Genomic DNA, 144179 nt, shown 5'->3' on the forward strand with positions numbered 1-144179 from the left:
AAGGACTTTTTGCCCGTTCTGGCAAAATGGTATAAAGAAGCTTTGACCACTGAAGCCCACCCCTCCCCAATGGCCCCTGACAGGAACTTTGCACTGTGAGTCAAGCAACCTTAGGGAACTTGAGATAAGATAAAGATGACACTATTGTCCAATAATCTCAGGTCTAGGCAGAAGTAAACAAGGCTAAGGGAGGAGAATGCATCCACAAAGAAAGGCAGGCAGCTTCACTCTGCCACCCACCAGGGCAGCCCTTCTCACCAGTACTGGTGCCTGCTGACCTCAGCTGTCCCAGAGGAGAACCGGAGAACCTCTCAGGTCTTTGTTACTGGGAAGGAGTCCACCAAAGAGATTCTTTGAGATGACTCAAAAGGGCAGCTTGAAAGCCATGTTGAATGTCTACAGGGAGAATTCTCATTAGTTAGATACATAGACAGCACGCCTTCTTAAAAACCATTTTTCCTTCCTTTTTCAGAATTCTTCAGGTTCCTTTTTTCTCCTAAAACTGGGAGTGGAAATTACAGGGAAAGGTCAGAACACAGGAGTTTAAAAAAAAAAAAAACAAAACATACACAAGCCAGCAAAAGCTGTTAAAATATTAAACATCTTTCATTAAAATGGAACAAAATATCAAACCACAAAGAAATGGCTATTACTTTTCTTATCTCAGAGCTGCTTCTCTGGGGAGACTGGACACACTAAATTCTGACACTGGCAGCAAATACTTATACTGAAGTTTCTGTGCACATATCAAATTAATTCCACCCAGTATGTTACACATGAGAGAGGAGGAAAAAATATCCAGAAAAGAGGTCGTCAGATACTACAAATTCCAGGTAAACACAACAGATGCTCTAATAGACATTAAGAAACCTGTGATAAACATCTATTTTTTTTTCCTCAAAGGTATTTTTCATCGACTTTAGGTCTCAATTCCTCACAGTCAAAAAGGGACACCACAAAAGCACAGGAGTCACAAAATAAAAATATTTCATAGAGTCATCATGCAAGTAATGTCTTACTACATTTCTTTCTTAAGTACCTTCCAATCTGGTTAGTACTTTGAAATGTCCCCTGTGAAACAAATAGCGTAAATAGACCTCTCCCATCACTGGAGATGTCTGATGGTTACAACAGAGTAGTTCTGACTCAGCTTCTCAAAGACAAGATGGTTAACAACATGAAAAGCAACTACCGAACTGTCTCAGTCTCTGAATTGCTAAGTATGAAGAAGAAGGATATGCTATTAGAGTAGTAGCAAGGGGAAAAAAACCGATTTTTCTACCTTCCTTTTTTCTGCCACAGAAACTCACCTGTTTTCTTCAACACATCAGAAATCAGTTCTAGGCTTTTTACTATGTAGAGATAGCATGCTCAAAACCAAACCAAACAAAAAATAAAAGTACAAAAAGAAACAAAAACAAAGAAATAAAACACAAAACCACAAAAAACCCTTCACACAATTAAAAAAATGCACAAACTAAAAAATGCACAAACAAAAAACAAAAACCAAATAACCAATGTCCACAAAAACAAAAACCCAAACTCCAAAAGTAAACAGCACGTCCCTACAAACATGCAATGGTAGATAGATTTTTAATATTTTGTTGTTCTGGCCACAAAGATGCACACAATTTGATCACCTGGCAGTAACCTATGGAAGAGAAATGAGGTTTTGAGTGTGAATCAGTAAAAATGCTTCCTCTCAGCAACAAAACCAAGCCTGATGTGAGAATGCTGTTTCCATTAGCAGACAAAGTGAAGCTACTGCGGGTTTGCTCTTTGTGTGCCTATGCTTCAATTTTTCAAAGTGCTCTTAAACATTCCAGCTTACAGCGCCAGTGCATATTCATTTAATGAAGTAGTTACAGACCTTAAGAATAAGGAGTTAAATCACTTAACTAATTTCTACTTGTCCTCTGGGAGCCTGCACAACTAATAGGACAAAATCCATTCACACCATAAAGCACTTCTGATATTCTCAACTACAGCAAATTGCTGTAACTTTTTAGCAGAAGTGTAAATCATGGTGGCATGAAGACAACTGGTTTATTAAGCAGTGAGTTTCAGTGAAGAATCTTCTTTGAGAACCCCACTTGAACTAAGAACACACTCTAATTTGGAAAACATGGGCAATTTTAAAACGATAGCAAACGTAGAAAGTTTTATTTGAAATGCATTTAAAGGTAGTAAACCCAGTAGATATTTCCAGATGGTTTTAAAGCCACAAAGCATTGATTAAAGAAAAGGATTCAGGTTCATTAAATGTTCACAAGTAAATAAGAGCAAGTCAGAACACAATCAATCAGGCCATTGAGACAACTCTTAATGAAAAAACAGATACCACAGACCTTGGTTTGAATAGTTACTGTGTTTTTCTACTCACGGTAAGCATGGTGGGCAAACCTTGGGAAGAATTTGGTTTGAATTCGTTGCCACCATCTGAACTTTAGACAATAAGAAGAGAAACTGTAGGCAGATAAGATTGGCTTTTGTGAATGACATTAAAAATTCATCATAGACGTCACATCTGATGAGGCAACAACTGACCACAGAATCAGTAAGGTTTGAAAAGAGAGTGAAGCTCTCAGAGTCCAGCCTTTGACCAAAGACCATCATGTGCTAAGTCATTTCTTGAACACTTACAGGGATGGTTACTCCGCCACCTCTCTGTGCAGCCTGTTCCAATGCCTGATCACCCTTGCAGTGAAAATTTTTCCTGATGTGTAATCTTAACCTCCCCTCATTGCAGCTTGAGGCCATTTCTTCTTGTTCTGTTGCTGGTTACCTGGGAGAAGAGGCCAACCCCCACCTGCTACAGCCTCCTTCCAGCTAGTTATAGAGAGCAATACGGTCTCTTCTGAGCCTTCTTTTCTCCAGGCTAAACAACCCCAGCTCCCTCAGCTGCCCCTCATATGACTTATTCTTTAGACCCTTCACCAGCGCTGTTGCCCATCTCTGGACTTGCTGCAGCTCCTTCTCGTAGTGAGGGACCCAGAATTGGTGATGTGTGGCCTCAACAGTGCCCAGTACAGGGGAACAGTGGCTGCTCTGGTCCTATCAGCCACACTACTGCTGATACAGGCCAGGATGCCACTGACCTTCTTGGCCACCTGGGCACACGCTGGTTCATGTTTGGTTGCTGCCAACCAGCACCACCTGGCCATTTTCCAGCAGGCCACTTTCCAGCCTCTCTGTCCCCAGCCCGTAGTGCTGCATGGAGTTGTTGTGACCCAAATGTAGGACCTGGCATTAGCCTTGGTGCCCAAGTGTAGGACCTCACAGAATTGACCTCAGCCCATTGATCCAGCCAAGATCCTTCTGCAGAGCTTTCCTACCCTCCAGCGGATCAATACTCCCACAGTCTGCAAACTTACAAAGGGGGTACTTGATTCTCTCTTCTCATAAAGGTATTAAACAGGACTATCCCCACTGCTGACCCTTGGGGGAAACCACCAGTGACTGGTCACCAGCTGGGTATAGCTTCATTCACCACCAGCCTCCTGGATCCAGCCATTCAGCCAGATTTTATCCAGCAAACAGTGCACCTGTCCAAGCTATGAGCAGCCAGTCTCTCCAGGAGAAAGCTGAGGGAAATGGTGTCAAAGATTTACTGAAGTCCAGGTAGACAACTCCCAAAGCCTTTTCCTCATCCACTAGGCAGGTCATTTGATCATAAAAGGAGATCAAGTTGGTCAAGCAGGACCTCTGTAAATGACCTTGTGGTTAATAGAAATTACATAGCTAGCAGGTTTCACATAATTACCACAGTATTGCTTTCATTTTCAGGAAAATTTTGACCTTTAGAATTTATCTTAGATTATCCTGTTAGGGATGTGTCTTCAGATAAAAAAAAACAATGCAGGACTACCAAAGCTATGTTCTTATAACAGCACCCCATTTCCATGATAACAACAAAATAAAATTGCAGTAGATATGACTTATACAGCTTCTTCTGACAAGCAGACCCACTTAGTATACATCTATTTGCCTTGAATTCTTCCATTCCCTAGGAAAATGTGCAACTATTTTCCTAAAAGTTTCAAAATAAAATTAAACATTGTATAAAGAAATATGTCAGTACCTCATTTCATAATCACATTCATTCATTAAATTGAGCTACAGTTTTATCTGTTGGTACAATTCTCCTAAGTGAAAAAGTCTAAATAGAGCATGATTCTTTAAAAAACTAACAAAAATGTGACTTGGCATTTTTTCAGCTATTTGAGTGGACACATTAATGAGAGATCCCTCTGCAACCAGCTGAAGTTCCCCTCCTCAGAATTACCTGCCCTTCTCAGAATCACCAGTTCCAAGAACACTAATTAACAAAACCTTTCCAGCGAGAGAAATTCCAGCAGGAATGGGGAACAAGAAAATCATAATGAGTCAGAATTCTTGCTTAGAATACGCATTGACAAAATCTGCTTTTCCCTGTAAAAAATATACAGATTTATGCAGCCCCAAAAGAACCCCCCAAGATCTCTAATTTGAGGATTTAAAATAGAACCTCCAATACTTGTTACATTTGAGACCATGGTCAAACAATCCAGACATAAAAACACACAATTTATTAGAACAAGGAAGTATTATATGCTAGTCAGCCACAGGGGACCAAAATCCCTCATTTCAGCACTGCCCTTTAATTCCTATGAAACACAAATTCTGTCTCAGAGGAAGATTGTTTTAACAATAGAATATAAATTCAAAACTAGGAAGACAAGCTTAGAGGAAAATTATATACTTTAATTGCATAGGCTTAAGCAATGCAGTTCAACATACAGTTAATTTCAGTGACAGGTATATGAAAATCAAAGTCTCTCTCTCTCATTAACGTGTATTTTTATTTCTTAACACAAAGAATTTTACAGAATTGGCAAGATGTATTACATTGAAAAGTGTACCTGTCAGAACATCTGAAATAGCAAAGAATATTTTAATTTATAATTTAATTTTTGTGGTGGCAGAGGTGGTTGTTTTGGACCTTTTTTAAATACTTTTCTGTTTTATACTTTCCTTACTATAGGAAATGCTATATATCAGTTCGGCAAAATATATAATTGCTAGGTTTTAGTTAAAAAATCCCAGCAATATAAAGACAACAGATATTTAAATATAAATTATTTGTTTTGAAAACCATTTAGCAAAATACAGGAAAGGATGATATACATTACAAAATACACGTGTGATTACTAAAACCTTTGAGACCCAATGCTCAGCTTTGGATGCCTGATCAAAATGACAAACCAAGATCAGTCAAGAGGGTGCACAGGCCAACGGGCTAAATGCTGTGAACATCTCTGCACTTTCAGTACAGCAGACATCCTCAAAATTGGAAAAGGATGACCTGCTGTCTTTCAAGCTAAGTACCAGCATAAGAAAAAATAAGTGAGATGAAGAATGTTACAAGAAAATTTCTGAAGAAAAGCTACCATTCACATTTATGCAGTCCAATCTGAAGCTTTTCACAATGCATCATAAAACAAAATTTTCTCTTGCACAGACCCCTTCAGGCATTTTAGTATTCTAATTCACTCTTATTTTAAAATAGAAGACTTTATTTTAATATAAAAAATATGGCTTTTGGTATGGGAAACAGCCTTAATACTTTCCAGTGAAAAGACATGAACAGCGTTTTTATTAGAAGAGTGGCTAGCATAACTCAACAGATACTCCATGAAATTTGCTATATATTATTCTGAAAGCATCTAAAGTTTTCTGTTCCTGAAATCAGTTTAAGACTCTAATTATAAAGTAATGTACATCAAGACTAAGTTCTCTCTTACTTAGTCACTCCTTGTTTAGAAAATGTCCCTTCTTCTTTTTTGTCATCTTCCACTCTAAATTCCCCATGAATTCCTTAAGATATTAACAAAATCATCATCAGCTACAATTCCAAAACTTAATCCTTCATAGTAATCTTCGAACTCAGAATAGGACACTTCATTGGGGTTGCTGCAGGACTCTCCTAATGCTTCTAGAAATGATGATTTAATTTCTTCTTCTGCAATTTTGCCTGTGAAAGTATATTTTTCTATTAAATACATTTTAAAGAAGATGAATATGTAGCATTTAATACACTTCAGGCAAGAAACTTTCAAATTTTAGCCTGCAAATATTTTTTGCATGAATAAATCCAATATTCTGATTTCAGAATTAAGTCATTGGCTCACTTATTACCACCTGTAGAAATTACCTTACTTTTATAACATGATAGAATTAAGTATCAACAGAAAACATGGGGTCAGCCAATTGCAATGAATTATAAGAACAGGAAATTTTTTTTTTTCAAATGACTGCAAAAGCTGCATGATGCATTTGTAAACTAAAATTCTGAAGTTATCTTATAGGAAAGTGTATGCTTACTATAATAAAACTTCAAAGTTCTGGGAAAACTTTAAGATGGAAACTGGCATTTGAAAAGTGTTCTGCAATTTACATATTTGTCCTAGCAATTTTATAAAGATAATACTTGTGACGAAAAAAGTACAAAAAATATGGCATTACAGCACTGGAAAAAAATCATATATTGTATCCCTATACCCACATGTGACTTCATGTGTTACCATTAAAATCAGTGGCAATATTAAAAAAACCCTCTCTTCTACAGATCAAAAAGAAAGGGTCATGATATCATGGAGACTTTCACAGTGACTAGTTTGGTACATGGAGGTATTGATTTTTAAAACTGAATACAAATATTTAAATTCCTCTTTTTTCAATAGAAGACTTTAAACATTTTTGAGACTCCTGAAAAAATAATGAAGAAACCAGCATTTCCTCTGTACAGGATGACAAACCTGTCCCAGAAATAAATTAGAGTTCCTTCTGAATAAATTATTCAAGTGCTGAGTACATTCTGTGTCAGCTGGAATCCTTGCATATTTTGATGGAAAACAGTAATGTGAAAATGAGAGTACCCTACTAAGTGAAAATCATTAATATCATATTTGCCACTGATAGCTTACAGATGAAAGCAGTGAAATAACTGCTTACAGAGGTAGGGAAAGGAACTACTCTGCATACAGGCAGCTTGAAAAAGGGCAAGTATTAAAATTGTGTATATGAACTCCATTACTACTTACAGTCATGTTCTGGAGAGACTCATTTTAAGTCCTCAGATGAAGAAAGTTCCCCTTTAACACCTCAAGTCTAAGTAAATATGAAAACAGTTTGTATTTCCAACCAGTTTCTGGATCTGCTATCTCTGCTAACAAAATGATTTCCATAATTACAGATTTTTGTTAGTTTGTTAATGTGAAGTACCTGCCAATACTAGAGGATGTTTCTTTGCACAGTAACATTTTCTGACATCTACCATAGACACAGTCCCAGTTCTGTTGAAATCTAGTTTCATGTAAGCCTATAGGGGAAAAAAAGAGTTTCATATTAGCATTTCAGAAAAAAAAAAAGTGGAAAGATAAAAAGATCAAATACCTAGCACATACTTTTAGATCTTGTGCAATGGATGATATCAATTTACCTATTTTATGTAAGGCACTAGATACTAGAAAATCATTCTAGATTATGCAGTTTCATTATTATTTTACTCAACAGTTTTCACATCAAATGTGTGTCGTGGTCAACACAAAAAAAAAATTGTCTTCTTTTCCTAATTTCTAGCTCATCCTTAGAATCAGAAGTTCAGCTGCTTCCCTTCTGCCTCCTCCAATTATTAAGATTCCCCATCATTCTGGCAGAAGCCTCCCCACAGCCTCTCCAGCACTGCTAAGAGCAGCTTCATTTGCATTTCAGTTTACTCAAATACACATGCTCCATACGTAAGGCTAGGAGAGTCAGATCCTCCCTGACTGAAAACATGAAAGTATATGTCATTTTTCTTGATCTTGATATCCAGTTGCTACTCCTTTGGCTGGTTTGTGATCAGTGTCTGATACTGCAAACAGCTCCACATTACAGTACAGACAAATGACAAGTGGCATTTCACATGTAACATGTCTCACAAATATGACTCTTACTGTTGGTCTCAAAGGAGACAAGTTTTACTGCATCCTATTTCAGGCACTGCAGGAGGAAAGTCCACACATGCAGATTTACCATAATTTGTCATTTGCCAGAATAAGGAAACAGGTTTCTGGAAGAGATCATCTCGGGGTGCCAGACACTTCATACATGGGACTGAACTATAAGAACAGCACATATGCATGAAAACTCAAAACAATAAAGTAATTAATTCTAGAATTTAAAATGAACTAATTTAACAATAGAACAGCATGCAGTCCACTAATTTACCTTTCTGTTGATAAACTGATCTGAAACTTCAAGACGTTAATTTCCAGGTACAGAACTTAAGAAAAATAAGCACAAAACCCAACAACTAGAATATGATGAGTGACTAACCCCAAAGTTAGACTGCAAAATATTTACACTTAAAATATCTGCAATAAAACTTACTTTTCTTACAAATGTTTTCCTATATTCGTTCATTTCTCCAAATATGGCATGAGTAAATTCTCCATAGTCAACGTTATCATTCTTACTATCATCAAGAATAAGCCATAAGGATTCAAAGTCCTGAAATTTAAAAATATTTTGCCAAAATTCTTCATTATGTCCTGAAATAGAACAATTCCTATAATGGGAAATTACGGTATTCTCACAAAACCCCCCCAAACTTCTAGATCCAAACTCACTGAAAAATTTGTTAAAGTCACTGATGACCATAATTCACATTGTTCACAGTTCTGATAGCTGTGAGCTGCTTTTACAACATAATATATAAAACAAAGAAAAAACCTAAGTAAAGAGTATAAACAAAATTATTTTTTAAAGCCTAAAGAGAAAAAATGGGTTGCAATCATACTTGCTTCTTCATGTCATGATGTAAAAAAAAAAGATTGCATGTTTTAATTTTATTTTTTTTTTAATTTTTAAGAACTTTACATAGAACTGAGTGCAGAAATGCCAACACACCATAGGGGAAAAAAAACACCAAAAGAAAACATGCACAACCCAGGTATTAAACTATAGATTTAAGCAAAGAAGCAATTCCATAAATTAAGAAAGATAATACCCACATTTACAGTTTCAGCTAGACTCACCCCTTCAGGCATTTCCAAGTGGAATAATTTTAGAGCTTTTTTCAAGGCTGCCTGAGAGAGAAGACCATTTCTGTTCTTGTCTATTTGTCGGAAATACTTTCCTAAGCCTGTTATAACCCGAACTCCTCTTTTACTTAATGTTTCTCTGAACATACCTGAGGATTTAGAGAAAAAAAGGACACAGCATTTACCTGAAGTTGTCCACTTACTAAGGAGACAATACAGAAGTAAAGAACACCACATCTACATATGATAGCCATGCATTCAGACTCCCTTTTCTTTGATGAAAAAATGCCAGTACAAAAGGAAATCATCAGTTATTTAACATTTGAGTGAAACTCATGTAAAGTATGTCTAACAAGCAATATCTAATAAACTTTTTTCAAAGAGACCTCATAAGGAAAGAAAAAAATGGCTACTGCCCTCAAACTGTAAAACTGCCTACTTCTGTGAGAACTGATTACATGCCATGATTTAACATACAAAGCAACTTTGGAACAACCATTTCAGAACAATACAAAAATTCCATTATGAGTTGCTTCTTTATTCTAAAAAGATAGAGAAACTAAAATTGAATGGGTTCTGGTAGATACAAACCTTGAATCTTCTTGAAAACTTCACTGTCATCAAACACTTGCCTGGAACACTCTTCCTTGAGTTCCACAGAGGAAGGTCTAAAGAAGCAAAAATTAATGTTGATTGGTAAAATTACTCTTAATATGACTATTTTCAAAAGAGATGTAGTAAAAAATGCCAACATACTCAACTTTATATTTCGTTCATATACTACCCTTGTAAACAGAATATCCAATTGCTTGAGTTTGAGAGGTCACTCACAAAAGTCTTTGCTGACCAGCCGCAGATAGACAGAAATTATTTTCTAACAGTATTAACTGGAATTGCCTCTACTAATTCATTAACCATGGATAATTCCTCCCATGCATAAAATCTCCAGAAGTTTAGTTCAATCCTAATCTCATACCACTGGAAGAGTTTGTTAAAGCAACCACATTTAACCACCAACAGGAAAATAACATGTAATACTTTTCAAATCTCTCTTTAGAACACAAATAGCAAAGGTGTAGAACAAAAATATATCTAGAAATTATGATTAAATTTTGTGGAGTTTTTTCTGCTAAGTTCCCTTTTGAGAAGTTCCCACAAGCCTTCATCAGAAATTACTATAAAGGTTGATAAAAAATATTGTGGAAGAACCTACTGGAAGAAAAAAAACCCAAACCAAACCAACAAAGTCCTACAATTATTTTAATCAGAATATTTTAAAAAATGGAAAATCATTACTGTCAATCTGAGCTGCTTGCTCACCGGTGTTTTGCCATAACATACTCCTGCTCCTGCTTTCTGAGGCCAAAGACTTATCTCTCTGCTATCTAGTAGGACTTTTCATCTCCACTTTGAGGACCTTCCATTATGAAGTCCCTAAAAGCTTACCTACATCAGATCAGCTAAACTGGAAAGTCAACAAGCACCTGCAGACGACAATGTACTCCCTCTAGAACATATGTAAACCAAAAGATTCATGGTTTGTGACAGGAGGGCATAGCTGCTCCTGGGAACCTGCAGTAGACCTTTTGGACTGTAGCAGAACAGGATTTTCTGTCAATAGAGTAATGAAGGTAAGAGGACTCAATTCAAGAGTTGTGCACCAGAGAATAGAGAGCTCAATAACATCATCATACAGAAGAAAAAGATAGACTGAAACTTAGTCACTAATGGAAAGAATACAGAGAGAGTATAAAAAAGGAAATCATCTATTCCACCACAGGTAGTATAAAATCCAAAATTACAACTCATTGAGCAGCTCTTCTTTATGTTCTCCTATTCAGAGATAACATTGGTTCAACTCCAAATTTCACAGGTATAAGATTAGTCACAAATGATAAAAAAAGCTGCTTTACTTGAATGATAGGGTTCTGAGATGTAAAATGTCTTACATAAACTAGCTGAAATTAAACTATTTTGTGTTTCATTTCACTGAAACCTTGCCAAGAGGGAACAATTAGCACTAAGCATCATACAACTATACAGTTCTGGAACCAATTAAATTTGAATTTACTGTTCTAATGCACTGTTAGCTTACTCTGGCTCCTTTGCAAAGCTTTCAGTCTAAAGGGACTTTAAGTGAATATTACCATATCTGAGAACAAGCTTCTTGTGTTTAAACAATTACAGAAAGAAAATAATAGTCAAGTTCTGCTAGCAAAGTAGCCTTTAGATATTGAGCATATTTAATTGAGATTAAAATTGTTCTCTTCCTAATCAGGAAGGAATCAAAGTATAAGATCTATGAGGAGAGCCTGGGAGAGCTGGAACTGTTTAGCCTGGAGAATAGAAGCCTTGAGGATCTTACCCTCAAGTATGTACCTGACAGAAAGGAGTAAAGAAAACTGAGACAGGCTCTGCTCAGTGGTGCCTGTTGACAAGACAAGAGGCAATGAGAACAAACTGAAACAAAGGAGGTATATGATTTGTATATAAAAACATGTGACCTCAAACAAAGCAAAAGAACAGCTTCACATTTCAATTCTTTCTTTAAAATTACTCCTTACCATTCTAGGAAGTTACTGAACTACACAAAATCTTCTAATATCAATTTCTAATTTCTCCTAACAACAGCCTAAATATGGATTCTGCTTTTAGCTGTGTAAGTAATAAAGTATTAGGAACAATTTTTTTCTTTTTTTTGCTTAAGGAAGGAAAGGTAATTTAAAAAGCCATTATCAGCACTTACTTCAGATAATCCATAGCTGCTTCATCAATACTTATCACACGAAGAGTGAAGAAAGGGTTCTGTTTAACACTTTCTGGAAGGTTATGATCGACACTTCGGAAAGTCAGATTGGCTCCCTGTTGGTAAAGCACACAATGATTTAAAAATAGGTTGTGTATTTCATACATAGAGGGGAAGGGGAAATAAAGAAAAGCAGCAAACTAAAAGCAAAGAATGCTGAGAAGATTTAAAATATACAGTAGCTCTAACTACTAATATGTGGGCAGGCTTGGTTTAAAACATCTCCAAAACTCATGAATTTGGAAGGAGGAGACAGAGACACTGTTACTGTGCAAGGGTCTCAACCACTTGGACTTGGTGAGAGATCTGCATATCTTAATGTCAGCCCAGAAAGCATGATTGCAGATATGGAGATTCACAGCCACAACATCATTCCAAAGAGATACTGAACTCAGTGCAACACATTTTCTGGATGACTTAATGATGCATATTTATTCAGAACACATTTCCATCTGCAGGCTGCAAAAATACACATGACAATAAAATATGAAAATCTCAACAAGTAGCTTTATCTTCCATATCATAAACTCATCTATTTCATCTTCTAAATTCTTAGGTGGTTGTATAAGCAGTTAGGATAGGCATGTGATTAGACAAAACACACTAAAAATTCATGTCAACATCTTTTACTTTCTACATTTCTCACAAACATGGTTTTTCCTCTAAACTTCAGATTTGCAGGAGCATTTGAAGAATTTGGTGAAACCAGTCTGTACTTGAAAACTTGCTCAAGTATTTATACTTGAGCCAGTACAGCAAGGTGCAATATGACTTTTAATCAGTCATCAGATTAGCTGGTAGACAAAGATTTACACCGTTTCACACACTTGCTCAAAACAGCTGGTAATTTACATTTCAAACCATAGAGTAAAAACAATTAACCTGCAATTTCTCCATGTTTAAAAAAAATTTAATCATTGCTTCGAGTTAAAAAGGCCAGCCGACCTTGCAAGGATTATTTACTTTTAACAAGTAGTTTGGTCTACTTCAGGACTCCCTCCCGAGTGGATCACTTCGTCCAAAAAAGGTCCACACTGTCAGCAGTCTTGTGCCCTCTAGGGGGACAACTGCAAAGTACAGCTTCATCTGAAACCTACATTTGGAACCTCCAAAATGCGGGACAACAAAACAGTCCAAACCTCTGAAAGTCTTTAATTCAAAAATGTCACTTAAGGGGAAGACTTTTGGTCTTCCCGGAACGCTAGATTACAATTTACAATTCAAATATCCAAATATTACCTCAAAAAAAAAAGAATACTTACAACGTAGAAGTCACTAAGATCATAAGCTTTTCCCCTTCTTTGTCCACGTTGATGTTGATAAACTCCCTTCTGAATGAAAGGCAAGGCATTTGTCCTGTGAAATAATTCAAAACTGAATTACTAAAACAATTACATTTATTTAAGCTTCTTGGATACAGTGAAATATGTTTTCTAAAACCCCTTTATAAGGTAATTCATCCTACCTGTTTTTTCCAAACTGTCGAAATTCATACACAGTAAGGGATTTGTCACACGCAAAGAAAAATCCAATTAACTCCCTGCAAGCATCACGACCATTTCTAGAAGGAAAATTGAATAGCAACTTTATGTTTTTTGTCTATATAAATCCAACTGAACCCAAACATAAGTAACATTTATTTTGGAATCAGAATGGTTTGAGTTGGAAGGGACCTTAAAGATCATGTAGCTCCAAAACCCCTGGTATGGGCCAGAACACCTTTCACTAGATCATTCTGCTCAGGGCTCCATACAGTCTGGCCTTGAACACTTGCAGGCACAGGGCATCCACAGCTTCTCTGTGCAACCTCACCTCTGTTCCAGTGCCTCACCACACCCACAGTAAAGAATTTCTTCCTATATCTAATCTAAACCTGCCTGCTTTTAGTTTGAAGCCATTCCCCCTTGTCCTGTTACTGCACACCCTTTAAAAAACTACCCTTTCCAACTTTCCTGCAGCATTCTGTAGGCACTGGGAGGCTGCAAGAGGGTCTCCCTGCAGCCTTCCCTTCTGACTGGACAATTCAACTCTCTCAACCTGTCTTCCTAAGAAAGGTTGACCCTCCCTCTGATGATCTTTGTGACCTTCCTGTGGGTCATTCCAACAGGTCCTTCTCAGGCTGGGGACCCCAGAGGTGGACAGAGCATTGCAGGTGTGGTCTGATGGGAGAGAAGCAGAGTGGCAAATCCCCTCCCTCGCCCTGCTGGCCATGTTTCTTTTGGTGCAGCCCAGGACATGGTTGGTTTACTGGGTGCAAGCACACACTGCCAGATCACGATGAGCTTCTCATCCATCAGCACTCCCAAGTTCTTCTCCTCAAGGCTGCCCTCAGTATCCATTTTATTTCCAATGTTGCATGCTGTGCAATTTATTTTTTTAAAGAGCTCTTTGACTATTTTCTCTAACCCACCATGAAATTCAATTTGTGGATTCAGTCACGTATTTTAATTCAATACTCCATTCTCCATAATGCTAAAGAACACCTCCTGAGGCTTCATGTTTTAGTATGCCAGTGTAATTTTCACTGGTTAACTAAAGGATTACATACACCAGGACTACTGCATTCATTGAGGTATATGAAAGTATGTTGCTGAATATTCAGCTGTGTCTAACAAGTATACAGCTCACAGCTGCAGAAAAGCATCACTTTCAAAACTGAAAAATATGTTTGTGCTACCACTACTCAAATCAGAAGAGTTTCAAAGACGTTCCAAAATTTAATACATAAGGAGCTATGAACAAGTTGCAAAGCCATTACTACTTATAGTAGTTGCCACATCTAAGATGAGGCTAAAATAATTTTAATCAACTGAGATGCAACAGCTAAAAGCACTATTTCACACAGCCCCTGTGGTAACTATCCTGAGTAGAGCTATGGGTATGATGGTAACATAGCATTGCTTACAGATCTTAACATTGCACAGTGGGACTGTAAAGCCACTATCCATTAGCCACATCAAAATTTGTACTACAAATGGACACTCACACACTTTTTTCTTTCAACATAGGGAGCAGAAACATTCAGTGCAATTAATCAGCTCAGGAGAGTAATCCCCATTCACAAATTCAGAGTATTGAAAAGCTTCACAAAATTTGTGATTACCTTGATATAATCCTACTATCAAAGCATAGTTTTTTGGAGAGCATGTTCTCAGTTAGTCCTGATTTGGTCCTTATTCTGTGAAAATAATGCAGCATGTTAATGATACTTATATGCTCCCAGATAAATGTTACATAAAACTCAACCATTTTCAAACAGCAAAAACCATGAAATACAGTATCCTTGGTAACTGGCTGAGGAGATGATCCTTTGTAGTTGAATTAGAAAGCAATAGAGCTCTACAGTGTTCTGTTATTACATAATATGAGAGTACATTCACAGAGAACATAGATATGAATGGGAAATTTTGTTTACATACACTTATATAAAGAATTAACCTTTACCTCTACCACCCACCACACTTCCATGAACCAATGCATTCTCTTGCAAAAATACCCAGGTGGGAGCATTTTTATCCACATAAATATTTTTATATTGGCTCTATTGCTAGTTCCAGAAGTGAAGATTTGTCTATGTGATGGATGTAAGAAATTGATACTGGTTTTTTAATCTTGTTTTTCCTTTTTTTTTAATACTAAGATGACATTTGATGAGAAAGACTTAAGAATGGGATGTTAAAATGCACACAGCAGAAATGCTTGCCTGAATGTTGATAAAACCAGAACAAAACTCAGACCTGCAGATTCATTTAATTTTATGAATCACAGTGTTTCCTCAGTTTTTTTTTAAAGTCCTTGGAGTGACTAGTTCAATGCTGACAGTCCAGGAATGTCATTTAAATGCCAATAGGTTTAATTATTGCAGCAGAAATCAAAGTATGAAAGAAAAGTATGATTATTGTGAAGATCTACATTAGCATTTACAGATGCATATTTATGCAATTTATGCACCTAAGGATAGGAATCTCTGAAAGGATTGCAAGCATCCAACCGCTTGGAAAAGGCAGGCAAATCCTTGTGATGAATAATATCAACATAAGCTTAACAATGTTCTCCCAGTTTTTATAAATTCTACTGGTCAATCATAATTCACAGAGAATTCACATAAAAAGGTCCCTGTAATCTCACTAGGCAATAACAATCACAGGAAAGCTACAAAAAGGCCTCACATGAAGCTGATGCATCCAAGCCAAAAACAGAACATTTGGAAAAGCAAACAGAATTCACAGAGCTATAAAAAAATATACAGCAGAAAATTTATTTTTATAAACTTACTTTGTTTCATGGAGGGTCCTTTTTCTAAAACGCATTGGTGCCATCCCAGCTCCCAGAAGTCCTTGAGCTTCCTTGCAAGCATCAGAACGTGTGGACTGCTCTGGATCACTTATAACAGCTCTGACCACAAAGAGCATGGAGAAGCCCTGTTACTGTCAGTATGGTTGGATTTCAGGTCTTACATGTTTTTATGCAGGAAAGAAAACACCCAAGAATAATACAGTAATACAATTGTGGAGTGATCCATTAAGCTTGTAAAATTTGTGGGCCTAATTTTTTGTTTATTTTTACAAATTCTTAAGTCAATTTCACAAAATCAAACATATGCAATAATATTCTGGCAGTGCTATGTAGTTATGTTAAATGCAGACAGATATTATTTAAAGTATATTTTATATATCTTATATAAAATATATCTTAGTATTTTTAAGGCTTGTGGGGATCTTTAATAATTTCTATTATTTCTGTAAATATTCCATCAGTGATATTCTTTAACCATGGCTCCCTCCAATATCAGTGATATCAGCTACTAGCAGTGGCCAGTGACATCACCTCAGAATCACAGAGTAGCCTAGGTTGGAAGGGACATTAAAGATCATCTAGTTCCAGCCCCATGCTGTGGGCAGGACACCTTTCACTAGACCAGGTTGCTCAGAGCCCCATCCAAATTGTCATCCAACAAAACCTTTGGCACTTCCCCCCTCAAAGTGCTAACTACACAGCTGAGAAAAAAGGAACAGATTAACTGGGTTTTGAACATTTTGATATTCTCTGTATCAGTTCAACAAGTAAACAAAAGAAGAGAACCTTTAAAAATAAATGAGATGCTTGTTATGCTATTCAAATGGTTATCAGGAGGGAAAAAATAATTTTGCATGGCTATTATAGTTTTCTAAACTCGCTCTCTGATCCTTACAGATACATCTTTGTACACATCAGTTACACTGATTTAATTGCAAGATTTGCTCTACTAAAAAAATATTCAAAATACCTTTGTATTTCCTTAAATAGCTTTTTTTCATGCAACAGTTTGAACTAATCTTTTCCGATTAACATCCTGATATCTGATTCCAAATTGTTTAGAAGTACTGGCAGAGTTATATTTGGAACATAGAGAGATTTTTTAAATTAAAACTTCATGCTGATGCAGCTGCAGCACTACTGAATATTGTTTTGACATTATCAACAGAGAGGTTCAGAGCAGGAGAAGAAAGACATGGAAAAAATAAGGCAAAGCAGCAGAAGGAGGATAAACACAGAACGGGCAAAAAGCTGTACGTTTAATGCAACACCAGTAGTACTAAAACACTTCAACATAACCAGCATATTTTTAAGATCACCTCTGTAATAATCTTTAAAGGGATATGACACAAGCCAAGCACTTATCTGAAAACTGGAGGTTTCAACCCTGTATAGTTCTATAATTTTAATCCTGAGGATTAAAACTAGAATTTAACATTGTGTTTCATGACAGTCTTATTTCCCTCAGGCAACCTTCTTGTCATGTCAGCTTTTAAATAGTGTAAAAGTGCTAATAGACTTGCAAACAATATAGGTAATTTAAAGTGCCATTGTAACAGGAACAAATAAAAACTAAAATAGTGAAGTGCAACAACATCTCGACCTCAAAATCTTAGGATATGATGGACTGGAACATCAGTGCAGATGACTCCAGAGACTGTAAACTCTGCACAGAATGCAAAATAATCTAGACATACCCACAGATAATTTCTTGTAAGTATAAAGTAACATAAAACTCTATTAAACTAGCTTGCATCTTCTTATATTGTCATAACCAGACAGCTTGCATAAAGCCCTGAATTATTAAAGCATGCTTAAAATAGAGGAATCTTTCTGCACAGAAGCAATGCTTTCTTGAAGCTAAAGGGATAGGAATGAAGGCAGGAGATCTTACTGTACAACTGGACCAACTCAGTTTATAATAGTGCCTTTTTTCCTACATGTCCAGCATTGGTATAATACTCCTTCATGCCTGAGAGGTGTTGTTTCAGTATTAATAAAAGATTAATAAATATTTATAAAGCTAAGATTTTTAGAAAGGACAATAAATATTGAGGACATGTAATTTATAAGATCAGGCATCCATGCATTTTCTTGAGGTGCAAGAGGGTTATTTTTGAGAGCTAGTTCTATTGTACAGACCTTAAAATAGCTTCAAGCATAAAATTAGGAATTATTTCCAGAAAAAAATAACATACCCATGGCACTTGAAACTGATATTTTAAGTTGCATTAAAAAGTCTTTCACTTAAAGAATTCTTGCAAATAATACTACTACAGAAGACTTCATAAGACTTGGAACAAAATGATCAAAACATCTCTTAAGCAAGAAAAGACAAACACTAACAGATCTAAATTCTTCTGTAGGGAAAATTGAAATTTTACATTATAAATTCATTTACCTACATAACTGATCCACCATAACTTGTTCTACAACAGCCTGTTTTCTCCTCTCTGCAGCAACATCCTCCTGCAATGAAAAACTGGCTCAGAACAAGTGAAATATATAATAGCAGGCACTTCAAATCATAAGTTACCCTTTAAGACAGCATTCAGAGGTCACAAATTTACCTATGCCACAATTAATATTTTTTACATTTTAATAGAGTCTATTTGCATAAAAAATAGACGTATAATATTCTCTGCCACACACTCAATTTGTCTGTGCATATTAGTTGTAATAAATATGAGAATTCTAGTATTTAAGTTTCCAGACAAAATTCTTACTTCTGTACTGTTTCTGATACGTTCTGTAAGTACAACAGAGCCTTTGGAGACTCACATTATTCCAGGTTCTTCAGGTGACACAGATTCCAATTAAGAGAATAAAACTTTACCTCCAGCAATATTTAGTCCAAAAAATTCTTTTAAGACTTAGTCTCAGTTGCAAGATTTTTCTTTCTTGCATGCCACAATTATTTTCTGCTGAGGCAGGTCAATCTGAAAAACCTTTCAGGAAATGTCATCCTAAAGGGGAAAGGGGATTTAACATGATCTTCTTATTATTTTTATTAGAGTAACACTGAACGGTAACCTTGTGCCATTCACTGTAAAATGTGCAGGCATTGATCATAACCTGTTACACAAAGAGAAACCAAAACACAAGAGGTGGCCCAGGATAGTATGGAGGCCACCAACAATAACCAGGCCTCAGCACCACTCTTAATCTTCCACATTCCTGAAGTTTTTTACAGCATTTATTTTGCCTTTTATTAAAAAATTAATTTTATATTTGAGAAAATAGAGATTATTGTTACCAAGGGGGGTTATTCAACCTTACCTTTTTTTAGATATTCTGAAACTAAAGAATTAAGATATTTTTCTAATTGGTCTTGTGTGCAAAGCAAATTCTAGAGAGATCTAGCCTTTGTGTGGATGAAGAAGTGAAAAGTTCCCAGGTACCTATAAGAGGTAATTCCTAATTCCACAGAGATGTTATGGGTAGAATTCACAATCTTCAAATAAACACTGACTGGCACTAGTCAAAAAAAAAAAAGCCAAATAGAAAAAACCCAAATAACTAATGCAACACCAGACCAGCTGTTGATTATTCCAAACTGATTTTCAGCCTTAGAAAATTTTGGAATTGTAAGAGATAGGAGGATTTTTTGTTTGATTTCATGTTTTGTTTTTGCACATATCAGGTGCAAAAACTACAGGGTGCTTAGAATAAAGCTATTGATTCTTTACCCATTAACTGTTGCAACAGATGTATTAAAAAGAATGATTTAAAGGAGGACATGAAAAACAAAACAAAGAAAACTTTTCACCTTAAATTTCAATTGAATATTAGGTCACTGAATGATCTAATTCTTCCATTCTGCTCTTAGACAAAAGCTCTACTATGAAATTACAAAAATGCCTAGGGCAGAGGCAGACATTGAATTTGTAGCAGCTCTCACTGCAAAAGTAGTTGCTGTTATTCCCTAAATAAGAGCATTCCGAGGAAACCAGTCTTCTTCAGAGGTTATACATGAAATCTATTGGCAATGGGCTGTGAATCAAAAAGTCAGGGAACAAACTGAACTAGAAGGGACCTACAAAGAACATCAAGTCCTGGCACCACACAGGACCATCCCTGAGTCACACCATGTACCCAAGAGCATTGCCCAAACACTTCTTGAACTGTCAGGTTTGGTGCTGTGAGCACTTCCCTGGGGAGCCTGTTCTGGTGCCCAATCACCCTCTTGGTGAAGAACCTTTTCTTGATACTCAACCTAAACCTCCCTTGACACAACTTCAGGCCATTCCCTCAGGTCTTGTCACTGGTCATGAGAGTGAAGAGATTGGTACTGCCTCTCCTCTTCCCCTCATGAAGATGTTGAAGACCTCAGTCTCCTCTAAGCTGAACAGAACAAGTGAGGAGATCATCTGCTCCTCATACGGCTTCCCCTCAAGACCCTTCACCATCTTTGTTGCCCTCCTTTGCACACTCTCTAATAGTTTAATATCTTTTATGTATTTTGGCACCCAAACCTCAAAAGATTTTCTTGTCATGAAAATTAACATGGACCTCAGTAGAGCAATATCTGCATTCATTTCAACAAGACTAGAAATCAAATAAATGATTGCAATAATGCAAAATTCAATGCATAGTGATGAGCAAATAAAATTAATTCAAATTACTATTTACTTTAAAAAATCATAAAATCTCTCATGGCTTATTATTCCATGAGAAAGTTAGAATGCATAACCCTTTTCAGCAATCCCTTCAAAAATCAGTTATAAAAGCCATCAATCTGCATATGGAAATACTGAATCATACAATATCAAATCAAGGTTCTTCATCCCTGTAAATGATCCTAAATTCAAGGCCTCAGATGGGCAAGTCCCAAAAACAGTAAAATTCACATCTACATAATAAATTAAAGAAGTGTATTGGGTACATCCATGTAAGGAAAGTTTTAATTCCCCTCTCTGCCATGGTGATTTCCAGACTTTAGGCCTCCCTTCTTCCTTCAGAAAGGATCTGACTAAAGACTAGAGCAAAAGCAATTGAAAGGAGCAGCTAAGGGAGCTTGGGTTTGTTTAGTTTGCAGAACCAGCAGCTAAGAGGCATCCTGAAGAGAAGTTACAAAGAAAAGAGAACCAAACTTTTTTGACAAAAGCCAAGAGTATAACAGGAGGTAAAGGTTGCACACTGAGCTTTGGGAGGATTGGCGTGGACAATAGGAAGAACATTCTCACACAGAGAATAGCATGTCATATGAAGATGTTCCTTAGAGACACTGTAGAAGCTCCATCCCTAGAGCTTAAAGACACAGGCACAGTTGTTGCTGACTTAATACAATACTAGCTGATGGAATTATGGAATCCATGGACCACTGAATACAGGCTCAGCTAAAAGCTACAGATCAGAAGAAATCATAGAATCATAGACTATCCTGAGCAGGGAGAGATCCACCAGGATCATCAAAGTCCAACTTCTGACACTGAATGTAACATTATGTTTAGGTTCACTCAACTACCTCACTTAGTTATATGAATGTATCTGTATATATTACTTTGAATGTAATTATGTTTAGGTTCACTCAACTACTTCACTTATTCTTAGTTATATGAATGTATCTGTATATATTACTGATAATTCGTGTTCTCATTTATATCAGTTACTGCATAAAATACAAGCACTGCAGATAAGATTTTAAAAATGCTCACTGGATTTCTCAGTTCAGCTCCCATTGAGAGAAATGTTTAAACTCACATTATTTCAATGAGTGCAATAACATAGTAGACCCAAATCTCCAAAGGCATAAAACTTATTGGAACATCTTGGAAGCCATTCTCCACATCTAGGTGGTGAGCAGCATAATACCAGTCCAAATACTTACAGCTTCTGATTTCCTTATGTTGTGCTGCATATTATAAGGTTTGTTCGTATAGCATTGTTGCAGGAGAGCTTTCTTATCAAGGGTTACAAAATCGTGTCCATCTTCAAGCTGTGTACCCTACAAAAAATACATTATTTTTATAACTCAAATTTAATGAATTGTAATAAAAACAAACTAAAAAACCCGCACATGTTTTCCTCAACAAGTTATTTTAAAATACTACTTTCTTTTTTACTTTTTAAAATGTCTACTCCTTCCACTTCATGGTAACTAAAAGAGATTTATTTTTAAGCCTAGCTTTCTACAGAATCTGAACTTACAAGGAAAGACTAGAGAGCAAGATTTGTATCTTTTGAATACTTACCAGTTTTCATTTATACTGCAATAAATAATAAATTTTAAAAATCTCAAAAATACTGTGTTCCTACAAGCTTTGTTAAAAAACAGCAGCAAGTCAGAGAAAGCAGACTTTAGAATCTCTGAGGAGAAGACAAGAACTCATTTGTTTTCTCTTCTGCGCAGGAACAGCCAAGTGGAAGCAGAGGATTTGCTGTTAGGTATAAAGCTTAAAGCTCACTGTAGAGATACTGCTTTGTTACCAGTGAAGAAGTTAAATATAGCCTAAACAGAAAAAAGCCAAAGCATGCTACTGGTTCTAACAGACTTGTAAACCAGTCCCAGACTATTACAGAAATATTTCTTACGTGGACAATATAAAGAAAAGGATACAGGAAATTTTGACAGAAACAGTTTTAGCAATCCCCTCTATGAGCACCTTCTTCACAGAAAAGAGAAGTTGTTACAAGTTCCACAAATCAACCAAAACAAGTGTATTGAAATCTTTATTTATTCATCTAATCAGGTAGTGATAATATCATACAAAAAAAAAGTTCTCAGAGACATTATATTAAAATCTGTGAGGAGAATTAACACACATGCTTCTAGTGCTTAGCAAGTATCTTTCTGGAACCCAAAATCACCAGAAAAAAAAGGCAGTCCTGCTTTTTCTCTCCCAGCATACATTTGCCATCTATTTCTTCATTTTCAGATAACTTGGCTCCTCCTGTAAATACCCTTTTGATGGGCTTGCAGTAGTGCATATAAAGAAGTCACTCCTTGAAACACAGATTATATGAGTGTCAGACCAGTACATTAGAGTGGAATCATTAGAAAAGGAAAAAACAAAACAAAACAAAACACCAAACTATAACAAATCTCCAAAAGAGAAAATCTTATCTGCCACTAAACATATAACTAAACCACAAAATACCTCAACTTTTTTTTCATTCACCTCTTATTCACAGGTTTTTTTATTAACAGGTTTTTTTCAGGTGCTCCTTTATCTGATCACTACAAGCACAACTATGAAGAGGAAGCTCTTTTAAAGCTGTCTATGATATGTGAAACAATCTTTCTTTTGAAAAACCTTCCCTTTTCATTCTACTGAATGTTAAGAATTCAGTAAACTCATTGTTATTCATCACAAACCTTTTCTCTGAAAAGCAATGAGCACAATATGTTTTATCAACATTTGCATACTTAACTTTCCATTAAGATTCTTAAATGGTCATCTACCCTCAGCAGAATCTAGCATTCAACCAAGTCCTCACAGCTGTTGCTTACTTAGGTTTCCTGCTTTCTTATACCTACAACGATGCATCTTTCCCTGTTCAACCACTCTCCTCCACTATCTCTTCCAAACAAGATGAAAGTTGGGGTTTTCACCCCTTTGTTTTCCAGTTTATCTCCACTGATCTACCCTTCTTTCCACCTTAATTTGAAAATACAAAAGAAAACTGGCAGAATTAGTACAGCTTGCAGTCCAACTGTACTGAATCTGAACTGTATAACATCAAAGCAAAAAGTACAGATAATATCTTTTGTTATTTTAACCCCTTATTCCTTTCCATTTTCAGTGTTAATAATTCTCTAAGGAAGAGGTTAAATCTTTCATTTCTCCTATATACAGTCAAAATTTACAGAATAGTAATTAAAGTACTTCTATATTTAAAAAATAAAAAAGCTTGAATGAATTTCTGGTTTTGGAAATAACACTTTATCAAGATCTTCCTGCTGTCTCTCCTCTTCTTATAGGCTTTAAGTTCTTATTAATCATACTAATCTTCAGGCTCAGGCTAGAGGTGCACTAGGAAGGCCAGTGTTACTTTCTTTACCACGGAACACAACCATACATAAATTCTCAGAGCCCTTCAGTTTCTCTCTGCAACAACTAAAACAACCTTCCTACATATTATTTCCTCCTCAACATTAGCTGCTTAAATTACATGGTTTTATTTCTTTAAATAAAAACATGAAATAAATTACATACATGTGCAAACCATTCCAAACAGTGTAATTAAATAGTGCTGTACATTTCCTATTTTCAAATGCAATTTCTACTTTGCCAGCTACCTTTATTGAAGTGTCTGGACATTGCAGGTGGTCTTTTTTCTTTCCTGCAATTCTCTGAGGATGTTGCTTATATTCTTCCTTCGTATCCACTTCATACAGACCATGCTTTGGTTTGGGTCTCTCTGTGAGGGATGGCAGCTTTTCTGGTCTTGTCTTCTGCACCAAAACAGGATGTTAAAGCAATGAGTAATCAACATAAAAGCCTCTGTCTGTTCTATTGAATGTAAATAGCATTTTTTTAGTTCCTATCCAGTATAATGTTTGAAACTTCTTGACATGCTCCTTCAAATTAAGAAAAAATTAAGAAAAAAATTAAGAAAAATTAAGAAAAAATGCAAACAGGACTGAACATTCAGGCTTAATTTTCATTGAGTTCTTCAAATTCTAACATTTTTAAATCTAAGACATACACACTCACATGGTTTAACATCACCTTTAAAGAAAGAAGTCAGATTCAGTGGTTCTGCCTTATGATATCACTAAAATGGAAATTCTGACATTTGATTTTTGGATGGCTGAAAATAGACGGATGGATGGATGGATGTTTTTTGGTCAGAAGTTCTAATATTCTTGTATGGCCGATGAGAACTGGCACACTGTTCCTTAGAACAACATCAGCTGCACAGCTGAGCACCTTTCTAAACTTACACCCATTTCAGGGCTCTGCACAACAGAGAGTAGAAAGGGCAGCAATGACAGAAGTCCAAGATTCCATTCTCTTCTGTCTCCCTGAGTAACTAACATCTTCAATATTTAAGTTATATTCCTTCAATGCTAAAAAAAAAAATAAGATGGCCTTCTCTAGCATCTCTACTCAACACTTGCAACCTATCTTGCAACAACATGTTACAGTCTTGCTCAAGAAAACCATTTCTCAAAACCCAAAAAGATTTATGTTTTTGAAGAGCCAACTTTCTCCTTCAAAAGAGGATTCACATCCCTTCCCTGGTTAATTCCTGAATTATAAGAGTATATTTAAATTTTTCTTCCAAAAGTGACCTATTTTAGGAAGATTTACTTACACAGTTACTGAAGAAGCTGGAATCTATCTGGCTCAGGGAAAGCTTGGTCAGAGCCCCAGAAGCAAGAAATGCAGAAGTAAAGGCCTCTCAGAGGAATACATTAAAATATTTTAAAACAGCTTTAAAATCTTCTCCACAAAAAAAAAAAAAAAAAAAAAAAAAAAAAAAAAAGGAGAACAAGTCAGGCAATAAAAAGAGAGAGAGAAAGAGAGAGAAAGGGTAAGTAAAGAGAAGTTACATTCCAAGGCAATAAAAAGAGAAAGAGAAAGAGAGAGAAAGGGTAAGTAAAGAGAAGTTACATTCCAATACTTTAAGCACAGAGTATTTAAGACACAATGAAGGCAGAAAGGAAGCAAGAGATAAAGGAAAGCAGAAAAGAAAGACCCTGAGAAACAAAGCCCTACCAACCTTCTACTAGCACTCCTGCAGCTTGACAGTTATAAACAGGAACTTTGTTTAAAAAAAAATGCAAAGCAAGCAGTGTAATCATAAGCATCCAGACCCAAAAAGGCCATAACAACAGAAGCATGTTTGCACTGCACATTTACAAGGCAGCAGAAAGGAAAATAACCTATCTGTAGTTACATGGTTACAGTTACATCTTGAGACATGTATAAACACCTAGGTATTATAAAAACTAGTACATTCTTAGTACATTATTTTAAAAAGACCAAAAAAACACTTACCATTTCAGTTTTTACTTAAATGAAATTGTTTTTCAAGTAGAGAAACCATTTGGTTATATAGGGAAACATACAAAATAGTGATCTTGGCAGATTCACCTTGAACTCCAGCCAGTCTGGAGTTCTGCCCTTCAAATTACTATATGATTTGTTACGAGGAGCACAGGTTATGTACAAATTAATTTAAAATTGGTTTTCCTTCTAGTTAAAATCCTGGGGTTTTTTTAACACTCATTTGGATATTTCTTAGGTTTACATAAATTAAATAGCTTTGAAATAATGGACTTTTAATTAGTGTAATTTTAATAGTTTCTCCAATAAGCTAGATCCTGTCACATAAAAGAAATTATAATATATTTTCAGACCATATACCATAGTACTGAACTGACAAGACTTTTTGTCAGTCTGTATTTTTTCAACTTCTTTACCTCCATTTTGTTCTGACACAATTTTCTAGACACCTATTTAAAGAAAAGCAGGAAATAAGATGTATCATGATCAAATCAAAAATTGTGCCATTTATTTTGTTCACAATTAATTCAGATATAAGAATTCAAAAGAACTCTTTCCCTGCTTTCAGGAAAGTGTAATAACTGAGTAATTAAATTAACTCTAAAAAGATTTATAGTGGATATTGATCCTGAACAATGTTGCACTGCACTGTAAATCAAAATATTAGCATCTAGACTCCTGATTTTCCTTAGAAAGCACCTAAGACTAGTGGTGATTAAGTTTTTAGTCATCAAGGGGAGGAAAGATAACATGATGAGGAAATTTTAACAATAAAAAGAGCATCAACAAATTAGACGTAATTCTAAAGTTTATGTCACAGATCTGTTTTAAAGAAAACAGCCCTAAGAAAAAAAATTAAATGGGTGCAAGTAATTCCAAAAGTTTTTTTTTCACCAGCAGTAACTACTGGTCCATAGAAATAATACTTACTGTTCGTAAACATGGATTTTGTCTTCAGTCATACACTCACTAATACTAATCTTTGTTATTTCTGTTACCATAGCTCTTAAAAAATAAGTACAACAAAAGGGCAAGTGCATCAATCAACAAAGAGCTAAGCTATGTAATATTTTTTTCTAAATATTCTAAAGAATCTCAGTAAAAGAACTTTGCTAAAATTATTTTGGACCAACAGCACTTGAAGATATGAGCTTAACCAAAAGAACTTATATAAAAAAATATATATGCATGCTTTTCTAGATTACTGCTAAAGGGATATATTTTGAAGATATTTGTAGTGACAGACTGACATGTTGATGCTGTGCATATGGAGTCTGTAATGACGTTCTCCACCCTGAAGATGAATCTAGCTGGCACCTATGAGAAGAACTTCCAGTGTATGGTACGTAAGAGTCCCCGTCCTAAAATCACAGGAAAAAAAGAACAAGCAATCATCGTTGTTTTATACTCAGAGTGATGCTTTTATAAATTCCTGAAAAATGTGAATTCTAAAAATTTATTGAGACAAAATTAATTTACAATTACCTCTTCATCAGAATCTCCCAGCCTCCCTAGATCTAGGCATGGGACCCTGCAGGGAGTTAAAACAATTTTAGCAGCAATACATTCCCTTATTTTTTAACTACCATAAAAGCACTGCCTATTAGTTATTATTAGGTCCTTCTCAAAAATTTCCATGAAACTAGATATGGCCTATTCAGCAAATCTCTATCAGCCCCTCTTGCTATTAGCCCCCTCAGCAAGGGGCCACAGAGCTTCTCTTCCCCAGTAGCAGAGTACCCTGGCAGCTGAAAAGGATTCGTCTTTACTCCGACATTGGCTTCTCTTCCCTGCCCAACAGGAGCTATTGCAACATGATCAGAAATGAGGGGTGCCTTACTCTTGTCTTCCACAGCATATCCATGTCAACATTCCTCAATAATCAGTCAACAGAAAGGCAAAAGGGAAGCAATCTCTACTTGGGATGCAAATCTTCTGACCTTTCCATAGGAGATTAATATAGTAAAAGACAACCACACCTCAGTATTTTGTTCTGCTTAGAAAACATCTCCAATTCATCAAAGCATCTCTGTGCCTTCTGCCTTTACTCCAGATATATTGCAGAGCACCATGAATACATATTTTTTTATATTTTACCACCAATATTTGCAAACAACTCTGTTATATCTTCTTGGAATAAGAGAGTTCCTTATCTTAGTCTTTTTTATTAGATAATGACAGACAGTACACAGAAATTGGAATGTTTTGACTTTGGTTGGAAGAATCAAAGGTCATAGTCACAGACACTTATAAAATAATTACATACATTAGCTCTAAGGCATTTCAGTAAACAAAACTGGCTAAACTATCAATCATGGTCCTTGGAAGAGTAGATATCCCTTATGTGCCAAAGTCATTATAAGGTCTTAAATTTTAAAAGCACAAACAAAATTTCCCATTGTTTGTAAAAACCCTTCACAACAGTTTTTCTGTAGTTTTTACTGTAATACTTGAAAAAGCAGTCAGTAGCTAAAATACCATTTTTCTCCTTTTGAAGACACATTCAAAATATTCAAGAAAGACATGAGAAAAATATGAGTGACACCCTCTAAAGAGGATGGAGCCAGGTTCTTCTTGGTGGTGCCCAGCAATAGGACAAGAGGCAAAGGACAGAAACTGATGCACAGGAAGTTCCACCCAAAAAAAAGTTCTTCACCACAGGTGACTGAGCACTGGAACAGGTTGCCCAGAGAGGTTCTGGAGTCTCCCTCAATGGAACTACTCAAAAACTATGTGGATGCAACCCTGAGCAATGTGCTCTGGGATGACCCTGCTTGAGCAGGAGGTTGGACCAGATGGACCAGTGGGTTAGACCCAATGTGGTCTCTTCCATCTTTACCCATTCTGTAATTAAACCTCCACTCAGCCAAATATAAACCAACTTAATTCCGAAGTAAATAATACATCAAATATTCTACTCCAAATATAAATGACAGGAAACAAACCTATCATGATAAATTTCATGGAATACTAAGTTGCACATCACTACAAATGCAAATGCATTGAGTTAATAATACACACAATTAAACAAGCTGAGCAGAAATAGAAGCAGACTTACTCTGGTGGGCGAGGACTGTGTGTAGCCTGTCTATTTGTTCTCCAGCCCTAAAAGAATGACACATTATTACATACCTAGGGGATCCAAATTAAAATACCTAGTTCTCCCTTGTCAATTTCTCCTTAAATATTTAAAATTAGAGGCTTAAAGTATCTGTCCAACATACTTGACTAAGACACTACTAACAAATGGAAAGAAGCACAAACTTCTCATTGAAAGCTAATTCTTACACATCATGAGACTAGTAGACTGAATATTCATTATGACAGGAAGACTTACAGCCATTAAGAATCTAGACAGCATCCACATCAGCTATTAATAATACATTAAAAATAATGTGTGCTCCTGAGGCTTTGTAGCATCACTGCTCACAAGGTTTTAGGTCACATTGTCCTTGTTGGGTGGGAACCAACCCTTAAACCAAAACCACAGGACTGACAGCCAGCTGGCTCACCAGGCGCTAGCCCAGACCCCAAAGAACCCCTGATATTTGCTGTAACTGCTTCAGCTCAGCTTTACTATAGCAGTCGTGATGATGATTATGTAGTTCACTTTATTTATTTTGCAAGGCTGAATACCACACAGATCCCCAAACTCAAATGAGCAAGAACAGAGACTCAAACTAAAGCATCACCTATCCCCCTATGGCTTTTGAAAATAGCTAGCAGCAAATCCATAGGGAAGGCTGCCCGGGGCAAGCATAAAGTAACAATTGACTTAACAGGCCTCTCAGTCTGAAAAAAAAATAAAAATTGTTTGGGAACGTTCAGAACCAGGACTAACATTTTTGCTTTCACACTTCTCAGGTCATAAATCTCAGCATCACAGCCTAAACTGAGCAGAATCCTATTTCCAGCAGTGCTCGAACATCCTTCACGATGTGAGAGCGAGCACAAAACTGTAACTCCTTTCTTGCCATACAGCCTTGTAGCTGCTCCCGAAGCAAAGCTCGGCAACACTACCCTCTAGTGACTCCAGACCGAGCCCGGGCAGCCGGGTTTGGGAGCTCTCCGCACGTAAAGAGCACCGCCACCCTGTGGTCACCTACCTAAGACCATCAAGGTGTCAAAACCAAGGCATTACATCCCACATTTATCTTTTTTCTGTACTATTTTAACCGTGGTGAGGCAAAGAACACAGCTAATTCTAGATGTTAAAGCCTTCATATAATTTCTAGAAGTCAACAAATCAGGAAGAAAACAAACAAAAAAGATTGTGAACACTGGGGTAAAGCACATGATTTCAGCATAATTTTAAATTAAGATTTACTTTTGCAAACTACTAAAAATCATGTGGACTAGAGTCTAAATTTGTAAACTTAGTTGCACAAGAAAGAAAGAAAAAATGAATGAGAGATTAGAGGAAAAAATGACATTTCTTTTCTCTTACAACCTACACTAAATGCCCCAAATGTTCTTGTCGTCCACAGGTATTTAATTTTCAAAACTTTGGTTAAAACATTAACGGTAACATTATAACACTGATGTATTAACGTTTACAAAGGTCTTTTTCATTCTAAATCAAACTGAAAAGAAGACCAGCAACTTGACAGTCAAACTCCAAAAATTCCTAATGGGGTTATGCAACAAATAAGGAAGTAGAATAGGTGCTTGGGGGCTGAGGGAGGATTAGCAATTAACTTTTGTTCATGGACATAAAGTACACAGTATCTGTGAGAAAAATCAACTGTTACTTAAAATATTAATATTTACCTTAGCAGTAAGGAAAATAATGGCCCTCAGAATCCAAGATCATATTCGTAGGGACTATCAAAAGCTAGCCCTAAACTTTCTACTGCAGTGAACCTGTGAGGGTTGCACACCTACCCTATTTTAAAGTGTAGACTATTAGTAATACCTAGAAAACATAATTTCCCTCCATACTGAACACAGAGCACTGAGATTCATTTTTCATGTCAACCTAAAATCATACCTTTTCAAATTATATTTTGTGGGCTGCTTTACTTTATTGCTGTCTTGCAAAACAAAAACACAGACACACCTGTTGCCAGTTTCACCAACAGCCAGACACAGCACACAGTACATGTTCAAGCCTCTGTTGCTCTTAACTGCAAGTACTAGTTCATTCTTAAATCCCACACATTGCAATTAAGTACTCAGAGTAGTAGCTATTCTTGGATAGCTGTTTATATTGGAATTTCTCACCTTCATTTGAGACGCTGTCATACTAAACTGTCCCTTTCTGACAAAAATAATTTCTTTAAAAGGTGTCTTCTCTACAGAATGCATTTTAACCTCAAACTAAGAACCTTCTGAAGTATGATTAAAATATTTTTTAAATGTCAAAGTAAGGAGAAAAACAGTCACAAGCCTTCCATTGACTACCTGACATTTCTTCCCCCTCAATGACAACTCAATCTTCCTCCGAGAGGATGCAGCAACGCCTTTAACTTCCAAATCCATGCAAATTCAATGGCTGGCAGCTTTCAGAAAAAAAACTGAAAACCAGAAAATACTATTGAGAAAAAGGTGTATTTTTTATCTAAGTACTTCTGGGGGAAAAAAAAAAAAAAGTTACTGCAGTAGAAGGAATTTTGGTATTGTCTTCAGCCAGCTATGAAATGCTGTTGGTTTCTCTTTTTCACAGCCTCTTAATTTCAGTCTTTTATTACTAATGCTTAACCAGATTCCCATTCAAATTTATGGGTTTTGCCTCAACTCCCTCTTTCCCTTACACTTATCGATACATTCTCATTCCAGTACTACTAATTTGTTACCCCTTGGCAACCTCAAACCTTTTGTACTCTCCACTCACAACCGCTGCCTATCTCCCAGTGCCCCGGGAACACTTCAGGAGGGCGGACGAGCCGGCCCGGCACACTGCCAGCCGCCCAGAGCTCCAGGGTGACATGTCCCCAAGCATTCCTGCTCTGCTGCCTTCTCCTTCCAGGCAGCCAGTTTTGAACCAAGATCCCATCAACCAGACACTCCATTTTCCAGCGAAAGGCTGCCGGCACTGAGCAGTTCCCACTCCCAGGCCCCTTCTCCTTTCCCGAGCAGGAGCGGGGCTGCGGGCCTGCTCGGGGCCCCGCAGAGCGCTCCAGGGCACGGAGGATGCCCGCGCACGGCCAGGAGGCTCTCCCGGCACGGAGCATCCTCCCACCTGGGGGCGCGGAGGGGAGACAGCGCTCTTCATGGTTCACACGCTGAGACTGCCGTTATCAAACAGCAATGCCGTAAAAGGCGGAATAAACAGTATGAGCTCAGCAGCTCCACGGAAATGATGCATTTTCCCGAGAGAGGCGCGGGCTGTGTCTCCCCGGAGCGGCCCCAGGGCTCACGGCCGGCGGCCCGGCCCCGTCCCGCAGCCCCGCACCGCCTCCACGGCGCCCGCGGCGGCCCGGCCGCTACAGCAGCGCGGAGGGGCCAATCCGAGCCGGGCCTCGCACCAGAGCAGAGCAAGGTGCGCCTCGGCGGAGCGGGGATGCGCAATTCCCGATTGCTCCTGCGGAAATGCCCTGCCCGGGGCACGGCCGTCCCTCCCTCCCCGCGCCCAGGGGCGGCTGTGCCCGCCCTGCGGCCCCCGCCGGGACAGGCGGGCGCTTACCCATCACACGGGTCCTGCCCCCGGCACACCCCGGCTGCTGGAACCGGGACCTCGAAACCGCGGCGAGAGCGCACGCTGCGTGTTTGTCAGAAAATACGGAGATCAGCCCGAGGTAGCTCAGAGCCTTTCGGACAGGGGCCTCAAGTGCCAGCAGCCCCCGAAGCCTGGCGGAGGTGAAAGGCACAGCAGTGAAGAGTCAAACACTGCCTGCCCCGCGCCCCGCGGCCAAGGACCCCGGCAGCAGTGCCTGCGAGGAGCGGGACTGACCTGCACCCTGCACACGCCTCGGCAGCGCGGCACACCTGGCTCCTCCGCCACCTTTCCGCAGACCAATGGCTTCCACATCAGTTCACTTTAATGTATTAGATATTTCAAAGAAAAGCCTCAATGAAAGTGATTTTTTTTTCAGTTTCATTTGTCCTGAATGACCAGAGAAACATCAGTATTTTTTTTTTTTTAATCAAATTGTATCTAAGTACCAGTTCTGACTCATCCATTCTGTCTTGAGGGGAAAAAATCTGCCACCTCTTGAGAAACCCCGGCTCTGTAGTCAATCAATTTTCCAAAGTTAGGCAAAATCTCACTTAGTGCAAAACTACTAACACATTGATGCTAAGGATGTATTTCTGGATGCTGCTACTTCCAAGCCTGTTTGATTCAATTTTAGAACAAAACGCATACCATGTGTCTATACCAGAATGAACAATTCTTTCCATTTCAGTGAGTGACAAGATAATAAATTTAGTACATTTCCTCCATAAAAACAAATTCACATGCTATTTTCCTATAAGAATAATGATGCCAGAAGAGTTCAGGCATCATAACTGGCCTACTTAAAAGCAATGCAATTATAAAACAGGAAATGTAACAGTGCCATACTATCAGACCTGCCTCTAAGGCAATTCCTGTCATTAAAGGCTGTCAGTACCATAGGTGTGTGCATTAAGTGAACAAAAAAAAAATATTAAATATTGAAAGGGTGGACAAAAATTATTCCAGCAAAGGAAAATAATGCTTTTCCTAATACTGACCTAAAACGGCAGCTATCAAGTTGGCATAATGTATTGAAAAAAGATCCCATGCCCCACAGTTCTTGAACGGTACATAGCAACACATCTGCTAATTCTGATGTAAAAAAAAAAAAAGGTATTAAATGAATCAAAAGGTCACATTCTATGGTATTAAAATAAATGTGAAACGGAGATATAGTACTAATGCGTATCAATCAGTTGTTAGACAGCTGCTGAGTTTAACAAGTGACAAGTGGGGAAAAAAATAAGTGATCCAGTGTAATACATTTGGGATTAAGTTGACATACAAAACTAATCATTACTCAGGAGACTGCAAATTCAGACATCATTATTTTCATATAGTATCCATGGTTAAATTTCTCTCTCCAAATAAAGAAACATAACTATGAATGAGTATCAAAAACTTAATGCATACTGCTTTTCACGCTCCCATAGAAAATTCTTCCACAAAGAGCTGAATTCATCAGTGCATGCTCTTTAATGAACTCAAGAAAGTCACAGTTCAAGTGGTATAATGCTTTCTAGTTACAAAACATTTATGAAACACCTATTCTTTATAATCTCAATTAGAAGATATTTTAATATTTTAGTGAAGCATCAGATATAATTACAGTGCATTATATACAGAGTACAGAAATATTTTTATAGGGAAAAAATAAATAGAAAAAATATGTAAACATCCTGAGTAAAATTCTGCTGCCACTGAAGTCAGTTACAGAATTGTCATAGATACGAGCAAAGGCAGTATTTCACCCCTCTTTTAAAGCATATAGCAGTGCACATAACTTCATTTCAGTTTAAAGTGCGTACAACATTATAAAAAGAATTCATAAGCTTTTGGAAGTTTTACATATGCAGATTCCATTCGTATCTATTGCGTCTCCTCAGTCCCATCTCTTCTGATTCAATAGTATCTTTGCTTATCATTTCTTCTTCTTCTACAACATCTGGCTCCAAGTGATGTATTTCACATTCACCGTGTAATTCATGCTCTTCTATTTTGTAATCATTATCAATATCCTCAAGCAAATCTTCATTACAGTCATCTTCTCTGTTGTCCATTTCTTTCTCTTGAGAATGTTCGGCAAATGACTGAATGAGATCTTCAAGTTTCTCATCACAAATGTGCCCAAGATCTTAAAATTCCCAACAAATAATCAAAATTAAAGTTTACTGGTAAGGCTCTGAATTTCTGAGTCAGTTTAGAAGTAAAGTATTTTTTTTTCTCTTTTATTAAGACTTGAATAATGCAAAAATTCCCCAAATTTCTAATGGACCAAATCCATTAGACTCCCAGTCCATTTCTAAAGGACTAAATCTTAACATTTAAGATTTTTCTTAGGCTACTATGCAGCTCTTGTTAGTCTCCAGTTGAAACTAACATACAATTTGCTGTTTAGTGTTTTATGCAAGCACTTCTCACAGCCTCAGATGTCCCCATCTGTAAATCCTTTGCCTAAAGTTAGTCCATTACTAACAGACTGCTTAGGAACTGATATTCCTAAGTAGTCTGTTAGTAGTCTGCTCCTTTATCAAAACAGAATGTGACTGTGTGGTCCATCCCAGTTCAATGCCTTGAGCACCTATTCTTAAATAAATCATGATGTATCAAAAATTTGAAATTGGATACCTCTCAAATAAGAATGGTATTGCTCCAGAATAAAACTAATTACACACAAATTACTTAAGACTCAGAAGCTAAACATTATTATAGTAAGATCTATTTATTCTTTTAAAATATAAACTATTTCATTATCTATCTGTCTGAAAATTAAATTACCTTTCATCTTGTTTTCTGATTTATCCAATCCACTTTCTTTCATCAGTCGTCTAATTGATTGGAGCTGTGTCATTATTTCATCTTTCTGCTCACAAGCTAAAGCATTGACACTAGAAAAATAAGACAAATGTTAACAGCTGAAAGATTATCTTGGAAGGGAATGCTTGATAATAATACACTTATTGCAGTATTTCTTTCTGTGCATAAATACCACAGTGAAATTTGTGAAATGTTTAGGTCAAGCTTTCCTTTGAGAACTGTCTCTTGAGAAGTGGGGAGGCCATTACATCACACAACTACTGAATGTCACTGAACTCTGACTTTGGAATCCCAACGGCCACGGTCGAGAATGACTACTGAAAGTAACAATTATCCAAAGTACTGTTATTAGTAGTACAACAGTGCCCAATACAGAAGTTTATTAGAGTTTGAAAGCTTTTCTCATTCAAGGTTTTTTAACTTTCCTCCCCACCATTACTAGAAATTTATTAGGCAAACTGGCCAGTGAATTTGCTGCTTAAGAGTTTCAGCACATATCCAGTTCAGAAGTACACTGCAGAAACAATCAGGAAATTCTGCATGTTTTAACCTGTGTTTCATGAAGGATGTCAGTCTAGAAAATTAACTGCATGGATACTTTTATTTCTAGTAGATAAATAAGGCTCTAACTTCTTAAGAACAGAACTCTAAAACTACAAAGAGTTTTTATATTACTGATTCCCTTGTCATACTAAAATAGGCAAGTTCTATTTCACTGAAATACACACACTTCTCAGATTCATTTCAAAACACAAAAATAAGCAGCTATACCTTGATAACTATTTTTCTTATAATTACATCTAAAAGAAGAAACTAATTCTGCTACCCAAATCTATTTCCCACAAGGGCTTTCAAATGCTACTGAGTATAAGTATATTTTCATTATTAGTCTCCTTGGTCAATATTAAAGTTCATCTTGTTAAGCCACAGTAACATGAACATGTCTTCTGCATTTATGTTTGGTGAACAAGAGATGGGAGTTGTCTGTGAAGAAGTTCACAAATGACAGAATTGGTATCATCTGCAAAAGGCTACAGAAACAATAAGTAATCAAAGAAGGTTCCTAAAACTGTTCCATACCAATATATAAGGATCATTTTAGGAAATCTTCATTAACATTTTGGTGAATTTCAATATACAGGAAACAACTGTGAGATTTTTTAGAAGAACTCACCAGTTTGAAAGTGGATCCAACTGAGTCAATAAAGAATTTAACATTTTCTCTGTCTGTGCTAGATGTTGCTCCAGTTCTAAAAGCTGATGCTCTAACAAAAAAAAAAAAGCACAAACAAAAGCAATACAACAACAACAAGAACAACAACAAAAAGACAGAGGTGTGGGGGAAGGGAAAGGGGGATGAAGAGAGAAAGAACATTGTAAAAAAATGTCTTTACAATATCATTAGGATATCAATTTATATTTTTTGTTGGACAAATTCAAAACCAGAAAGCTTCTTTCATCTAAAAAATTTGACAGTGTGAAAAGTGAGTGGTGGGGGTAATAACAGAAGCCTTATTATGTGTGAACAGAAGTCCTTTCCACCCAGTAACCTGTCTCCATTAGTGACCTAACAGAGGACACGTTTGTAGAAATTGAGCAAGAATGTGGAGCTCACCTTCCCAGTCTCAAAAACTATACAGCTGCAAGATTTCCTGAGATGTAAGTACTCTATCTATACAAAATATGCTTGCATGTGTTTGTCTATTCACACCTTACAAATATATTTAATGCTTAGTGCACTAGAATCAAGAGGAGTCATTCCTTCTAAAATACAATTAAACTTTGAAGAAAGAAGGATGCAACACCCACGGATGATGAGTAGGCAGTGTAGCAAATCACTGCTGAACCTCATTACAGACAAGGTGTACACCGACACCAAAAGATGCTGCCAGTTGTTTAATTCACTCAAAATGTGTGTATACAAGGGAGGAAAAGGTATGAAAACAGCATCAACTTTGAATGTTTGTGACAGGTTTCTCATTTGGCCTAAAAATCATAAATGGTCTCTGTAATTGTTTAGCCACACTGTTTCACTATCAATACAGTTCAGTTCTAAATCAGTTAATTACATTATTTTTAAATACCCTATTTATTTAATTATATCCCATTTAAACTGAAGAAAACTAAACAGATCTGAAGACAGAAAAACAGGCATTTTAGAGGCAGAGAATCATACTGCATTACTACAGCTGTTTTAAAGAGCATTACATCTGGAGAATTAAAACAAATCTCAAACAAGTATTTCAAACATACAGAATAGCAAAGTGGGTTTTTGTACATTCCTAACTGCTCTCACTAACTTGAGAGATTGTCTTCATTTAGCTAGACTGCATCAATGAAAACACGTTTTGCTCCAGTAGGAAATAAGCATTTTTGTTGAATATATGCATTCTGAATGGGTATTTACCTGTTTCCTTTGCCTTGTCTTCTGTACTTTTTTCCTTTTTGGAGTGACTTTCTTCATGTGACTTCATCTTTAAAAAATACAATCCAGTTAAAGACCTTCATCACTATTTGTGTACTAAAAACCTAAACTGCATTTAGAACTTCAGTGAAAGTAAAGAGCAACCATGAAAATGGGATACATTAATTGAAATTTTCTTCTGTGATGCCTCATCCTGTCTTAAACTAACATTTCTGATTTTAAGCAAGCACAACTGGCAAAAGCTCTAAAAGAAAGCAGTTGCTATTTCAAAAAGAAACAGAAGGACCCTTCTAGGTTACTGGATCCAGTCTCCTATCATTAATTAGGATATAGAATTTACTTCTTAAAGTAATAAAGATACTATCACAAAAATATTTATATTTTAATTCTTCAAGCCAAAGTGTAAAGAATTGTAACATCCAAAATATGATTTTCATGATTTTTAAATCTTGTACTAAACTGGGTAGCCTCTATACTAATTTTGCTAAGCCACAATATTTTTCTCATACACACGATTAACATGAACTGACTCCAGAAGTGAGCATGCTGTCTCCAGTCTTACTCCTGTTCATTTTTATTTTCCCTGAGGGCAAGTAACAATATTCCAGGTGCACTCTCAGCTTTGTAAGTCCTGTAGTATCTCTTACTATAAATAATACATTTCAAGACTGATTCCTTTTAAAAAACAACCGATCATGTGCTCTCCTTTTTGAATTTACGAATGGTAGAAAAGGTATCCCGTAACACAAATAAACCTGCATGTTGCAACTGCGTGATGAAATGAGAAGTCCAAACAAAAGGTCAAGTCTTCTCACTGTTCTATGTAACTGCTAATCTAAGATCACTGCTCTGCAGGAATTGTCCACCTCCTTCCCATTCTCAATCTCATTCTGAAGAATGAAAAGTGAAACACTGATGAGACTCATGTTACAGACTCAGGTAGCAGCACTGTTCAGGTTCTCAGATTCTCATTTGAAGCTGCAGGGTGAGTAAGATTCTCCCTTCTTCAAGCATCTAAAAATACCTAAGCCAGAAGCCTTCATACAGAAGAATTAGATATGCTAAAATTTTAACTTTGGACTTCACATCCAAAGTCAAACAGAACAAGAAATGGCTTTTAGACAACACTATACATGGGCTCAGAATTAGAAAAACAAACAGACAAGCCATGAATTTACATTTCCTCCTCACTACAATAATTTAATGCTTTTCCTGTGGCTTACCTTAATAAGTTTGTATGCTGCAAACATTCCCACTCCAAGAGCATACAATGGCATGAGGGTGAATGCTAACTCTCGGCCGTTTCCTCTCATTCTCTCACTTTTTATCTCTTTTTCCATTGCACTTCTCATCTGTTGAAAACTCTGGTAAGTATTACTGTCAGAATTTCCTGGATTCCGCTGAACTTGATAAACTGTCTGAGGACTACCTTAAAAATTAAATTGAGGGAAAGACAACAAAGTAAGAAATAAAATCAGGAGTCCCCAACTGGAATTAAATTGTTTTCTTCTTGTGTAATCATCTTTGTTCATCAGTCTTCTAAGACAGTGTGGGCAATCTTGTATCCACTTAAAAATTAAGAATTATTATTATATTAACAGGATGCACAGTTAAATCTAGGCAGCAAAAACTCTCAAGCCAAGCTTGGTTTCTTTAATATACAATTTTTAAGCTTCTTCACAGCAACATTGGCAAACCTTCAGCAAATCACAGAAAGATAGATATAACAAGAAACAATTTAAATTTTGAAATTAAAGCATACTCAGAGAAACTATTGATAATGCAGAAAACAGTAACTACTATTTTTTCCTTTGCATCAAATAAACTGAGTTAACTACAAATTGAGCTGTCTGGTCCCAGAAAAAAAAAAAAAAAGGTTTTGTTGAAATACTCTGTGCTGCTGCTTTCATTATTTTGACAGTAAACTGAGGTTTACATGGATATTCCCACAGGCTTAGAAGTACTGTACCTCTGCAAATCAAATATTTAGTAGGAGAAGATTATACAATAGCCAAGAGATGCAACCTTGGAAGTCAGAAGAATTTTTGCATGTAATTTGCCTACCAGAACAGGGAGCAGATGAGAAAACAGCCAATGTCATTGTCCAACTTAGGAAATAAGCTATTTGGTAGTTAAATCAAGGGTTCATGGGACATGCACATATGGAACAGTACCATCAGCTAAAGAATGCAGATGCTTGCACAGACAGACAGCAGGGGACTGGGGGATTGTGAAGTCTACACTGATGTCTCAACTGAGTGCCTAGACCTAAAACTTAATGTATCAGAACTGGGTATGGGTATGGCAGGGTTCACATTCTATAAAAACTCCCAAACAAAAGAACATTATGCAAATCCCTACTTACCAATTAATACTGTAACAGTGGCATTTCAGGAACTCACAGTAACATAACTCAAGTGTGCAAAGTACAGCCACGATCAGATAGAGAAAAATTAATGTTACACAAAACCTCAATGTTCTAGCTGATAGAATCAGAACTCAAGCTACCTTCATCATTCAGTGCAAATTCAAGCAGGCATTGTCCTTTCAGGACAACGAGATTTAGACTTGCTAAACTAACCAAACTTGCACTAACTAATCTGGAAAACACAGTTTGTATTATATATATATTTTTCCACCTTTCAGAATGTTTCATATTAATTCCTAGTTTTACATTTCCCCCTATTTTAAGTTCTATTTGTTTTTAAAGTAAATGAGTTTTACCAAAATAGTTACAACCACGGATGAACAAGATTTCTACACATACAAGTAAGAATGTGGCAAGGGAAACACCTTCAGGGTGGAGAGGAGTAATGTTGAATCCTAGTGGAGTCCAGTGTCCTGCACCAAGTTTATCCCACAGAAGAAATGGCAAAGTCCAGGAAAAAAGAACCACCCAGAGAGGTGAGAATAGGAGATCTATTTGAAATTTATTTTATGCAGTGCTGGGCCAGTACTTCAGTAGAATCACAGGCATGTGAAGTGTTTAGTTTTGGGTTTTTTTGGTTTTTTGTTTTGGTTTTGTTGAGATTTTTTTTGGGGTTTTGGGAATTTTTTTTTGTTTTGTTTTGGTTTTTTTTTTAATTGGGTTTTTGGGAAGGTTGGTTTTTTTTTTTTTGTTTTTGTTTTGTTTTTTTATTAGGATTTGGTTTTAAAATAATTTGATCTATAGGGAATATACAATACAATAATTCAGGCAAAACAGGCCAGGTAAGAGCTTATGAAGCACAGTAAGTCTGACATCAGGTGGGAAGAACATGGTAACAGCTCAAGCCTCCATTTTTCTGCCAGCAGGGAAAAGCACAGACACATCTGGAGGATTACAGGAACTAGCTGTCTCTTGGATTGAAACACCTCGGAAGGCATCATCAATGAATCACACAGCTACCTCACAAAAGCAGGCTTTTAGCGATTGTCAAAAACAAAGGTGTACCCTTCGACCTTCAGCTGAATCGTGACACGGCTTAACATACCTGGATACCACTGTAGCTCCTACGAGTACTAAACTCAGTAACCCATTCACTGATACCTTTTCTAAACAAGCATCTTGGACTGTTTTTTAATATACTGCCGGGGAGAGTTTGTATGTGTACGTGTATTTACTAACAGTACCACTCGGCTTCCTTATTGCAATTGATTTTTCCCTGTGACACCTCTCGGCTCATGTGCCCGGTTGTGCCCCTGCGGGCATTGCTCGTCACACCGTTCCGCACTTCCCATTACCGGGCGCTTCCTGCACTTAGGAGCAGGTTTGGTAAGAGCGCAGGCAGAACCCAAAGCACGGCGACCCCGAACAGCAGAGCACCGCCGGAGGTGGGGGTGTTGCAGGCGCACGCAGGCCGGCTGGAAGCGGTCTGAGCAGGCCTCTCGGTCAGAACCCGTGTACACGCCGGACGGGATGTAATGAATACATCGCTCTCGGGTCCCGGGGCTCGCTTCGAGCCCGCCCGAGCCCGCAGCGGCTCCCGCACGGAACCCCGGCCGCGGCATCGCCCCCGCTCCTACCTCTGCCGTGCTGACGGGGATCGTAATGGCCGGGGCCGGCCTTGCCGCCCCGCGGGGACCGGCCGGGCCGCCCGCCGCCTCCTCCCCCGAACATCCTGGGCATCACGACGAAGACGCAGGGCACGGCACGGCACGGCACGGCACGGCACGGCACGCACGGCAGGGCCGCAAGCCCTGCCCAAGCCCCGCTGCTGCCGGCTCTCCTTCGGGGGCAAAGGTGTGAGCTGTACTCCTAGCGCTGAAGGGCATTTCCGCTGGCAAATTAAATTTTTTGCTGGAAAGGGTTAAACAAAAGAGAAGAAGATGCAGAAAAAGCAGATGTTTGATGTTTAGTCCGCCTCGTGCCACAAGAGGAACATGTTAGCAATGGGCAGCTCAATGATGAGCATCCTGAACACACTTGGAGCACGCATTTATTCAGCAATGTCCTTTGCTTGGGTCCTAAACTGGATTGGCAGAAAAGGGGAGGGGTGGTGATTTGGGAAGTGATGAAGTTTGCAAAAGACACCACTCACGGTTTTAAAGGCTCAGGAACAGGAAACCCAGGAAAAGTTATGACTGAAAGTATGGCTTGAAACAAACCAAAGGCATTAGGGAGGAAAGAGTATCAGCAGCCAGTGGAGTAAATTGTAAATTTCAAAAAGAAACTAAGAGTGATGTGAAATGTATGAGCAGTGGTAAACTTTTTGAAACAGTCATGACTGGAAGACAAATACAGAAGATCGTTCATGTTCAGGAATCAGCTGCAAAGAAGGAAGAGGTAGTAGAATGAGTTACTGGGCAGAAATTGGCATGTTTACCTCATGAAGCTGTCCTTGTACAATGCCCTGATGCGTATTTAAAGCCATACCATAGGAGGAGTAAATATTTACTTCCAGAGGCTCACTTAAAAATACTTTAAATATTTGTACTATTGAATCTACAATATCTGTGCATTTTTTGAATTAATTTTTATGTATCAAATCAAGATTCTTAATGACCTGTTCAACAATAAAACCCAAAAAGTTTTGTGTTTAATTAATATGCCAGTGATTCCTTGCCTGAAGACAAAACTGCATTTTAGCTATGTTTTCAGTTGCTAGCAAGTGCTCTTACAAAGTTAATTTTCAACAGTGAAGGGAGGAAAAACTTCTGTAATTAAATTAGTTTGTATTTCTGTGCTGCAATAGGAAAAGACAATTAAAATAAACCACAGGTACTTACCTGAATAAGGGAAAGTATTTCTTTATGAAACTCCAGTGTTTGATATTTATCTGCTTATTCCTGACTGGTTTTATCTGATTAAGATTTTATTGTAACTCAGCATTGCACAACTATTTCACCTTTCATGCTTTGTAGACTTGGGATGCAGCTTTGGCACAAACTGCAAGGGAATAGACAAATGAATGCATTTTTGAACATAGCATATACTTAAGTAAGAAATATCTGTACCATCCTAATTTCATATCTATTGGTGAGAATATTTTGATTGGAGGTCATGAAGGTTTTGATGTTGCTGATGCCATTAAATTGGTATGGTGAGGTCAGATTTTTAATTTGCATAGTGCAGAACTGCACTAAGGTTTGTGGTTGTTACATTCAAGTCAGAGTTGTCTGTGGTAAAACATCCTGGTTAGTGCCTACCATGTAAATCAGTACCGTCTGTAAATAACACAGGGGTGTCTGTGTGGGTGCAACTGGCAGCTCACTGTCTTTTTTAACATCAAGCAATGACTGTACTGCATATACCCCTGCACTGGCTCACCTCAGTACCTTGTACAATAATTTGCTCTTGTCCACAACATCGACTTCACTGAAAGCCTCACTTCTGATTTCACTGCATGCTTACTACATTAACTTTGTAAAATAATAACTTCCAGTTCTCTAGTTACCAAGCCACACAGTTCAGTATTCTATAAGTCTGGAGATGCTGTTCAAAGTAATCACAGAATTCAAAGTAATTGCAGAATGTCTGTGGGTATTACTTAGTAAAAATGTTGATAGAAGGATAAAATCCAGCCAAAGTAACTTTTTTTCTTACAATTCTTATAAAAAAGAAAAGGAAGAAAAACCCCCACAATTTATTATATTCTGATTCCTTAGTGGTAATTCAGAGAAACTTAATGATGCTGAGAAAGTAAAGGTTTCTTTTGATCACTTAATATTTTAAGTGTAATTATTCATTCCCATCTTGAAAAAATAAGCTGTGCAGTAGAATCAGTTTTATCTATGAGCAAATACATGATATTTCACTCATCTAAAACAGATGATAATTTTAATGTCAAGTAGATCTTATCTAGTAAAAGCAGCTCTTAACTTTCTTATCTCAGTGTTCAAAGATGCTTTGACTACTCTCCATGTAAATTACAGATGAAAATACTGTGCTACCATTGTGTTACCAGACACAATGGTATCTGTGAGATTTTTTTAAGTAAGCTTTGAATTGTGAAATGAAAATACCAAAAGTTACCAGAATAATTTATGGAGCATTTTCCTTTCAGTTATTTTTTTCTTTTCTCGCTTATTTCTCTTAAAGTGTTAATTCTTGTTTTCTGCCCCTGGTTCTGCATATAACAAAACCAAAAGCAAGGCTGGAGGATTTAAGTTTTGATGTTCATTTGGCTGTAGATTTTTTAGAAGGCTAGAAGTAGACAGTATCATAGGAAATTATTTTTCATTTTTTCTGTGGTACAATAAATTATGAAAAGTTACCTAGCAAGGTAGTTTTTACATTTAAATAATTGCAATTCAACCTTATCTGCATAGAATTCTGGAGGGTTTTGAATATTTCTCTTAGAGTGATGTTCACATCTAAACTTTCTTTCCCTTGATGGTTGCTCCCTTCCTGTTATACACAGTTAAGTCATATCAAAATGTTTATGCATTTCAGGCAACATTTCAGGGAAAATTACAAAGGAAACTAATCACCGGAAAAAACAAGTAGTGTACATGGGTTAAACACTATGTCCATCAGAATTGATAATCAAAGACCATGCACGATCCAGGAGCAGTTGTGTTCTTGAACACTCAGACACAAAATTGAAAATGGGTAAAATTTATGAACCATAAATGGATGGGCTGTGTAGACCTGTTAAGAGAACCACAACACTGGGGATCTCAAAATGGTAGAAATCTCAAAAATGTATGTGAGGCTGTTACATAAAGGCCTCTGAAATGCTTAGTCCTTAACCCACTATTCGGGTAACACCACTTTAAATATTAAGATCCTTTAAAAAATTGTTATGTTTGATAAACACAACAGCTTATTTCATTTATAACTGAAGAGATGAAACTTTGGGAATGTTCGAGTCAGTTTGTCTGCCTAAGGCCTGTACCCTTCCTGCTGGAGAGATACTCTGATACTGACTAAAGCTACTGTGTCTGCATGGCTTCCAGAAATGGAATGTACGATCATCCAGGTGTTCTAGCTAGAGAATTAAACATTTTTACCTGAATTCAATACAGTTTGGTTAGTCATGTGCAGAAGGTATTGGAAGAATCTCCTAAGAAAAAGCAGATGTCTAAACTGTAATGCCTGTCTTCTCTTAAGTTTGTTAGGTAAATTCTTTGGTCTAAAAATATGCACTGCCAAAGCTTTCGCACTTAAGTTTACAGGAGTAATCATCCAGATCACTTCAAAATTACAGTAAAACTATCTGCAGTCCAGCCACATACTAATGGCCTCCTCTGTTAACTGTGAAACTGCTTACAGCCTCATTATAATTTTAGGATTGTTTAGCTTTTAATGAATACAGAATGGTTTCTTGCAGAATAATTTTTGTGGAAATTCAATACCACCACCATCCTGTCCCATAATCTGTTTTCTGCCCTGAGGTGCCATTGTGTAATAGCTGCAGCAATGCATGTCAGAATATTAGTTTATTCACAGCTCTGGAAGGCCAAGTGATCTTGCAGCTGCCTGTGGATAGAATAAGAAAACCCAGCAGATCCACCCCATTTGTCCAACTGAATGTAGTAAATCAAGGTCACACCTTCTCTCCCCAACACAAGGAACAATACTCTGTGGGGAAGTTCATGATTTGAGAACAAAATTAAATGTACTTTCACAGATTCCCAGGCATCGTGGGTATCTGTAATAGGCTGTAATTTACCAGTTTTTAGTCCTCTGACTAAATAAAACATTAGGAAAAAATTAAAAATCTGAGGTTTTATTTTTCCAGCTATTTTGAACTAAAAGCAGGCCAGAAGTGCAAAAGTGGGATGTAAACATGGGGAATTTTTCAAAATCACAAGGCTATAAATCTTCTTGGAGGTACCCAGCTCATGGTGCCAGATTTCACTTGAGATCTGTGGATAGGCAATGGCTTGTATTGTCCAGACTGTGCTATCCAAATGTGCTATAATGCTATAATATGCTATCCAAATCCCAAAACTTAATTGTTGAGATCCACTGCTTAATGCTGGCAAAAGTCTAAAATTCTCTCATTGGGAAGATATCATAGATGCTCAAGGGCAGGCTGAACTTCTGCTTTATTATAGATAGAGTCACTAGATGGAGCCAGAAATGCAAGACAGGATTTTATAACCTGGACTATCCTGGACCCATCAAAATTTCCTACTGTTTTTTCCAAACACAGAATTTCAACTGCATGCATATATGAGTGCAAGATCACTGTACTGTTAAACGGTGCAGTTTTAGTGTGATGGGTTTGTGGTTTTTTTGTGCAAACTGCATATAGTTGTAGTATAATCATGGTTTTACGTTAGGTCTGACCAGCAAAACTGAGCAGGGAATGAGACCCATTAACATATTTTGCAATCCATTTGCAACAAATTTTCTCTTTAAACCTACCTAAAACTGGGTTACAAGACCTTAGCTCTTAAAACATATGTTTCTTCTTATGCTCTTGCATATTTGTACAATTTGGCTTAGGTTTAAAAAAAAATTCAACCAGCTTGTAGAACAGTTGGGGAGACAATACAAATGCCAACACATACCATCCTACTGCCCTGAGAAGTGATCAGACTTGGAACGTTTTACCAGGAGTGCTAATCCTGTAGCTGCTCTCCAGGAGCACAGGAAGCTGCTCCAGTGATTTCAGGCTAGCAGGTAATAACAAATAACAAAGGAGGAGAGAATCAACACATACTCAAGCACGGGATTTCCAAATTTTGTTTTTTGTTACAGACCAAACCAGGCCAGAATGTCTGTTCTATAGCAGGGTGCTGTTCAGGAACTTTTTTTTTTCTTCCTGCAGAAGCACAGATTTCCTAATTTTGCTTATTTCTTAAGTAATTCTGATACGGAAGAAAATGTTCTGCAACATAATTGTAACTAAGCTGGTATGACTAAGAAATACTATTGGAAAATCAGCTGAATAGCAGATTTCTCTTTTGTCAAAGCTGCATTTTTTATGATTGGTGCAGGTTTTAAGAAAGCTGTTCAGCAACATCCCTTCAGATAAGACCAAAACTCACAGAATAGTTTGGCAGTCACCCAGGATGGAGCACACTCAAAGGAAAGGCAGAAGTATACTTGAAGTGTTGCTCCTTGCTGATATGCATGGCAGGTTTCACGCTTTACCCTTTGACTGCCAGCTATGATGTCAGAGTTGTACCTGATTAAGCAATTGCTCTTCACTTCCTGTTTGACACTTTCAAGTGCTTCTACACCCAGAGGACAACCTCTGAAAAACTGCTTGCTGGTGTCATCTACACCTAGAGATTTTCCTGTTTAAAACTTATGAAAAAACACGGGAGAATTATGAAAATCACATTTTTCTTTGCTGCACTGTTCTTACTGGATTTCTTCAGTTGCTTTCATGCTTTTCTGCAATATCCCTTGCCTGACATAGAAGATGCAAAGTTCATTGAGGATTGTGTGAGAGCTCACAACACATTTCGATCCAAAGTGAATCCACCAGCCAGCAATATGTTTCGCATGGTAAGGTGGTGTTCGTGACCTTTTTGAAACAATTATAGATTGGGCTGCTGATTAAGCCCATCTTATTCTTCATTTGTACTGTGCTGTTCTTACCATTTCAGTTAGTGACTTCTGTAACATATATGTTGGTTCTTTTTATGAAATAGAAAATACATTAATTTACACAGAATTGTTCAATTTTAATAATTTCAAGGGATTTTCTTTTTTTAATACAAGATTTAGCTACTCTCAACTTCAGCCAGAGCAAAGGGCTGTATTGCAAAAAACAGTGTTCAGTTCTCGGTATGTCATCTACATCTTTCTAAGAGAGATAGTAATCTGTTTTATATCAGGTCAGGTTTCATACATGGAAGCTGTTTGACTTTTGAAAAGTTTCTGAGTAGGCAGTCTGCAACAGGAGTTGTTGAAAATCTATCATCTCTTGTTGTTTCTTCTAATCTAGAACATGTATTGAAAAAAAGGGATTTTCCAGGACATCCATTTAGATACCTAATCTTATTTGCTGTAGCAGGGTTTGAAGAGTAGGGATAGTGATATCTAGGCTGAAAAGCAGAGCTTGCTACAAATACAGTGGATATCACAACAGGTTAGGTCACATGTTGTTCAGTGGAATACATAAGGAAAAACGTGCACAGCTAGCTGAGGGAGGTAATCCCAGCCAGTGCATGTCACTTCTCTGAGCCTTCCAGCAGTGCTGTGTAGCTGGAAAGGAAGTTAAATGCATAACCACATGCAGAGTATGAATCATCGCTACAAATGGAAGCTCACGGTAAAGGATTCAGAGTACCAGTGACTGTAATTTCTTGCCATGTTAAAAATGATGTTTAATTAAAAAAAGATAGTGCACAAGAGCAAACTTACCTGCTCAGACCAAAGACCCAGAAATTCTGGAATAACAGCAGGACAAATATATTTAAACCTCTTGAATGAAAAGGTGTACTTGCAAGATATACCAATCATGGTACTTACAAGCTATTAATGGATTTTTAATTTTTTTTCAGCCTTGAGGTCATAAAAGTTTTTATAATTTTTATCATCTCATGGCAAAGGGCTGCACAGCCTAACCACAGGTTGTGTGAAGCTATTTCCTTGTGTTTGATTTGGGCCTGTTAATGCCTAGCTTCATTTAATAGTGTCTGGTCATTGTATTGGAAGAGGGAAATTAATGTTGGTTATTTACCTATTTCACACAAGATGTCCAGATGTCTCTGACTGAAGGTGCAGAGCACTCTCTCTTGCTATATGAAAGCTCTCTGAACTTGAAGATGATCATCCTGCTCCAGGCTCTCTCTGGCCTTTCTAGTTCTAGTGTACCTTTCCTGAGGTGGGTGCTGTGCTGCACTCAGCATTTAATAGGACTTCTGCAGAAGTGTGATTATATATATGGTTTTATTCTCCATTCCTTTGCAAAGAGTTTCTAATACTTTGTTTGCTTTTTAGTCTACTACTTTCAAGTGGTAATAGCCATCTCCAAATCTGTTATTAGGAACACAAACTCAATTTTTTCTCACATCCCTTAACTTGAATTTCCCTGTACTGAACTTTACTTGTCAGCTTAAAATCTGCAAGTCTGCCAGACTGGTTTGTTAAATAATCACTTGTTCCTCTTTGAATGGGAGTGTTTCCTTCTCAGCCCAGCAGAGATGAGTGAGTCTTTTAGTTGCTTCATCCATCTGCTGAGGAGAGAAAAGAGAAAAGGGGCAGAAGGAGCTGAGGAAGGGAGCAGCTGTGACTCTTCCTTCTGTCCTGGCCAGCAGAACAGAATTCCTATTTGGTCTGGTAATAATTGCCAAGTGCAAATCCCTGGACAGCTAACATCACCTAGGCACAAATTCCCCCAAGCCCCTCTACAGCTGGAAGTTTCACACAGTTACCCCCTCCAGGTGTAGCAGCCGAAAGATTGCACTCCAGCTGTAAATATATAAATAAGTCAGATGCAACAGGACAGTGGATGGATCGTGCATGTCCTGCAATAGCTAAGGGAGAAAGAAGACAACAATTTGTTATGGGAGTAGAAATGTCAAGTGAGAGAAAGAAACTGAAGGCAGGGATAGGAAGCAGAAAAGGGGAAAAGACCTCTTAACAAGTTTCTGTTTAAAAATGTCTGAATTCAGCTAAGTCACTGCAGTGCAGGTTATAGTACATTTTCGTCCTTTTCTACAGTCCTGGGATGCTGCTTTAGCTAAGACTGCCAAAGCATGGGCAAAGAAGTGCAAGTTTAACCACAATACCTACCTTGAAATGCCAGGAAAAATGCACCCCACCTTTCGCTTTGTTGGAGAAAACATCTGGACTGGCACAGCCCACATCTTCTCTGTGGAGGCAGCTCTCAGGTCCTGGTTCAATGAAGTCAGCAGCTATGATTTCAGCACCAACACATGTACTGACATGTGTGGTCACTACACTCAGGTGAGTCTTACATGCCAGTCTAACATACAGTCTAATATACAGACATAATCTAATTTCACTGAAGATCAGAGTACAGGCTTGGAACAGATTGCTTTGGAACAGGAATTACAGCAGGGCTTTGCAGGCCCCAGTTTATTGTTCCGTGAGATTGGAAATTAATATTTTGAGCCCCAGGGATGTCAAGATCTACTTCCAGTAATGGTGGAAAGGGATTATCCCCTGGCAATTTCACATTTAAAGGATAGCCAGATAATAAGTGCTAAAATGGCTATCAATCCGTCATTTGTCCCAGCTGCCCTTCGGGTTAAGTTGCTCCTGTGTCAGCTGATTTAAGTTTCCCTGAGCTACTTCCCTTCTCCTTCTTCTCTTAATGCTATTGCTTTGGCAGTATTTGAACAGTGCATTACTTCTCTTTGTCCTGTAGGTCGTCTGGGCGGAGAGTTACAAAGTTGGCTGCGCTGTTCACTTCTGTAGTACAGTTGAAAATTTTCCAGGACTGTTCAAAGCAGCACATTTTGTTTGTGACTATGAGCCAGCGTAAGTTAATTGTGGCATTTGAGTTTTAGGGTTTTTTGTTGTTGTTGTTGTTGTTGGTTGTTGTTGTTGTTGTTATTGTTCTTTAAATATCCCAACTCATCTGGTATCAGATGCCAACAATGATGGGTGCAGTTGTAACAAATTTCAGAATAAGCTACATCCTCATATCACTTGTGCAAGGGAAACTTCCCCTGGCCATTGGGAACAGAACCTACTGGACATAGCTGGGACTGCAGAAAATCCCATTCTAAAAAAAGCAGGAGAGCAGATCATAGCTGACACCGCTCACCATAATGCAGATGGTGGAAAAAAAATCTGTTTTGACTTCAGTCTCTGGAGGAAAAGTAGGAAAGGTGTAATCTTCCCACTTCAGAAAGATTACATCTTTCTCTGGCCCTACAAGAATTTCAGACAAGACATTGCAATTTAAGAAATTAAAGGAATACAGTCCTATAGTTTATCTGGTACTTTGCAGTATTTCTACTTACTTTTTGCAGGTTTGTTTCTTAGAATCCAGGTGATTAATGATGGGCTAGAGGCAAATTCTTGTATGCTTACAGTAATACAGTATTGCCTGAGAAGTCTCATTAATTTCCAGTGGCAGGAGTCAACTGCTCCCTCTGCCAATGAGAGCTCTAATATGATCTAAAAGGACTTTCAAACAATTGCAATGACCAGTTTTTTTTATTAGGATATTCCTTCTCCTTGACAGCTTTTCAATGACAGCTAACAAAGTACTGTTCCTGTTTTGCAGGGGGAATTACCCAAGAAAACCATATAAAGAAGGAGAACCATGCAGTAGATGCAGTAATGAGAAGTGTGTAGACAAGCTCTGTGGTAAGACCAAAGTGATCATGTAAGAAAATTGCACAGAAACAAACGTGGCATAAATAGCAATGGAAAGACAGCAACAAGTCAATTTGCACTAAGTGCATAGTGGGTTTGTAGCACACCACACAACAACAGTACCAAACTCTGTGAGGAATACTGTAAGAAGGAAATCATTGAAATACTTTCAGTTGAAGGCTCTCAGAGGAAGAAGCCAGAGTTTCTGATGCAGGGAAGTATCAGTTAGACTATTTTCTCCCTTTTATCTGGTCAGGAAGTGAAATCCAAAAGTTTAGCCCCAACAAATATTCACTGTCTAGTTCTACCCTCTCACCAGAAATAGGAAATGTTTCTTCTGCTTTTCTGCTTGTTAGCATGTCCTAACACATTTTCCAGGCAACTGTATTTCTGAACTAATAATAAGACTGTACCAAAAAGCACAGTTATTTCTAACTTCCACAGTTTTCTGAAAAACAGCAGTGAGACCTTGTTTGTAAATCTTTTCCCTATTATGCTCAGTATTATCAGAGTGCTGGTGGGAAATAATTAAATGAACAGTTGTAACAGAGCACGGACGGCTCAGGGGATGAGGGGATTTTAATCAAATTTCGAGGAGCAATTAATAAAGGACTGGTAACCCCCTTGGAGCAGGCCTGTGGCAGCCGTGGGATGTTTGGCTGGTGCTGGGAGCCGGCGCAGAGCTGAGCCAGCACAGCCCACTCCCAAACCCTGCAAAGATGCAACAATGAAAGGAGCAGGGTTGGAGTAAAAACCTCTCTGAGGAGGAGGTGTTCCCTGCAAACATGCTGCCTGGGTCTGGGGGAGAAGTGGGTGATGGCGAGGGGCTCAGCCTGCTCCCTCCTCCCTGCCTCCCCTCTAATGAGTCAGAGTGACCCTGTGCTGGGTCTGTCTCTTTGGTGTCAGGGTGTGGGCTCAGCAGGGAAACACACAGCCCATACCCCGTCACTCTGAGTCTGCTCCAAACAGCAGTGGACCTTTATGTCTATTCACCTAGTCCCAAACTGGGCAATGCTTTTAATAACAGAGATTAAAGGAGATGCAGCAATGTCTTAAATAAAATATTAATTTTATACAGAGGTTTAATGGGGATGGTCTTTACTAGCCAGGCTCTAGACAGCTTCAGCTGTAGAAATTATTGAGCATTTGGTACTCTTATTTCCTTCTGTAATATCCTGGCTGACTCATCTGAAAGTCTCAGGCTGACACATCACAGGAAAACTAAAATATCTCAACAACTAGGGGGAGGGACAGGAGGAACAGAGAATTTAAAAGCTAAGTGCTAGATCCTACCACCAGCTTTTACCATTTTCTCCTATAGGGCAAATGAGGAATTTCAATAGGATGCACACAGGCAATCCTGCAAATGCATCAAAATTTTAGCAAAAAGTTCTGTGATAAATTAGTAGTTATATTTGTCTATCTGTAACTACTTAAATTTTAGATATGTAACTTTTAAATAAATTCCATGTTTTGTTGTTATTTTTTATTCCCTCATCTCCATGACACAAATCCTTCCTGATACAGCTGGTTTTTTCTGTTTACTTTTCAATTCAATAAAAAATATGAACTCCACACCAGCTGGGAGCCTGCTCTTGCTGGCCTGCTTCCCCCTTGCAGGATGTTCTAGGCATTAACTGGCATTATGAATGCAAAGGCTTATCTCTTTACATCAAGAACCACCATTGAATGGTACTCACATTACTTTTCTCTTCTGATCTCTTTGCAGAAAATGCAAAACGTGAGAAGCTGATAAGTACGTATCAAATTGTTCTTAATTACTTTCCTGTAAGTATGGCTAAGTGTAGGTCTTAACACCTGTTTCTTCACTGACTTTTAGGTTATAGCAACTGGTATCCAGACTGGGATACACGGGCCCAGCCACCGCAGCCCCGTCCCCCCAGGCCTCCTGTGCCATCACATGTCCCACCTGCTGAGCATCCACGACCCTCTTGTGACCAATACTGTCTCACTGTTTTAATTTTAAGGCCACTGTTTCTTGTATTGAGTGCTGGTGCTGTACTTCTAGTACAACAGCAATTTCCACACACTTTTTTTTATGAGTAATGGTCAATTAAGAGACTGATTGTGCTCCTACTGCTGTATTACTCTCACACAACTGGTACACCTTTAAAAAAAAAAACATTTGGTCATCTTTCATTATCCCAGCAATGCTTTCCAGCATGGGAAAGGCTGCTTCTTCACTCAAGGCAAGACATAACAGGCTGTGCATAGAGGTAATATAATTTATTGGCAGTAGCTGCAACGTGCTCCTATGTCTGTATGAGGCTCTTAGTTCTAGGGATAGCTTGCTACAGGGACCACAGAGACTAGATATTACTGCATGTGCTAACAATGCTCCTGGAAGCCTGGTACATCACAAAGACATGTCTGAAATGGCACACTATGTCCAAAAGAAAAAATAATTCATCTTCATAAACCTTCAGTTGTCTGGACACAATTTCCCCTAGATAATGGAGATTTAACTGTATATATTACTTTTTATGAACAGGATTAAAGCTTGCCCTTTGCTTTATTTAGCCTATGTGTGTCAGTGTCCATTACTCTATTGTCAATTGTCTTCTCCTTTCAGAGCTAATCCTTGTTCTCCATAAGTAAAAGAATACCAGGAAAAGTTGACAGAGTAAGGATTAAGGTGGGGTGTCAATGGGGAAGGCTTAATTTTAGGATGTGAGATAGTAAAAATATCTAAAATGCAGAGTAGATGGCAGCCATTGTGAGTTTTCAAATAGCAGGAAACAGAGATGGAAAATTAAATGGGCCCAGGACAGATTCTGGTTTAGAAATGGAATATCTCAGCCTCATTTAAAAAGCCCAGAGCTCTGATGGATTCAGTTTGTTTCAAGAGACATTTAGCCCTCAACCTGACCCCCACTGTTCCAATATATGTTAGTGAGGGGAATCATTCAAGCCAGGAGATACTGATTGATATTAGCAATGCATAGCTGTGCTATCAATATTTAAAGCTGTTTTTTCCTCTTTTGTCTTTGCTCTAATGTTTTAAGAACACAATGACTCCAATTCTGAGCCACATTGCAGCATGTCATCCCACAAAACAAAAATGGGCCCCAACTGAGGCTCTTGTTAGTAGATCCCTTGGGGTGGATTAGAATGAAATGGCACTGAATGAGCAGTAAATAAGTAGATAAATAAATAAATAAATGTGGATTAGAGTGAAATGACACTAAATGACCGGTATATAAATAAATAAATAAACAAATAAGGCAGCTTTATTTTATAACAGTTTGGTTGTAGTGGAAAGGAAGAAAATATATAAGGAAAAGAGAGGAAAACCAACAGCTTTAACACCATCTAGTTTCATCAAAAGAAGAAAATTTATCCAAAACTTTTCTGCAATACGTAGTGATTGCTATGAATAGGATTACAGGGGCCAAACAAATAGTAACAAAGAAGCCTAAAGGACAGGAGAGACATTTGCCCACCATAATTAAAGGAAGAAGAAAAAGAGAAAAGGCTGCTACAGCTCTAATGTGAACTTGTAGCTCAATTTCCTTATTCTCACAGCAGTCTTCTTGAAATATGACTCGTTTCCTGTGACTAACTTTGTATTCAATTACCATGGCTAAGGTAAGTCCAGCCCACACATCTTCCAAGCAAACTGCTGCTGCTAGAGCTAAAACCACTTTATTCGGCAGAAACAGTCTGCTTTTAAATCTGGAAGGCCAAATGTTGACAAGCACGACTCTAAGGAAAGGGCTAATGACATTTGCAGTGCATGCCTTAAGCAAGTGCTAGGTGACGGAACTGCTGAAGAAAACTTCCTTGATGCCTGTGCACAAACCGCAGAAATGAACCGACTTTCAGCGCCGGCCCCGCGGGGGCAGGACCGACACTGATGCTTTCCCCGGCGGCGTTCCCTTGCGGTGCGTTGTACAGAGCGTGAGGAGCAGCACAAGCACAGGCAGCGGGGTGTCCAACAGGACACCCAAGTTCGGGGGTGCTCGCCCCGTCCGACCCGCAGCGGCCGCGCCCCGCTGCCCCGGGCGTGCGCAGCGCCCGCCCCCGCAGCGGCCGCGCTGAGGGCCGGGCCCCGCCCCGCCGCCCTCAGGCTGCCCAGGGGCTCTATGTAAAGGCGGCGGAGCCCGCGGGTTTCAGCACCACCGGCTCGGACGTCTAGGGATGCCCCTAGATCCACCGTGGTGACTTTCTGCTTGAACCATCTCTTCTTCTCCCATTCTCAATGACAAGCAAATTTTCTACTTGTTTGCTGGCTTTACTACTCTTTTGTTATTCCTCTGATTGTTATGACTCATCGACGTTGCCTGATCCTCGGGATCCAAAGTTTATTGAGGAATGTGTGCAAACGCACAACTCATGGCGGTCCAAAGTGGATCCACCAGCCAGCAACATGCTTTACATGGTAAGGGAATCTTCATGACTTATATACAAATTTGTAGCATTGCGATGCTGTTTATGATTCTCAAAGATTGCTTTTATGATCAAATGCAAAAAAATCAGAAAACAACCCCACAAAAACCTAGGGTCATAAGACTCACTGCTTTTCAAAGCAAAGAAGAAGGCTCTAATTATCAGGTGGCTTTATGCAATCGGATATGTGCAGTTTAGCTCTGGAATTCCTCACTCGCAGCCGCAGAAGCCAGCCCTCAGCCCCGCGGGGCTGTGCTGTGTGAGGAGCCTCCGCTCCTGGTTGCGAGGCACCGCACGCAGCTCGGCAGCCAGAGGTGTGGGGTTTGTGCTCATCTGAGCGCAGCTTTCCTGCTCGAGTATCGGCGAGGGCAGATCTGTTGCCAGACTGCGCTGCAGGGCTTTCTCTGAGCGGTCTCTGCAGGCTCTCACCCACTGAGCCAGCAGGGCGGCAGCTCCGAGGGGCTGGGCCTGCGGGGAAGGCCAGAAAGCACCAAGCTCATGTTCCGTTTCTGGTTGTCAAACACCAAAAGATAAGTGCCCCATTTTAGGAGGGGAAACTGCACAGCAATAAAACTTGAATTGCAAACACGACAGGAAACTTATTTAGTTTCTCTTCTAGATGCGTCTTTTAGATCAGCTCTCCTCAGCTGTGCATCCTGGCCTTCAGAACATATTTCTTGGACTCTGTATTTTCTGATTGCTTTACCGGCCCTAAACAAACAAAATATTATTAGGATGTGTTAAAAGTGCAGTGTTCATATTTTTAAATTCTGCTTAATTTCTTCTTTTGAAAAAGTAAAGAACTTAAATTGAAAAAAAAGAAAAAGGCAGCATAAGAAAGAGACAAATAAATTGCATCTAAACCAGAAATTGAATCATGGCAAGTTTCTTACAAAATACTGCAAAACCCCTAGTCTTTAATATGACCTCTTCCAGGAACTATTTAATGTTAGAGATAGCAGTGCAATACATGATAAAATCTATTACAAAACTAAAAGCATGAGAATTGAAAACAGTATTTTGTGTGGCCCTTGGCACTTCAAAAAGGCAGAAAAGAAGATGGTGCTTTTAGTTCACAAGGAACTTCTTTTTTGCCGGAAGTAACTGCCCACCTAGATATGTAGAAATTAAGATCGAATTCAGGGCATTCTCATAGTTTGGAAAAGTAGTCTTTAAAAGAAAATGCAAAATGGAAACTCCTTTAATTGCAAGTAACAAAGCTCAACCATTGGTATTGGTAATCCATGTATTATAAAATGAGAACATTGATCTAAAATTTTTTACCTGGCAAATATGAACTATTTCTCATCCACCCAAAGCACTACTTCGTTCTGTTCTAAGGCTTCTCAAAAACAGCAGAGTCCCATCAGTTTCATCAGTGCTTCATAACAGTCTCCTTTGAATTAGTGCTTCTTCCATCACTTTTCACATATTTATGCATTAAATTTTTCATCCTTAAGTCAGCAAACTTGTTATAAAATGAAAACTGAGAAGCAGTTCATGAGGGGGGGGAAAAGTAAGTATTGTTTCCTTAAACAGCAGTGATATCTATATGCAAATCTCCCTGTCCTGTGCATTTTCTTCGACTGCCATTTAGTCTAATCTTTCTGTTTAAGTGCAGTATTATAAGCAAATATGGAGTGTAACTGCAGTTAAACTAAAAATCATTGTGAACATTTCTGTACACTGCTTTTCATCTGTTAGCCAGATTAAGCATTCACACAAAATGGAAAGTATATTTAAACTTACTATGGAACTTTAAACTTAGCATTATTCATACCTTTATCAAAGTTTAAACCTATTACTACTGTAGGATGAAGGACGTGTAAAAAGCAGAGTGTGAAAAAAAAAGAGACCATGAAATGCTAAGGTGCATCCCCCACTGTTGTACTTCTTTCAGGATGATCATCTCAGACCCTTGACAAGATGTAAAATGAAGCTTCTGTCTTAACTGGCAGAGTTACCTTCCTGGACTGGAAGATACGTTCTGTACAATGCCAGATTTTATCCATTGTCCTTAAAAGTATCTAAGGAAATACCAACTGCTTACTTGAAATAAGACTCCCTGCCCCAAATGCAATACTTGATGTACTGAGTTCCTATCTAAATTATTTATGTCCTAGTTTTGTGGGTGTATTTGGTTTGCACAAACAGGTTTTGAAAGCAGAGGGGGTGGCAGGGGTGGCTTCTCTGAGAAGCTGCCAGAAGCTTCCTGCATGTCCCACAGAGCCATTTTCCCACTGCTGGCCAAGGCCAAGTCCTTCAGCCACAGTGGCAGTGCCTCTAGGATAATTCATTCAAGAAGGGGAAAGGTTGTGTGAGAGCAATTGCAGCCAGAGAAGAGTAAGAACATGTGAAAGGAGCAACTCTGCAGACATGGAGGTCAGGGCAGAAAGGGTGGCAGGCAGACCCCACACTGCAGCAGGAGAAGAGTGTGAGGAGTCTTCCTCCTGAGGAGGAGGGAGCAGGAGAGACAGTGTTTGATGAACAGAGCATAACCCCCAGTTCATGTCCCCTTGTGCTGTTGAGGGGGAGGAGGAAGTGGAAAATCAGGACTGAAGTTATGTTCTGGAAGAAAGGAGAGGTGCGGGGAAGGGGTTTAAAATTGTAATAAATACAATTAATTTCCCCAAGCTGAATCTGTTTTGCCCATGACAGTAACTGAAGGATGATCTCTCCCTGTCTTATCTCAATCCAGGAGCCTTTGGTTGCATTTTCTCTCCCCTCCCCAGCTGAGGAGGGCAGTGATAAAGTGGCTTTGGTGGGCACCTGACCAGTGTCCACCCCACCAAATTGGGAAAATACACCTTCCACAAACATTAGGCAAAGGAAGAAATGGAAGATATAAGTTAAAAATATTTTTAAATCTGTGTAGATGAATTTTGGCATGATCTTGTGATTTTTAATTACTAATTGGTAGCATTAACAATACACATTGTTTCAGACTTAGCTATGGTACAAAAAAAGTTACCTAGGTAGAACGTAGACATAAAATCCAACAACCTACCTTTGTTAGAATTTACCAAAAAATCTACAAAAAGGTAGATTGTAAAATACACCTTCTCCTTCACATTTCTGATCCATTCAAAACAATTTCCTTGGCATTTCCATCATTTGCAGAATGAGGTAAACTATTTTAATTAATTCAGACGAGGACAAATAAAAGGTTTATTTAAAAAAAAAAACAAACAAACTTCAGTACAAGATAGTTCAGTGCTGGACAACTTCATTTACATAACACAAAGTATAACTAGGACTACAAGCATACATTTGTGGTACTGTATCTGCCAGGAGGTACAATGTTGTAATCGCTCAATCAAGGTGTGTGCACAAGAAAACCCAGCAGGAGCAGACACCACCTCCAGTGCAAACAAAAGACATTTACATAACTCAGTTGCTTAAATAGCCACTTTCTCTAAAATTGAATAGCAAGTGAATGAGTCATTCTACAAACACAAATTCAGCGCTCAGGTTTCAAGCCACCAAACACAATGATGCTTACCAAAGGGTTGAGTTTAAACTGTCCCCAAAATCCCAGTATGCTTGTGAACAGACCTGCAAGCCATGGCCTTAAGCAAATATGAGGCTACACAAGACTTTTGCATTATTGGTATGGTAAGCATAACCGTCATTTTCCAGATTCCATGTAAATTCATTTCATTTACATTAATGTTCTGTCATAGCCAGCATAGCCTTGAAATGCTCATTGTGCCACAAACACTGTATTTGGCTGATGTACAGCTCTTGGTGTCCAACAAGCCAGTCAGCCGAGGTCATACACCACCCCAAAAAACTTTCCTCAAACTTAATCAGCAATTTAAGTTCAAATCAGAAACAAACCTACAAGTTGGTCTACCATGTAGCTCCGTGAGTCTCCACAGAAGTAAAAAATGAATAAACCAAAAGCATCTACACAATTGAGACACAGCTTTTCCTGAGAGCTGCTCTGAATTACTGCACTGCCAATATAACAAAGTGATTTTTAAGTGTCTTTATTTTGCAGAGTTGGGATCCAGATTTGGCAAAGACTGCAAAAGCTTGGGCAAAGAAATGCTTATTTAAACACAATATACACCTCAAAGAGAAAGGAAAAGTTCACCCCAGATTTGTTACTGCTGGAGAAAACATCTGGACTGGCTCAGTTTCTGTCTTTACTGTGAAAGCAGCCCTCTCCTCTTGGTTCAATGAGGTCGAGTTCTACGATTACGACACCAATAGGTGCAGTAGAGTATGTGGCCACTACACTCAGGTAGGCATTGCATTTCTCCATCTAAACCATGAACCAGCTTTGCCATTTTGATACAAAACCTCTACATTTCTGTTGAAGATTCAGTGAATCTTTCCAGGTTCTGTAGTCTTACTATATGTCTGTGTGCACAAAATGTTCTTATGTTCGAAATCATGGGACAAAAAGAGTCGCTATGTTATGACTTTAAATGTGACAGTTTGTGGGGTTTTTGGGAAGAAAACAGTGCAGCTATCAAGCAGTCAGATTAGCCAAGCAGTTGCTGAAAAACAGGCAACACCAGTGGCTGTGGGCTGCAGTGCATGAGTGGAATGAGGTCCCAGCTCTGTCAGGCAGACTTCAGATGCCAAGGGCTGGAGAAGTACCATCATGAAAAGAGATGTCTGCAGTTCCGCAAACATCATGCGCACACTTTGTCCAGATGCTATTCCCAAAGGAAACAGGCAAAGGGAGGAGAGAGAGGATCAGTAAGTGAAGTAATGGCCTTACCCCTACATTATCTTAGTCATGGCCATGATGTTAAAAGGCAGGAGTGCAGCCTAAACACAATCTTCCTCCTAAAGCACCAGTGCCTTCTGGCAATTTGCTTTATATCCCCACAGGATTTAGTGAAGGGGCAGTCAGCCCTCATATGAGCTGTAGCAGGTCATGCAGCCTTTTCTGCACAGGTGTGAACTCAGCTCCCACATCAGGAAAGACAGAATGCTAATGGATTAGGTTGAAACAAAAAACATGAACTTCACCTTTCTCCTTTACCAGAAAGGAAAACAACCTGTTACAGCCAGTTGTGTCTTCTTTCTGCACAGTTTTAACAAATATATGGTGAATTGGGTAAAATAATCAGTCTTTTTTCAGAACAAACTATGATTTTGAGATCCATTATTGCTGCTTTTCCCTGTGAAGCCTGCCAGAAGAGTCCTCCTCATCCCATTAGTATGTGATAAAACAAGGGAGAGCATGTCTTCTCCTAACTCTTCAGGTGCTGAATCAAAGCCTTTGTCACCAGTGTATCCATCTGTCTTTGCAGGTAGTTTGGGCTACAAGCTACAAGGTTGGTTGTGCTGTCCACTTCTGTCCCACGGTGCAGTACATCTCCATACGCAACGCTGCACACTTCGTCTGCAACTATGGGCCGCCGTAAGGTTTTTTGTTGTGATATTTCACAGGGTTTGGGTCCTACCCCTTCCCTTCCACAACATGCAAATTTATTAGATCAGTCTTTTTAGTCCTGTTTTCTGTGGGAGGAAACAGTCTCCAAAACAGAGAAGAGGTATATCTTTGTCCAACCATTTTTTAAAAATTTGTTAGATGAGGGCTATATATTCAAGACAAAAAGCAGTGGACTGGAAGAAAGGATTAAACATAAGATGTTGACATGAAAATATTGAAGTGATCATCTGAAAGTTAATCCCTTGCACCTAAATGCCAAGATGACCCCAGACAGTTGCCAAGGTGCAAACCCAAAGTCTGAAGATATTCCCACACTTGCCTGAGGAATTAAGCCCTTAAGTCAATGGCTTGGATAAACATTGAAGTGTGCAGTGCTGGCAGCCTGCAATCTTAGCAGCTGAGGGCTGCTTAGGAGGCTGGGGCTGCTCAAGACAAAATTTGATCCAGAGATCCTTCATGTGCATAGTCAGTAGGATATCTGGCTAGGATGGATGTATTATTCTCATCTCCAGCTAGTTAATACCACCTCAATATCAATGCAGCTTTAAAAGCCTTACATGCATACCATGTTGGACCAAGGCCAGGCAACCCCTGAACTCAAGCAAGTTTGGCATTCCTTTTGCCCATGCCTCATCCTTGGAAGAATATGTACCCCTGACTAGATACCTTGAAATGACACAGCTGCTGCTCTCCCCAGAAGCCCCACCCCAAATGTGCAGAAGGCCAAAATCCCACTGGATTTCTTGCCCTGTGTTGGCATGGGGAAGAGGAGTGGTCCCTTCACCAGCACTCAGCAAAGCAGGCAGGGGCCTCTCTGGAGAAGCAAGGCACTCTAGAGAGGGTTTTAAAGCTGGGCCCTTCCCTGTTGGGTGAGGACATCACAAATGGTCAGTTGCATGCTAATAAATGGAGTAATGTCACATCCAGATGTGGATTTTGAGAAGCAGTTGCTTCATTGCTTTGTTTCAGCTCTGTCAAGAGCCCAGGCAAGATGCATACACAGTTTTCTCAAGTGAATACTCTTCAGCTTAAACCAAGCAATGAAAGCCTTGCTTTGCTGAAAGTAATGAGGTTTTACCACAAAGTTTCATCTCACTGCTGAGATTTCATGCTTACGAAATCCCTCTCTGTGTTCATGGGCAGTTTGAGGCATGCTGTAAGTCTTGCTTTGGCCATGCTTTGAGCAAAGCACTGAAGCTGTGTTTGGTGCAGTATCAGCCTGGGCAGAGGTCCCACTCACACCACTGGCAGAGGAGGGAGCAGGAGAGAATCCTACATCACTCCTAAAATATTAAACAACAAATGGATGAAATCACCACTTATGATTTTCCAACACCAAAGCATTCCTCTTCAAGGCTGAATACACACATACATACACAGTAACTGAACCTGCTCTTGCTTCCCTAGACAGAGCCAGCTCTGAGGTTCCAGAGTCTCCACGTACACAAATTACCCAACTCTGAGACTGCTTTAATTCCCAGGTTTGCAATAGTGCTGTCTCCAAGTTCCTAAACAGGGTGTCCCATTACACCTAGTCTTGTTTCACTGCATGTCTTGGGCACAGGGCACTCAGACAGTACTCTTGAAAAAACCATCATTCTATCAACAGAAGTGAAGCAGAGCTCAGGTTAAAACCTAATTGGCAGTAGGTATTGCCATCTTCCCAAGGGCTGTTGGAGAGCAGTGGTGTTTTCCTTCGCAGTGGGAATTACCCCGTGCGCCCATACAAGACGGGAGCAGCGTGCAGCGAGTGCGGTGGTGAGGAGTGTACCATGCAGCTGTGTCGTAAGTAGAAGACAACCAGACATCCTCCCCAAGCACGTGTAGAAAGGGAAAGAGCACACAAAAGATAGCGGCAGGAGGCAGGCACAGCACTCTCCTGTTCCTAAAAATAGGCTGAAAAACTGCAATCAGAAGCCAAGTGGGTAGTGATGCACAAAGAGAGGGGATGAGGGCAGAAGGAGCCTGGTTTTCCACCTTGAGGGGTGATGGGATGGGGTCTGCTCTTCAGGTGCTGGAGGGTGTGTTACAGGACATATGGTGGCTGCAGTTTAGGGTGTTATTACCCCTGCCAGAAGTTACTACTTGAAGAAACAGAAAGCAGAGAATGGGATACCTGTCCTGGGGACTCCGGGTTATCCGCATCTGATGCGTGAGCTGTGGCATGAGCTGGTGCAGGTCCAAGCTAGCTTTGCCCCTGCCATGCCACTGTGGGTGGGGGGAGCAGCCATGGCACTGCCAAAGCTGCTCACTCCAACGACCATCAGCCAGGCCATCTGCTTTCCCCTAAGCACTAGGAGAGAACAAGGCTGAGCATTCATGGAGATGCAGTGCTCAACCCAAGTCTGACAGCCTTCCTTATATGCCTGTACTTGGCTTTGTAATGGCTGCATGGAGCCAGGAGGAAAGGAGACCTGAAATTTCCATAAAGACAAGGCACTGTCCTGTGGCCATTGGCCTGCAGGGAGCTGAGGGTATGGTCACACCAGCACTCAACCGTTAGTGAACTAAAAGGAGTGGAAAGATGCCATTAAAACACCAGTACCTAAGGAATTTAAGGGAGTCCTGGATTCACAGAGCTGTTTAATGTTAGTTGCAGGCTCTCAAAACACAGGGCACAGGGTAATCTTGGCAAGCACACCCAGAGGGGAGTCCTCTCTACACCAGCCATTGATGGTAGGAGTCAAATATGTGTGATAAAGCTCTCCTCACCAGTCCTGAGAGTCACTGCAGGGCTCTCCCAGAGTCAGCAGGTCTTTGCTTTTTCCTGAGGAGAAACACATCAGCTGTATTTATAAGCCCTTTGTGATGCTCACATTTCATTCCCTTTTGGTTAGAGTCAAATTGTTTCTAAATTATAAGTGTGCTTCTGTTTACTTCTTTTCTCTCTCCAGAAAATGCAGAGCGTGACAAAGTCGTTGGTAAGTACCACTGGAATTACTGCTTCCTTTTGTTGCCCTTGTCGCAGTTATACTTGAAAACAAGTGAATTGTTTTGTTTACAGAGAATTCCAAGTGGCATCCAGAGTGGGACAGGCCTGCGTGTGATGAGTTCTGTATCTCCGTTATTGTTTTAAGATCACTACTCCTTATACTGACATTTGTGGCCACCTGGCTCTTACCAAAATATTGGTCTCTAGTACCTGCCAGTGGGTAACACACATGTAGAAGACCACAAGAGCACTTGGCTCAACTAATCTCTTCCATTCACATAAGTTACAGGTAGGACAAACATTGGTAGAGACATTGTTTGCATTCACAGGTGATTTAAAAGTACAGAAATAACATCTTCATTGCAGGTCGTAGTTACAAGCACTGATAAGCAGCTTTCTCATTGCTCAGGACCAGTTAAAAGTTTAAATGGATTTAGATGTTAAAATTTCTTTAAAAGTTAAAAAGTTAAAATATTTTTAAAGTGGAGCAGTGTGCATGTGATCTGGTGGGTACAGGGGCACATTGTCCAGGCAGCACACTGAGGTGCAGGCAGCTGCCCAACACACTTTAGCAAGGGCTGGAGTGTCCAGCCCAGGAGCCAGGCCACAGCCAAGGCACAGGCAGTGCCTGTCTCATTCCTATTGCACTCTTACCTTGGGCACTTCGACAGCAAGATGCAGAGTGGACTGTGTAATTTAAATTTTTTTAAGGAATTTTTGGATCCCTGTGAACTCTGGTATTTTCATCCTGTGGCAGGCAGCACACTGCCCAGTCTCACAGAGCACTTGTCATTGGTACTTTGTTTTGTTTAAATTTGTTTTCAAACTCATGGCATCTGTGCCTAAACAGTTTCACCTGTGTTTACATGGTTATGTATCACTGCAATCTTTCCTGTTGTGGTTATATATTTTTTTGAGTATAGGGGTTTTACTGTTGTTTCAAACAATAAATTGTTATTTCCTGCTTCCTGTGTATGGCAATCGTGAATTTGCAACATGACCTAAAGCTTAACTGCTGGTGCACAAAATAACCTCAGATTCAGCTCCAACTTGCGCAACACTAGAAACAATACTGGGAAAGATAGAATTAAAAAATCTTTTTTATTTTTTAAAATCATTTTTATTATTTAAAAAAAAAAATCACACTGTGCCCATAGTTACAAGTTTGGTTCAACAGTTGCCAAAGAACAAATCTCCTGGAACCTGCACATCTGGAGCAGGCAGAAGGCAGCGGGGACAGCTGCTGTGTTCAGCTCGGTATGTCCTCTACCAACCACAGTCACCCAGCTCAAGCAGTCTGGAAGCAGCAGAGCTGCCCAAACTCACAGCTGGACCACAGCAATCCCTGTCTATACTTTTAGAAGCTTCTGCACCCTGTCCTTCTGCACACACTGCTGTGGGAGAAACTGGGAAGTTCCCCTGACCCCTTCATTTCTGCAGTACTGTCACCACAATACCTGTCAATATTTCTGCATGCCCACTCCTGACTCTGACTCCTGATCTTACTACTGGCATGGATTTTAACAGAAAACACTGGAACTGTGGCCCAACATTTCTCACATTACACTTCCAGATCATTATCTGCTAGTACTTCTTATACTAGAATAATTTCAATATCACAGCATTCCTTGAATAAATAATTTTTCAAAATGCAAATATGTCTGGGGACAAAATTAAGAATTTCATGCTTGATATATCTTTATATATACACATCTTTGTTTGGTGACTGCTGGAGCCTCCATAGCCAAGACAACACACTCACAGACACTCCTGTGTGAAACCCAAGCCTCAAGTTCCATGTACTGCAAAGTCCCAATTAAAAACCAGCTGGCAACTGCACGTGGACAGGACTTCATGTGTGGGCACTCTCCTGCACAGGGCTCTACAGCAGACCATGCAGCATGGTCTCTGCCCCCCACAGGGGGTAATATCCTACTACTGGAAAGAGGAATGCAGGGAAGGGAACCAGATACTGCTCTATGTCCAGGGAGCTTAAAATGAGCTCAGTAGAAGTTCTCTCCTGCTTAGTTTAATTGTGTGGTCTCCAGAAGAAACAGAAGCAACACAGAGACCTTAAAGTTCAACATGTCAACAGTTTCATTTACTATATACTTCAGCAGCTCTTAGGAAATCCCAAGAAAGACCTTCACTTAAAAACCTTTAGGCATACCAAAATGATACAACGTGGGGTACAATGTGGCATCTTTCAAACAAAAAAAAAAAGTGTTTTCATCTACTAGTTTCAAATAAAAAGTCACGAACGTAAAAGGCATTGAGCTGCATCCTTCTAGGAGAATCATTTCCACTGCATGTGCAGTGATCAAAATTCCAAACCCCAGCAAAAGCACTCAAAATCATTACATTAGTGTGGCTCTATCTCCTCCTCAATACATTTGTTTCTTTAATCTCAGATGTATGAAATAAGCAACAGTGGCTCTGCTGGTGCATTTCATCACATTTCAGTTTCAGGAAATTGAAAAACCTCTAAACTTCCTTTAAAATAGGGCAAGTGCCAAAAAAAAAAAAAAAGGAACACAATTTTTAAGATATTCTTGCGAGAAGCAACTAAACTAGGAATATATTTAAAGGTAAATAACCCAACTTTTTGCTTTCCCTGCAGCACAATCTCTATGTAAAGACACTTACTTTGTACCATATTCTGTGTAAAAACCCATCACGGTAATGCTAATAAATGACAGTTTATCAATGGTATGCAACGAAGATTATGGTTTGTCTGATTTTCAGATGAAACTGTGAGTTTGTTTCCAGGACAACACAATGGAGGTTGTGCAGTAGATTAATTATTTAAGAACATTGTATTAAAATAGTTTATTAACATCGAGACAAGACACAAAAAAAATCAGCTTTTACAAAAATAAAAGCATTATACAGTAATACAGCTTGCCTGTTTAGCAAAAGTTATCACCACAACTTGAGGCTGCATATTGTCTGGTAGTCTTTCACTGAATTAGACTGAGCTTTTACCTTCCCAGAGTGATCTGGCCCAAATGTTTAACACTCCACATCAAACTCCTCCATGTTTCTATTCTGAAATCTTCCCTTTACACAGATGGATATTATCCAAATACATTCTCTTACTATATGAAACAACACACTAGCACAGATTTTCTTCACCAACCTTGCCAAGCCTGTACAGCTATTGTAGGTCCACTAATTAAACTGTACTTAGGAAAAGAGAATCATTTACTTAGTCTTTTCTTGTCCACATTATACTGACAGCAAAAAATCGCCCATCTTCAGAGTGCAAAAATGTTCATCATCAGAGGTGACAAGTAAACATCTTGGGTGGTGAATTACTTCTTTTTCTTTTTTTTCTTTTCATCTGCTGCCATTTTTAACTTTACTTCTTCCTCAGGGAGTGCTCCTAATTTCTTCTTCTTTGCATTCTTTACCTTTTCTTTGATTGCTTCAATATCAATCTTTTTCTCGGTGGAGGCTACAGAGTAAGAAAGACAAAGATTGTTGTTTCTCCAGTGAATTAAAAAAATACAACATTTGAGAACATAAGCTCTTACTCTATACATAGTGTGGTTTTACTTTAACCTTTAGAAAATGTTAGAACTATTACAAAATGTTAGAACTATTTATCTTGTACCAAAGTTGTGATGTAAGTTTTTCAAGTAAGTATTGCTTTCTGTTTACTTGCATGTAAAAGTCATGGCAGCTTCACTGTAAAACTGAAAGGCAAAAGTTGATGCAGCTAGAACAACCAATTGAGACTGACTCTTCAACAGAGAACTGCCATTTTATAGGTATAGAATTATTGGCTAGATGATCTTTCTACTGTCCCTGGCAAGCTCTGGGCATGGATCTTACCATCAGGATTTTTCTTGCATGAGCTTTCTTTTTCCTAGGGTGTATTTGCAAAATCACTCAGCTTAGAAACTGACAACAGAAGATTTTACAACAGGAAAAAGATGGTTACCTTTCTTTGTTTTCACAGCTGGCTTTTCCTTCGGTGGGATAAAAGCTTTATTTCTTTCTTCTTGTCTTCTCTTGACTGCATCTGCTTGCTTTGCCTGAAGTTACCGATAAAAAAGTCAAGCAGCAATAGAGCAGGGCAAAAAAAGGACAAAAAAAAAAATCAGATTCTAAGTCAGCAATCAAATGCCTTTTAACTGGACCCCGGGTTAGTACAACTTTACCTTTATCTCTTCCATTTGCTTGCGTTTCTTCTGTCTTTCTTTCAAGAAGTATTCGCCACTTGCCAATTCTTTATCAATCTATGGAAGACAAGTAGCAAGAAGCCTTAGTTAATTAAACATTATAAGCCAGATGTATAGTATCAGGGAATCAGAACATGACAGAAAAAGCCTCCCCAACTCTTTCTACAAAGAACACAATTTCAGGTGTGCTATATTCCTGCATAACCAAATAAAGTTTCAACTGACCTGGCTTTCTGGCTGTGGAGGTGGGAACGGTGTGTACTCCTTCTTAGTATTCTTCTTCTTGGGCTCCTTGCGTTTTTTCAAGTTCTTCCGCTTGAATTTAGGCAAAAATCTTTCCCAACTTTGTGTCCTCAGTTCAGGATCTTTTGCTAATTCCCTTTTGATCATCAAAGTCTTCAGTAGTTTCAGAATGTCACAAAGAAGTTATTAAAAAAAAGAGTATTACAGTAGAAGCCAAGAGATCCAAACCAGAAGTTTACTAGACTTTCTTAGAGGGAATGTGCTATATTTAAGCCTTCCACATTTCACTTCAGTAAGAGTAGAGGGGCTTAATTATGAACAGCAGGACCAGAAAGATGTCTCAAAACAGGGACAGAATGCACTGGAGAAGGTGCTTCAATTTAAATGAGCAAGTATCAAGCCAACAATCAAAGAAGAAAGTTCCCTTTGATTTTGCAGATACTGCCATAATGGTATTATGGCAATATATCCTAGTAAAATGAAGGATATCAAAGTCAGTGGTTTTTATAAAGCAGCATACTACAGAAATTCTCAAAATAGATTATCACACAGAAACATGTAACTTTTTAACATACAACCCTCTGTGAAGAAATAGCATTTTCTTGTAAACAAAGATGCAGTGGACCACGCTAACCTTGATGTTATATATGGGATGTATATTCTTCATTGTGTCCAGAACAACTTTTCTAACCTGTATTGAATACAAAAGAAGAAGAACAGAAAGCTTATCAAGTATTTCATGTGCTAATCAATTAAAATATCAGCTATAAAATACTGTGCTTCCTCTGCCCACCTCTGCCACCCTGAAGTAGTAACATTTAACATTAAGAAACATTAAGGCTGGAGAAGATATCCAAGATCATTGATTCCAGCTTTTAAAAAGCTAAAGCACAGGGTCAATTGGAAGGAAGAGCAGTTTAAAAATGCCAATACTATTGTCATGCTTCTAATAGACTCCAGCAGGCCCCACAAACGTTATTTTCATGTTACCATGGATCTTATGGTGTCATGAAGAACTTGCTTTTGAAAAGCAGTCTTCTCCCACTGTTAGTAAAACACACACAGATGCTTTTTTTTTTTTCCCAAGACAGAAAGATCTTGGGAGTCTAAACAAAATTCAGCAGCTAAGATGATAATACTATGGACATTCATGCAAATGTAGCTTACTAACACACAGCTGAAAAGTCAGTGAGATACTGCCAAGATTGCCAGATTTTGTATACTGCCCACCCTTGAGCTGGGCACAGAAGTTTGTGGTTGCTACACAAACAGCTCATCTACCTCATCTTACCTCTTTTAGCCCACTAAAGGGTCCAAGAGCTGAAACAGTGTTGCCTTGCACCATAATATAACAGTTTGTTAACAGTTCCAGGGCCTACACCAAAAAAGAAATGAAATGAGTATAATACGAAGACCTGACACAAATTTGGGTCTCAGTATTGTCTGGTTACTACACCTATAGGAAATACCTTCAGAGTAGATCCTTTTGGCCCAAGAAGCCGTGCTCTTCTTTTTATAAAAGTCTCTTTCTTCCTCACCAGAGAGCCTATCTTAATGATGTCACACGCAACATCGTCCTGAAGGATACGAACTGCCTAAAGAGATGCAAGCAATGGCATCTGAATTCAAATGTATTGCTTACAGGAGTCAAGAGAATACTTCAGTTTATTCTTGTCCCTTTGCTTTCAGATATACTTACTTCAGGTACATATTTTATTTTACTTGACTCACTTGAAATTACCGCATTTTTAAAATGTGGTATTTTATAAGTATTATGATAGAATTTAAGACAAAATATAAGCACTATGATGGATAAAAACTTTCAGGATTTATTACAGACCTGCTCAAATGGAACGCTTCTTGCCAGAAGTTTTATTAAGTCTCTAGCCCTAATGATTATATATGGATCAAAAGTCTTCTTAGTGGTAGTGACAGTCATGCTTCCCTCAATTAGATCCAGCGCTGCGTTCACATACTGCAATATTTGAAAAGAAACACCAGATCAGTATCATAATTCAGCTTTGGCAGTAAGCAGTTAACTAACAGAACGTAAATCTATTTTCTTGAGTGACATTTAGCTTAAGAAAATTCACACACACAGAGGCAAAGCCCAGACTGAATATGTCACAAGGCCCAAAGCACCACCTCTCTCATCTCCCTGCATGCAAGCACAGCAAAGCTGTCAGTGCCTGGATGATGAGATATTTGCTGTTGCAAATATACTGCTGACAGCATTTGCAAAGAACTGCAAGTCTGGCTACACAGTTCTTCACTGATTTTGATGACAAAAAATGACACTGCTAATTCAAAATGCGAGCACAGTAGAAATTCACAAACACAGTATGAGAAAAGCAACTTGCTTTTTATTAGCTTAAGTAAGACCTGTATGTCCCAAAAGGTAAAGTCTAGTATCAAAATGGTTAAAAGTTCATACATGTTCACCCAAGGCTTTCTGGACAAGTGGCCAGCACTCTTTCAAGTAGGCTTCTCTATACTTCGGGAACAATGTTGCAAAACTGCTTTCTTCCAGCAGCCCTCTGGGATTATCCTCTCTTGTAAAGGCTGGCTCTTTCCATCCATCCGGCACAGTGAGAAGCTCAGACTCATCAACTTCTATTTAAAAAAAAAAAAAAAGTTACTGTTATAAGAAGATTGATTTAATACACTGTTGAGTGTGGTTTCCATCTCCTCTGACCTCAGATAAACTACTGCTTTAAACTATGTGTATAAAAAAAAAAGAAGAAAACCGCAGCTGAGATATGCGCTGTTGATCTGGTATATACGAGATGATTATTCAAGTATATTGCACAGGAACAAGGCACAGACTGGGGCGAGGAAGCCGAGAGCGGGCACACCACAACACGGCACGGCACGGCCGCTGCCGGCCGCAAGCACCACCAGCGGCCTGCGCGCTCCGCAGCGCCCCACGGAGCCCCCGCAGCCCTCCCGGCCAGCCGCCAGTCCCGCATCCCGCCCTCACCTGGCGCCGCCTTCTTCTTGTTCTTGTTCTTCTGCTTCTCTCTGTGCTTCGGGCCCGGCCCGGGCTCGGCCTGCTCCTCGGGCACGGCCGCCATGTCCGCGCGCGCCGGAAGGGGCAGGGCCGGGCGCTGCCGCGGGGCCGCGCGGAACTTCCGCCGCGCGTCGTGCGGGAGCGCGCGGCCGGAGCGTGCGCCCGAAAACGTGCGGAAATAGCCGGGTACTGCGGTGCCTGAGGGAAACCAAAGGAAAGGGATGCCTGCTGAGACCTCATTGTTCAGCGGAATGACTTACTGTTCAGATGATGAATCTGGATAGTAAATAAGTAATTCAAGGTTTTGTGGGGGATGCTCTGCGTCCTCCTCCCTGCCCCTTCCTGTACCCGTAACTGAGCATTTCCTTCAATGAAAGCAGAAATGTGCCGTCTCCGTCATGAAAAGCCAATGGGGTGCAAAAGGACCTGGAGGAGACCTTTAAGAGCAAAAACACCCTGAGGGAGGACAGTGTTGTCTTTGGCAGGTGTTCACCACATCTGTTCATAAAAACCTGCACTCTACGATGTTTAATTACCTAAATGATGAGAAGCATGTTTCTGTCACCTGATCCGTACCAGAGTAAAATACTCATTTAAAAATCAGTTTTGACACCCCTAAAACCTTTCCTTCGGCCCCTCCTTCCTGTCTTGCCTCGCCTGCTCCATCTGCCAGCCCTTTGCGCTCCCCCATCTCCCACAACGAGCGGGACTTCCCAGGTCCTTTCTGCCAGCTTGACATCGAGTTGGCGCAAGCTTTTAGCTATTCGTGTTAATTCCTGCCTGTCAGCATCCTTCAGGCAGGGGGCGGGAGAGTTCCAGAGGAGGGAAGGAGCCGAAAGGAGGCGCGGGCAGCGGGCGCTCCGGGAGGCGGGTTATCCATGCCCGGTGCCGCTGGATGGCACTGCCCGGTCCCGCTGGATGGCACTGCCCGGTCCCGCTGGATGGCACTGCCCGGTGCCGCTGGATGGCACTGCCCGCCGCGCGGAGCGGAGCCTCCCAGCCGATGCAGCCCTGCCCCGCCCGGCACCGGGCTTTGGATGCCGAATGCCATTGACCAGCCTCCCAGCCGAGCTGCCTCTGCGGCGGCTGCCGCGGGAGGGACGGCACCGGGACGGAGGGACGGAGGGAGGCGGTGGGGAACGCGCTCCCCCTCCGCCCACGCAGCCCTGCCCCGCCCGGCACCGGGCTTTGGATGCCGAATGCCATTGACATTGAAAGGTTCCGTGCCCCCGGACAAGCACAGGGAAGCAAATTTGCCTCTCTCAGCTCTTGGAGCTTTCTGGGGCTGCTCGCCGGGCTGGCATTCCTCGGCGCTGCAAAGCCTTGGAGCACAGGGCGGGTCCTGCCCGATGCGAAGGGAGCGCTGGGGGTGCGGGCAGGCGGCGCAGTGAAGCGCATGAAGCGCACTTCTCTCACCTGAAACCTCACGTGTTATGAAAGCGTAGCAAAGCAGATCTGGAAAGAGTTTGAGGGACGAAAATTAGTTTAGTTCTGCTCCTGTTTAGCGTCTGATGACTCCTGTGTTGCAGGCCATCAAAAAATCACGGGAGTGGGCTGTGGAAGGGGCATGCCTTCAGCGCTGGGCAGTGGGAGTAATGCTCCTGGTGGGATGAGAGGAGAGAGTTAGAGAGGCTGCAATCCACAGTGTTGAGAGTGTGAAGAGAAATTACAGCTTGCCAACCTTCTGAGTAGTGTGCTTGCTTGCTTAAGTGTACATCCCACACCTCTGAGTGGCAGCGACACCCTACTCATGTGCCCTCTCCTCTCCTGCATCCCAGCCCCTGGGGGTTCACCGAGCCCCCGAGCCCCTGTGCTGGAGGAGAAGTGAACGGTGTGTGGGGTAAGGGCCGAGGGACTGGGGCTTTGTGACTTCTTTTCTAACGATGGACAGCCCTCTGTGATCCGGTGCTGCCCTGAAGCATCTCTGCCTGATCAAGACAGATACACTGAAAATAACAGAAAATAGAGGCAGTAATGCTAACAGACTTGGAGGATGTGATTTGAGAAGGGTCCTCAGGTCCCCTCCTGTCTGATTCTTTGAAGGAGACAGTAATTTCTCATCTTTCCTCTTACCTCAGTGTCTGCAGTCCAGCTGGATACAAGGAAACTAACTCCCTAAATTCCTAATAGGGTCAGGATACTCCCACAGACCTGCTCTGCTTTTCCAGAAAATGGCATGTGTATATAATTTTTACCAATCACAGCTGAAGTGCAGTAACTGCTCATTCGGCGGGGTTAGGAAGCTGATGACAGGTAGCTATGGGGACAATGGCTACTGAGGGGACAGGGACTGACACTGCTGCAACCCCCAGGAGCAGGGTCCTCTGCACGCTGGTTTGAAGCTGAGCTCCCAGGCAGGAGGGACAGTGTGAGTGCCACCACAGTGGTGGGGCACAGCTCCCACAGGTGGGGATGCTGTGCTGCTGCATGCTGTAAATCCCTGCCCTCCACCACCCCTTCCCCCAGGGTCTGCATGGCCTCCCAGCTCTTCCAGGAGCAGCATGTTTTCCAAAAGCACCTTTCACTGGCAGCACATACCATGTTCAGTGTTCTACCAGCCCTGTGTGGGATGGAGACATCCAGTGCTTGGGAGGACCTGGCTCAGCTCTGTGTGTGTGTATGTCTATGTGCAAGTGGTTTTTCCTCTTAAAAATAAAGTGAAGGAATGAAACAGCACAACCTCTTTTACACACATTTATATGATATGATAAATAGGGCAGAGCACTGCTGTTAGAAGGAAGGTGCCTCTTTATTATGTAGCAAAGTAATTATTTCCCAGTCAGTAGAGAGGACTCCAGCCACTTGGCACTTTCTTATGTGCCATTTTCTAATCCAAAAGAGCAACTTGGGATTTTGTGATAATTCAAGCAATCAGATGAGCTCATGCACATGGCATTCATTTGCTAGAAACACCACACAGATCCCATTCACTCTTAGCACTCATAAATCCATGTGACACTTTTATCTATTTATAAACTTTTAACAGCAGGTTGTGATTGTTATGCAAGCCATTTTCCAGGGATTAATAAGCAGCTTTTGCTGATGGCAGCAAGAAGGGCCATTAACTGCTCTGGGACAGTCATTAATCTGTAGTAAATGCTAAGCATCTGGATCATTTCTATGTAATTAAATAATCAATACTGCCTTTTGATTCAAAGAACTGGAGAATTGTATTTCAAATTTATCTTAACTTAGGGTGTTCTTAATTCTTTTAGTTTACAACAGGGCAGGAGGCACATGGGCGACTGAGATTTTCTCCCAGTGTAACAGGCTCTTAAATTACCAGCTATTTTATATAAAACCTGTCAAGCGGTCAAACAGCGTTCAAACTGGCCACCAAAACCAATTCATTGGATTGGATGGAAAAATAAATAATCACTTGTTGTCCTTTTTCATAATAGACTACTTTCATTATTGGAATAAAATTAGGTGACCTGACCCTGGGAGGTAGCCTGGAAGAATTAAACTAATCAAACAGAAACTTCTGCTGCCCAGCCACCCTCAGAAAAATCCATCTTATTTCATTCCCTGGCTAACATGACCTCTGTGCCCTCACGTGGATGAGGTTGTGGTGTCATTTCTCTATTTCCCTCTCTCTCTTCCTTTATCTCTCCAGGCACTGCTGTGAGTCACTTCTCTTTTGTATTGTTCTTGTCTTTGCTGTGGACTCCATTGATCTGCAGAGGTGCTCACAGATGATGGTACTGGTGTCACTGCAAACCTGGCCAGGCGAGAGCACACTGCTGCCTGCTCCATGGTGAGCTCAGGAAATGCCCCAGCAAGCAGAGTTCATCTTTCCCTTTGAAAGAGAGCAGGGAGGACAGTTACTGCTGAACCCTAAGAGTAACAAGGAGCTGGAAAATGAGAGGACTGTAAGCCACAAATGCATCTTAAGGAACTGGTTGGAATAGCAAAGCAAAGATAATCTGTGGCAGAAAGAAGGACCCAGAATAAGAAGAAAGAGTCTATGGGTAAAAGAGACTGTAGCTTTGTTTGGAAAATTACTTGCTTGCTGTAAAATTGCTGTCAGTTTAGGGGCAAGAAAAGGATGAGAACCAAACTGGGAAAGGGATTTAGTGTTATGAAATCAAACCAGCAGGTTTAGATCAAAAGGTCTTTGGTTCCTAATCATGTATTCATACATTGACTGACAGAATGAGGCTTTTGTCTTGACTTGAGTCTCTGGGAATTCTCAGAAAGCAACACCAGACCAAGGCAAGCTGCACCAGGACCTCTGAGATATACATGGGAGAGTAAAAATGAGTGCAGGTGAGTGCTGGTCAGGGGTAGGTGTGTCAGAAGCTGGGGAGGATGAAGACAGGGGCCTGAGGAGAGCAGTGGAAGAAAATGCCTAAATCATTATACTGGTTCAAAGCCTCAGAGGGGAAGAGAGTCAAGAGGGAATGAGAAAGCATTTGGTCCCATCAGGTTTAGAAAGTCTCCCACATAGTGTGGAGAGCAATCACAAGTTCCCAAAGGGCCAGCAGGGACAGCTAACAGATTTCTCCAGCTGCTTCTCCAGCAGTATCCATCCTATTTAGGTAATGCCTAACATGGGCTGTGCCTGCCAGGGCATCGCTGGTCTGATGCCTCTGGACTCCCCAAAGGGGCAGGTGTCCCTCATCACCTGTGCATGGTCATGGCAGTAGAGCACCAAGAAGACACCAGGTGCCCGGAGGCTCCTGTCTGCTGCAGCACTGAAGGAGCCCCTCTGCCAGTGCCTCTCCCAGCTCCTTCAATGGGGAAAGGGAATGATCCTTTCTGAATGGGGCAGAAGTACCCCCAAGCCCCCATCCTCCCTGATAGAGAGTTGTGCCAGGGCCCAGCCAGAGCAGCACAAGAGGATCTGTTGTCCTGCTCTCTCTAAGCATGCAAAGGGCAAACCCATTCTTAGAGGCATACAATACCCCAGGGCTGTGGATTGAAGATGAAAATTCTCCACCTGCAAAGGTTTTTTAATATAATTATAAAGTCATACCTGAGAAAACAGCCTGAACATGGTTTTTATTTAGGAATTTGCCTGCTCATCTGCCTTCTTCTGAAACACTCTCACAGTCTATTTTTCTCTTGCACTAGAATCTGGACATTATTATGCAGATTTCCACTATAGCAATATTACAGCAGAATAAATAGCTCTGCTATACACGAAGGGGAATCCTATTACATCTTCAGTAACTCTCAGTAAGCATTATCGCTATTATACCAATTGAAGAGACAGAAAACAATTTTTAATTAAAAATATTTATAGCAGGCATAATACCAACTGCCAGTTTCACTATCCAGTGAATGCATTTTGCAGCTGGTACTAATTCTCTCTTATTTCTATGAGGTTAGCCAATATCAGCTGTTCATTAAGCAGAGGACATTTCAGGAATATCCGTATTATATGCTGTAACTAACTAAGAAGTTCTTCCTTTGACAGATATTAGGAAATCAAGATTGCTTGGCTATGTTATTCTGGGACTTCATAATAGAGAGGTCGTTTCCCAGTGATCTGAGTGGGCTGCATCATCAGTTTTATTCAAATCAATCCTACAAAACTGCTTTCCCGCAGATTAGAACATTTTAATTAGCAATATATCTTTTGTCTTCTATCTGCAGTGGAATAGGGGGTGGCAAATTGATTTCAGTACACCCTTTCTTTTATTGGGAGAGCAGCATAATCAGAAGGTGTCAGCAGAACCACAGGCAAATTAATTTTGAGATACAGAGCTTTCTACAGCCAGCCCCACTGCTTCTCCTTGCACTGAGTCAGGCCAGGCTGTGTGGGCGAGTTCACTGCTGCTGTCGGTGCCAGATGCTCCGGGGGGCAGAGTCTGATAAGGCTCTCTTGGGTGAAAGGCATGACAACAACCCACTGGCTCACCCTGAACATTCGCACACTTTCTGTGCCACAGAGCACATAAAACCTCAGTTCCTGTCCTTGTTAGATGTGTGTATCTGTAAATGTGCATATTGTAGCTGTAGGTGATGGACAGCTGTCCCTAGAAGCTGTAAAAGCTCCTATCTGCTGCAGCCGTAACTCAGGCTCAAAGGAAACCAGTAGGCAGAGGATGAGCCACAGAGAAGCCCTATTCCCATATATCATCCATCCTTCTACCTCTCTGTGCCACAGGACATGTGTCTGAAATATGGAGCTGGAACATTGCCTACACCAGTTTTGTGTACATGGAGAGCTCTTTCCCCATAAATGCAGGGATTAATGAGAGTCAGTTTGTCCTTGGTTCACATTCGCGTGGTTCAGAGGGATTGTGGCATGCTGAAGGTTCCAGCCCATAAAATCAAATACAAACTTCTTGTTCCCTGTATTCACCCCAGGATAGCTGGCAGCCCAGTCAGTGAGGAAATCCCCTGGTGGTTTTTCAAAGGAGCAGCTGGGAACTAACAAACCAAGCAGCTCATCATAACCTGGCATGCGAATTGCTAAATCCCATATGGTTATTGTTTTTCACTTTAAAATATTAGCAGTGAGTTTCAAAACACAGAATTTAGCAAGCTGTGTTTCATCACTGGAAAGATCAAACCCCGTTTGAGTCTGTGAAGCCATTTACAACATGCTTATCCTTCCACCTGCAATAGATTTCTCAGCAATTTCCCCTGGTCTGTGTCCACAGTGACAGCAGAGGGGCCCAGGGGAAACAGCTGGAAAGATGAATGATGTGGAGATGGGCATCTGCAAGGGGAGCAGAGGCTCTCCCAGGAGGTGATTCAGAACAAGAGTCTAATGTAGGGATGTGCTCTGAGTCATTTCCAGGGAAGCTTCCCTCTGCCCACTGCCTGCACACTGACCTGTGAAGAGCAGCTGCTGTTGCTTAATTAGCCTTTGTGAATATTCTGCTTTAATCCATCTTTAAAGCTCACAAAAGCCTATCATGTCTGTGTGTTGCTCTCGCTCTAAGCAAGATTGCACCACTTATCAACAGCTTCAAGAAGCTGAGATTCACCAGCAACATATGGGAATGTCCAATCTATTACATCCGTTTTCTTTTACCTACTGGGAAATAAGGATGTCAGTCAGCTAAGGAACAAACTCTTCTTCTTTGCACAGATGGCCATAAGGGCTTCCAGAACACTTTGGACTGAGTGTACGGAATGCAGCAGTTTTAGATGTGACTTTCTCAGTAGTCCTAGGCTAGCTCTGATTTCAGCCATTCCCCTTGGTATTTCATGGAAGTGAGCATTGTGTATTTGAGGAAAGTGCCATTTGGCTTCTAAAGGTAGAAAGCAAAGTTTCAGTGAAAAAATTATACTAGTCAACCGTCTGGAAAGGCAGTCTGAACAAGTGGAGCAGCAGAGCATGAAGCATTCCTTCTTGTCTTTTTCCTCAGCTTTTCATGAAATGGCACATGGGAAGACATAATGTTATTTCTCAAAAATATTTTATCTGGGTTAAAGCAGAATTTGTAGGTTGAATAACAGTTTTCACCAGTCCTGGAAAAGGGGAGTTCATCAGTGTAGTTAGCCCTTCAGTGTGCCTGAGAACCTGGGTACCCATTTCCAGAGCTGCTACTACGCTTGGAAAGCCATTTTCCTTGCCTACACTGTAAATTTTCATGGACACAAACTTTTGCTAAGTATGTGTTTGTGCAGGAGGGCAATTTGAGATAATCCTGTGTGAGGTACCACTGCAATGCAGACTGCTGGCTGCTCAGTGTTGAGTTTGTTGTTAAATTCTATTTATTGAGGAAGGAAATACAATCGAGCTGCTGGGTGACAAAGTAGCTGTTAAAACAACCATTCCAAATAAAATGTCAAAGACTGAAGTTTGATGGATAAAATTTCACTTTTGCATGCTACTGGGTGGAGGAAAAGAGCCCATCTGTTCTCCAAGCATTGCACATTGTTAAGCAAACTACTCGCAGCTTGGCAGATCAGAACATTAGAAGAAAAAAAATTTTAGAAAAGCCAACCATAGATGAGCATGAATACAAGATGAGTCATTGAAGCTTGCCCAAAAGCAACATAAAAATGATGGTTCTTGCCAGGAAGTTATGCCAGGGTATTCTCACGGGCTTGGCTCGCCGGGATGGGCGGGCGGAGAGAGAAAGAGGCAGGGAATAGGGGAGCATTCTTCCGCTGCCGGCGCTGGCGAGGGCCGCTTGGCTGCTCGCTGCGGGGAGAATGCATGTGTTTGTCTTAGCAGACAAGGGGCACCATTATCACATACCTCAGCAGGGTTGTAGATGTCAACCAAATAATTGGTTTTATTTAGAATATGACATCCAACTGGTGAATAAAGCATTTTGGGTGTCCTGGAAAGATTTTATATACAAACCAGCTGGAATCCCATTGACAGGAACAACCTCTTCCTTTGCCTTTCCCCCTCCCCATTATTTTGAGTCAGACAGAGCTGAAAGTGACTGAGAGGAACTCCAAGAAGCCTGTGCCTTTGAGCAATAAAGTCTACTGGTACTAAACATCTGACACTTGTTCATTAAGAGAGACCCAGGCAAGCATTTCATCACTGAGATGAGTATTTAATACATGAATGGGTAACGAGAAAACATATTTGTGGCCAATTCAAAAGGCTGTCATACAAGGAGACTCCAAGTCTGAGCAGGTTGGGAAAGCTGCAGGGTGCTTTGGAATTCTCTCAAGTGAACTCACAGTTGTAAAGCACAAAGTTGCAGCCTCTGAAGAAAAGTGGAAGTAGAATGGGCAGACAGTGAGGCAGGCAGCGGGTGCCAGGCTCCTGCCTTCCTTTAGCACAACCACAAGGTTATAGGGAAGAGGGAACCTTACACAGCTTCCTATACAGAGCATCACAGATGCACCTATCCCAGCATTTGTCCCATCATTCCAGAGCTGCATGAGTTATGTGCTAGGGTGTTCCCAAGCTCAGAGAAGGTCCATCATGGTAGCTCCTTGTACGTGTGTCTCATGAACAAGGCTGGATAGATGCATCTTCTTACTGTGGCAACCTACTACTTGTTCAAGGAAAATTATTCAAGGTAGATCTACTCAAAATAAGAACATAAAATGACTGAAGGCCTCCAATAGCTGAAGATTAAAATACATTTAAAATGAGACCAAAAAAGGACAGAAACATTCATAAAGTGCTTTTTCTCGACTTTTGGAAGATGTAGAATGCTGGCTTCTAACAGGAGCCGAGCATGTCATGCACATCCAAAGTGTCCCAAAAGATAAAGGAATGATTTTTTCAGTAACTTCTTAAGTGCTAGAGGCATTAGGGAAAATGTTAAACAAGATTGTGATGTGCTAATTAAAAATTACAAGTAGGAAGTCACTGGTTGAAAGATTTTAATTCTGAGTGAAACTATGGAGAAGCTTGATGTGCAATTCAGTGATCAAGAAGGTGTACATTTAATCACTGAAACCATTGTTTCATAAGAGCAAGTTGACTTTGTTTAATAAATTTCTTACTTTTCTGGTTTATAAGTTTGTCTGAAAAAGGCAATCTTGGACATGACAGACTACTAATCCATACTTGTTGTAACAAGATAGCTGGGTGTTATCTCAGAAAAACCCCACCAGAATCAACAAAAACTCCTCACTGCATAATACAGGACAGAGCCAGTGGATTAAGCCCTGGGTGATTTGTTAATGACTGTGAGGAACAGTCATGAAATGGACTGCTGTGTTTCTGAGTCAGGCAGCCTAGGACCAAGGCACTGGTTTTGTTCAGCACCTGAGAGTGATTCAAGAACCCTGCAAAGCCAGTGTGTGGAAGATGCCCTGGCAGCAAGGGAAATCTGTTATGACATGGCAGTCATGCAGAGTGAGCTGGAGCACTTGCTCAGCTCAAGGCACCCAAATGAGAAAGATTTTAACATCAGGCAATGCAAAACCGCACATCTAGGGACGAGGAGTGCTGGATCTGTGTGGCGGGAAATAGGACACTGGAAAAAAATTACTCTGTAGAGTTTGTGAATTAAGGCGTCAAGAAAAGCAACTGAAGTGCCTGGAACAAAGCTGTGAAAAAAGAAATAAAAGAGATATATGTACAAGAAAATGATGAGCAACACAGTGATGTAAATGCTTAAATACAACAGTGGTGAGGTGATCCTGAACACCTGTGTCAAGTTAGTGACTACATTTCTTACAAAATTAAATTAACTTGCAGAAGAGACCTACTCAAGAATTGGAGCACAGGAAAATTGCCAAGAACTCTGTAAAAAAATATAATTTGTTTGTCAAAATCTGTAGACAATGCTTCTATAGTGTCTTAAAATTCCTAGTATTAAGAAGACATTAATATTTCAGATAATTGATTCAGTGTTAATATTTAAATTATCAGCAGATAATAATCAGGTTTAGGTAGCAGAAATAAGAAATGCTTTTTTTTTTTTTTTAAAATGTACTTGTACACAAGTACAAAACTTGTACTTGTGTATAAGTGTGGTTATTTTTTTTCACAAAAATGTACTTGTACACAAGTACAAAACTTGTACTTGTGTATCAAGTGGGTTAAAGAGGGGCTGAGATTTAAATTATTTCTCCACTTCTTGATGGCATCAGCTGATGATTTGTTGCCTTTCTGGGTGATAGGCTTTAGTCTAACACAAGGTATTGATCTCAATATATGAACACTCAAAATTAAATTATCTGTTCCTTGCATGTGATTATGCTTAATTTCATGATTCTTTCTTGTGTTAAGGTTGGTGACCCTCCCAGTTCTCTCCCCATATCGTCCTGCACATTAAGGTTTGCACCATGGAAACCACAAATAAATTAGAAAAATGTAAAAACTTATAAAACACTGTGGTTAAACAGATGCTCTTACTTAGTATTTGAGACTATTTACAAATCAGGAGAGAGGAGGTCAGCAAGATAGGCAAGACAGGCCAATTGCAGTACTAAATGCTAGGATCATTAGGGTTTTGGTTACCCAAGAAGCTCACTGGAACCAAAGGATACCCTGTCTCGTGGGTCAGGTGGCCCCACTTCAGCATGTGCTGGACTGAGAATCCTGCCTAAATGTTCTCAAAGCCTTTTACTGTAAGTTTGGGCTGTGTGCTCGTCCTGTTATCAGCTATAAGAGCAGGAACTGTGGTCCTGCCAAAATTAGATAAGAGTTACAAAAAAAGAGAAAAGGGCACCAGCAGATATTGCTATCAAACAGAGTGCTTGCTTGTGCTCTCACACGGCTGGAAATCATCAGCAAATTAGGAATAAAAGGAACATGCAGGCAGTATGTTCCCAACTGAACTTCTGTAAATGTCACAGCATTTGCATTGACACCACAGACTGCTTCATTACAAAAAAACAAAACAAAACAAAACAAAAAAAAACAACAGGGAGGAAGAAAGATAATATTGCAATGAAGATTGTTTTTCAAGTGAGAATAATCAAAGGTATTTAGTTAAATCTATCTTGCAGGAATCTAAAAATCACTATTACTGAATGATAGTCAAAAGACTTATACCAAAGAATAAATGGGAATCAGACAAAGATGTGGAAGAGTTTGAGCTTTTTATGTTCATGTTTATGCATTATGTTTCAGAGCAGACCCTGGGTGATGCACAGAGACCCAGGCGTCATTGAGACTGCAAAATCAAGAGGGATAAACGCCATGGGAAATACTGTCAGCTCAGATGAAATTGTGCTCTTGAGAGCCAGCAGCATTCTGCAATCACTTGAAAGCCTCCAGAGTACTTTAGCATCTCTTGGCCTTTGGTGAGAAAAGCAGGATGGGGCTGGTTTCTGCATACAGCAATGCCATTTGGAAATGGGATGCCAAGTTGTTAAAGGGATTTTTTGAAATCTCAGCAAGGCAACACCTGCCCATTTGACAACGCTCTTCATAGTTAGAATGACTCTTCTGATGCTTTGAATACCACAATGCATAATTTATTCCTTTTCATACAGGAGGAAACTTCTCTTCTTGTAACTCATGAGACTGTGTTTGGTAACAGCCAGTCTGTGACATCCCTCTGGGGAATGAGGAACCTTAGAGCAGATACCACCTCATGAATAATTCCTTTAGCACATGAGAAAGACCAGAAAGGACATTCCACATATTCCCTTCAATGATGCCTTCCAGAGGGACCATGATGCTTATCTCTGCCTTGGAGAAGTAAAGTCAGGGCATTGCAACAGGACAAGATTTTAGTTCAGGAGCATTTTCCTACCAGGTCCTTCAGCTGGGAGAAGAGAGCATGACTATGCTTGCCCACTTTTACAGCAAGAGCATTTCCTCTCATGGCGCTCAGTTTGACTGCCTTGTCTAGCCATCAGGTCCTGCTTCAGATTTGCTCTTCATATTATTTCACTTGTATCAGAAGGCTCAAGGGTTACTGTTTTTTCCTCAAGTTTCTCTCCACCAAACTCCATGATTTCTAGTTGAAGGAAAGAGTGAAGGCATCTTCAGAGAGCACTGCATGTGAATAGGCTCATCTTAACCAAAGGGGTTATAATCAGTATCTTTAATTACAACATAAATTAACAGGAAGAAACCTTCCTTTAAATAATTACTTTTAATCTTGTTACATTTCTTCTCCTTGATCCTTTTGCAAGGAGAGGGAGACCTTTCTGATTGCTAGCCACAAAGATGTGTTGCTTTGAAGTTGTATACAGTCTTTGCACAGAATTTGACTTTTTTTTTTGCCTGCTATCCAGAGTGATCCATGGTGAATATGTTTAAGCCAGTATAGAACTTAACATACCCTGCTTAGGGTCCTTAATTCTGTGTAACAGAGAACAGCAATGAAAATTGAAAAAGCTAACTCTTTTTTTGTATCCTGCTGTTTCTGTATGGAAAATGGGATTTAATAAAAGTACAGAAATTTAAAACTGTAGTAAATTGGTTTCATATGTTTCAGTTACTCTTCTCACACTACATTTTGTAATGGAAGTTATTAGCTTGGTTACTGAAAGCCTTATCCATAGTAATGGATTTTAACAACTAAAGAAAAACAAAGTGGGTATTTCTTCTGTATCTGGAGAAGTGGCTGCTGCTGCTGAGAGCTGGTGCATCTCCTTGGTGAAACTCTGGTTCAACATGATCAGCTCCTGTCCTAGAGTTCCAGCTGTCCCAAGGACTTTGAGAACAAACAAGTAGTGTTTGAATATTATCTATCAGTGTTTATTCAGTTCAAGCTATTTTAGTACTCTACAATAACCTCAAAATGGTTGTGAATTAAATATCAAATATATAATTACTTCAAGAGAAAAAAACCCCTAAGTTTAAAGTAGTATGTGAGTTGGTCCATATAAATTTAAATTTATATTAAATAATATTTAGTAAGAAGTATGCTGTATTTGTTCAAATAATAAATAATATTTCATTTTATTTGTTGTCCCTCTACAGTATGGATTACAGTGCTGTGTACCTCGACTGCACCAGACAGAAGCCATGTTATGAAATTGGTGACCCAGTGTGCTCAGGGAATGGAGGAGGACCAGGCTTGGCTAGCAGAGAGCTGGATCCACAGTTACAGTAAAGATAGGGACCATGTGAAGGGTGCTGAATGAGTAGGTGTGGGTATTTATCATACTGTGGGGGCAGCAGCTTTCCCTCCCAGTCGTCCCACTTTCAGAGACGGAGTGAGGTGCTTCAGGGTAATGATTCTCCCTTCCTGCCAAGTGCTGGGGCACTTCAGGGCACTGTGGGGGCAGCAGCTTTTCTAGTCGTCCCACTTTTGGAGAGGGAGTGAGGTGCTTCAGGGTAATGATTCTCCCTTCCTGCCAAGTGCTGGGGCACTTCAGGGAATACTAACTGCATCCAAGGCTACAGCTACCCACTGAGAGGCCTTATGGCCCAGGGTTTCTCTGAATCTCTGTGCCAGAAGGTACTGATTCATATATTTATCAAATCCAGGGCAGACTCAGCTTTAGTACTGAGAAATTTTATTATATTGTCGTATTACCCTTTTCTTCCTAACATTTACAGTCCCCTTTTACCAGCTCTTTAGGTTATAACTGTGCTGTAGCAGCATATGGGATTGTGAAAGCACTGTGCCATAACAGCAGTTTATTCTGACTGTCATTTACCCTCAGCTGTAGCCAGAGGAGGAGTTAGACCTATACCCCATCTGGATCATTTTATATGCATCACTGTTCTATTAGAGAAGGCTTTTTAGGTGTTCCTGCTTCTAAAACTGTCAGCTTTACTGCTGCATTCACTCAGCCTCCCCCCAAACACCAGCTTCAAAGCCTCAGTGCTTTCTGAGCGCCATTGGGCTTTCAAATACAAAAAAAAATATTGCTTTTTGCTAAAAGATGTGCTTTGTTCCTTTTGTTGGGTAAGCAGAATGTTCCGGCAGCCTCAGCACTTCATCATTAACTGCAGACCATAATTCACACCCAGCTTGGGAGAGAACTGGAGCAAGAAGAAAAATGCTTTTTCCTCCCTGCCCCTGACCCCAAGCCACTGTGTTATTTGTTACAAGATTGCTAAGCCGTTCATGAGTATAAATCAGTATCATTCAAAAAACCAGTGTCAAAGGAAACAATGAAAATCCCAGGTTTTTTTATGAATGGGAGGGATTGTCCTCTGCTGGCAGACTTGGATCAATGCAAAGCTGGCAGGGGACGCCGCTGCAACGCAATAAACACTGCCATCTGTTACCTCTGAGTTCCTGGAGCATGTAAAAGGCACCACTGAAAATCAGCCCTGCCCTGACACAAGATACTCGGGCAGTTCCTTCCCTCCCATGAGGGCAGCAGGCAAAGCTGGTGGCATTGGTGACACTTTGTCACCACAGGGAAAGGCACCTAGGGGTGCCGGGACTGCTGGGGGCATCCTGTGGTGGAAAGCCTCCAGGAGCTCTCCAGCTCCATGGCTGTGGGATGTTTGTCTCCCCCACAGCACTGCCAGAGATCGGTGCCTTGGAGGCACTGGGGCCCTCCTTCTCTGCCCAGGGAGGTCCCATGAGCAGCACGCTAGGAAGAGCTTTGTGTATTTTTGTGTGCATAATGCAACCTTTCCCACCACAGCACCTCATCCCAGGTCTGAGGGTCATTCAGGAGAGCATGCTGGACAGGGGGGCTGTTTCCCTGCTCCCCAGCTCCCTGCAAGCAGTGATCCATCTCCAAGTGCACAGGAAATGTTTGTGAGGTTCTCTCACCCCTCCACAAGCATCTCCCCACTGTGGGGAATGAGGGCTGCCTGCCAGCATCTGCCATGGGAGCAAATGCCTTCCCACATCAGCCCGACGCTGACTGCTTGGCTGAGCAGCAGTGCGTTGTTTCTGCAACTCGGGCATGATGTGGTTGGGATTATTTACACCCAAGATACCTGCAGCTGAGCTCTTCAACACAGAGGAACCTCAAAAAATAACTGTTGTTCTCTGCTCTGCAGAGAAATCTGTGAAACCTAATAACAGAAACAGAGAGGGAGACACCCACACGCAAAAGCAGCCTGCTCAAAATCTACCCAGTTATTTTTGGTGCAGAGTACTACTAATGTTTGCAGACACATTTTTTTCCACACCCTGAGTTCATGCAGAACAGAGGAGGGATAAAGGTCATGGCTCATCATTTCCATTTGCTTTACATTCAGATGACATATTTCCAAATGTAAAAACTGGGTGGACAATACTGGCTACCCACGGAACACTACTGGAAACAGAGTGTGTATGCTTATCTTTGAAAGTCTGGCCCCTGGGCGCTCTGTTAATTTCTTTCATTATTTTAGCTGGGCCTCTCTAAAGCCCTTCCCCTCCCAGGCACATGGTTGCTTGGAGCTGAGGCCACATGCCCCACAAGCACATTGGGACCTGCTGACCATACCACAAATTCACTGGGATGCTACGGGGGGACCATCTGTGCCTGATTATGGACAGCAAAGCAGCCATCCCACAGCAGGGACAAGCATGAACTTCTCAAAAGATTTAATTACATAAAAGTGATTTCTATTTTGAAATCCTACAGGATTTCTATTTTGAAAATTAACTACTCAGAGAAAACGCTGTTGCTGTCTATTTATATAAAAATATTTGTGTCCCTCCCACCCTGCTTCATAGTTTGCTTTGTATTTACAGGAAACATTGCACGGACTGTGACACCACACATGTTCTGAGCAGCATTTGTCCTCAAAATCAGATTCAGTGATAATGATTAAACTGAGATGTGCCAGAGTTTCTGTTGAACATGAATAAATGGCAGTTAGCTCCTTACCTCTGAGCTTGTTAAACAAGAGTGATTAGAAATATTCAGTTGGCTGGAAAAAACCAACATGGAAACCCATGAAGCTATACAGAACAGCCTCATAAGCTGATTTTTAGCTTATCTGGTTTTCATCTAGTGAGAACTTCAGCAGGAGGAAAGTAAGACTAGTCAGACAATAGTAAAAAAAAAAAGTTCACATTAAAATCCCAGTTAATTTGCCAACTAGATCTCAAAACACTATGAGCAATGACTGGCAGGTGCCTGGAACAAAGCTACCCTTCCTAAGCAATTGCTTATATGGTGCTATGGCCCAGCAATTATCTACTATATTAGCAGATAACTGCATTCAATCAGAGCTATTAACTAATTTAAATAATTCACATTCATATTTAGATAATTCACTCCCCTGTATAAGGGAGTGAAGGGATCCACAGCACCTTGGTTTGACTGGGGACACTCCAGTTCCAAATCCCAGTGTGAAATACCAGTGTTGTCGACTGGTGGTCATACCACAGGGGCAGACATTTAGAAATGCCCTTTTCCCCTCCAGTGATACTGTGGTTGAGGTGGTTCCGTAAGGAGATGGGTTCATGGGATTAAGAGGGATGAGCTGCTGGCTGAATCCTTTCCCATCCAACCCACACCCGTGTTTGCCAAGGGCTGGTAGCTGGAAGAGGGCACACTGGGGCATGTGGGGCAAAGGGCGGTGAGCTGCCTGCAGCCTGTGTCACTGGTGGGGACATGTCCGAGCCAAGAACATCTGTCCAGACATGGGCAGTCAGAGCTCAGCCTCCAAGCTGCTCAAACACTGGCAAATTTTGGGGTTGGGGAATGGCTTACAAGATGCACAAGCCAACCTACACAACAAGGTCTATCCAAGTTCTGGTGGGGGAAGCACAGAGAAGGTGAACCAGCAGCTGCAAGGAAGCCATGTGGCTGTGTGCACCTTCCCAAGGCCCTTTCAGTCCCTCTTTGCTACCAGACACTGGTGGGATTTTGAAATCTGACCACTGACAGCAGTCCCAAAGCAGAGATAATTGGCTTTTTTTACTAAACATGGGAGAATGAGTGATGGATTTGACTCCTGCTGGGTGCTCCCCTGATCCCAGCCCTTCAAGGGAAGAGGCCATCCTCCCCTTTTCTTTTTCTGGGTGCTGTGATCCTTCAACAACTTGCACATGTGGTCTCTATTAGTTTTGCCTGCCTGATTACATGTGTTTCTTTCAGCATCTGTAGAGGAATGAAGACATGTGACACAACTGTGCAGGACAGGCAGGAAGAGCTTGGATCAGACAGATGGTGTATGCTGCCAAACAGGCAGCACGGCTTCCCAGGCACTGCAGAGGGAAGGTGCAATGCTGTGGCACCCCAGGCTAGCTGGGAGCTCTGCTGTGATCCCAGTGTGTCTGACCCCCTATCATGATATTGCCACAGCATTATTCTGGTCAGGAAAGGACAGCAGTCTGTGTCTTGGGCAAAGTGTGTCATACAGCATTACAGAGGACAAATACCCCAGTGGTGCTAGCTCAGCCTCCCTGAATGCCTTTTGTCATGGTCCTTAAGATTTCTTACAACAATCCTGTCTCTCAGCTTTGGTAGCAGATAGCAAGTCTGCATCTCAAACCATGAAAATCTACCAGAAACCAGGTTTGGATAACTTCCCTGATATAAAATGCTCTGTCCTTTTATTTTTGTGCGCATCCCAAAGATGTAGAGCAGGGGCTAGATTTTCACAGAATGATGGTGGAGGTACAAATGTGTGGCCAAAAGGCTGGAAGCAGCCAGAGAACAAAATATTTGACTCAGGCAAGTGGGTGCAAGGACTTCTGGTCCTGAGTAGCCCTGATGTGGATTAGAGGATCACAGGGTGACTCAGGTAGGAAGGGACATCAGCAGGTTGTGGGTGTAGCCCAGCCTTCCGCTCAGAGCAGAGCTGCCTGTTTGCCATCTGCCTTTGCCTTTCCCTAGTCCTACTCCTGACTAGCTGACCCTGGGGATTGTCTTGCAGCAGATGCAGCCAGGTCTCTGCAGGGTGTATTCCAGCTGGGGCTGCTGTTTGCTTTCCTGGGCAGTGTGGAGCAGCTCTGGACATGATGTGTGGGGGGGAGGATTGCCTTCAGCCGCTGCCTCAGGCAGTGAATGACCTGAAACTGCTTTGCAGTTTTCAACAGTCTTAACAATGGAAATCACTGTTTTGTTAAATATTGCACAATCTAGTATCCTTATTGATTCAATTTGAAAAAGAAAATATGTGTATGTTTACATACAGCATGCTGCAGAACCTTGTGAAAACCCTATTTCCATCAGGCTGCCCGCAGATGTCGGTAGGGGGGACCAAGAGATCGGACAAGCAAACGGGAAGCAAAAGGCAGCCTTTATTTGGATGTGGGGCTGACAGAGGGCTTGTCTCTGGATTAGTAACGGTGAACTGCCACTACAGGAACCTGTTTTGTTACTAGGACTCGTTACAAGTCAGCAGACAGCCACACTTTTCTGACTCATCAGCTGATACTAATTAATGACTTGGGAACACACCAAAAATCCCCACTGGCCTTCCTTCCTTCCTTGAAAGGCTGTGATTGTCTTTCTCCCCTTCACCCCAGCTTTAGAAAAAAAATCACATCAAAAAGCTATGCATTTTAAACATAGAGAATGACCAAAATAGCTCACCAGTCCCAGCATCACCCCAAATAAAAGTACAAACCCTCCAGATGGAAGTATGCAAACCTAATACAGAATATAAAAGATAACACATTCCCCCCCCCCCTTTTTTTCATATGAAAATCAACATTCTCTGTTACCAGAAGTGTGTGGAACAAAGCAAATGCCCATGTCTGTGGGCTGCTGCATCTCTCTGCCAGCCAGGCTAGCAGTGCTGAGCAGCAGATTTCAGGTATACACATTGACAATGTCTTTGTTTCTCTGAACAAAGGAATGAAGAAAAACTCCACAAACACCAACACCATTCTCCTGCATATGGGTAGGTATGGTCCCTTGTCTCCCTAGGAATACAGCCACCTTTGCTTATGCCACATCTGCATCCTCAGTGGGGCCAGCATCATTTAAAATCCAGGTCCTAAAAGCCAGGTTTACAGACTGACTCCCAGCATCTGTATTTCTCTGTCCTAGAAAACAGAACTGCTGATCTTAAATTATTCGTTATTGAATCCTTCATTCCTTAATGTCCAGTTTCTCATTTAAATAATCAGTGTTGATTTGAAACAAGTTTTTCCCAAATTCCCCATAAATATTAGTCCTCAGGGGAATGTATTTAGACAAAATGTAAATAGTTTCCTTCATGAAATTTTGTTTGGACAGAACAACTGCCACCAAGATATCGTGTGATCTCCAGGGTGCCATGAATAGTGCTTTCATACTTTTCTGTCACTGGGGTGTAATTAAAAGATCTGTCTTTTTTTTTTTTTCTTGAGTCAGTACTGCATAAATAAAGCCTCCTTGTGAATTACCTCAGTCTCGTTCAATGCTAGAAGAGCACAGAGCAAAGCTGTGTTTTTGATTCTGTTTTTAACAGATATAACCCTCTCAGAGCTTAACCATATCTTTACAGACACAGATGCTCAATTACATCTCTGCTTTCGTTCTTATTCTCCTGTACTGTTTTGTAAAGCATGAAGGAGCATTAAATGCACTTGCCATGATTCCTAGAGGACATTTAATTGGGTGGATGTCCTGATGAAATAATTCCACCTTCATCATGTACATATCTAACTCCAAATGAAATATTAGCAAGTCTGAGAAAGATAAAGATGAATAAAAGCATCTAAAACACTTGTTTTCCACAAGTACCCTCAAAATACATGAAAGTGTCTCCAACAGAAAGTTTGATGAGAACAATCTCGAGTGATTTGAACCCCCGCAGAGTCCTGTGTAAAGTCACACCTCAAAAATGCATTCAATAATACTACTTTTATCTGTAAGGGCTTCTCAGAACAGACTATCTTGGGATGGTATCTTTGTTTGCCTCTGCTGTTCTTCCTGCTTTCACATTTCAATGGTTAGAACATACAAAAAACCATCCTGGCATTTTCTTCTTCCCCTGAATGCAAGGAGCCTAAAGCACGTTTTCTTGGGACTAATGACTCATACAGACTGAAGCTCTCAGCAGGGACTGTCAGCACATTATGAAGTTCAGAAGAGTGGTTGACACAAAGTTGTCTGCTGCAACAGGGACTCCCAAAGGGCTTCTGACTGCCCAGGGCCAGAAGCAAGGAGAGAACAGCTGGAAGGCAGGCTGAGAACGAAATCACACCTCTGTAAGTTTCATGTTCAGAAATATGAACAGCTTCTCATTCAGAGCTCAGAATTTAAAAGATGATAAATTACAGAATGAACACAGGCTCCTATTTACTTTATCCCTTAACCTTGTTAATTCTGCAGTGCAGCCTTGCTCATCCAAAGCTTAGCACTAATTTAGTGTCAAAAATTCAAAAGCATTTGAGTGGCTAGGCTAGAACAAGTTTGCTAGTAAATTGGCTTGCTTATGAATTGATAAGAGCACAGAATTCTTTTTTTCCTTTTATATATATTTAATGTATTTATATAAAAGTTTTGGCATGGTTTTTTTTGTTTGTTTTTTTTTAAGTTCCCAAAGTATAATTTTTATCAGAGAAAAGAGGATCTGATTAGAAACTCCAGATCTTTATTTGCCTTTTTCACAGGGCAGCCATGACTTCTCTTTCCCACTGATGACCTGTAGTGGGGAGTGTTGCTTTGAAATACAGACAAGGACAAGGCATCTCTTACAGAAAGGGAAGAAGAAAAAGAAACAAAAGCAAGGAAACATAAGCGTCACCAAAACCACATCTGTTTTCCTGTGACAGAATCCAAGCTGGGCTGGTTACTGACATAACAAAACAAAGTTGATTCTGTGCCTTTTTCTGGCAGAAGACTCCATCTAAACCCCCACATGTCTGTAGACCAAATTTGTCTCAAAGTCTGACTCTAGGATGCATGTTTTTGAACATGTGAGGCTTTAGGCTTCACATAGGAACAGAAATGCAGGTGTGAGCCATGGCTTTGCAGTGATTTCTAAAGCAAGCGTGGGAACAGGGTATGAAGATTTCTTAGCTGAATTTGTCTGTGCTTTCTGGTGCTTCACATTGTTGTTATTCCTACACAGAGGGTTTGAATTAACTGCATGTTTGTACATGGTAAATCTGAAAACAGAGTTAGACTTTAATAATGGAGTTCATGGCACTGAAACACTGAATCCAAAACCCTGTAAACAGCAAATCCTTTTGTGAGTGCCCACTAAGTCCAGGCAGTAATCCATGCTGTTTGCATTGGATTTTCCCCATTGCTTCCTCCATTTTGGTAAAAATACAAACAAAAACTTAGCTGGTCAAACATGTGAGCTTGCCCCATACATATTCATGGGGAAAATCTGTCCATGTGAGTTCAGTGTCCCAACCAATCCACCTGATCTGGGTTATCACTCTGTGTTGCACATACCAGACTAGTTAAAAATGAATCTAGAAGAGCTTTGGACTGCTCTGCACCAAGAGCAGAAAAGTGAGTTGAACGAGCTATTCAAGCAGACAACCTAAGAGAACACATTAAACTAACCCTAATAAAAATAGTCCATTCCTCAAATTTTGCATGCAGCATCTGGAAACATTTTCTCCTTAAACACAATTGCTTTTCTTTTTTTACTTTTTAGTATATGCACATAGCTACTTTGTAAATGAATTGTGATAAAAATGTCATGGGTGTTGTCACACTTTGGGTAATACCAACAATAAAAATTATGAAAGTATCATTGTAAAAAAATTGTGACAATGGTATGCTAAAACCAGTGAATGATCTGACCTAGAAATCCCTTAAAAAAGGAAACTTTTGTTCTCTTAAACACAAGGCACAGGCAAGGTGTTGCAAGAGTGTTTAGATAACTGAGCTCGGATACTTGTCCTGCTCTTCTGGCCCCCAGAAAACAAATGTAAACTATTCATCCTATAGCTCAGTATCTTTTAAGACCCATCTGGTTTGGACTTTATAGCACACAAGGATAGGCAAAATCACATTAGAGAGATTCATTTCAGCAAGCTCTGCATTTAAACAAGGTGTCACATCATGTCAAAAATGTCACCAGGCCTGACACAAACTAGCAACGCAAGATTTATTTTTTAAATTATCTATTTCTGAATACTTATCTACAGTACACAAATACAATAAAGTATGGTTATAGGAAATACATAGGGTTCAACCAGGTGTTTTTTCAGTCTCCCCTTTGCAAGCCCTTGGTAAAAGCTGTGACCGTTCTTTTTTAAAAAAATAATTGGATTTTGGCTGAAATTCCCTCAGGACAGAGAATTGCAATCATAATCTAATAATTTATTTTCATAACTAGCTGCTATGTTATGGAATACTCCTATGAAGCTTTGGATATTGCAGTCCAGTTGTTATCTGCCAGCAATGTTTATGCACACAGAGCTAAAGATCAGCCAAAATTTCATTACAGGAAATAAAAACCACTGGAAGACAAATGCAAAAACCATTTGGTAGAAATCATAAATACTGGAATGAAACCTTTTTCCCATATTGAATTAGGAACAGAATATATTACAGAATTCAAAAGCAGAGCTGAAAGAGATGGTTGAGATAATTTGGTTTGAGATTTTGCAGAACATCAAACTCAAATTTCTCTGTTAACCCCTGTTGTATCAAGACCCTCTCTTTCAGCAGGAAAATAATGCAATCAATGGTAGTTATTAATTAGCTTAGCTGTTAATTACTCCTTTTGTTAAGCACTTATACCTTATTTTTAATCTGAAGTGTTTCTGTCTTTGACTCCTCTTGATGGACAGTGCTCTATATTTGTTGGGCTGAAGAGCTATCTGCTAATAATTTTTTCTTTCCTCTGTAGATATTCACAGGCTGCACTAGCCTTGTTTTTGATAAGATAAACAGACTTCCCTCCTTAAGACTTCCTCATGTTTTCCTTTTTTTTTTTTTTTTGACATTCTGGTAGTTCTTACTTGAATCCCCTCCAGTTTTCAATATTCTTCTTGAATTGCTGACACCAGACATGGACTCATTTGGCCAATGTGGTGCCAAACATGGAGGTAATATATCCTACTTACTCCCACTCAGTATTCCCATGTCTTTAATCATTTGGCAGAAGGGCTGAGTTAGCAGCTCACATTCATTGTTGTCTCCAGCTCTTTTCCAGTCTGTCACAGTTTCCTCGGAGGAAGCACTGCCCTTTCCCTAGAAGGATGCTCTGCACTATCTCCCTGGGTGTCTGGATTTGAGCTTGGCTGAATTTTTTAAGTGCATGTATTTTAACATCAACCAGACTATCAGGTTGTGCAGTTTGTTGTGTGCCACTGCCCTGTCTGTACCTCATTTGCTGTCTCTCCTATCAGTGCATCACTGTCAACCTTCAGGAAGATGGCAAAGCTTTAAGATCTATTTCATGTTTCTTCAAAGCAAGGGAACATATTCCTGTCATGGACACAAGCACGGGCTCTGTGTTCAGGGATCTCTTATTTTATTTCTGTCTAACTGCAGGTCCATTGGCACCAAACTATATACTGTCACCAAATGGCAATAAGCAAATGCACCAGGTTACAGATAGATTAAGTTTAGTTCTGCAAAGGACCTATTCTATTTAATGAGAATGCTTAATCACAAAGAAGTGTGTAACAATCACTAGCTGGGAAATTAAAGCATAAAAACATCACACTGCTTTTCTTCTCAAGGGATGTTTACTACTTCTTGACATTTCATGGGGAGGTACTGTTGCAGCCCCTCAGTGTGAATGCAGCACATGAGACTCTATGTGCTTATTACTAATAACTTTCTTCTGGTTTCTTCTTATCCTTCTGGCACTCTTATATAAGCTCTATAAATGTGACTTTCCAAATTTCGGAGAGCAGTTCAAAATTTGTCATTTTCCCATAGGTGCTGTAATGCCTGCTCACTGCAAACCTATGAATGACGCTGGCCCCAAGCTGCAGCACCCTCCTAAATCGCACTGGAGATGCCCCAGTCAGCCTGGCACAGCCTGCACTGACACAGTGCCCAGCAGCACTGCCCAGCCCTCCTGTCACACAGCCCTGGCAGCAGGCATGGCACAAACCCAAGGGGAGACTGTCACCTCTTCCGGCCAGCACCCAGATCTGGCTCACTCTGTGCCACCAGGCTGTCGTGCCGCTGCCACCCAAGCCCTCTGCCAGGCTCCCCAAAGACAGGACGCCTGAAGATTGGCAGCCTGCTACCCCTCCAGCTGGAGGAAAGAGAAGTGTTATGGAGTGGGATGAACCCGGTGGGCTGCAGCTCTCAGAGCAGCCAGTGAAAATAACCCAGTAGCAGTGATGAGAAAAGCAGGGCTCGCTGTGGCACATGCCAAAAGGGAGTCCCTGCTGGAACCTGCCCGGTGCTTACAGGCAGGACACAGCACCCGGAGCAGCGTGGGCAGGACAGACCAGCAGGCAGGACCTGGCTCCCAGACGTCATTTGGAAACGCAGGGGGAATCTCACTCAGCCATGGCCGTGGGCAGAGGGCAGCTCCATCAGCACACTGAGCAGCTGCACCCAGATTCAATTGTGTCTTTTCCTGTTCGTCTGACTGACAGGGAGCAGAAGGGCTGCTTAGTGTTAGGGGCAATTTGTATCATATGTTTAGGCACCAGTGGTGCATTGTATCCCCGTGGTGCCTTCGCTCCCCCCCTGCCTAGCCCCTGGGCACCTGACATCACTCCGGCAAGCTGCTGTACAGCAGGATTTTTCCAGCTGGTGCTGGTTTAAAAGCATTAACTGATCCTATTAACTGTCTTTGGAGGAGCCCACCTTGCAACTGCAATGAGATCACGACACCCCTGACGCCTCTGGAGGCCAGATGCTCCATTACACGATGACTAATGGAGCAAAAGCCTTTTCTTTGTACATGTAGATAAAATCCCTGGAGCCCACTCCTCCTGCTCTACCTCCTCCCTGCTTTCCCACCCTCCCCACCCTTCCCCCACAATTTTATACTGTATTTTAAACAACTGATTCCTCGGAAAAAAATATGTCACATTTCAAGCTTCAGTGGAAACCAGCCCAGCCCAGCATCCAGAGAAGATGCTCAAAGACCCACTGGGGCTCTGGTGGGGAGCATGACACAGGAGCAGAGTCCAGAGGTGGACTCAAGTCTCTGCAGCCGCAGGAAGTGAAGCAGCTGTGCCCCTGCACAGCCTGGGTAAGTAGAGCAGGAGGCAGCTGCTGGGCTATTCATCCAGCTTGGTGAGAGAAGAAGGAACAGAAATTCATCTCAAGCCAGGAGGCAGATTTAGGCAGGTGGTGTGACTCAGCACAGCCTGCCCATGGTCAGTGCCACCCACTGTGGAGGGCTGCTCTGTGGGGAGCTCCATGGCACCACACCTCTGTAGTGGTCACATCTGAGCAGTCTGGAGGTCTCTTTTCATGGCTGCACCAGGATTAAGATCATCTCCAGCTGATGCCAAGCTAAGGAGGAAGCTGAAGTGGTATAAATGCAAGTTATAGTCTTCTCCTTGGGCACTGCCAGGGCATGGCTGGGCTTCAGCAGCTCAGCTGCAGTAGCCAGTGGTGCAGAGGTTCACCTGTGGGGGCTTTCAGAAGTCAAGAGATCTGCATCTTCCTCATTTCTGGTCCTGCTTGGTCTGTGTTCACACAGTGACACGGAACAGTGGTGACGCTTAATCTGGATTCACCACGTGTGATGAATAAAAAAGACAAGGGAAAAAGAAAAAATTAACTGATTGGGGTGTAGGAGGGCTGAAGTTGGTTACCTAAAAATGGGGCTGAACAAAGCATTTGAGCACATGCTACTGGGAACAGCCCTGGTGAGGCTCGAGGAGACCAATGTGTCAGCCAAGCCCATCTGGGCTTTCCAGTATCACCTCTTGCACTTCATATTCACTACAGAGCTGAGCTAATGAGTGCACAAGCTCTCCTCATCTTTCTGGCAGTCCTATTTAATACAGAGATACTTCTACTTCTCATAATTCTTGCTGCCATCCCTCTGAATCCTGAATTATTAATATTTAAACAGTTAAATAGCAGTGAAACTGCATTATAAAGCAGATTCATTCTTATTCAAGTAATACTGGTGCAGTACTGCGGGGCTTCTTCATCATAAGCTCTGAGATCAATGCCCAGGAAGTCCTGGACAAGAAGGGCTGCTCCAGTCAGTGGCAGTGTGAAGGGTGCCAGAGAGCCTCTAGAGATTTTTTTTTTCCTCAAAGGTGAATGCATTGCTCTAAATACACAGTAGTTTTTAGCACAGCTGGCCTGCACGTGCAAAAGAGTCATGGACACTCCCAATAAGCCTCTGTTCAAAACCTGAAAAGGCCAGGAAGTGTTTTAATGTAGTTATTCTCTGCTTTTTAAAAAGCACACAGAAGAAAGCAGGCTGCTTTCTTCCATTCCTTGGCTGTAAAGAGCCTTAACAAGCCCCCTGTCTAAAATAAGGGAAACTGAACAGCAGGTTGAACAAGATGAAAGGGACTGAAATATTACTAGAGCTACAGCAATCTTCTGTTCTTATAATTGTTTACATTCATTCTCCTTTGCCACTGTCCTTTACTAAAAACATGTATTGATTTTTGTTATCTGTTCCGCTGCCTGCTCTCCCCCGAGTCATTTAGATGCTTACAGGAATTTAAATAGACTTTCAGAAATGGTGCTTCCAGATCTGAAGGTTATTTAAAAGGACACTGTCAAGACATTTCCTTTGTTTTATTTTTAAAATTTGTTGAGTTAAAATTTGAAGATATTTTATTTTGACTGGATTGATGTTTATCCAAGCATAGGCCAGATTCAGATTTCCCTTATTACCTGGGCTCTACTGAGCTAATATTTTTCCTTCATCAGAGAACTGCTACCAATGTAAACATTCCTTACACTGTAGCATAACAAACTCATGTCTTCTGCAGAAGAAACTAAGAATATAAAAAAAAGGATTGTGGCATTAACTTGCTGGTGTTTGTAGTTACAGGAATTAATTCTGGAGTATCTTTTTTATTATTCCTTTGATGCACGGGGAGAAGGAAAAAATCATCAGCAAACTCAAGCTTTCATTTCCAGCACTTACTTACACAAATCCATGCGTTTTTCCCTGTGACTCCATAATGACAGAGACACAGTGGAGGCAGACACGAGCAGGGAGGCTGACACAGTGCTGGACACATCCTGCAGCCCGTGGCTCAGCTGCACGGCGTGGCTGCAGCCCCTGGTGCCCCTGCAAGGGGCACACGGGCACTCACACTGAGGTCCCCAGGGTGCCAGTGAGGATGAAGATCCCCAGAGCTCCCCCTTCATTCTTCTTTCAAACTGGGAACCTCTAGGCTCTCTCCCAGAGAGACTAAAGCATAGGGTCTTCCATGCTTTGCAAGATTTCAAAAGAGACAGGAAATAATTTTCTCTGCCAGCCTTATGCTGGGGACATCTTTTCCGTCCACGTAGCTGGGTAGTTTCATCCTTTTGGGGTGTAGGGAATGAATCACACACACTTTCCTTAATCCCATTCAAAGTAATTTAAATATCTCATTAAGGTCTCAACTGGTCCTACTCTCTCTCCTTTCAGCAGAGAGAATGATAGCACAAGTATCTTAAGCATGGACTTAGTAAAGCATCAGACAAGAGGCATTGGAGCAGGCCCATACTTTTATTTGTGATTCAAAAGACCTAAACATCAAATAAAGTGTTAGCACCCCTCTGGTGGTGGGCCTGTAGTCAGGATCAGGAAAATTAAGGTTCATCCTTGAAGATAAACGACTTAGAATTACTACAGAGGAAAAAAAAATTGAAACAAATAGGTTTTGTTTTGTTTCTGTGCTCTGGTCATCAGGCCTGTAGTTGAAGAAGCTGCTATTAGTTACACACAGTCACATCTGAAAAAAGAAAAAATCCTTCAAAAGTGGCTGCTCTGCTGACACAGTGAAATGCTGTATGCCCATATTGAAGGGTAACTTCTCTAGGCAGAAGCTTGCCCTGGGCAGAGAAACCACACATTTTGCTGTAAACATGCATCCAGAGCAAGTGTCTGTGTCTGGAGCAGCAATTACCCCCTCTGCCCTTTCCATCCCCAGAAGAAATTAAGGCTCTCACTGCTAATAATCATGTAGGAATTGTCCAAAAGAGCTTTGTGTTGGTTTGTAATTTTGCAGACGTGAAACATTTCCCTCAGCCGGAAACAGAAAGTAAAAGAGAATCTGGCCTGATATGTCTGTAAGGAAACCCAGGGATACTTTGGATGAAGCCATAACTGGCCAAGAATCATGAGAATGAACTACATGGCAAGTAGCTGTGGATTCACTCAGATTTCTGTCCTAGAAAAAGCAGTCATAGGCAAGTCAGTAAAAGAAGCTGGTTGAGAGAAAGGAAGGAGAACCACAATGATTTTAACTAACATCAGCCAGCAGCAGAGTTTGCTTGCGAAATGCCTCAAAGAATGCAGTGAGTGCTCACCTCTATACTTTTCTCTCACACTGATGGCTTGTGTAAGGTTTTGTTGATTTTATGCCTGCTTCTAAATCTTACAGCACAAGGAGCACCCCGTTAAGGTGTTAGCATTTGAGCATGACCAGAATAAGACACTTAGTCTTTTTTTTTAAAGGACTTCCCTTAGAGAACTTGTTGATATCTCCTTGCTGCTGTGGTTCAGCACTGAAGTACTGTCATTGCAGAGAACATCTTTGAAGTCATCCTTTCAAAGGGAACTAACTGGCAAGACTAGATAAAATCTGTTCTGCAGAGAAATCTATACAATTGTTGCATCTTTTGCTTTTATAGATCCAATTTTTTTCCCTTCTGACCCTAGCCCTTTTGAACTTTACTTCAGTAAAAGGCCTTCTTGAACACAGTCTGAAGCAACCACAAAAACAATCTTTAAAAATCACTTCTGTGCAGCTGAGAGACACTAAATTCCCTTCCATTTGCTTAAATAACCTTATTCTAAATTCAGTGAAATAAGAGCTGACCCAGTGTCTCAACAGTGGTATTTTACAATCAGCATGTTCTTTTCTCAATTTCCCAAGAGTAACAAAAACCCCCCTCTTCTTGTTGGGAAGAGTCGCTTACATTATGTGCAATGCCAAGACTGAGGGATGTTCCAGGACTGGGAACCCACAGACTCTAAACTAATATAAACAAGAAATTACCATTGCAAAAACTAACTTGTCATTAATTCAGCTGGAAGGTTACTCAGGCTGGTGTACAGCAGCTATTCTGTACACTGGTCTGAAGTATTATGGGGTTTTTTAGCTGTTAATGGTAACAGTTGTCCTAGTTTACAGCATGTTTGAATGACACAAGTGTTAGTTCAACCCTTATTAAGCAGTCAAAAGTCAGTTGAGTGAACCTTTTCATTTTCTCACTTCCTTTTGAGAGATACTTGCCTGAAGACAACCCCAAACTAAGCCAGCTAGGGGGCTGCAAGTGAAAAGATGACATTAAGTGTTGATCCTTCCAATACACAATGTCTTCCAGAAATAGTTTGGAACTTCATTTTCACCTCAGATGAAGCTAAACAGGCCAGCTGGCATTTTAGGCAAAACCAGGGTGGGTCAGAGACAGATGGAAAATTAAAGATAACTTAAAAGGAAAGAAAGGCAACATGCATGATTTTGAGATGCTTTAGAAACATAAATGGTCACACAACCACTGCAGAGCTAGCAATGAAATCCTGTTTCCTTGAGCAACAAAAACATTTACTCCTGTGAAGAAGTATAATAAAATATTTCCCTCACTTTTTCAAGATCATAAGATTTTGAATTGCAGCAATGCATAAAGTAAAAAAAAAGAAAATAATATGGGCTTTTTCAGCAATGAAATAAAAATCTGCCAGAGCTCATTGAAGAAGGATGACTTTCTTGTGGTTTCAATCAGTTAGAGTGAGAAGGAGGAATTTTGTGCACCCCTTCTTTTTTTCTGCAGCATGAAGCAGTACAGGCAGATGATACACTCAAGAGATGTGCACATTTACAATTTTGGGGCCATGTGTCATCTTTCTGCTAGGCAATTTACTCCGTGTCTGCTCCCGTGTCAGTAAATGGAGGCGTGTGTAATGGCTGAATGGGGATCTGGGACTCCAAGGGACATTCCTAGTGAGTGACTTCAAAGAGGATTCCCTCCACTTTTTCCTTCTAAAGGAAATGGGTTCATAGGATAGGTTTGAATGCCAGCATAAGCCAACCTGTGCTCTCTAAGAGAAAACTAAAATAATGTCTCATCAGCTGGCTTTTGTAAATACTCTTCTGATATTACACCTGCTGCCAAGGTAATTTTTATAAAGAAGTTGGGACAGAGAACTGTAGCTCAGACACTGCCTGCACACTCTTGGCAGTGGATGAACATGACACAAATGCTTCCCTGTGTGCTCAGTGAGGGAAATGTCCTCACATGCCTGGAAGGCTGTGGAGGTGAGACCCAGCCTGCCCTGCTCCCAGCATGGCTGACCACCGTGCCCAGCATCAGAGGTAAAAGCCTGTGTTTTATCAGAAATTCTGTTTCCTGGGTGATATTTTTCTTTGCAGAAATTGATATGCTCTGATCTAAAAAAAAAAGGATTTCCCTGAACCTTTTGTGTTGTTTTAAAATCTCTCAATTGCATCTGAAATGCAGGGGTTTTAGTTCTGGTAAGCAGATACTGTTTTGGCTAGCTCAGGAGACTGTTCTGTAACTTCATCTTTGCTACTGAACTAGATGTTCCCTGAGTGGGAGGAACTGATATCTGAATTTCAAAGCACTTAATAGTCTTACTTGCACTTCTGCAGTATTTGGAAAATTGTAATTAACCAGCTTCGCTAATTTACGTTTTTAATATTTAAATGTTGCTTGTTACACAGAAGCTGATTGCTGTAGTAGCTTCATTCTGAAAGCTCATTAGAACTGCTAAAATGTTTAAATACACACAGCTGAAGAAATACATGCATTTTTATAAGGCAGGTATTATGGCAATACTTTGAATTTCATTGGCCTGAGCAAATGTGCCAGACTTCTGCAGGATTTTTTAATCAAGCTTATTTGCATTTGCTTGAAAAGGTACATTGCTGTTTTTCTGAGCTAAATACTTAAATGGCACTAGCTAGCAGGAGTTTTAAGTTTGTGTTTTGCACTATCATTAACCTTCCATTATGACACAGCCAAGGAAAATCAGACAGGGAGTCTTTTGTGCTCTGTGTGATTCACGCAGGATGTAGATAAGACATGGACAGGAGGAGCAAGACTGGCATCTGGAATTTTCCTTTAAAACATACCAATATTATTTAAGCACAATATCTGTTTACTTAAGGATGTATGCTCCTTTTCCTGAGCTGGGATGAAATTAATTCCTGTGGGATATAAAGACCTGCTTATTGAAAAAGGAAATGCAGATGAAAGTGTAAGAAGGGGCAACCGGAGAGGAAGCATGTGGCAGGAACCTGTTCCTGATGGGTGTTGTGGTGTGACCTGACATGAGCATAAGAGACCTGAGAAAAAAAAACCCTCTTCCTATTTTCAGGCTTGTTTTCCAGTCCCATCCCAGCCAAACCAGGGATGCAGATCACCCTGACACTAGGACTGCATTGCATTGCAAACTCTTGTTACCATCATGTGTGATAAATCTCTTAGCTCCTGTGGTAATACAGGGAGAATTTTCCTTCTATTTCCTCTGTCATGTTTTTCCCTTTGTGGTTATTTTTCCTCCTCTAGTAGCTTCCTTTTCCCAAAATATTCCTGTCCATAAATATCCCACAAATGTGTGGAGTGCCACATTATGATGAGGAAACCATCAGTGGGCACATCTGAATGTGTAAATACCCCGCTGCTGTATGGGCTTTTCTGTCTGTTCTGCTAGTTGGGGAAAACACCTCAGAAGCCAAAAGCTATATATACATATATCAATATAGACAGATAGATACACGTGCAGAATCCTCCAGTCAGCAGATCTTGTAAAGGGGCTGGCATTACCCCACCAGCATGAGCTGTGGCATGATTATTATGCAGCAAGCTGGAGCACAGGGAAAGCCTTGTTCTGGGCTTCTTAATCCTCTTCACCTTTTCCTGACACTGCCAAACTCCTGCTGCTGTGCCCTCATCCTTTTTCCACCCCTCTCCAAGCCTGACTTTACCTTCTGCCTCTTCCTCTCACACCTGGAATTTCTCTGGAGTGTCTGGTACAATGGAGTCCTGGTGTGAGTGGGGTGCACTCTGCTGATAACTGCACACCTCAGGACTTGCAGATGCTAGTCTTATGGTCCTTCAAGTGATAAAACAGAGGAGTGATAGACAGAGCTGCACTATTTACTGCATCCCTCAGGAAAATGTGGGAGGAAGCATCGGGTGCAGAAGCTGTGGTCAGGAGAACAGAGATGCTGCATGAGGCGGTGCCACAGACCACACAAACCAGAGGTGGGCATGTTGCCCATCTCAAGAAAGCTGTACTGAAAAAAAATTGGTTGGCAGATTTCTTCAAGTGCTGATGTGCTGTCCTCACTTCTGAAGGGATCCAGACACACCCACTGTTGGGCTGAGCTGTGTCTGCCCTAGGTGTGCTCATGCTAGTGAGCCTTACTGAAGGGGGGCCTGAAAATGTGGTGCTGCAAGGCAGACAGAAGAAACCTGAGGTTCACCTTTTTGCAGGCAGGTGCTCTCTTCTGTCTTTCTAACTTTTCTCTCCTGCAATCAGAACCCCAGCTGGCCATAAGCTGGAGCTAGAAAAACAGACAGCCCCTCTTCCCTTCCAGTCCTCCAACAATGACAGACTCCTCAGCAGTCAAGCAGCTGTACAATGCCATTGCTTCTTGGCTTCCACACCTGAGAGTCTCCAGTTTCACTCCTCCTTTGGGTGAGGAGGATACAAAAGCTCTCAGTGCCTACAGTGCAGCTGAAGGGCTTGTTTCTCAGGCTACTCATGCCTCTTGATTTCCTCTCCATGGCTGAGAAGAGAAGAAAAAGACAACTCCTGCAAAACACAGGGTACTGAACCTGTGGGTACTGAACACAACCCTGATGGTTGTGTCCTGGCCAGCTGCAGGCACAAATGCTGCATCCCGGCTCTTGATGGTAGACACACTTTTGGCAGGAGTGGAGACTGTGACCTCCACATCCCCCAAGGCACCCCCAAGTTAGCAGTGGCATGGCAGAGGGGCTGCTCACATCAGGAGTGGTCTGACAAAGCCTCTGAAGAGGAAAGGGGTTAATGTTTGTTTGTCTGCATTGCTTGCCACAGCTGCTGCAGCACTGCAGCCAGTCTCCAGAAAACTGTCTGTCACACACATGGATCATAATGCTGGGAGTAGCCTGGATGAGTTTTCTCTTTCCCAGCTGCTCCCAAGGGTGCTGCTCTGTGGAGACTGTGACCTGCACATCCCCCAAGGCACCCCCAAGTCAGCAGTGCTCTCAGAGCATGGCAGAGGGGCTGCTCACATCAGGAGTGGTCTGACAAAGCCTCTGAAGAGGAAAGGGGTTAATGTTTGTTTGTCTGCGTTGCTTGCCACAGCTGCTGCAGCACTGCGGCCAGCCTCCAGAAAACTGTCTGTCCCACACATGGATCATAATGCTGGGAGTAGCCTGGATGAGTTTTCTCTTTCCCAGCTGCTCCCAAGGGTGCTGCTCATCCCAGGAATGGGATACGTTGTTCCTGCTCACTGCCCGTGGCACGGCACAAGCAAAGTCACAGCTGTGTGGTGACCCTCACAAGCCATTCTGCATGTCTGCGTGGAAAGCAGACACACTTTCCTTCTCACAGGGCTCAAGTAGCATGTAATAACTGCTAATAAAACCAAAGGCACTTACTCACAGTTCTAATGATTCCCTCCCCTCTCTTCTGCTCTGGTGCAAAGATCAAGTTACTTATCAGGGGCTCTCAGTACTTTCCTCTTCTTTCCCACCAAATGGCTCTCTCATCTAGACAGAAACATGCTGATACCTTCCTCCCTTAAATTTGGATGGAACCAGGCAGGGGCTGCAGCCTCTTGAAGGTTTGCTTGGGTGAGAGCCATTCTACTGCAATGGAAATAGGAGCCATGGAATCAGAATGTCACCAGCTTTCATAGAATAATATATACAACAGATATTGAAAAACCTAGAGCTACTGACAGCCAACCTCATAGTTTTCAATAGCTAGAAAGATGTAAGGACAAAAATTTGGCCCTACTGAAAGAGGGGGTTTCCACTGATCTCAAAGGTGCCAAGTTTTCAATAAAAGTTCATCTTTTTGGCACTCACTTATCTATATTCAGTTTCTGTGTATTCTGGAGGCATTCACAGAAGTACAAGTCAAACAGGAGGAAATCAATCTCTACCCCCAGTTTGTGATAGTGCATTACAGGAAAGAGACCCTTATAATAAGTAATGGGAAAAGTTTAATAAAAAGGAAGATTTTTACCAAAATCTGCACAGTAGCATAACTACAGCCTAAAGTATGTGAAAATACCATAATCCAGTATTGAGGTCTGAGGGGAAGTCTCTTTCAGAGTCTCAGTCTCAATAACTGAATAAAGAAGAAAATTTAAAAACAGTATTCACTGCATCTGTTCTCTGTCACATGCCCTCCACAAACAGCCTTTTACTAAATTACAGGCATAGTTAATCTATTAAGTGCAGCAAGAAAGAAACCATATAGCATCATATTTTCCCTTCTAGCATACTAATTGCCTGCCTTTTTTTTTTTTTCTTTCATTACAAAGGTCATTTTATAGTTTGTCTTGGTGCTGTTGGGAGGGGCAGGAGGGGAATCCTGAGCCAGAGGCAAGCAACGTGCTCTGGTCAGAGTATTGCAGACCCATGCTGACTGCTTTTACAGGAGGAAGAGTGTGTGTGTGTTTGGAGAGCACCACTGCTCACATGCAATCTGGTGCAGCTTGGCAAGCTGCAAGCACTGTGCCCACGTTTCATCTGTGCAAATGATGTTAATTCCTGTGGACATCCCTCACAATTAAAAGTGTGGCAGCTGATAAACAGCAACGTTTATGCAAGATAAGTCCCAGTAATGCTTTCAAAATAAACTCTAGAAGCCTGGACCAGCATCAAAAGCAGAGTGATCCTGTGCTTTAAGGTGGACAGGAAAAGGTCTGACCCCCCACAAGTAACTACTCACATGGCTGTTGTGCCACAGCCCTCACTGATTCCATGGCCTGTGTTATTTCATTTCACAAGCAGCCTATGGGTAATACATCTGAAAATAGAGTCCTGCCAGATGAAGCAGGGAAAAGAGTAGAAGTAGCTCAACTCCTCCTACTGAGCTCCTCAATAGAAGAATATGGCTCAACTACCTGCCAACGGTTTTGGCAGGGGAGTGGTATATTTTTCTGCTGCTTTAATTTTTATCATCACCACTGATGAGATAAGTTTGGTTAAGAGAATCCTCCTCAATAGAGGAATATGGCTCAACTACCTGCCAACTGTTTTGGCAGGGGAGTGGGTATATATTTCTGCTGCTTTAATTTTTATCATCACCACTGATGAGATAAGTTTGGTTAAGAGAGTGGTATGGCAGGTAAAAAAAAGGGAGGGTGAAAGTCAGGAGAGATGAGTGTAGGGAAGGGCGTGCTGGAGTGATGCTGAGGTGAGAGGAGGGGAAGGAGAGGCTGGCAGCCAAAAGCCATGTAACCTTGAGGATGTTTCCCACCTCCACAATGAAAGCAGTGCCAGCTTGATTGTGAGGATGTCACTGAGAGGAGGGGTTTGGCAACATAATTTATGAGTCCTGCTGCTAGAGATTCCTCCTTGTAATTTTCTCCTGAGTGCACTGTGCATACCAAACACTTCCTCCACAAAAGCAGATAAAGTGCTTGAATGCTGCAGAGATTGAGATACAGCACATCCTGCTTCACGTCTCTGCTTCCAAAGCTTACCTGGAAAACTATTATGTAGCATTTTAATTTGTCATCTATATATTTTAAAATACTGTCTAAAAATATCAACTTTCATGAAGTAAGAGGGCTTAAAAAACAGAGTTCAAAAAAAGTGTACAAATGTTTATTCTCAATGTACCGTATAAAATTAGGGTTTCATCAGCTGTAACTGCACAAGTCTAAGATATAATTTCACATCTCTAAACATTTTTTCATATAACATGATACTTATGTCAATTAATAAGTTATTCAATAAATATTTTAATTGATGCTTAATTAACCCACTGTGGAATGCAAGTATATTTATAGCTGCTGGTAAAGACACATTTCTAAACAGTAAAATAATGCTATTTTGCAGAAATTGGGTACATAATAGCAGAGCAATTATGCTCCTAGCTGCAATGTGCATAATTTGTGATGTTTTAGGTTAATTCTGCCGGGCTGCACTCCAGTGCTCAGCAGTAGCAGGCTAAGAGCAGCAGTATTTCCCTGAACCAGTGGCTCCCTCTTTCTCCCATGCACACTTCTTCAGCAAAGGACACACACAACAAAGCACAAGTGCACCTAAAAGGACAATCTCGAGTTGCCTGGAGGGTATAACTGTGTGAAAACAACCAAAAACCCCAGTCATGGCACTCAGCTGAGGGCTGAAAGGGAGTGTCAGGCACAGAAGTCCAAAACTGTGATGCCAGACTGCAGCTGCTGCCTAGTTCTGGCAGTGCCAGCATCTCTGAACATTTGGCTTTTTTTTTTCCTTAAAAAGGATCTGCTGCTGTTGAACTATCAAGGTTGGATGATGCAGGGCAGTCCCCTCCATTCTGGAGTGTGTGCATCGAGCTCCCTCTTCTTCCCTGGGAGCACCAAAACCTCCTTGTTCTTCCTGCCTGACTGCCTGAGCCACCACATTGCCCTGAGAGGAGACACGGGGCACTCTTGTCCTCTCGGTGAAAGCAGGTCACCTCTCAAGGAAGGAGTGATCTGGGGCTGAAGACGTGGTGGGGTCTGAGCACAACCTGTGCTGGGACGTCAGCAATGGGCAGGTTGGAAGCACTGGGCTCCCCCATGGATTCAGCCAAATAAAGAAGAGAAGGAACATAAAACCACAGTGTTGTGGGGAACTGGGTGAAAGCTGTTCCTTCTTTGATGTACTGACCCCTTGGGCATTTGCAGTTCTGACAGCTTCTACACTCAGCATTAGGGGTCAATGATAGCAAGCACAGGTGAAAGTGTGTGAGGGTAAGAGAGAGAGCAAGGGAAGCTGCTCCCCCTGAAGAGAGGTTTAGAGTGGAGCCTGTTCCACCAAAAAAAGTCAGTCATCCGACAGAAAGGAAGCTCATGGAGAGCCTGGTGATCATTCTCCAGCATCATTATGGAAAACATGCCTTGCCCTATCTTGTGTTGTCTGGAGATAGCCAATTAAATACTGCAATAAAGACAGTTCCCATTTGTTCTATATAATGAGACTGTCCATCTGTGTTGTGAACTCAGTAATAACCTCACCAAAGCTGCATGCCTGAGCAGTGAAGATCATTTGGCATTGTTTGGCTTGGGGAAAATCATATAGGACTTATTTTCAAAGGCAAGATTTTTCAAATATTTCATCATACTTTGGGTAAGCATAAACTGCATAACACAACAGACACACAACTGTGTGCATAATTTCAGTGTTTAATTTTTTTCCCCTGTGTTCTCTCTGGAGCTATTCATATTTTCTGTTAGACTTTAAAACAGTGTTGCTACCTTGTTAAAATTATTCTGTCTCAGTAGTGACTTGCAATGTAGCTGTCTGCACTCTGCCAGGCTGCTGCCAGCTATGAATTCCCAGGTGCACTGCCTGTGAAACTGAAAACCCAGAGTTATGGCCTTTTGTTATTCATGGCCATGAAAGTGGGCATTGCATGTGCTGACATCTATTGTGTTCTGCTGCAGAGAAATAAAGGAAGAAAAACCCCAAAACCTTACTGGCTCCAATGTTGAGATTAGTGTTGAACACAAACAACAACATTTAATTGAACATGTTGGGTGTCCTGGACTCCTGGTGTCCAGCATTTAAGAAGGTAAGCAGGCAACAGAGGAGACAGAGTGTCTGTGTGAGGCAAAAGAGAATCAGGTTAAATTGCACAGGACGACACAGAGGACTATTACAATGAAAATATCAGTGCATTGCCAACTGGCTATCAGGTGGTATCACATCCCTTCAGGGGGGTGCAGTAGCTCCAATGTGATGGAGAATGAGGATGGGGCCCTAGCAGTAGGACTGCAGGAACTTTAGGCAGTTTTTGGATGTGTGCCCGTCTGGGTATTCCTGTGAAGAGAAGCAGGACATCCCTACAGTGGCTGCACGATGATTTGTAGCTCTGATAGAGCTCAGCCCCTGGGCTGAAGCAGCCAGACCAGAGGGAGCTTCAGCATTGAAAGCAGCATAGATGACAGTTTGATTCAGGGAAGGGACTTTTTGTGCTCCTGGTCCCTAAAGGCCACAAACACAACCTGCTCCAAACAAATTAACTCTGCAAAGGCACTCAGAGAACAGGACTTGGCTTCCATGTGCATGAGCCTTCAGGTGATATTTGGCATCTCCTTGGTTAAACTGAAGGTGAACCCTTGAAGGGAGGAGGTACCATGCAGAGAAGTGCTACTGGGGGGTTCCAGATATGTTGCTCTCTGATTCAGTGGGTGCTGCTTTGATGTACCCCATCAGGCAAAGCAGCACCAGCACAGCCACCAAGCCAAGAGCACACCCTCTGTGGCTGTCCACAGCAGCAATCTGGAGGTAAAGATGAGACAACTGGCCTTTAATTATAGCCCAAAGAAAAAGAAACTCTATTGATTCTAATGGAGTTCAACATGGGGCTGAATTTCACCCATTGTTCACCATGCTTGAGACACAAACAGGCTTTTCTTGAATATCCATAATTTCTTATACCACTGAATTGTAAATATGTTTATTGTGGGCAACAGTAAGAAAACAAGTCACCATTTATAATCAAGTTTCCTCCTATCCTATTTGCTGTAACAACCTTAGGTATTCATGGGCTGGGACATGTACAGTGAATGCTTACATCTTTGTTCTCCCAAGGCAGCAGGGCCACACCACAGCTGGCAAGACTTGTGCTATGTTGTGCCAGTAATTGTGCCTCCCAGGAAAAGCCTCTCCCACTGTCCACCAGCAACAGAAAGGACTAAGTAGAACAATTACTTGTCATTTACTATTTTGTGGTAAAATGTTTCAAACAAGAAGCTCCTCTACTGTATTAGAAGGTGGTAGAGAGGCATGCTATATATTCTTTAACAGAGGCGCTATATACATGTGATCATGATAGAGATATTGAAAGACTGGGAAAGTAGAAATGTACTCAGGACTGAAAGAAAAAGAAAATATAATTGGGGAAGAGAAAGTATGAATAGGGAGAGGAAAATCAAGTTACTTTTGTTGATGGAAGCACATGGAGATTGTCAAAAGAAAAGAAAGATCAAATTTAGTCATATAAATTTTGTCCTTGTGGACAAGGAAAGGGCACCTACTTTGCACACAGCTTTTTAGCTTTGGATCTATTAGTTTATTTTGTAATTGCATTTTTAACCTACTTAGGGAATATCAAATATGGAATTTCAAGCAAGCCACTCAATTCTTTCTGAAAAGCAGAAGGGGATGCTTTAACCTTGTCTTTGTCCATGTTCTGCTGAGTGTGTAGCTCTAATTAGATTCACAGCTCATATTAATATTGTGGAACCAACTGCTCAGGAGTCACATCAATATTTCTCAAACTTTCCATATGAAAACTATTCATAATTCAGTGTTCATTGATTTTTCAGACTGATGACATTTGAGTTGCTGAGCAAGTAAATGGGGTTCATCTGGGGTCATGTCCTTAATCCCTGCAGGTAAGTAATATCTGGCTTCTGCTGCTCCTTCCCTCAACTCAGAGATAAGCAATGAAACTTGGCTAATTGCTACTAATGACCTAATTGCTACTGCAGTCCAGGGAGCCAGAGAAATAACATGCATGCTTTCTTAAAGGAGTTCTTATACATTCATGTCCACAACAGCCTCAACTTGCATATATTGCACTGGGAAAAGAGGGTGGGTGAGTGGAGAAAGTCTCTGGAGGTGTCGTGTTTGCTGGCTGAATTGAGTACATCCCCTTGCTGCGCTCTGGCTACAGCCATGAAATGCAGGGGCACAGCTGTGGAGCAGTCTGGACTCCTCTTGCTTCCCAGTGCACTCCATTCCCATGAGCCAGCCCCGTGCGAGGAACTTGCAGGAGAAGGGACTCCCCCCAGTCTCAGTCCCCCTGTGCTCCATGCAGAGGGACATCAGCCAGGTTTGGACCTGTTACACGGCTCATACCACCCTGCAGATTTTGGAGTTGCTGTCCAGTGATGGTGGACTTCAATTTGATACTGTGGATGGATGTAAGGAAAAAGGGTTTAAAAGAAAAAGGCCAGAAGCAACACTTGTAAAAAAAAAATGAAACTTCTGGTTGTAAGAGTCTTTCATTCTGGTAGGTTCATGGAAACTACTCCATAAATCACCATTGAGGAAGAGAAGATAACATTTCTAAGTCAGGAAACCTCCTTTCAGTTCCCTAAAGCACTTCTTTGAGCTCAAATTTGATTTTCAGACATTGTGAGTCTTGCCTAATGCAGTCTAAATTTAATCTGAGTGGCAGGCAACCTGAATCCTTGAAGATCACACACTTGTTTATGTTCTTAATGTAGTTCTCCAAAGATGTCATTCTTCTTGGGAGACATGAAAGAGCTCCACTGAGCCTCACCTTAACAAATTGCAATTGTGCTCGGCATGTCAAGACTTGTTATCCTGAGCTCGGTCCTCCCTGGGACCAGCTGCTTCTCCTAGGTCACTGGAAAGACTTTCCTCAGCAGAAAAGTGCCAGGCAAAGCAGACTCGAGCCCTGAAAGGCTCTTTTCTTTAAGGATAGACCAGCTAGGGAAAACCAGACCCTTCTACTTCTTGCTCTAGTTATCTTCGAGGAGGGAAATAATTCCCTAGCACTCTTAATCTCTCAGGAAATAATTCCCTAGCACTCTTTATCTCCCACCAGGTCTTATTCGTTAAATGTTTGAATGTGCTACTATCCTCCTAATGACTCAAATTATGCCAGGATTATTGTGCTACAGGCAGTGGTTGTTAAAGGTAGCTACCTGCCCACGATAACACAATTTTAGATTACACTGAGAAATAAGAGTTGGGAAACATGACTGATGTGAGGAAGCAGAGGGAGGTTTCCATGGACTGGCTGTGTACACAGTTTTAGGTATGTTTGTAAGTATCTAAACAAATACTCAGTTCAACAAGAAGGGTGAGAAATCCAATTTAACTGTGTAAATATGCAGTCGGATATTGTGTCTAGAGAAGCAAGTGATTTCTGATGCAAGCATTCATGCACAATTTTGAGTAATGACTGATTTTCATGTTATGTAAATTGGATTTTCTAGATATTACTCTCTTGATAAGACATGGTTAAATTTAGTGTCAAAACTGAAAAGTATTTCAAAGCTGTTTACATGGTGATGTATATTCTGCTCATGAAGGCATGATTTCTACTGTTCTGCTGGTTGCTTTCAATGTTCTGCCTATGGAGAAAATGAATATTTCTGCATTGCTAAAATGTTTTATAATTCATATTTGAGGGACTAGCAAGCAAATTTTAAAAAAAAGAACATGCTGGACTCATGATAATAAAGAAGAATACAATTTTTATCTCTTGAATTTTGTTCTGCAGTATTTGCAAATTGTTCAAAATGAGACAACATGAGTCCTGTGCCAGTCTTCTGCTTCCTGATGAGAAGGTCTTGGTGGTTAGGACAAATAAACCCAAGGGAAATCGAGAAGTTTGCATTCAGATGCTTGGCAGATCACCTAAGCAGCCACCTACATAAAAACAGCAGCCTAATTTTACCAAACTATGGCACATATCTTGCAAATCTTACATGTGTTTAAGAGGTGAGAAAATGCTTTCAATACCCAAACAGGTAATGCTGCAAAATCAGGAGGCTGGGAGGAAACAGCTGGGACACCTACATTTCTGCAAAAATAACTGGCTTTCAAAACATTTCCTATGGTGTAGAGTGTAAAAAGGTTTCAAAAATACAGAAAATATGGAACACAAAAGGCAAAACTCTGACAAATGGCAAGTCTATTAGTAAGTGAAATGAAGTATTTGTAATCAATGAAAAAGCTCCCTCTGCACAAAATCCCTCTAAGATGAGTTATATTCTTGTTTTCCCTTTAGTCATGGCAGTCATGGCTCCCTCTGCACAAAATCTCAGAATCACAGAGGCTAAAAAATCCCTCTAAGATGAGTTATATTCTTGTTTTCCCTTTAGTCATGGCAGTCATGACAGTCCTCAGTACACCTGGTGTGTTTTCCTGCAAACAAGAAGAGCAGGGCTATGTTGGTCTGACAGCTCAGTATAAGCAGCTAGAATGATCCCGGCTTTCAATGTCCCACCTGAAGTTCCAGGAAGTTCCATCTGAACATGTGGAACAACTTCTTTGTCTTGTGGGTGATGAAGCACGAGCACAGGTTGCCCAGAGGGGTTGTGGAGTCTCCTTCCCTGGAGATATTCAGGAGCCATCTGGACACAGCCCTGAGGAATGTGCTGCTTTAAATGTCCCACCTGAAGTTCCAGGAAGTTCCATCTGAACATGTGGAAGGAACAACTCTTTTGTCTTGTGGGTGATGAAGCACGAGCACAGGTTGCCCAGAGGGGTTGTGGAGTCTCCTTCCCTGGAGATATTCAGGAGCCATCTGGACACAGCCCCGAGGAATGTGCTCTAGGGTACCCTGCTTGAGCAAGGGGATTGAACCAGATGACTTCCAGTGCCCCTGTCAACCTTACTCATTCTGTGATTCTGTGAAAGCAAAGAGAAAAAATTAGAATGCTGTTTTGGAAATACTCATGTGAAAAAATGCAGCTTCAACTTCATTGAACACAGCACATATTTACATGGTCAAAATATTCTGCAAAAGGAAGCTTCCTGAGCCACCAACAACCTCTGTAAAGGAGACAAACACCCAGCCAGCCAGGAGCATTTGTATCCAGCCAGGTGCATTTGTATCCAGCCATTCCTCCTAAAGCTGAGTCTCAGAATTCCCTCTCACCAGTGTGAGAGCACAGCATTAGCTCTGTGCACCTGGGAAGGCTTATGCTCAAAGTCCTGCACACAGGGAAGTGCTTTTCTCCTGCAAATTTTGAATTGCCAAAGTATTTGAACAAATAAAATGTTCCTTTTATATCAAATCAAAGTCAAATAAGTTGATGATTTTCTTTTCTAATACCAAAATGAAATTCAGGGTGCTTCAGGGCTCTATGCTTACACATATTATTATGGTGTATTCCCTTCAGCCTCATTGTTGGTTTGAATTATTCATGAAAATATACCTTCTACACCTGCAGATGTGGAAGATGATACATTTTCAAATGAAAGGTCTACTTTTTAATGCAAAAACACTGTTTGTGGCAGAGAGAATGAATAAGCAGTCAGGGTGTGGGTTGGCACAGGTAACAGAATCTGTTTCAGTGTCTGCAACTGTCCCAACAGAGAGATTTTGCAAATCAGGACAAAAGACCAGGGAAGAGCAATAAAAACCAGGAGATTTAGTACAGCTGGTTTAAACTGTCTGGCTTAGCACTCGGGATAAGTCATGTCATTATTATACACAAACAGTAAAGTATGAAGCTACAGGGTAGGTATTGATCTGTGCTTGTAGAGTTTTTGTGTAGCTTCTTAATCAGGCTGTATTTGAGATCAGAATATACTATAAAGCAAGTTGTAAACAAAGATCACTGAAGTCTTTACCCTGTGGACTCCTTCCTACTCCCACTGTCCAGTTCTTAACATATCACCCAGCGAAGCCACAGCTGTCCAGATGCTGAGCTGTGGGAACCCTCACTCCAGCTCCCCACTGAAGAGCCACTTAGACACCAGGTCTCTGCCCTCGGAGGTGTTTGGCCACCAGCCTGTTTTGCAATGCATCAGCACTCCTGTTGTGCCCAATTAAAGATGCAATTAGAGTCAGACCTAACATTTTGGACTGCCCCAGGAACTCTGTGGACAGCAGGCAGGGACATCCATCCCCACAAATGCTTGGAGTACCACTTCCATCCCCAGCTCCCTGCCATGCTTTGGTGTGCCTGACAGATTGCAACAGGATCCAGGTGACGTATCCTAATTTGCAGAAAGTGAATAAGAAGCAGGAGTTGGAGTCCTCTAGGGAGGGAAGGTTGCTCACCTGCTGGAATTAGCCCCTGCAACTAGAAAGGAGCATTTAACCTCAGACATTGACTGTGAGGTATTCCAGGCTGATGTGAATTCATCTGAAAACTGTGAATTTTTTGTAATTCAATTTTACATGTGTATACAAGTCCATATAAGATATAATTAAAAGCTCTGCCAAGAGTAAGTTTATGAATAAGGTTGTACAAGGGGAAATGTAGCTTGGGGCTATGTTTAGAGGTCTGGCCCTTCAGGCATTTCCCCAGGTGACATTCAACCTGCAAAGCAATGGAAAACCAAGTGCTGTGCATGTAGAAGTGAGCATGTGAAGGCTGAAGAAGAGGCAAAGCCACACTGAAGGTACTGTATTTGTAATCACAGGAGACTGATGGAATGCTCCAGGCATTGTTCAGCTCTGTTGCTGCTGAACATGAGCCTGAGGACAATAATTTGGCATGAAGGTCCTGGCAGAGAGAGGGGCATGATACAACCCCATGGACACAACACTTCACCTCCCTTAATCACATTCTCTCCATACTTTGGCCTCCTGCCTCTGCCTTTCCTTTACTATGTGTTAAGCAATTTGAGGCAGAAGATGCATAAATTACCATCAGCTGGATACATCTTTCAGATTATATCAGTTTGAAAATATTCTTCATTCACTCCCTAATGCCTCCTATATCTTGTTAAACACAGTTAAGGGTGTTGCTCTCTCACCCAGGAGCCGGCCAGTGTATGGATAGCAAACTGTACCTAACTTGTTATGAAATCCATAACTTGGAGTAGAAGGACCACTGCCTTCATAAAATATTCATTTACCTGGCTCTGAAATCATGCTTTCCCCTGGCTTTCTGAGATCTGCCCTGCAGACTCCATTTTGCTTGGACTATCCTTTGCCCAAGCATTCTCTGCTCTTCCTGAATCCTTCAGTCTCTCTGTCTCTCCTCCTCCCTCACACATCTCCACTCTGAAAAAAAATAAGTGGAAAGAAGCAGTGCAAAGGCCGTGCAGATGATTTATGTCAGGCTGAGTGCATCAGAAGAATTCACTGGAGCAGAGAGGCTCTGGATCAGGAAGAGGTCAGCTCACTATTTCAAGTGTTGTCACTGATCTGGGGCCACGTTATGGCTGGTGACATCAGTGAAGTGCATTCACGCATGTACCATTTTATGCAGCAGAACCAGAGGGAGCAAGGCCCCCAGTTCCACCTGAGATGCTGTGGATTTGGGCACCTAACTCCTTTTGTAAACCCCAGTGTAAATGTCTTTGCGCAAAGTAAGAAAAATCTCTCCTGCCAATAGAGCACATCTGTGCTGGTTCTTAGACTGTGCCAATACTGTGCAACATAACACCTCTAATTAATAATAAACACTCCTCAGAACCTGGCTGTGCCTGTCTCTGTCTATGTGACAAAAAGGAAGGCTGAGTGAAAGCATATCTTACAATTTTGCCCTGTGACTGCAAATAAAGTGAAGAGAGATTTTTTTTCATCAATAACATTTAGAAACCCACTAAAATTAATAACACAGAACTGAGGGTGTACTAAGTCAAACACAGTAAGGCATTTGTGCTGCTGGATGCTTAATCTGTGTGCTTCTTTCATTAATATTACACAGAAGCAATATTACCTTATACTTCTGGAATAAGTTTTAGGACCCAAAGCAATTTTATAAGAATTAGTCTCATAGCAGCTCTGGATATAGGGCAATAATGAAGCAGAAAACTAGTGACAGGACTGAATAAAAACTTTCTCCCCTGGAAATAGGACTGCCCTGGAACACCACCATCAGCCTTTCCCCATGCCTCAGAAATGTGGGGTTTGCATATTATTTTTAGCTCCTACCCCTTATCAAATCACCCTTGAAAAATACAGATTGCTCCATGGTTGCTTGAAGTCACAGGCTTATTTTGTTCTCTCCACCATAAAAAACGATGATCATTTGGAAGAGCCAGAAGATAATCTTGATAGAACAAAGAAAGAAAAGCAAATATTTCTCTCAATGACCTCAAAGCCAGCATCTAGTGAACTGTGAGCCCTGAGGCAGATGAGCAAGTGCAGAAAGAGCCCTTCGAGGTGCCTTGATCTTCCTGAGCTACAGCAGTCACCAATAGCAACCACTGCAGTGGAGGCTGCATGTCACCAGTGACAGGCAAACAGGGGGGATGCCTGCTGGTTTAATACAACTACACACACTGGAATAAATGGATCAGAGTGTGCTGTCTTTCAGCTTCTTTTAATATAGGTACTGTGATTCATACTTTACAGCTCTTAGAAAATAGGATCTAATGCTTTGCACACACTGAAAAAGAGGATTTCCTATCCCTCATGGTTTGAAGCACAGCTGAGCTCTGACCCACCTTTCTGAAACCATCCTGTCTATCTGGGAACCAATCCTGCATTTTGCAGAGCCAGTGTGGCAAGGGGTTTGACACAACCAGCAGGAGCTTCCAGTCACTAACATAAATCAGACTCCAGGAGAAGGGCTGTTGATTTAGCTCAGCCTCTTCTTTGGCTTTACCTTCTTTAATAAATTCACATCTCTGACATCAAGCCTTGGTATCAGCGAAGCGATGAGCTTCTTTATATACAGCAGCAAGTAATAGCCACAGCTCTTGTCAAAAAGAGTGATTTAATTACAGAGTCTGGAAAATATTTCTTCTAGAGATTCTTGTCCCTCTTCCCAGTTGCAGGACAGTCTGGTAAATATTCAGATTTCTGGATGCTTAAATTAACTAACAAAAGCTGTTAGCTTGTACATATACCCATTATAAATTTTTCTTTTATTCTAAGAAACATAATAAGGATGTCAGAGGAGATTATTCCCTTAAAAGGAATATTAATCTAAAAGTATAAACTATATTAACATTTAATTTAAAGATATTCCTCCTTAATGACTCTAGCATAGAAAATTTTACATTTGCCCAACTAGATATAGATAGATATATCTAATATATTTACTTATATATATAATATATAAGTATATAGATGATATATATATATTTTAATATATATAACATATATAATATCTATATCTAATATATATGCTTATTTTTCTTTATCAGTAGAGAACACTGTTCTTCACTGTTTGTGAAGAAACTGAAATATTGATTGTTTTTTAATTAAAAAAATGAAATGTATTTGTTTACTAAAAGTATAAGTGGATCAATTTGACATTTTTGGAAATAAATCCTGGACTAAATCCAACAGTAACCCTAGACTGTCTTTTCTAGTTACAATTTTTTCAACATAGTACAAGATTAATTTTGACTGTGAATCTGCCTTAGCTTATTCTACTACTTATTTAAGACTTTTTCTGTTTCCCTATTCTTCTGAAGTTCAAGACATTCTGTTTTTAATTTGTTCCTGCTTTCAGTTTATATGAATATGAGCAGAATTGGTGGTGGCAGCAGATTTTGTGCTCTGCCCCATCACTTGGAGGAGGAGATGCTCGGCACTTTAAACAGTATGAACGTACCACTTGAATATCACTACTGCAGTGTTACCACATCTTCAAAATTGCATTCTGTGAAGTGGAAATTGCCTGTATAAAATGGATTCTTAGGTTAGTGTTAAAGCCCTTGTTTTGCTGCTTTAAAAAATATCCGACTGTTACTCCACACCCTCCCTCCTTTCTCTTTTCCTCCCCCCCTGCCCCTTCCTTCCTCTCTGCTCCTCTCCCATCTCCTCACACTTTTGTTTTGAAAACTGAGCTGCACCTGTTGTCAAAACTTTTGCTTTCACATTTACTTAAGGACAATTTCTTCTGCAAATCAAATAGCCAAGTTGTGTGGAGGCTGGAGGGAACACCAGCACACACAATTGCAGTTGTTTCTGCTGCTTGCTGTGTTTCAGCTGGGCAAGGAGAAATGACATTTTCAGTGTACATTTACTGTACATTCTCTAAGTAGAGCAAGCATCAGTGCTTATGTTCTTCCAGGCTGAAAAATAATTTAAAGTCCCTGAAACAAGTTTGGGGTTTTTCTTCCCTGAGTCATTGAAGTCAATGGGATTTTATTGCAAATCGCTTATTTGGTTCAAACTATCTAGTGGCATGGCAGCCCAGATTACCTGAAGAAGATTTAATGTCTGACTATGCTGAAAAATAACTGCAGGGACAGTTATTTCTGGTATAACTTTTGCCCTTTTTCTGGCAAAGTGCTGCTGATTTGGACATGGTCCTTGCCTAGATAAGCTCTGCAGAGTGGGTGTTCTAGCTGTAGGCCAGGCATATCACATTTGTGCAACTTTTGCAATCGTGTTTCCTGGCCTAACATTGTCCAAGCATGCCCTTAGAGGCTGGCATTTTTGTTATCTTTTCAGAGAAACAAGATGTGTACTATTTTGCCTTTATCAGTGGAGACCTTTTTTAAGTACCTTGCTGCCAGAGAAACTGATAGCAAAATTAGAAAAAGAAATGGAGTGATTACAAGAACATAAGGAAGTAAATAATTCATCTAAAATAGTGAAACCTCCTTCTATGGCCGGTGCCAAAAGCCCCTTCTGGCAAGTTGGTAGAAGCCTGGCATCAGAGAATGTTTGAGGTTGGAAGAGCCTCTGGAAGTCATCTGGGTCTAAGCCCCCCTGATCATACAGAAATGGCCAGATCAGTCTGCTCCAGGAAATGTCCAGGCAGGTTTTGAATTATCGCAAGGATGAAGACTCCACAAACCCCATGGATAAACTGCATCAGTGTTTGATCACCCTCACCATAAAAAAAAAAAAAAAGTGTTTTCTTGTGTTCAAATGGTATTTAATGTATAATTTGTGCCCATTGCCTCTTCCCCTGTCTTTGGGCACTACTAAGAATCTGTATCCTTTATCTTCATTGTCTCCCATCAGATGCATCAGGTACACATTGATGAGATCTCCTTTCCTGAGCTTTCTCTTCCCCAAGCTGAACAGTTCCAGCTCTCACAGCCTCTCCTCACGGGAGAAATGTTCCAGTATAGCAGTCATCTTTGTGGACTCTCTCCAGTATAACCATGCCTCTCTTGTGCTGACGAGCCCTGAATTGGACGAAGCCTTCCAGGAGAGGCTTCACCACCACTAAGCAAAGGTGAAGATCACCTGTCTCTTAATGCAGTCCAGAGTAAAACTGGCTTTTTTTTTTTTTTTTCTGTGAGGGCATACTGAATGTTCATGCTATTCACCAGGATTCCGAGGCTCTTAGAAAAGCAACTTTCCATCTGATCCACCCTCAGCACATACTGGTGCATGGGGATGTTATTTCTTCTGCAGGACTTGAAATTTTCCTTATTCAAGAAGTGACTTGTTTACAGTCCCCCAGATTTTTACCAGTGCACACAAGGGAATACTTTAGCTGCTTTTCTAGAGTAATGCCCATGTGCTGCTGTCATCAGCAAAGTGCCACTTTCCCTCACAATAACCTGACTCATATGCTGGGCTGGAATAATTTTTGCCTCTCCCAAACCTGTATTTGGCTCTGCACGGCTCCTCCTCATGATGAATGCAAATAGCACATACCCCTGCACTGGCAATAGCTCCCTTGTTGAGAGGGTGGTAAACAGTATCACTCTACCCCCAAAAGGAGATTAAAAACAAAACAAGGCGATTAGAAACAGCTGTTGGGGGAGTGGTGATGATGGGGTGGAAAGAGGACACTCCCAAGGCAAATATGACTTCTGCATCATGGTTCAAACCAAAATAAACCAAACTAATAATAGAGGGAACTAAAGGGATAGTCACTGGATATAAAATGTGACTCAGACCATACTGAGGGACAGGACAGGTGGTGCAGGATATCGGACAAAAGGCTGTTTATCCTGTGTGGAGAGGTGCTGTGAGGGCTCTGATGGCCCCACAAGAGCTTCTTCCCTGCATTCCTGGACAGCACTTCCACAACCTCAGAATTAGGAGTGGGCTAGGAGGGGCTGTCTCCAGCTCTGCTCACATTTCTCTGCCCCCTGGAAGCTTCTCATTCCAGATCACGACATGGCCACTGAAACACGGGCAGTATAAACCTCCTGCCGACTCTGTTTTTGGTCTGCTACCCGGTCATGCCAACACGACCCCTTACTCCTCATCACCTCCCCGTGAGGCCTCAGCCCCACACCTGCCTGCTGCTGGCTCTTCTGTTTTCATGGAGCTGCTTCTGTGCCACGGCTCCCAGCCAAGGGGCAGCGGCAGGGCCAGCTCAGACGGAGAGGCCACACAAGCACTGGGGCCTTACACTCAGCCTGGAGCAGTCCCTGCAGTGCTCCATCAGCCAAAAGAGCTGTGCTTCTGGCTTTGGGTGAGATGGGAAGATAGTCCCAGTCATTATTGGGATGAGTGACACCTAAGAAGCACTGACAACCAGGGATGATTTGCACAAAGAGCAGAGCACTGAAAATTGGAAACATCTCTCAAACTGGGCTCAATGTAACAAGAATCTATCCCTATAAAAGCAAGAGAGAGTCCCAGTCACTACTGGGATGAGTGACACCTAAGAAGCACCGACAACCAGGCATGATTTGCACAGAGCGGAGCACTGAAAATTGGAAACGTCTCTCAAACTGGGCTCAATGTAACAAGAATCTATCCCTATAAAAGCAAAGGTTGAGCAGAAGAGAAACAGATATCAATGTGTCCTCTGGTGTAGCCAGTTTGTTGTGGAATTAAACTCAGCCGAGCCTCTGTCTCCCAATTTCAGACAGCAACCAGTGACTGCCGTGGGAGAGCTCACAGCCCCCGAGCTGTGAATAGAAGGAATACAGACTCATCCCTTTGTCTTTGTTTAATGAAGAGATGCCCTCATTAAGTGTGCATGTGGGTGTGCATTACAAGAGGATTTGTCCCCAGAAATAAACACTGAGGTGCCATCATACTAGTCATTAGTTTCTGAGTTAAAAAGCAACATTATACAAAAGCTACTACAAGCATTGATTGGTTCATTGCCGGGGAAAACTTGTATTGTTCTATGGAAAGGGGCAAAAATACCTTAACAGAGACTGCTAAAGCAGAATTGTTGACTGTGTAAAGCCATGTGCGATTTTCACCAGGCACCATCCCTTCACCAGGCTCTAGGGAAATGGGTACAAATTGGATTGACACTGGTGCTGTGCTGCTTTGGGGTTTCATGTCAATGTTTCTTCTCTGTCAGTAGGCTCAGGGCACCATCTGAGCCATCACTGCTGGTGGGCTGACACTGGGAGGAAGCTGGCTCCACTATGAGCCCTCTGAAGACAAACTAGTACAGCCCCATTGCTTCTAGTGTTAGCTTCACAGTATCATTTCATTACATGCATGATGAATTTACTGGCTGGATAATCTGAACCCATTGATGTATAGATTCTGGCTTAATTATAACCTTAACGTTATCATTCCATTGCTTCATTTTCAATTGGTCCAGTAAGACTGCAGTAAGTGAGCCCAACAGCCAGGTCTCTGTGTTTGTTTGTATTTAGTAAAAAAAATGCAGAAAAAGTATGTGCTAATAGTTATTTATAATCCCAAACACTGGGAAGGGAAGCATAACAGGTGCTAGATGTGTTTGGCTTTTTTCCCACAAGAAATTCACACAAGGTAGAAGATACCACCTCTCCCACACAGATAATGAGCCACACTGACAAAAGGATCAGATGATGAATTATTGACAGCCCACCACAACTTCACACTTTATCAATGTGACACAGATTTATCTAGCATAAGAACCAAGATAAAAATGAAGGAAAATGAACCATCAGGAGAAAATATTCTCAGGTAAAAAGTGAACAAATCGGTGCACTTTCAGAGAAGTACTACTAAAAAAAAAGAACAATAGTTTTTGAGACTTTTCAGAGATTTTCTTTGCTTCAGGTTTTGACAAAGGAAGAGAGGATCTGGACACAGGAAGGGAGAAGGACACAAAGTAATTAAATGAAGCAAAATTATTTCAGATGTGCAGCTGTGTTGTAAGAAGACCCCTGCACAGTACTCCGTTCTCCCACGTCAGGGAGAGTGTTCCCATTTCCCTGACAGTGCACAGAAGGCCATATCCTCCGACCCTGTGTCTCTGTGCCACTTATTGCTGACTGCTTTTGTTTGCCACAGTGCTAGTGACAACTATTTAAGCTTACTCTGCTGCTCTTTGTGCAGGTCTCTATGCAGAGAGGTGGCTGCTGCCCTCCTCCAGCTGTTGTCGCAGAAATGAAATATTGCAAAGTGATTGCCTTTTATGCCGCACAAACTGGGGAGGTTCATGACACTGCTTTGATCTTTTCATTACTCCACAGAGTCGCTGCCTGACTATTGAACCCCTGCTTGACAGTTTGGATTACCAGAAAGAGAAGCATTAATGCATTTAATGTATATACACGATCAAAATGTTGGCTGTTGACAAGGTCAGAGAAAAATAATGAAATGCCATAATTAACAAAATATATTGGCCATTAAAATATGATGCCTCATTCTCTTGACAGAGACACTAACAAGAAGAAATGACCTTATTAAAAGTCTTCATGTCTCTCTAAATCAAAGGCACAGTTTTCACAGTGCCGCTGGCCACAGGTTCTAACCAGCAAAGCCTCTGGGAGATGTGATGCTGTGAAGCACTGGGAGGGGTGTCACACTGAATTAGAGATGGGGAACATTGCTGAAAGGTCTGTACCAGCACCTTTTTTTGCTTTAAACCCACTCCAATCCACAGCCCTCTGCATTGAAGTGCTACAGTGTGGCTAAAATGAGCCTGCATGTGTGCTGCAGCAATGAACAATGGTAGGGACTCAATGGAGCTGAAGCAAAACATACATCAGCTAAAAGCAGCTGATACTAAGCAGCATTGTCTACCAGATCCCAGGGCAAAAGTTTTGGGTTTCTCCATATTAATTTACAGCAGGCTGTTTCCAGTCTTAATCCTTTCCATTATTCATTCTTCCTAACTGCAGAAGAGGGAATTCACTACCCATTTATAGCACTCTGAATTCTGGAGAAGGGTGATGCCATGCAATCTGTTACTCTTATTGACAGTTGGGGCTTCTGGCATTTTGGCCTAAAATATGAAAGCCCATTACAGGGTGTATCAACATCACAGCTACAAATAAATCTTTTAGGTCTGAAAAATATTTCTCCTCTGGCAGCAAAAAAACAAGCTGCTGTAACATTAGGAGGAGGTTGAACTAATTGGAAGTGCTTAATGCATGCTCAGCAACAGCTGGAATAACAGAAAGCTGTGTCTGACTAGGAACAGCAGATGTTATACATTTCATCTGGTCAGATCCCATGGCTGATAGGGAGGTCCTGCTCCACATCTGTGAAATATTCACCAGATTCCACATACAAACTTTCTGAAGCAGGCATTACCGTGGTCTTTAGAAATAGAGGAGCACATTTGCTCCAGAAATGTTGACAAAGGAATGTGTAGCTCTTAGGCAGCCTTCAGAGTAGGATGGAAAAATAGTGATTGTGTAGAAAAATTTTATAAATGCCAATGGTGAACACCAGCAAAATTTTTAAAAAGTGATATGTGTTCCAACATCACAATATGCAATTTTACAGACAGAGATTAGGCAATATTAAAATTAAAAACAAGCATGGATGAGATTTTTATTACAGTAATTATGCCACTGCAGTTTCTGACATGGATGACATTAATTGCACTGTAAAAATGTCCTCTGTATCTTATGTGTTCATAAAAGAAAAAGCTAGGTGGGCATAAACCCACTGATGTTATCAAAGATGTTATCAAAGCCACAAAGATAACAAGAACAGGATTCAAAGAGCAGTAGCATATCAGTTAGGTGGGTTACAGCTATCTGAGTAAAAAGCAACCTGCAAAAATCCTCCCAACGAGCTCTCTGCCTGAGACACCAGGAGTGTTTCTGGCTTTCCTCCCCGTAAGATATGGGCAGAAGGACTCATGGTCAAGTTCTGTACAGCACCCTGCTGGTGAAGGGATTTGGACAGGGAAAGGGAAGCCCAGTTTCAGGTTCTCTCCTGAGCACTGATGTGCAGCTCAGGGCTGGGTGCCTTCCCTCTCCAAACCCCATGAGCACTGGGCTGCTGAACAGAAGGAATGACAGACTGACAGGAATGAGCCTGAAGGTGGAAGGAGAAGAAGGGGACCCTTGTCCCTGAGTCTACATGCTGCAGAGGGGAATGGGGATGCCTGGCTCTAAGGCTTTTACAGACCCCATGTGCAGCAAGGAAAGCTTTGTTCTGTGTTTGTCTTCATGGAATGATTAAATTACCTTCCACACATTTTTATTGACTGTGACCAACCTTACCCATCTGCCATTCATCCACAACAGCTTGGGTGTAGTTTCTGACAGATGTCCCCATAATGGGCCATACTCCAGGCTCCCAAGATGGTTTTGTTGCTGCAGGAGGGGGAGGAGGTGAGCAAGGCGCAGTCAGGAGTGGAGAGCTGACATAAGCCAGGCCTCTGCAGTCTGGTCTAAGTGACAACAGGAACTCTGTTCTTCCATTATTCCCAGTTTGTTGCAATCCTGTTAATTCATTCATGTCCTCAGTTTACTTCTGTGAGAACCACTGACTTTGGTTTTAGATCCCATGGCACAAGGCTGTGTGTTAGTTTTGTGGTTTTTTTAATGTAGGGGAACTGCAAGCAGAGCTTCTTTCAACAAATATTATAATTAAAAAGGTTTTAAAAATTGTCAAGCCAGGTCTTATGCTCCAATTTTATTGGATGAAAGATGTAGAAGAAGCAAATGTCTCATTCACAAGTTGGTCAGAATTGGATCAGGATTTGAACAAAGTACCTTTCATATTTTCCAGATATTCCTCTTCCATTCCCACTTTTCTGTTCCTGCTGGCTCCAAGTGAGAAAGGAAACTTCACATGTCAACCACCATAAAATCAATTTCAGCAAGAAAGTCATCTTATACCAAGATAAAGTGCCCAGCAAATCTCAGCTTTAGTCACTCTAGGCATTAAACTACCAGGAAGCAGCTTGTGAGCATTTCAGTTGAGCTTGGTCTGTAGCCAGACAAGCTGGATTTGGTGCTGTCTACAGTGGCATCCTGCTTTTATGGCTTCTAATGCCCCTTCCTTCTCTTTGGCTCTGTGACTGGCCCTCTGCCATCACTTCCTGGGTTTCCTGCCCCTTTTCTTCTTCACAATAGCAGCAAACCTGGCATGCAGGTGTCAAAAATCCCTTGGGCTTGCAAGAAGACAAAGCGAATCACTGGTGTTAACACCGAAAAAACCAAACCAAACCAAATCAAAACAAAACCTTTCACATGCATCTCATTATTTCATTATATGTGCGCAAAGCCTTCAGAGGCTGGAGGATGCTCAAAGCCAGTGCTCTGCAGGCTCCACACACATTTGTTACCCTAGCTGTCTTGGCTTTAATAGCCCTCTGTCCTTCTCTTTCCAGGCTGAAAAAAGTTGTGCTTTTTTAAGCAACCAACCTGCTTAAATAAATATGCTGATATACGACACTGGAAAGCAAGTCTCATATGCATGTCTTTATGTTTCTTGTTGACTTTTCTTGATGTCTTTTCCCTTTTTTATTTTTTTTCTCCATTTAATCCAGCTTCTGCCTCACTATAAAGAGTAATTTTTTTTTTTTACATTGTATGTGAAACACAACCAACCTGCTTAAATAAATATCTGATATACGACACTGGAAAGCAAGTCTCATATGCATGTCTTTATGTTTCTTGTTGACTTTTCTTGATGTCTTTTCCATTTTTTATTTTTTTTCTCCATTTAATCCAGCTTCTGCCTCACTATAAAGAGTAATTTTTTTTACATTGTAGAAGATGTATTACTGCAATTACATATGCTTCATCTATTTCTTATCCTGACTCTTCAATGTTTTTTTTTTCTCCCCATCCCTGTCTCCACTGGGCCTGTCAAGTGGGCCTGTTTGCTCTCTTGCTTGTGCTCTGCCTTTTGGCATGAATTCCATCCTTTTTACATCAAATGTTGAGTTCTCTGAAGTTGGACTTGTTCAATCACTTAGAAAAATAAAAATTAAAGTACAAATTTTTCAGTTGGGGAACAAGTGAAAAAAAAAGAGAGAAGGGGTTTGTGAGATGCTTGACTGTCAAGTGCAGCTCTGCATAGCATCAGTCAAAATACCATGGCAAATAAGTAGAAGCACATGAGAGAATTGTCCACAGATACTGAAACAGCACATAGAGCCATCTACTTGCTAAAGAAACATACTGCATACCAGAAGTGGCTGGCATGCTTGCACCTGCTAAATATTTTTTGGCAATGGTACTGCCTGCCTGCCAGCTTGAGGTCAGTTTGACAAATGTATTTATGGAGCCACATCTCTGCCTTTGACTCTGTGAATAATTTCTCATGCCCACGTTGTAATTACAGTGAAGCAGCAGAATTTGACAAGTTCATGGTTTGTTGATATAAAGTGAAAAGAGAAAAAAACTTCTTTAGAAGAATGAAAACTGAGCAGTGATCCTCTGCACTGATTAAATTAGTTGAACTCCTCTGAAACAGATTGCTGCTTTAGTTGAAAGAGTCAACAACATCAGGCTAAGGCACAGCAGAAAGCTGTGTCTGTGCCAGACCACAAGAAATCATTCCAGATCAATCCAAAAGAAATGTTCTGTCTGTCTGAATCCAGGTCTTTTATGAACTAGGAAGGAGGTGACACTATCACCTAGGGCTGGAGAGACCAGGACCTTAAGGATATATCAGGGATCAGAGCTGACATAGTCTGTAAGCTTCTTGGGTGGATTAGCCCCAATGTCTGTTCCACTGAGTCACAGCTGATGTCACTTCGAGTTCTGGGTGATAGACACCTCCTAAATTTGTCACTGGGTCCTAACCAGCAAAATTTATGAAAATGTTAGGCTAATGGCAAATACAAGCAAGGATCTAGAGTAAAGGTGCAGCTGAGACAGTCAGGCATGAGAGACCTGTAGAAAAATCAAAAGCAAACCATCCATTCCTGGCAAAATGAGAATCCAAAATAAAATCTAGTGTGTTGTCTTTAGAAGCAGGATTCCTACATGAGCACAGGATTGCACAGAACAAGCAGCATTTCTACATGTGAGTAGCAGGTGGGTTGCCTGAAGGCTCCCAGCCAGGTACAGACGTACTGAGGAGGGAAGCAGGGAGTGAAGGTGGTTGGAGTCTCCCCTCTCACATTAGCATCACTGCTGCATCCTGCACAGCCCCTCTCAGCTGCACGGAGTAGCTGTGGCCATTCAATTCCACAGCTCACCCTGTTTCTCCCTTCCCTCTTTCTTCCATCCACTGGCACAGCTGGATCTGTCCCCCAGTGAGGAGAATTAGATTCCTCCCATCCGATACGGATGTTTAATGTTGAACAACAAAATTATTTTGTTAGGCGAATAAAACACAGACAGATTCACTGATAACCAAAATCTCCCTGTTGCTGTCAGTGCACTTGAAAATGTCTGCAATGCAACGGGAAGATGCTCTTTATTTAGACTGAAACTGCAGCCTAAAAGGAAACAGTAAGCTTTTCAAATTAGAGCTGTTCTTTAAAAGCTTCTCTTTGGTACTGTTAGAAAAAGACTTCTTCCATAAAAGGAAATTTCTAAATTAATTCTCCAGCTGGTAGTACTTCGCTGTCCTCATAAAGATGCTGCTTACACTAAGGAAAGAGAGATTTTAACAACCACTCCTCAGCCCCACCCCCTGAACCACTTTTATTTTGCTTGAAGAGATGATGAAATGATTCTGTGGAACTTGAGCCCCAAGATGGAGAGGATCTGCACTGCCTGCCAAGAGCTCTGCCAAAAAGTCTCAAAGGCTACCATTTGCACATGGACAGTATGAGCAGTGTTTGACCTCTCTAAGCTAAAATGCAGGCTTCAAGCTAGGCCAAATCCCTCTTTCTGGCTAGGGAGATGTGGGAGTGGAGGGGATAGAGATGTAAGTTCTGGCAAAGACTAGAGGAAGCAGCAAGAAGAGTTGCCATTGTTGAAAAAATTGCTCTTTTCTGAAAATTATTCCAGGCACTTGGTCATGTGTGTTCGTTCATCACGAAGGGTGTGATATCAGGGATTCCTAGAATATAGGGTTGAAAAGATCTCATTATTAAGAACTGCCAGTGATTAAAGCTCCTTGGTCTCTTGAAGTACTCTGCAGCTCAAACACCTGTGCTCTGTTTTCTCTACTGTAATCTCATCTTCTTGCTCCTTTTACATATTTGAAGACTTCAGCCTACATTTCCTTCAGATTCTCCTCATCTGGGCTGTGCAGTTCCTGTTCTTTTTAAATGGTTTCTATTTTCTGGAGTATCTTTATTCTTTCCTTTAGGCTCCTTCCACCCCTCTTTAGGTGAAGTGAGCAGCTGTATTAGGTGGTTTGCATTAAAAACTTCCCATTTAAGTGTCCTCACTGAATAATTTGGTTTGCTTTTTTTTTTCTCATCAGTATGGCACTTCAGTTTTTGATGCATAATCAGCTCCCTCATGTTTTTCATCAGAATTTCCATACCTGCAACTTCTTCTTAATTTCCATCCTTTCATTTCCATTCATTTCCATACTTGCAACTTCCTAAGCCTGTGCCTTCATGTAGCTCCACACTGGCTATTTAAAACTAGTGCTCTGATATGTCATAATCCCTTGAAATCTCACTCATTTGGCCAGTCTCTTCCAGACTCTCAGCCCCTGACTGAATAAAGATACAGTCTATTTGATCATCCCTAGGATGGATGGACACTTGCCAAATCTCACACAATGTAGCCAATGTAGTCTTCAATTAGACAGTTAAACCATTGGTGATTACCATTTGACTTCACTTTTCTAAGGTATTCTGGTGCCCATCTTAACATAGATTCATCTCAAGTATTTCAGTGGCCTGTGATGTAAGACTGTGTCAAAGCCTTACTGACATGATTAAAATTTTCTGGCGTTGTTTTTGATGGAGAGGACAAAAAACGTTCTCTTGGAAGGGTCTGAACACTATGTAAAGGCTGCTAAAGGAACCCAAGTGCTAACAGAGCAAGAGTACATATTACCCTTTGAGAGGGCTCCAATTAGAGCTCTTAGCCCTGCTGCAGTGAAAATGAAAACAAGGCTGGGACTCATCTCACTTGAATTCATCCACCTAAAAATGACACTATTTGACCTGGTCTGTGCAAGTCAAGTAGCCTTTCCTCCCAACATTGATCTAAACTTAAGGTAAATCACCATCAAAAAGAGCTCATTTCTTTGACTAGCCAAACCAGGTAGCTCATATGAGGTAAGCTAATTCCTTCCTCTGTGTGGTTTGGTTCCTTCTCCCTGCAGAATTTCATTAATATGAAGTATTAATGCTCTCACTAACCATCAGCTTGAAGTTCTTTGTAAGAGAGATGGTTTTCCACTGCGTGAGGTGGTTCTTGTCAGATGAGATCTTTGAATACCATTCTAAAATCAAGAATAAAGAAAAAAATGTTGGGTTTTGTTCTCACCGCTACACCACAGTGTCTGGAAATTTATTGTGTTTGAAGAGAATCAGGCCATTTCTCTTTGCTAGCTCCATCCCTCAAGGCCCAGACAAATGCCCAACAAAAGCCAGTCTTGGACTGAAATTTTAAAGAATGGATTGGACATCTGTTTCTATTTAATAGAAAGACTCTCTAATGCACAGAAACCTTCCCTGAAGCTCATCAATCAGGCCCATTTTAGGTCATAACCCAGCAGCCAGACTGACAGACACAAGGACAATTAGACCAAGGAAAATAAACACCTTTGCTCACGCAGGTGTACTGAAGCATCCTCTTCTGCTTCTGCAGGATCATTTAATTCCTGATTTCAGGCTGACCCACAAGCAGCGGAAGATGAAGGAAAGACACAAAAGTCGTTCTTGAAAGTTTCATCAGAAAGAGATGACAGGGATGTGAATCAGCTCCTACGCAGCTGCAGTTTACAGTAAAGCTGCACAGCGTGACCCGGGTCAATGGCACTTCCCATAACACTGCACTGAGGGCTCTGGTGCTCTAGGAGCTGACTCATGAGCCTTCCTGTCACCCCTGCTCCAGGGACATGCCTCCCTGAAGGAAAACAGGGCAAGCAGCTATGGAGATCAATCTTAACCTGCCGCCATGGTGTGTCAACACCTCTGAATCACCCAGAAGGCTGCACTTGCACTCCCCAAACACTTCTACACCAGCAGGTTGACTCCGCACTTTAGCCAGGGACAGGGCATTCTGCACTCTCCAGGAATCACTCCACTACAGTGCAGGAGGCGTCTCCCAGGAAACCCATACCAAGCCTTGGTGTGGATTTCTGGTGGGAGGGCTGGAGGGGTCAGAATGGCACTGGTCTTGACAAGGAGGCTGAGGATGGCCATTCTGTGGCCCTGGTGTGAAGCTGCCTGGACTCTGGCCTGAATTAAAGAAAATTCTCCAGCAGTTTATATAACTCTGCTCACACTGCCAAGCAGGTGCGTGATGGCATGCAGGACCCATGTTCAAGCCTCTACTCTTTATTAAACAAGCTATATGTGCCTGTCCTGGGTCACTGCTGCAGAGCCTTCTCTTGCCAAATCTCAGGCAGTGGTATGCCATGAGTGGAAAAGCACAGTAGAGCATGCAGTTTTAAAAAACATCATGGTCAACCTCACTAGCTACAAACTCTTTCTATAAGTTGCCATAAAGGTATCCCAGTGCCTGTAGTCCTCTTTTCTGTTCTCCATCCATTTTCTTGTTTGCTGCCACAGTTGCTTTTACCTAGGGGACAGGGAAGTCTGGAAAGATCATCCTGACTACTGAGCTCAGCCTGCCCTAGTCACTGTTCAAAAGGTCCACAATACACAAACAGGTTCAAAAACATATGGCAGTGCAAAAAATTAGCTCAAAGGCCCAAATGCCAGATTTGCCAGAAAAAGTAGGGGTGAGTAACACTCCAGCTCCTGTGAGACTCATCCAACAGTCTCTCCCTGTAGTGCCGGCTGAATAAGGAACATAACCAAAAACTATTTAGGAAACTAGTGCCTTTAACAGCAGTCACTGGTTATCTGAGCTCTGCAGCACACCACTGCTCCAGGCAGTGGGATGAGTGCCCAGCTATTTGCCACTTCCCAGTCTCAGACCTTTTATGTGAAAAACTGTTTGCACCAAGCCAGTGATACTAAGCCTTCATCATACTGGGGTGAGGGAGCAGAGGGGGAAAGGGAGGAAAGGTTAGCAAAGGTTTACTGAGTCATTCTAGTCCAGGTTGTGGAAAAAGGCTGCCCTGAATCCAAGAAGAGTCTAGGGTGAGAAAGGCAATTCTCATTTTAACCAAAAATTACATTTGGATCCTTACCTGGTCCTTTTTTCCTATTTTTTTTCTTCTTCTCCTTCTTTGCTTTCTTCTCTTTCTTCTTCCTCTTCTTTTTCTTTCTTTCTTTTATTTCCCTTTTCCCCCCCTTCCTTCTTTTTTCTTATTTCTTTTTTATTTTTTATTTATTTTCTTTCTTTTTTCTTCTTTTCTTCTTTCTTTTTTTTTCTTTTTTATTTCTATTTTTTCTTTCTTTAATATCTCTAATCCACTAGGAATTTTATATTATTAGTACGGTCATTATTATTATGCAGATTAATAGATTTTTGGCAGAGTGCAAGCAGAATTTGGCTGTGATGAAGATCACATCTCTTATGATGTTTAAGACAAGGATTTGGTTGCAAGTCTACAGAACAACAGAGGGTCATTTCTAGCTCTCTCGCTTCTCAGTTAGGATTGTATTATTCAGAGCAATTACATGTATTAAGGTGTGGAAGAAAGGGATGCTGTACAGCTCCAGAATACCTTAATAGGACTGCCATGCATGGGGAGCTAATGTGTGCCGTATCCAGCTCAACCCAGCATTTAGCACAGGTCCAGTTACACACCTTCTGCATTATCATCTTACATTTGTAGCCTCTTACATTTCATTGTGACATGAAATAATGAAGGAAAATCAGTCAAAAACTGAATAGTTACCATCCCCTTTGCATAAAACCGAGTGGGAAAATGTAAATCTATTCTCTCACATAGTATGACTTAGCTGGGATTACAAAGAAATGAAAAGCAATGTATCCAGTGTCTAGAGCAAGCCTTTTCAGGAAAACACCATTCATTAGCAATCCTTCCCCACACACAAACTGCTCTTCTCCCTTACATGCTTTCTGTCTCCTGACACCTGTTAGTTTCAAGGTTAGGATAATGGAATGCACATCCCCAAGGAACCAACAAAATGAATGCACAGTATTTTACTTTCCAGAAAGAATGAGCTCAGTTCAGACAGATTGTTTACACAGACAGACCTCCCAAAACACTCGTAGTCTGCATTAGGTTTACTCGTAGTCTACAGGTTTATCTGATCATACAAGTGATTTCATCTTACTGCAGTACAGCAGCTTAACAGGACACATCTTCTGCAGATCCCTTCTGAGAGTGTGCTTGGTGCTCCACAAGTAACACTGGTAATGGTGTGGGTGACGGTCAGCAGGGCAGGCATTTGCATTCTGCCCCGGTCTTAAGGAACAGAAGCCTATTTTCAAGATGAGTCAACTCATTTCATGCCAAGAACAGTTGGCAGCAGTGCTTACTAAAGCATGTATGTTGCCACATTGTGTTCAGTCATTTTAATTTTGCAATCATAGAGCCAAACAACAGGATGTGAGTTAATGCACCTTCGATTAAAGCTTGGGCTTGTTTTAGCTATTAATGAGCATCAAAGCTTATTGGCTACCCAAGAATGAGGTGACCTTGGAAGAAAGTTCATATTATTTTTTTTAGGAAAAAAAATTCCAGCAGCATTCAGTCCTTCTATTAAACTTCTAGAGAATTCAATAGTGATGTTGTGGCTAAAGGCATCAGGGTGAAATTAGTAGGCTATTTCACATCCCTGATACAGCTTTCCACTTGCATTAAACTGAACACAGATGAAGAATCTAAGCTAAGGACAATAATAAAACAGTATAGGTTTATTATGACAGCATAAAACTGTAACAGGATCTGGTGCTTTTCTTCTCTGAGGGTCTCTGTGTAGCTTGGGCTCTGAACTGCCTCCTCACTGAAGCTGGGACATTTGCTGGAATAAGCAGCAAGGGAGGGATGAGGAGCTAAATTATTTTCACAATGAAGTTTCTAATAGAGAAAATGTGGCTGTTAAGAAATTATGGTCTACATGGTTTTCAGTATCTCTTTTACAAAGAAATTTTTTAAAAAAAGAAAAAGTAAATTAAGGAAAAGATCATTTATCCGGTTGCTTAAGCTTCTTCCCAGACTTCTGGACCTGAACACTACTGGAGGCAGAATGAAGCTAGAGGGACCCTTGGTAAGTACCATGTCCTCGCTGATAAACCACAGTGCTGATCAGCATAGTGAGACTGTGCTGACTGTCGAAAGCATTTCTCTGAATAGCAACAGGGCTTTTTGTGGGAAGGCACAGTACCACTGCACACATAGACATAAACCTGTACTTTTCTACTCAGGAGGCTGTTCACTTTATAGTCTGCAAACCTGGCTGAAACCTTGCATAAAAATCACTGGAACTGAGACTGATTATCTTCAGCAGGAGAAAACTTCACTTCTGTAAAAAAGCCTCAGAGAGTGTTTTACACATTCTGTATTGCTTTCATTTAATGAGCTAAATAAAGGTTTCATGGTTTTGACCTTGCTTTGCTTTTATGACTCTAGGAAAAACAGTTTTGCTTCCTTATCTCAAAATGGCTTGAGTCATAGTCTTAGCCTTGCCTTGACACCACTTGCATCTGTGAGCTTGCCTAAGTATAGGCAGAGCAGTAAGGAGTTTCTGTGATTCAGCTTTGGTTATTTCCTGCTAGAAGTTAGATGCTCAAGGCTGTACTTAACAGTAACAGGGAAGGAGAGAGGCTTCTAGCAGCTCTTTAATTTTTCAGAGGGTTGTATTTTTTTTTCTTTTTTTGGTTTTGTTTTGGTTCTGTATATATTTCTTTCTCCTGCATTCTCCCTTGAACAAGACTGCAGAGAAATGTGATAACAAGGCATCATTTAGTCAGCCAAAGAGGAATAAGAGGATTGTCTCTTGCACAGGTGCTTTTTACTCCAGGGGAATTCAAACACTGCCTCTGCAGCAGTCCAAGCTAATTCCAACCTGACAGCAATAGGTGAAATATAGTGGGCCCTCATCACCACATGTCACGTTAGTGCAGGAATGCCATTAAGCAGCCTGTGTGAGTTACATTTCATCGATAATGAAATCAGCCTCCTACATTTCCTCTGAGAATGAAGTAGCAATAAGCAGAAGCAGTCCCTCTCCTACTCCAAATTCACTGAAATTATGCAAAGAACTCATCACTTTGAAATATGAAAGAAACTTCTTGTTCTTCTCAGCAGGACAAACTCAATTAGACAGAAAAAATGGAACAGCTGCTTTTTCAAAGGGACAGATGACCTTATGGTGTAATTTTCACACTCGGTCAATCAAAGCTTGTGGTGTGATTCATTGACCATGAGAATGAAACTAGACAAGAGACATAGTTAAAAGGTCATTCTCTACTGTGGATATAAGAGGCTCAAGTAAAATATTAAAGAGCACATGGCCCTCTTTCAAGAGGTGTTGGCCATGCCTCCACCTGCACTCAAACAAAAGAAGAGAAGAATGCAAACACTGTGCAATGATGCCCAACAACCATGCACAGACTTTCATGTTTTATCCATGCCTCTATGGTCAGTGGTGCAGATTTCCTAACCCTGAGCTTTTCTAGGGAGATTGGACCTGGCCAATGAAGCCAATGAGAATTTGTGTGTTGATTACAGTGGGCAGGCCTGTTGTGAAGGAGAACGGAAAACAGCTGAAAAGGGATGACAGCTACAGATTATGAAAGCAGGTGTTGGGATTTAGCTTCAACTGTTACCATTTGCCTCATTTAAACCAATATTCTGAGGCCTGAGGACCTATAAATAAAATAAGAGAATGAAAGCCCCCATAGATGAATGTACAAATACAAGCCAGAAAGCTTTTTCAGTATATAATGGTGCCTCTTGCTTCTTTGCAGGCAGCATGGCTGGCATGGGTAAGACCAGAACAGCCCTTTCCCGTGCAGCTTTGGCTTTGGGTCCAGGAAGGGGATTTCATCTCTCCTGAGCAGAAAGCACAAGGAGGTGGTAGCTTTGGGGACCATACCTCCAAAGGACAAGTTGACCCCACTCATACCTTCTCTCAATGTGGTTATGAACAGACCACTGTTGAGAAAGGGAAATCCTTAAAGACTGTGTTGGGGAGAGAGATTGCTGAGACAATGATTTGAAAGCAGAAGGAAATGTACACCATGCACTGAGAGCACATGGAGTGACCTGTGGCCTGGAGCTGAGAGACCACAGGGAGGCCTGGAGGAACATTTCACACAGGAGCACAGCCAGCAGTGACCCTTTTGTGGGAGGAGTGCTATGCTGCACCCTGGCAGTGTGGCATTAGCACACAGTTAGGTGTTGGCCACATTTTTGGTTATCTAATCAATGATGAAGAGCTGGCTGCCCTCTGCAATGCTGAGTAAACAGGTGGCTAACTCTGAGCAGAGCTGCTCAGTTCTTGTATTCACCTGCAGGAAACACAGGGGCCAAAAGATCCTAATCCTTGGCTGTATTGTTGTCTCTTGTTTGCTTCTTTCTCCAGCCTGTGTTGGGTCACTGCTCTCAATGGGCTCTTGAGAAACCTCCCTCCAGTTTCCATCCTGTGCCCTATGAGTCTCTTTCATAACTTCCAGCCAGGCATGCAGAACACCCCTCATATTAATAAATCATCTGCTGGGACTGGAGAGAAGTATTGACTGGAACCTTTTCTTTGTACAAAACCCATGACTTTGGGTACACAAATGCACTTAATGATTTTATCAAATCCAACTGGTTTAAAAATCTAATACAGCTGTACCTCTAAATAGTCCTCAGCTTCTTTAATTTTCACTTTTTGTCCAAAAAAATTAGTTCATTTCTGTATTAAAATGACATTTCATTAACAAGCATATAGTTAAAAATACAGAAATGATAGCTCAACCCCTAAATTTACTGCAGTTCTTTTCCAGCTTTTTTGAGCTGTTTCCCAGCTGTACTGGTTATCTGTGCAGCTCTTCCCTTGCCCTAAACAGCCTCTGGATGTCCAGCATACAACATCTGCAACCAGGAAGCCAGACAGACTGCTCCTCCACAGTACTCATATATTACCTTTGTTTGATTCATCTGGAATTACCCTTGTTTGACTCTCCTCCAAGTCTGTTGACTTTGACTGAATAGAGATTTACATAATTTCCTCGTGGGAGTTTTGAAGGCTGATAACACACTGCACTGAGAGTGTTATTTCCCTATTTTATTTCCACAGCAGAATAAATCCAGATATGCTCCTGCATATTGCTGCACCTGATGTTTTTCTATTCACCTTAGATTCAGGAAAAAAATCACATCATAAAAGTTGTACCTACAATTGTTATTTGGTTATGGTTATAAAAGAAAGCACACCCAGGTCCACATCTCCTTTTCCTATCTTTGTCAAAGACAAAGGAAATATAAATCAAGCTATTTGACAAGAACTTCCCACTCTGTACAGTGCCAGGAAAAGGAAATTGAGTGTGTATGTGGCTGGAGGCAGTGGCCCAGCTAGGACAGGCTGCAGTCTTAGTACAGAACTCATAACATTAACACTCCTCCCTGCTCCTGACCGACCTAATACTCTGCATTATACATGGTGCTCATTATAACCCAGATGAATGACAGAAGCTGGGATCAGCACACTCAAGATGACCAAGATGCTGAGACATGAAATGATTTCTTGTTTGGTGAAGCCAGATAATACAGTAACCATGAAAATGAAGTTTCTGTGTTTGAAAGCCCTTTTGAAATGTCTCTGTTTGAATAAGTAACAGCAGGGAGTGGGAAACACTTCTGTAGGTGCACAAAGACATGGAAAGGAGTTTACATTAAGAATTTTTCAACTCTTGTTTTTCCCATCAGGAACAGAAAAATTAAACTCACAGCCAGCGTGTCAAGATAGCTTGTGCAAGGATGAAGAGGGTCCAGTCTGAATGAGGAGCTGTGAGAGTTTAAATACCCAAAAGTCTGGGCCATTTTATCTGTGATAAACTAATTTTCTACGCCTCCATCACCTTTGAATCTGTCATCACCAACCCTGAATATTGCAGTTTTCTTCCTATGACCAGTCTTGTCTGATATTTGACATTTTGCACCAGGAATCTGGTTTTTTTTGCTCATTCCTAAAGGAAATTAACTGGTATGAGTTCAGCATACATTTTCATGGGGAGAAAGGTTATCAAATTCACGAAGCAGTTTTTTACACTGCTACTGTGGGAGGTGAGCCCTAGCAACAAAAAACACAGCAATTTTATAACACAGTGGTCATCATTAAGAGCCACAGAAGACACACAGCTGTACCTTTTCCTACCCTTTTCCACAAAGAGCTCAGTGGATTTTTGTCATGCCAGAATCATGGTTCATTTATTTTCCAATGCAACCTACTTTCAGTGGAACCTAAGATATGTAAAATGCTGTACTAGCAATTTCAATATTTTCTTAATTGATACATTCCCTTAGAGTCATTCTGCACCACTGGAGCAGATCAAAGAAGATTGGCTTTCACTCTCAGTCCTGCAGCAGAGCCAAAAGCATCCTAATTCCATGCAGCACAGGAAGATTTCTTAAACGCCATCATTTGAATTTTCCTGCTGATAGCTCAGCTATCAGCACACACTGTTCCCTCTGCTCTCTCTTTTCCCTCTTCCCTCATGAACCATTCTTTAGTCATTTTGCTTCATCTGCTCAATTCTACCTGCTAATAGTCATCTTTCTAATTTTTTGTGTTTGTTTTTTCCCCACTGTGCTGTTGCTTCATTTTCTCTCCTTCCTGTATGCAAAGTCCTTTTTTTTCTTTTTGCTGTTCTTGTCCTGGATCTATTTTTTTTTTTTTTAATCTTCTCCCTCCTTTCAGCATACCTCTCCCTTTTTTATCCTGCTGATCTTCCAGGATTTATTGTCAATCCTTGTTTTTCTTTCCCACTGAGCATGGAAAAGAAGGATTATCATGGTGACTCTGTAGCCTTGCACAAACACCTGAAGGCCTGGTGAAAACCAGGATTTATGTCACAGCCTTGCAAACACAATGGCTCACAGTTCCTGCCCAGGGCATTTGCATTCCTTTTCCCTTGGGAAGGATTTCAAAGACTAGAAGGGAATTTACCTCACACCAAATGGTCTCTTGAAAATCTCAGGCTAAACACACAAAGGGCTGGATGGGCGATATGGACTGAGGTTGTGGAACAAGGGATGGGAATTACTTGCTCATCTGCCCATCTGGTACATTAATGACACAACAGCAAAGAGAAAAGAACTGCATCAGATTTTTCCCCCCTATGAAAAATAAACCAATAAATTGAAGCAGCATTTGCAGTTAGCCCCACAATATGTGCAACAGTCAGTTGCAGTCAGTTTTAAACAAGATAAGAGCCTACTTTTTCTCCATCTCAGTTCAGCTGGTACTTTAATTTTGGGTGATCCTAAAATACCTGCCTTGCAGGGACAGGCATCACCGGTGTGATTCCTGAGCAACTCTCCAGACACTTGGGTCCTTAGCTCTGGATTTATCGTGCAAGTGCTGAATGTGGCTAAAAGACACTGTGGTCAATTAACAGCTGTTCCTGACGACTCTCCAGAAGTCTGCAAACAACTTATGCCACTTCAGATAGGTGCTAAAGCCACACAGGGAGTAGCCCCAGAGTAGCCTCTGAGTAGCTCCGTCAGGTGTTTTGCAGCATGGAAATCTGGGCAGTGATTTGCATTTCCCTCCTAGTGCATTTTTGTTAATGAGTCATTTTAGTTTCTGGTGTGATTCCCTAAAAATAAAATGCTATGGACTGACTGTGTCCAACTACAAGGCTGTGATGCTTGGTCTCTCTGAGTGTCATTTCAGCACAGTGGGGCTGCCTTTGAACTCCCCTCTGGCTTTCCTTTCTGCTAACACAAACAGTAAGGAAGCAGACCTGCCTGGCTGAATCATACTTGTGTGTTTTCCAGGCAGCTCCCGAATCCCAGAGCCTGTTCAGAAGAGAAATGTCAGGCACAGCAGGATTCAGTCTGGCATGTGGGTGGATTTACTCAGGCATGGAAATGAAATCTGGGCCCAGGAAGCAGTGCTTGATGGCAGTGGGATGGGGCTCAACCTGCAGCTGGAGCTGCAGTTTAACCAGCTGGGGTGGCACAGCATTGATGGAAAGCCATGGTACTCCCTATCCTGGCTTTTTTTTTTTTTTTTCTTTTTATTTTTGTTTTGCAACAGCTGCACTGGGTATTCTGATGGCCTGACTTCAATGCTTCACAAAATTAAAGAGGGAGGAAGTAACAACTGAATGCACACTTAAAATATTTTAAAGGTGCAAAATAAATTAATTTCTCATAATTTATTTTTACTGCCATCAAAGTAGGAAGAAATTGTATTTGTATATTTGAATTTTGAAATGTATATAGGCACTCTGGTCCTTGATATTTTGCTATTTATTTTTAATAATTAAAGCAAATGAGAAAAGGAAAGCATCTGTCCACATGCAAGCACCTTTTGAACATGTTCCATACACCTGCTAGAAAAAGACAAGCAGTTTCTCCCCACTCTCGAGCCCAGAAGGGAAATACACTCCGGAGCAGGCTAAATCTGAACAGCCCATAATGTGCACCTATCCTCACAGCTCTCTCTCTGCCCAGAGAGAGGAAAAGACAATACATGGGCTTTAGAATTTAGCAAAAGATTCCTATTACACCAGCACTGTCTCCCCCAGATAGATAAATGGAGAGAAAGGAACAAAAGGGCACATAGCCAAGGGAGAATAACTTGGGACCACCAGTACCAGCCCCTTCTCACCATCTCTTCAGCCAGAGCAGCTACCACAAATCTTAAAAATGTTTCTCCAGGACCCTCACAAGCAAATGTGGTGTGCACTTCTAAAAACAAGAGTCAAAAATGTACTGATTTGTATAAAGACTTATCTGTGCTTTTCCTTGTTTGACAGCACATTTATCTGCATCATTTCATGTTAAATGTCATTTTTGTTATGACAAAACTCTTCTGAATTGATGCTCTGCTTTTTTATGCTCCTGCTGATGGACCAAGACTGCCTATGGGTCTTAGATGCAAGTGTTTCAATAAAAAAGATTGTCATGGACATCAGAGTTTACATTGGGATATAAAATTTCTTGATTAAGTTTTCATCTTTAGGCAGGCAAACTGGCAAAACACTGTAAGGCAAACAAGAGCAGTGTGAATCAGCAGCAGCCATTTTACAGACCATAGCCTAGATAAAATTGTTCCTAGACTATTACCTACGCCCACCTGAATGAATTACTGTGCACACCATTGATAATATCTTGGAGCACATCGAAAGCAATGTGGATTTTATAACATTAACTGGTCTGCACAGCAACAGGAAAAAAAAAATTCTTCTGAGTCAAAAAGTAAAGGTCATTTGGTAGTCTGTCTCCTTTTCCCTTTCATGTTATCTGCCGCCTTCCCAAAATACTTAATGCTATAATTTGGTCTGGAAGAGTTCCTTTCTTCCCAGGTCTCTCACAGCATCATTATAAGCAAGGGAATAGTTTCCAGCTCCCTGCAGCTCCCCTGGGCTGTGTTACCAGTTCCATGCCCTCAGTGTCTGACCCTGCTGTCCACAAGAACCTTGGTGTACAAGGGTGAGCAGTGCTGTGTCAGCTCTTTGGATTTCAGCAGTATCCATTCTGCATGTGATTCAGAACCACAGTCTACCCACATATATCTCTCTATACAACCATGCAATCCTGGTTTTGTTGTTCCTGCTGTTACTCCCACCTTCCTTCCTATTGCTTGTGTCATTAGCTTGTTGCACTTAGCCATAAGTAGACTATAAATTCCTCAGGACCTCTTATGCTCCAGTATCTTCTTGCCTAGTTGGAACTACCAGGACACAAGCAGTCACTACAAAACAAACATAGACCTCGACAGCTGGGACAAATAAGATGCATTCTTGTGATTTCAGCCCCTAAGGTCTGTTTGACCTAGAAACCCATTTTCACTTCAAGTGATTCCTCTTGTGCTTTCTGCTTTAGGTCAGAGTTGAAGCTGGAGCAAACTGTGAGGAAACACAATAAATAAACACAATTATTTAATGATCTGAAAGTCTGGTATGTTTGCAGTTTCCTGGTCAGTTGACAGCTGGATAAAATCCAAGAATCAAAAAAAAAAAAAAAAAAAAAAATGAAGGCCAATTGGAAAAAAAAATCTCTGTCAGTAGAATGTCCTGAAAGAAAAGCAATTCATGTGTCACTGCTTCTTGCAACACAGTCTTCCAAAGACTGAGAAGACTACTAGCTGCGGCTTATTTCATATTTTCAGGTTTAAATAAGATGAATACAAAAAGAAAAGGTAAGATGCTGAGAACACATCCAGCGTCCTCCAGCATCAGCTTTGTAATGCAAAGGATAGAGAGTGCACTCAGAGGAGAGTGACCCAAGGACACAGAGGTGGGTATGCTGTCCTCCAGCATCAGCTTTGCAATGCAAAAGACAGAGTGCACTCAGAGGAGAGTGACCCAAGGACACAGAGGTGGGTATGCCTGCGTGGTAAGTGAGGCTCTGTTAGTGGAGCTCCACACACCCACCCGTCAGGCTGGCTAAGGACGTGGGCTGAGCTATGCACAGCCACTCACACGTGAGCCACCTGACCCATTCCTGCTCCTGCTGAGCAAAGCACAGCACCTGCTGCCCTGCTGTGCCCCCGAGGCCCTCGCCTGTGTACAGGGCACTGTGAGGCCAGTGGCAGAGCACTCAGACCAGCGCCCAGATCCATTGTCCTGCCTCCTGTGTAGTACAGAGGAAGTTCTGACTGAATACAATGCTAAAGTAAACCAGTGCAACACTAGCACGACACTCAACTAGAAAGCCCATTAAATTAAACAGAAGAACCCAAAGGTTTGCTGGACTACCACCCTGACCCAGTCCTGGGCTCCCCACTCACTGCATAGATGTTTCTATGACTAAAAAGTTCCCTACAATGACCTTCCTTAGGCTAGGGTTAGCGAAGAAGAGGCTCTGCCTGAACATCCTGTGCTGTCTGAACACCTCAAGGCACCCAGGATCCAACCCACAGCTCAGACTCCTGATGGGATCATAGAATGGTTTGGGTTGCAAGGGATCTTAAAGACCATATAGTTCCAGTCCCCCTGCCACAGGCAGGGACGCCTTCCACCAAATTGCCCAAACTCCTGTTCAGCCTAACCTTGGACACTTCCAGATCTG

General features: G+C 41.0%; 5 protein-coding genes across 6 annotated transcripts; 2 read left to right on the forward strand and 3 right to left on the reverse strand.

Moving 5' to 3' along the window:
* Positions 1 to 4756: 4756 nt before the first annotated feature.
* CAPS2 (calcyphosine 2) lies at positions 4757 to 32640 on the reverse strand. 2 transcript variants are annotated; one of them, XM_039704236.1, is made up of 18 exons: positions 32308 to 32640; positions 31530 to 31642; positions 29185 to 29231; positions 27612 to 27657; positions 27377 to 27487; positions 24410 to 24565; positions 21998 to 22114; positions 18569 to 18636; positions 16147 to 16266; positions 14975 to 15049; positions 13337 to 13432; positions 13134 to 13227; positions 11812 to 11927; positions 9657 to 9733; positions 9060 to 9214; positions 8413 to 8532; positions 7264 to 7360; positions 4757 to 6013 (listed from the first exon to the last, which is right to left on the reverse strand). In XM_039704236.1, exons 2-18 carry the CDS (start codon positions 31605 to 31607, stop codon positions 5838 to 5840), a joined length of 1749 nt encoding a protein of 582 aa, XP_039560170.1. In that variant the 5' UTR covers positions 31608 to 31642; positions 32308 to 32640; the 3' UTR covers positions 4757 to 5837. The 2 variants fall into 2 exon arrangements, with proteins under 2 accessions (XP_039560170.1, XP_039560171.1); XM_039704237.1 differs by lacking the exon at positions 31530 to 31642.
* A 1597-nt stretch (positions 32641 to 34237) lies between these two features.
* Positions 34238 to 42165, reverse strand: CCDC107 (coiled-coil domain containing 107). The gene is made up of 6 exons (XM_039704205.1): positions 42032 to 42165; positions 39250 to 39455; positions 38009 to 38075; positions 36776 to 36866; positions 35563 to 35672; positions 34238 to 34918 (listed from the first exon to the last, which is right to left on the reverse strand). Exons 1-6 carry the CDS (start codon positions 42132 to 42134, stop codon positions 34629 to 34631), a joined length of 867 nt encoding a protein of 288 aa, XP_039560139.1. The 5' UTR covers positions 42135 to 42165; the 3' UTR covers positions 34238 to 34628.
* A 5494-nt stretch (positions 42166 to 47659) lies between these two features.
* On the forward strand, positions 47660 to 54380 carry LOC120499850 (glioma pathogenesis-related protein 1-like). Its single transcript, XM_039704067.1, has 6 exons — positions 47660 to 47915; positions 50079 to 50324; positions 50749 to 50861; positions 51616 to 51698; positions 53437 to 53463; positions 53548 to 54380. Exons 1-6 carry the CDS (start codon positions 47715 to 47717, stop codon positions 53772 to 53774), a joined length of 897 nt encoding a protein of 298 aa, XP_039560001.1. The 5' UTR covers positions 47660 to 47714; the 3' UTR covers positions 53775 to 54380.
* A 1399-nt stretch (positions 54381 to 55779) lies between these two features.
* LOC120499939 (glioma pathogenesis-related protein 1-like) lies at positions 55780 to 65432 on the forward strand. The gene is made up of 6 exons (XM_039704234.1): positions 55780 to 56109; positions 60121 to 60366; positions 61391 to 61500; positions 63236 to 63318; positions 64428 to 64454; positions 64538 to 65432. Exons 1-6 carry the CDS (start codon positions 55930 to 55932, stop codon positions 64687 to 64689), a joined length of 798 nt encoding a protein of 265 aa, XP_039560168.1. The 5' UTR covers positions 55780 to 55929; the 3' UTR covers positions 64690 to 65432.
* A 1830-nt stretch (positions 65433 to 67262) lies between these two features.
* KRR1 (KRR1 small subunit processome component homolog) lies at positions 67263 to 71997 on the reverse strand. Its single transcript, XM_039704157.1, has 10 exons — positions 71876 to 71997; positions 71330 to 71508; positions 70736 to 70870; positions 70365 to 70490; positions 70187 to 70270; positions 69530 to 69586; positions 68878 to 69048; positions 68632 to 68709; positions 68412 to 68505; positions 67263 to 67922 (listed from the first exon to the last, which is right to left on the reverse strand). Exons 1-10 carry the CDS (start codon positions 71967 to 71969, stop codon positions 67780 to 67782), a joined length of 1161 nt encoding a protein of 386 aa, XP_039560091.1. The 5' UTR covers positions 71970 to 71997; the 3' UTR covers positions 67263 to 67779.
* Between the last annotated feature and the right edge of the window lie 72182 nt (positions 71998 to 144179).

Source organism: Passer montanus, unplaced genomic scaffold (assembly GCF_014805655.1).
Source record: "Passer montanus isolate IOZ18808 unplaced genomic scaffold, ASM1480565v1 scaffold17, whole genome shotgun sequence".
In the NCBI taxonomy this organism is placed as follows: Eukaryota; Metazoa; Chordata; class Aves; order Passeriformes; family Passeridae; genus Passer; species Passer montanus.

Bases quoted from the DNA above. Each gene is read 5' to 3' on its own strand.
- CAPS2 (XM_039704236.1), bottom strand. From the start codon at position 31,607: ATGGATTTGGAAGTTAAAGGCGTTGCTGCATCCTCTCGGAGGAAGATT. The intron at 29,232-31,529 runs GTAGTCAATGGA...TCATTCTTTTAG, and splicing joins TGAGGGGGAAGAAATGTCAG to GGCTGGAGAACAAATAGACA. The intron at 18,637-21,997 runs GTAAGTATTTGG...TTTTCATTGCAG, and splicing joins ACATAAGGAAATCAGAAGCT to GAGGATGTTGCTGCAGAGAG.
- CCDC107 (XM_039704205.1), bottom strand. From the start codon at position 42,134: ATGCCCAGGATGTTCGGGGGAGGAGGCGGCGGGCGGCCCGGCCGGTCC. The intron at 39,456-42,031 runs GTAGGAGCGGGG...TTAATTTTTAAG, and splicing joins TCCCCGTCAGCACGGCAGAG to GTAGTCCTCAGACAGTTTAT. The intron at 34,919-35,562 runs GTAATTTAATTT...GGGAATTTTAAG, and splicing joins ATCAGAAAACAAGATGAAAG to ATCTTGGGCACATTTGTGAT.
- LOC120499850 (XM_039704067.1), top strand. From the start codon at position 47,715: ATGAAAAAACACGGGAGAATTATGAAAATCACATTTTTCTTTGCTGCA. The intron at 47,916-50,078 runs GTAAGGTGGTGT...CCTTTTCTACAG, and splicing joins CCAGCAATATGTTTCGCATG to TCCTGGGATGCTGCTTTAGC. The intron at 50,325-50,748 runs GTGAGTCTTACA...TTTGTCCTGTAG, and splicing joins TGTGTGGTCACTACACTCAG to GTCGTCTGGGCGGAGAGTTA.
- LOC120499939 (XM_039704234.1), top strand. From the start codon at position 55,930: ATGACAAGCAAATTTTCTACTTGTTTGCTGGCTTTACTACTCTTTTGT. The intron at 56,110-60,120 runs GTAAGGGAATCT...TTTATTTTGCAG, and splicing joins CCAGCAACATGCTTTACATG to AGTTGGGATCCAGATTTGGC. The intron at 60,367-61,390 runs GTAGGCATTGCA...CTGTCTTTGCAG, and splicing joins TATGTGGCCACTACACTCAG to GTAGTTTGGGCTACAAGCTA.
- KRR1 (XM_039704157.1), bottom strand. From the start codon at position 71,969: ATGGCGGCCGTGCCCGAGGAGCAGGCCGAGCCCGGGCCGGGCCCGAAG. The intron at 70,271-70,364 runs GTATTTCCTATA...TTTTTGGTGTAG, and splicing joins CAAAAGGATCTACTCTGAAG to GCCCTGGAACTGTTAACAAA. The intron at 69,049-69,529 runs GTTAGCGTGGTC...AAACTACTGAAG, and splicing joins ATCCCATATATAACATCAAG to ACTTTGATGATCAAAAGGGA.